This window comes from Varroa jacobsoni, unplaced genomic scaffold (genome assembly GCF_002532875.2).
Source record: "Varroa jacobsoni isolate VJ856 unplaced genomic scaffold, vjacob_1.0 scaffold_485, whole genome shotgun sequence".
In the NCBI taxonomy this organism is placed as follows: Eukaryota; Metazoa; Arthropoda; class Arachnida; order Mesostigmata; family Varroidae; genus Varroa; species Varroa jacobsoni.
Genome location: NW_019213387.1, coordinates 161,990 through 306,168, shown reverse-complemented (window position 1 = coordinate 306,168; position 144,179 = coordinate 161,990). Strand labels below are relative to the sequence as shown.

General features: G+C 41.7%; 2 protein-coding genes and 5 long non-coding RNA genes across 25 annotated transcripts in view; 4 read left to right on the top strand and 3 right to left on the bottom strand.

Annotated features, from left to right (window-relative positions):
- Nucleotides 1-12,391: 12,391 nt before the first annotated feature.
- Nucleotides 12,392-15,782, bottom strand: LOC111260863 (uncharacterized). The gene is made up of 2 exons (XR_002680583.2): nt 14,781-15,782; nt 12,392-13,527 (listed from the first exon to the last, which is right to left on the bottom strand). It is a non-coding gene; the product is annotated as an uncharacterized LOC111260863 (long non-coding RNA).
- A 51,023-nt stretch (nt 15,783-66,805) lies between these two features.
- On the top strand, nt 66,806-99,665 carry LOC111260869 (uncharacterized). Of its 8 annotated transcripts, none has more exons than XR_002680591.2 (4): nt 66,806-68,211; nt 81,090-81,369; nt 98,338-98,443; nt 99,239-99,665. It is a non-coding gene; the product is annotated as an uncharacterized LOC111260869 (long non-coding RNA). The 8 variants fall into 8 exon arrangements; XR_002680593.2 differs by lacking the exons at nt 66,806-68,211; nt 99,239-99,665 and adding exons at nt 72,286-73,582; nt 79,820-79,982 and having other exon boundaries at nt 98,338-98,425; XR_015311238.1 differs by lacking the exons at nt 98,338-98,443; nt 99,239-99,665 and adding an exon at nt 82,162-83,097.
- Nucleotides 86,874-103,878, bottom strand: LOC111260868 (uncharacterized). Of its 8 annotated transcripts, none has more exons than XR_002680585.2 (5): nt 98,373-98,487; nt 97,543-97,819; nt 97,165-97,365; nt 92,958-93,198; nt 86,874-87,107 (listed from the first exon to the last, which is right to left on the bottom strand). It is a non-coding gene; the product is annotated as an uncharacterized LOC111260868 (long non-coding RNA). The 8 variants fall into 8 exon arrangements; XR_002680587.2 differs by having other exon boundaries at nt 92,958-93,069; XR_002680589.2 differs by having other exon boundaries at nt 97,165-97,352.
- Nucleotides 103,879-104,257: 379 nt separating this feature from the next.
- Nucleotides 104,258-123,434, top strand: LOC111260867 (ras-related protein Rab-11A). Of its 2 annotated transcripts, XM_022833921.2 has the most exons (6): nt 104,258-104,560; nt 105,071-105,223; nt 117,318-117,421; nt 118,406-118,760; nt 119,098-119,213; nt 120,064-123,434. In XM_022833921.2, the coding sequence occupies exons 3-6, from the start codon at nt 117,382-117,384 to the stop codon at nt 120,219-120,221; spliced, it is 669 nt and encodes a 222-aa protein (XP_022689656.1). In that variant the 5' UTR covers nt 104,258-104,560; nt 105,071-105,223; nt 117,318-117,381; the 3' UTR covers nt 120,222-123,434. The 2 variants fall into 2 exon arrangements, with proteins under 2 accessions (XP_022689656.1, XP_022689654.1); XM_022833919.2 differs by lacking the exon at nt 105,071-105,223 and having other exon boundaries at nt 104,260-104,560.
- Nucleotides 123,435-127,984: 4,550 nt separating this feature from the next.
- Nucleotides 127,985-136,834, bottom strand: LOC111260865 (uncharacterized). 2 transcript variants are annotated; one of them, XR_015311233.1, is made up of 2 exons: nt 136,136-136,834; nt 127,985-128,563 (listed from the first exon to the last, which is right to left on the bottom strand). It is a non-coding gene; the product is annotated as an uncharacterized LOC111260865 (long non-coding RNA). The 2 variants fall into 2 exon arrangements; XR_002680584.2 differs by lacking the exon at nt 136,136-136,834 and adding an exon at nt 133,295-133,722.
- LOC147753442 (uncharacterized) lies at nt 128,500-132,834 on the top strand. Its single transcript, XR_015311232.1, has 2 exons — nt 128,500-128,586; nt 131,514-132,834. It is a non-coding gene; the product is annotated as an uncharacterized LOC147753442 (long non-coding RNA).
- Nucleotides 136,835-141,505: 4,671 nt separating the features above from the next.
- The window catches only part of LOC111260864 (ras-related protein Rab-18-B), a 4,310-nt gene continuing 1,636 nt past the window's right edge, over nt 141,506-144,179 (top strand). The window contains exons 1-4 of one of the 3 annotated variants that reach the window (XM_022833915.2): nt 141,506-141,963; nt 142,086-142,336; nt 142,624-142,777; nt 143,233-143,388. In XM_022833915.2, coding sequence (XP_022689650.1) covers nt 142,279-142,336; nt 142,624-142,777; nt 143,233-143,388 — 368 coding nt within the window. In that variant the 5' untranslated portion in view covers nt 141,506-141,963; nt 142,086-142,278. The other 2 variants (XM_022833914.2, XM_022833917.2) reach the window with 2 other exon arrangements.

Below are 144,179 nucleotides of genomic sequence, written 5' to 3'. Positions count from 1 at the left end.
GCTCGGTCAATGCCCACGACTCGGTGAATGAAGTTGTTGGGAAAGAGCCACGTACGGCTTTTGTAGGCGGAGCCAGTGCTTGACGAGAAAGGACGCGCGGTAAAGAGGGAACGCAGGCCAGTGTGGATATCATCACCTGGTAGAACCTCGTGTCGATGACGACGACAACAACGGCACCAGTGGCATCAGAATGTTGAAGGGTACGCGCGCTGCAGTATTGGATTATCGAGCCGTTGTTCTCTGGCTCGGCTATCGGTCGCTCGGTTGCGCTATTGTGGCTACTACAACTACTACGACGTTTTCTATCATGACCAGCATTACAGCTCTGTAGCTTGATCGTCAGGCACAACTGTAGGGCATGCAGACAGTAAATAGCACGAAGAGACTAGGTCGCTATACCGTTCAGGCGAGCACATGCGCCGCTTCTATTTCGGTTGCTGCCGTTTCTATGGAGAATGGACTTGGGCACGGCCGACTCGTCAACTGCGAAACGAAAGTGAGAGCAAGAGGCAAGGAGAGCGTCAGTCGGCAGCCGAGGGGTGCCAAATTACCCAGAGATGAGGCGGCGATCGCGACGGGGTCTGGCCGGCGACAAGCCACCATGAGGATGACGACGACGCCTTTTTGGGATTGCGAGCGACCGACCGACCGCGTTCGGATGGTTGAGTAAGCTAGCGCTAGCGCACAAGTGAATGGCTAAAGCGTTTGGCATGAGCGAGGCGTTCCAATGAGGCAGGCTGTCTAGCTGGCTGACTGGCTCGTCCTGGCTGCTCATTCTACTCGTTCTGCCGATCTGCTAAATACGATATTAGCATACAAGCTGCCCCCTGCCCCAGATTTTTTTCTCCCCTGCAGCTCGTATGCCCTATTGATGCTTTCGCACATACATACACGCCCCTTTCTAGCATCGTCGGGTCACTCAAGCCGTTCTGTCTCATTCATTTTCCCTTTTCGTGGTGTTTGGGCACTTCTCATACCTCCCATCTTTAGCCTTTTCTCGCATCAGCCCCAAACATGCTTACCGTCGTCAGTACGCTTCCCATCCCAACCCATACACAATTCTGTTTCCCCACCGTAATGCCCCCGTGCTACTTTGGGCAGCCGTGATTTCGTTTACCCCATTCTTTCTCACTCCGGTTTTCTTAGCCTGCTTCCTCGATTTCTTGGTTATAGTCTTCCTAAGAGGCAGAAGCTTGCTGAGTCTGGTCCTGAGTCCTGAGCCCTGCAAGCACTTTGTGGCTTGGCATCTTTCCACGCCCGGACATCGTTGGGCAGGCCAACATCCCGAATCTATCTCCCCCTGTCCTGGTCAAAACCACCTCTTCGTGCTTCTTCCCTTAAGCCTTTTTGGGAGCCCAACGAAGGGTGGGGTCGCTAAAAAGATGCACCACAACGAGGCTTATTACTCTGCTCGTTCCCCTCGCTTCATTCTGGTCAGGCGGCTGCTCCTGAGGGCAAGCAAACGCCCGAGCTAGCTCGATCGATCAGCCTTTCTGGGATTCCTCCCTGCATGAAAGCGCCTGCGGTTCTTAATGACCGCAGGCTTCGACTTTGGCTTGCTTGTATCTCACCATTTTCCCGAGACACTTCTATACTTGTTTAGGTTCACTCAAACATACTTGTCGTCTACAGAAATACTATATCATCTCATAGCAAAAAAAAAAAACGTTATACGTATTTATGATACGTCAAATAAACATTCTATTCTTACTGCGACCTCTTTCTCGACTGCTCACATATATATCCATGTCAATTATCAACCACAATTTATTTCCGTGTAGGTGCGGCAGTCGTGCATAATCAATTGTATTCGCACCGTCTAATAACTACGAATTTTGTGTCCTGTAGCGTGATAATATAGTACCTATTAGACGTTTAAGGCTGACTCGATCCCTTGTTTTATGGTTTAAGTGCAAAATGCTAGAGTTTGATTTAAAAGGTAGCTGTTACTACCCTGCTGAGGCTCACGTGACATAATGTTTCAGACAGTCGTCAATTGATCTTTCAGGGTTTGTTGTTAGATTTAATCCACTGTGAATTATCGTTTCTTTGGAGTGAAAAGGCACACCGTGATGTAAGAATGTAAGACAAATAATAGTTCCGATAGCATATCATAATAATCAATAACTATACTATTAGCCCCATAATAGTAATATAAGGCTTCGTAAGCTCTGAATTCAGCCCTTTAATTAACTGTTCATAGACGAACGTGTAGAGCTCCAGTTGATCGGGTTATCGTTATTTAAGTACTCTATGTTCCGTTCCAAAGCTATGTCAGGACTGAAGACTTCCCATTAAGCATCCTCTCTCGGGTTTCTGGATGCCCATTCTCACAGCTGAAGCGTGCTTCCGATGCAGATATGCAATATAAAGCTAGTAGTAAGATAAATGCGGCCAAAGGACCCACAAAAGTATACGGGGCTAGTCTGGAAATTGTTGTTATTTTTGTACAGCCAGTTTTCCTAAATTAAGGTGGTTGTATAAATTGCCATTGCGTTCTTGCAATAGTTATAGAGCTCCCTATAGAAAAGTGGGACGCAAGTTTCTTAGGACGTAGCACGTCATATGAATAGGAACTGGATAGTTTTAGTTCCAACTTTATTCGTTTATGGCTTGCCTTCTTTTCTTCAGCGATTTAGGGAATTCATGAAACGACCGACGCATGCATGACCACGTGCAGGATGTCTCGTAAAGGCCCATCTTGCAAGCAGACCTGTGGGTTAGATGTACTATTCAGCGTACTATTAAAATCGTATTACGTGAAGCTACTTGAGTCATGTAATGACGCACCTGAGTCTAAATAATAACGATAGTTTCAGTTTAGTTTCCTCCTGTTGTGTTTCCGGGTGGCTCATAAGCTAGGCGTTCGGGTTGTCTTATCGGGTAGTAACCACGATTTGACAACCCACATAATCTGGGTTTAATAGCTTGACCTTGTCACGTTCACTTTCAGTATGCTCGCTAGCCGCGTTCGTATAATGGCAATAACATAAGAAGAGAAGAAAAGCGTCCCATCTTTAAAGCATTTGCTACTGATTTTGTTTCGTAGGTTGGTCCATGATTATCACATCGCAGGGGTGAGGATGAGGTAAATGGCTGTCGCGTGTGTGATGACAATCTACGCATTACAAGGTAACCTCAACACAATCGCCTTCCCTTATCACTCATAGCTAGCCTTTTACCCGTTCCTTTATATTATCTGTAACACCGGAAACCGCAGTGCGTCGACTATAAGATGAGTCGGCATCTACTTTTCTCCGGTTTTTCGAGGTTTTTTGCTTGCGACTTATCCCTGGGCCTTGCTTGTTTTTTTTACCTAACTCTTTACCTTAGTTCCCACTGTCGTCATCTTTCTATTTAGTTTTTTTTTTTTCTAATTTTGTTCTACGCTCATTTTCCTGATTCGTCTCCGACTACTTTGCGCACACGATATTTGGATTTCGCGTCTGCACCATGTGAACGGCTTCCGGCTCCCTGTTTTTTTCTTCGTAATGATCATATCCCCGGCTGTCGTTATCTGCCATGTACATGAAGCGCTTTCGTTGTGTATTATATTTATGATGGGTTGGGTTAAGGAGGACGGAGATGAGAGATGACTACGGCACAATTTCACGGCGACTTCGTTTCTGCCGTTTTTTGTCTTAGGGATTGCCAACTCAACCCGGCCCACAGACCAAATCTTCCTTCAACACAGCCAACAAAACTTTTCCTGTTTTCAGTGCATCTCCTAATAATGCCGTGTTACTATGGCAGTAATCGCAACTGCGCCAACGGTAGCCGCTGTAACAGTCGTAATTATGCGATGTTCATATTCTTTTTCACACTCGTTCGCGTGCAATGTGTTATAAACATATACTATGGGCGCAGGCGTTTTCGTTTCAGCCTCCCCCGTTTTCCCTATTCACCCGTGCTATTTTACGGTACACGTCGCTGTTCATGCGGTCGTCGTGCGTTTTACACGATTCGAGGAGAGCACACAAGAATTGTACAGTGCACTACAGCTGTTCGAAGCTGACAGCAGAGGGGCTATGCTTAGCGATTCGTGCGTATGAATGTTTCTCGCCTTCTCTCTGCAACTGTTCCGTGTGACAGCTTCATTTCCGTTCCCTAGTATTAGGGCGCGCTCATCGAGCCGTTCTAGTGTATCTGCGTATTCCACTCAACTATCCCACAACCAGATCTTCGCACAGAAACGGACTATGCGGGGAGAAAAACCCTTTCCCATCCCCTGAAGGCCGCCACTAGTAAAGGCAGATGACACCCTCGTTGTCTTATGTGCTAGCGGGCTTCATTGTATTTTTCTATTCACGTATTTAGGGGATCTGTCGACGTGATTAGGGAGTATGCATATCTCCACACGGACACATGTACAATACGAAGTGGAAAAAATCAATGTTGAAAAGATGAAACTGTAAGATCCTAGTGTGCGGGAAAAAGTATGTCTTTAAATATAATGAACCGACTTTATAGTTGCTAAGATTGCTAACTAAAGATGAGACGATGAGTTTTGAGGTGGTAACAACAACTCTACGATAACAATGCCTGGAAGTAACAGCAAAGTTAGAGGAACACAGAGTTCAATAGGTAAAACACGTATTTAGCATCGACATACAATGGTAAACTATCTTATACGATAGAATATGGTGATAAGCTGAAAATAGAAGATGATGTTATTCGTAGAAAGAGCCGAATAGATTTTTCTGCTTATGGCCCCAACCGTAGTTCTTTTAAATGTAACTGTTACTGCAGACAGCTGACCACATCAAACCGAAAGAAATGACTTCTATTGTAAGCTATGCGTTTCGTGTATAATCTTGTTATCTTTAAAATTCAACTTGGTCATTGCTACGAAGCGTGGTGTCGTGCGGCGTGTGTGCCACGAAGACATTGAAAGGATCTTGATTTGTGTTCAGTATTCTAAAATGTGCCAGGTATAGGGACAAAGGAGAACGAAGGAATTTTTAACTAGGACTATCAAAAGAACTATTTGCGTAAATGCGCCAAATGACTTTTCAAGTAAAACGGGAGATTTAACTCCTGAATTAGTGCTGAGTTTCGGTGGCAGTCTAAAAACAGGCCGGGGCGAACACGCTGTCTAACTCACAAGTTACACGTTGCCTATCTACAATTCTAGTTCCTATGGGATACCTACACAAAGTAGGGATGCGTTGCTTGTATCATCAACATGCTTATTCCATGACCATTAGGGTCTCCTGTTCTGTAGCGCTCTGTTTCTTTGTAGCTACTTCGACTCTGTCTCGGTTTTTTGTTTACTGTCAGAAGGCAATGACATGGAGCCAACTTACTCTTCAGCAGCGATTTTTTAATGCCTGCAAACCAACCTATTTTTTTCGTTTTCTTCTGCCCCTTCTCCTCCTCTTGTTACGGCGGTTTGTCACGCAACAATAATGCTTATCTCTGGTAGCGAAGGGTAACGGTTGTTTTCTAGGCAGTGATTATTAGACACATCGACATCCATATAGTCTCCTATAGCCACGAGCATCAGCATCGTTCGCCAGTATAGCAGTAAGAGCCAATGTGGCCTAACAACTCTGTCGAACGCTTTTCCACTTTGGCCCACCGCTTCTTGGCAGACTGCTGAATGGCTGCTCCTTCTTTCTATGTAGTCCTAATTCGCTGCAGTCCCGGCTACGCCTCTATCAGAAAACCAACTCAGGTGCGTCGTCACATCCGAAAGGGCGTAGTAAGGAGTGAATCTTGCCGTTCGTTCACTTACTAAGACGGGAAGCCACGGCTTTTCTGGCCTTTCCAGTTGCCGTAATCGCTGTTTTTCTTCTCTAGCAAACCACGACAGCAATCTGTAACTGCTTTTTCCTCTCTACCGGGAACTCTGCTGCACCGCAGGTGGCAGGAACACACTACGGCCACCACTGCCACGATCACAACCAACTCTGTAGATTCAGTGGCCATGTTTACCATTACGGCTTCCGTTGCCAAAGCAGCCTACGCAGCGCAGTCCACTGCCGATCGGAAAGCCAACTAGCCAGCTGCGCAAGTAACATCAGTGAGTGCATGACATTACTTTTTCCATGGCCAATAGCAGCAGTAGCAGGATCAATACCAACACCGCCATGACTAGCGGCAGCGGTGCCGTGAATAAAATACGCCATTTTATGACTGTTCTTTCTCTCTCTTCTCATTTTTGTCTTGCAGTGAGTTTTTCTCTGTTTCCAGTCAACCGGTCAACTATTCGCCCAACTCGACCCTGTGTCGACTATTGACACACGAACTCCCCCCATGCCGCGTCGTTCCTCACTATTCGTAACTATCCCATTTGCCGAAGCTCTCCAGGTATCTGTATTTTGCTTTCTTTTTTCTCTTCTGGTGCTTCGCTTTCATGCCGGCACATTGTAAGCCGACTTTTCGTGCTTGTGCTCAATGTTCTCTAGTAGCAACGTTTGTGGTAGTGTTTCTCGATTGGCCTTCAGTTCTTCGATATCAAGACGATACATGTAACTATCTGACTTTTTTGGCCGAGTAACTGGCTAAGTGGGGGAGAAAAAACGAAATGAAAAAATAGGTCGAGTTACCCCCACTACTTTGTGTGCTGCTTGCCGCCTTCAGCATCTTACTGCCAACATGGCAACAACAACAACAACTGTATCTTTTGCCAACGCAATCGTCTGACCAACGAACTCTACTACTAAAGCTAACGTCAAAAATGACCACAACTGAGAGAGAAGGATAAGAAAGATAGAAAACAGACGTGGGATAAAAGACGAATGGCCTTTACTTCCTTCTCGTCGTTTTGCCCCTTTCCCCGACGTCAGTGTCTTGTCGATTTTCTTCTTTAGATTCCGCCACTACCGCGAGAACACAGCAAGTGAGAGTGAGCTTTGAGCCTCTCATTGCTGCCGCACCTCTTGCGCCTACGCCAAGAAAGAAAAGCTAGAGGCGGCGCGAGATAATGCGAGGTGGACGAAATCACCTCCTTTCGTTGCTTTTTCCCGTCTGAATTCGAAGCACTTACACAGGCGTAAAGAGATTATTACTGTTGTTGTCTGCTTCTCAGCCGGCGCAGTTGCCAGCACTACCCCATGCGCTGGCTGCAAGGGAATATGACGCAAAGGAGCTATTTGAGCAGAGGAAAGAGTGGGATAGGGCTCCTCAACGACGATACTACTGCTACTGCTGCTGCTGCTGCTGCTGCTGTTGCTGTTGCTTTTAAATAACGCTCACTGCATGTGCCGTGCTAGGGAAGTGCAGTAACATACGCAGGTTAGAGCCATACAGCGCCATGCTAGCGGCCATGAATCCGCGACGCACAAACTTACTTTAGTTGGTTAGCCGCTTGTATCGGACACGCCAGCACCATCAATAAGAGAATACACTTGTTTGTCATAACCTACTTGGTGGTGCTTCTGGAGCTAGTAACTTTCCGTCTTGATTTTTCCCGCAAGCCCGCTCCGCAGGCTCACTGTTCGGCCACCCATACGGTACATGAGCGAGCCATGAGGAGCTGGTGATGCCTCTTCGCCTTGTTTCATATCACTGCTGCTGTTTATTCTGTTCGTCATGCGTGTGTATTAGTTGCGGTTCTTTTCGAGCATCTCTATCGGTTTCGTGGAACGATTATTCGTATGGCGTTGGCGTGCTGCTAGGTCTGTAATGTTAGCGTGTCGACGACGGCCACGTTTGTTGATATGGACGCGACCTAGCAGAGTGATCTTGGAAACTAGGCCGCTGTTCTTGTTACTGTTGTAAAAGTAGAAGAATAGAAAGGGGTTGCAAGTACTTCGGCTTTCGCTAGTGGAAATCGCGGCAATAAATCGTAAATAATCTCGTAAGACGACAAGGCCTGCACAAAAAAATCAATCATGTTTAGCCAACCATAAATCGAAGTTACACCACTAAATAATAGTACAAGTAGTAGACGGGGAGCAAAGCGTGATAATTAACAGCGTTAGTGTGCTCAGTAGAGAGGTGAGCGCATATAAACAAGACGAGTAGAAGGCTTCAATTGCTGCTCATAAAGAGAACAACGTAAGTATTTACCTCCCTTAGGAAATGCACAATTAAAGCAGCCTAGTCAACTTGATACCGAACCCAGGCTGCTGTGTACTAAAAGGGTAGACGTTTGTTAGAAGAGCTTGGTGCTAATTAAAAGATATGCTCCAAAAAAGATAAAACTAAATCATTGATTTTCAACTATAGTATAACTCTTCTCAGTCCCAGTACTGAATATACACGCAGAGAAGACCAATTAGTTTTTGCTGTTTCAAGACCCTCGCCGAAAAGCATATGCGTTCAAGCATATTGGTGCTATCAAGCATCACAAGTGATTTAGCGACTAGCAGAAGAGCAGTTAAGTCGCTCGACTGACGGACTCACAAGTCCGACTCGACCGAGCAAGCCAGAGCCAGCTGCTTACCCTGTCCGTACTCTAACAAAGCAAACGGGGCAGCTTTTTAAGGCTGGAATCTCACTGGCTAAAGGAAGAGGGCGCAGAAGATACATGGAACCGGCAGGCGGTACCAGATTTATTCGCTGGGAAAATAAACAAAATGCAGCGACAGCTACGGAACAAAGTGCAGGAAAAGCAGAGCAAAAGTCACTTCGTACTCAACCGCTCCGGCCACTTTGCCCGTTTTCTCTCTTAACAGGGTCGCGCGTAGTGGTAGTGATTGAACGCGAGAGCGTCGAGTCGAGGTCTTGAGGTTGGGTAAACATCATGTGCAAAATCAGCAGCGAAAAAGAGAGGAGGGCACGAGAGGGGCAGGGGGCAAAAAAAAAGACGACAAGGAGGAGCATGAGAAAGATGAAGGGGTGGCCATTTGCGCAGGGAGAGAAGTGTAAACGGAGAAAAACTTCGTGGAAAGAATTCTGGCTTGGGGCATATGGTGTTGATTCTGCCGCGCATTCAGCTTAAAGCGTTAAGGTTTTCTCCTGTTTCCCAAATGGGCCACTGTGCATGGCAGGATTGGCGGGAGTGCACTTAGAACAGTCATGCGTCTACATCGCCACCATTTTTGGTCCCTAGCTTCCTTCCTTACTCTGCCTTTTCGGCGTTCGTCTTCCAGCCGAAAGGAACTGTTACCCATTCGCTGTCAACTTTGCGATGCTTTTAGGCAAATTTTTGATGCTCTGTCCAAGCAACGCTCAAACAGAATAACTCGTTTAGCTGGCTGGCGTTTCTGCTTGTCGTTGGTTGCTTTATGATAAGTGAGTGACTGAAAAGAACATCTCTATCTTGCTGCACCGGAACAATGTTCCATCGTCTGACCGAAGTAAGGAAAGTCGAAGCGAATCCACATGCGGGGTGAGCGAAAATTTCACTATTGATATCTCTGATAATTGTCTTAAACATTGCCAAGTATTATGTGAGTGACGTTTAACCAGTTCCTTGATCAGTATTTGAATGTACTAGAAAGCGCCGGAACGTCGATAAGAGCGGGACCCATTCGTATTATAAAAAATCTGTCACTTCGCCCTATGCATTTTTTCTATAATTCCCACAGCTGCCCAACCGCTAGCTCGATATCATCATACAGCAACTACATTATATAATAGCAGACTTAATGCGGCGCGTGTGGCTATTTTAGGTCTTCTTTCAAAAGTACCTGTAGTTTTATTATTCGATTTGTTTCGTTAGAAATTCAACTTACGGCGCCTACAATTTTGGCGATTGCCAGTAATTGCGGTAAGTTTCTAGCATCGACGGAGAAACTGCCATTTGATGGTATGGCGAGAGAGATATCCAAGAAAACTGAGCCGTTCTACAAAAGTAAAAAGTAGTCCACTGATAGCACTAAGGAAGCCATGTCTGTTATGATCCAGTAGAAGGCGTCAGAAAAAGTCGAGTTCGCTTAATACTACCGAACTACTAGCAAAAAACTAATGCTACCATGTACCTGGCGAGCGACTTTGTCACCCTGATTATGCTAAGTGGCAACGTATGAGTTAGCTCGGATCGTGTGTTTCCTCTAGTTCTTCGCAGGACACGGAAATTGTCAGATACGCCTGGAAGCAAAACGTTATTGGGCAGCATGGTTTTCTTTCACACGGATAGGGGGCATTCCGTTGCCCCCCGATGGGAAGGGACCTAGACAGAGAAAAGTAAAAAAGGATGCAATATGAGTATCTATGTGGGTAAGCATGTGCGTATGTTTGCCTTCGGTCTTTCTTGTGTACCGACGGTATTTAGATGGCAGCCGCATAGAGCACCACACTGAAAGACTGTAGCGCCCGATACTAAATGGAGGGCAGCGAAGAAAAGGCTTGTTAGATGTTTGGGTCTCTTTACTCGCCTTTTCATCCACCAGCCTACCTACCTACCTTCTATTAGTCTCTCTCCGCCCCGGTTTCTTCCAGTTGCTGTTGGCTGGTGTTCGTTCCCAAGCCCGACAAAGGCTTCAGGCTTCCACACCATAGGGGCTATCTAAGCCTAATGTTCCGCTTACCTGTAGCCTTCTTTTTTCTAAGTTATACTGACTCCCTTTTTCTCATTTTCTCACTATCACCCCTTCGTTATTTTTGTTGTCTCCCGCTCTTGCAGACCCTCTTCGTATCGCTTTCGGCCATCGCATCATTTCCATCGAAGGCGCATCAGTCCGCTGTCTTGAGACAGCTACCGGCCATCCTAGCCGCGTCCCGTGTGCGTTTTTCCGCGCGAACAAAGAAGGGGAGGCCACAAAGATCCTCAGGGAGTCGAACGATGCATCGGTAAGGCTGCGTCTCGCATCGTAGTCAGAATTGGACATATGGTACCCCTCATTTGATTTGTTCCTTGCCCATTCTTTTTTCCTAACTACTGGATGGCCGATTCGCTCTAACGGCCTTCCCTAAGTCTTAAACTGCTACTGCTTGCTACACTTGAAATTTTGTTTGAGCGCCGCGGCCGCCGCTGCTGCTACTTCTGATTCTTACATAACCAGCGCTACAGCCGTCACTCTTGTGGGCGGCTCCTTTTCACTGACGCACGTGTGCGAACGTAGAGTAGCCGCATTTCATAACAACCTGTCATGCGGAAAATCGTGCGGGAGCAGCGAACATCCATTAGGGTGGCGGTTGTGTTTAAAGTGTAGACAGAGGGCCAGTTCGCTGATCCGTAACAGTGAGTTGTCTGCCCAAAGATAACGGCCGAGTAGAGCGCTAATTTGTCGGTTGGTCGGCGGACAGATGCGGTCATTGCCTGGTCACGAGGATGCTGGTGACCGCCCTGAAATAGGCATTTGCTGATGGGACACCTTGATGCGAAAATGCAACAATAATTTTCAGCGTCCTATGTAGGCTACACAGATGAGAAAACTGAAATGAGCCTTGTAGCACAAGCTGCACACAAATTCGGCCATGGATAAATTGTGCGCATCGTAGCAAAAAAATGTTTTTTTTTTTGCTCTTACGAAGATGTTAAACAAGGTGAGTTTGGGTTTTGACGAATTTGTTGCAAATGAAGCACGAGAATTAAAATATCGGAATGACGTAAGCTCCTTGCTTTTGATGTACTGACGATTCACATAACTTCGTATGGTAGGAGTAGGAACATACGCATAGCTTAGGTAGAATCTGAGTAGATTTATTAATATGTATTCACCATGCATGACGGTATATTGTGACTTCAAACAAGCGTGATCCTTACTGTCGGAATTGCGCCCGACTTGTTGTTATTGAGGCACGACATAATTTGTTACTGTGAAAATTCGATTTGCTACCACTTTGTTAGCAAATTGAAGGGTGCGGGCTTAAACAAGTTATACACGTACACGCCATTTTGTAACAACTAGGGTCTATGAGGTCGACTTCTGCGATGTAAGTCTGGCTATTGGTTATGTCATTTAAACTAGAAATAATATATTGAAATAACTCGTCTATTTTGAAAATTCCACAGGAGCAGTAGACTCCGTACAATTGTATTGTAGCTTATAAAAATCGAAGGCGTATTTCTAAAGAGCACCCATCGACAACATTATTGCCTTGCATTTGGCCAGGCTGGATGAAGCCAGTATGTAATAAACGAATTTTTATATATACGAAGTATATTGCTTGTACACTGTAGCTGAAGTGATAGAAAATAAGCACGACGCATGTCGACAAAAGGGCTTCTTTTGTAGTTAGTTCAAAACATGTCATTCAAAACGTCCGACGACCAGTATGGAATAAAGCGCGTCGACGTTAGGCTTCAAACCTAGATCACGTTGAGGAGACACACACGTTAGCCACGATGCCATCACCTGACTAATTAGCGCGCCAAAAAGAACGTCACAGAGCGAATAAGCCTGAAGAACTTGGTTATTTACCACACCTTTAACCAGTTCCGAAGATAAATAATTTAGAAATATTATTTGCAACATACAACATCGTCATCAGAAAACATGTGAGTACGATAAAATACCTTCATTTTTTGCTAATCTAACAGAGAAAATTGCGTCCATATGAAATCCCTTAGCGTTTATTATGTTACTTATCGTCCACGTACCAAGTTACGATAACAGAGCACCTTTTGAGCCTCGCGATCCTTACAAGAGCCGTAAACCTCTCACTCAACGGCGTGGTCTGGTTACCACCTGTGCCTGTACAGCGAGCTGACTTGTTTTTTTCATTCTTTCTCCACGCACACGTACCGTCCGTTACAGCTGAAACACCGCTGAGTGAATCTAGTATTATATATCAGATACTTTGCATTCGAAGACTTTTGTCCTTGGTAGGTCTTGCCGATCCTGCTGCCACTGTTACCGCTGATAGAAGGGGGCGGGATGTCTGGGCTAGCGCTTGTTCAGGACGGCCAAGTGGAAGCTTAAGGCAAAGGCGGAAGCAAACAGGGTTCGATGGAGAATCTTATAGTTTTCGATAGCGACGAGAGGAGACGAACCGGTGGACGCACCGCTGGAGGTGTCGAGACGGTGCCACATTATGTGGTCTTGCTGATGGTAGTAGCGGGGCTGTCGGGCTCTACCAGAGTAAAATCCGACTACCATTCGGTTGAGTTTCTGGCGCCCGATCAGATCGAGTTGTAGGACAGGCAGACACGAACGAGTGGACGAAAGTACGGCTGTTTCTACTACTGCTGCCGCTATTGCTGTTGGTGCTACTGAAACGCGCTTTTCGATGGCTGCTTTTCTGTGTAGTGGTATCGATAGTGCCAACGGAGTCTCCAATCGCGTAGAGTGCATCATACTGAGTTGGGACACGTACACACTCTCAACTTCTTCTCTACTTCAATTTCAACTCGTCCTTGCACTAACCTTATCGGGACCGGGCCACTGGACGGGTTACGACCAGCTAGCAGCGACTGTCTACCAGCTGTACAATGGCAATCGTGAAAGCTGGCATGCTGGCGGCGGACCGCTGGATGCTATACATTGGGTTACGTTCGGCCCCTATTGGGTGGGCGATAAACAAGAAAAGCATACGGCTGGTAGAGCCGTGGCAAAGCTGGCTAGTTCAGCGTCGGTTTGTTGAGATGAGCTCCGACAGTTGGGACAAATCCGTGCCCCACAGAAACAACTCTCGTGACCACTTCAATTACGACGATGACAGTGAAACTGTTTGAGACTGCATATGCCTACACTAAAAAGAGGGGGCACGTTAAAAGATTAGATAGAAGTTCTGATGAAGGAGCAATGGTGACATGTAAAACAATTCCCACAAAACTTGATGTTCGATAAACTGGCAAACAGATACAACTTAAAATCGATTTCTGGATGATTATCAAGTACCTGCTAGTTCCATATGAGCTCTAAGTGCGTTGGAGGTGTATTGGGATCTTAATAAATTTAAACATGGTTCGCGTAGCTGTAGAGGACTTTTGATGTAGCACTATATTAATTTTTCTATTTCGATTGACCATCTTTTATCAAGATAAATTTCTGGTACGTTGTACCTAGAATAAGTCACAGTGCCTTATATATTCTTGCGATAAATTACAACGACACTTTTGATTCAGTTTACTAAGTGTCAGTGGGCAAACGACAACTACACTGATGCTTTTACCGTGATCAATTATAATTATATAAGTAGTTTATAGCTGTACAAAATTTTTCGCACTCAGTTTTACGCACTAAAATTTTAGTTATTTATTTATATATATATTGAGCCTAACTTAAGACGATTTTCACTTCAATTGACATTGCCATACATACTAGCAAAGAAAAACGGATTACCACCAGTTCTTCAATCATTTGACAGTGCTACATCTGCTAAAAATAACTATGTTATATTGCTACGCTGAAGTGATGCCATCAGTGAAGTATAGTCATTAATGAAAAGTATACTTATCATGCAGCACTTATACTATTTATTTATTTATTTATTTATTTATTTTTTTTATTTATGATCTAATTTGATGAAGTGAACAATTATAGGACTACCAAGAAGACGATTTCTATTACGAAGCGTCAACGTCGAAAGCTGTCAAGCCCAAATCGCAGTTTGTTTCCGTGTTTGCAAATCTTAAATATCCGCTTCAAATGATTGCATGAAGTTTCCTTTCTAAGCTAAAAATATTGCGTTTCACCTGTTCTATAAGATGCTAAACCATGCCATCCAATCTCATACATATTCTGGTCAACTTTTGTGTTAGATTGTCAACTAATTACTAGTCGTTAAGCGTTGAGATAGACGTAGATTAACTGCGTATAAATAACCAAAGATGTCACCATAGTTTCGACTTGGAGAGGAACAAAATATATATATACATATAAGCACTCGGGAGTAATACCCAGTGGCATGTGCCATCTGTATCTTCCTGCTCTGCTTTCCCAACAGTCTTTCTAACAAGACGGGTAATGCCGAGAAACAATTTATGCCGTTGCGCTACCTACCTGTTGCAATGGAAGGGCGCCGGCTAGCTTCGTTCCTCCCTTAAATTCGTCCCATTTCATTTTACTCTTCGTACCAAACCGCTCGCAGCAGGACGCGAGGTTAAAAGATTTCACATCTCGACGTACGCAGGTTATTCATATCTGCGATAACGGCTGATAGAGAAGTCGAAAGTGCGTTCCGCTTCCATCGTCGTCATTACTTTGTGGAACCTCTATGGAGTGAAACGTTAGCGGCATGAGATCTCCTGTGTTGTGCCCAGGGGATGTCTCTCTTGACGATTTGGCTGCTCAGCTGTCCTATTCCGTTCGTTTGCATGTCTTTTGCCGACGGGCTCGTCGTTCCCGTGTCTAGCTGCCTTCGCTGCCCCCATGCTACAGTTGCTGTTGTAGCAGGTTTGCACTCCAGGGTAACTGAGTAGTACGGCAAACATGCCCGCCCCGTCACACCACACCTTATTACTGATTGTGTCCAGAAGGGAGTGAAGCTGAGAAATGATTTCTATAAATTCCGATTCGCCGCGTAAAACGGTCGGTGCGTTCGACTGCCGCCGACGGCAGACGAACCCTGGCGCGGCTTGGCACGGGCCTGGCTATAGGAAAGCATTGGGGCTGTCGTCTGTTTTCATGTTGTAGTAAGGACTTTGAAGCTTGCCGGGAAAAAAGGTTGAGGTCGATTTGAATTGCAAACTCTCCGTTGGTCGATGGGGCAAAGCTAGAGGAGATGCTGCCTCGTCTCCTCTTCCTTCGAGGATCTTACCCTTCGTCTGCTATTCTCTCTCCCTAGTATGTGAGCATCGTTGGTCCTCCCCTCTCCCCATTTTCTCTCCAGCTGACTGGTTCGCCTGTGCCGCCAGCCTGTTACCGCAGCGTCGATCGTTGGTCGGTATAGGAGAAACGCCTGTGTCGCCTTCGAAGTGTTGTTGCCAGTCGCTTGATCTTTTAGTGAAGCCGCTAAGTTGACGGGCTTCCCCGTCTCCATCACTGCAAGCTGAGAATCCTTGGAGGACCACAAGCATTGATATGACGATACACGTGATGTACACAATACACAAGTACACACGCGCATTGCATTCAATAGTCGTATTGTGCATGCAATAACATAGGACATAAACAGAGGGACGAACATACGGGTTGCACAGGTGATATGGCGAAGGTCGTGTAGCAGCATCGGTAGCAGGAAACGTTTGGAGCTGCTCACAAGATTATAAAACGCACGTTTGCGTTTGTCTGATCCATCTACCGCATTGCTGTCGCATCTTCTAGCAGAGCCTTTCAGCTTACCTGGAGTGGACCTGCAAGGCCGTTAAGTTTTAGAGAAGTACAGCCCTTAGAAGTAGAGGAGAGGACGCCATTTACTCTAGTGCGCTTTCACGCAAATATTGCTCATATGGTAAATTAGACTTTTTTTTACTTTTTGAATGATGATTGATCAAAACCATTAGGTTGACGATAAAGCTGTTTCCCTGTAAGATTGGATTGAATATATAACTAAATGCAAAAAGGACAACAAGGCAACACGGCGTTATGCATTCTCTTGCTGCTTTGAAAGCTTGATCATCGCCCTTTGAAATATTATCTGCCTGTACGCGTATGTAGTAGTTAAGTGCACGTACGTTCATATGTTGATTGATATTTATCATATACAAGGCTTTTATGCCAGGACACTTAATTTAATTAATTATTAATTTTAAGTTAAATATGTATCTTCTAAAGTTGATTATTGTCTCGACAAGCTGGCAAATATCTCGGGGTAATTTACAATATGATTACCTTCAAAGATGGCTAAAATGAAAGAAAATGTAGACACGGGTAGGGCTTTCTGCACAAAACAAGCAAAGTTTCTGTCATCTTTTTTATACCTGTTTTCTGAATTCTCTTGATATTTTCAACAACATGCCTCGCCGGGATCCGCATATCAGTGCAAACGAGCAAAAAACGTAAGCAGGAGTGGGGTTTTCCATACAAAAAAGCCAAAGTCCTACTTTAGTATCCTTTTCTGCTACAAAAACTATAGCGGTGAGACTGGCTAACTGTGTAGTAAGTTGTCTAAGTTAGCTTTTGACGGTAAGTTTATACAGTATATATATGCATGAAAATTAGATGTTTTCTTCTTCTAATGCCTAGGAAGCATCAAATGACTGTTATCGGTTACTGCTAACTATTATATGATTTAACAAAGATTTAGAGCGATTGTTTTCCTCAGATGTTTATTCATTTTTTCTCAAGAAAGGTCAAAGATCTTTTTGTATTTTCTGCTGCTGAAGGTCCAGTTATTCTAATATCTTATGCAGGAAAAATTGTTTGAAAATATAAAAGCAAGGCCGTAGAGAGTAGTTATCGGCCTTGTACTATTAATTATATTCTTTGTGTTTGTTTTAAAATTTTCAGGATCCTTCAGGTTCGTCAAATATGAACATTAATTACTCAGTTTGCTAATGGGATGTAGGTAGACTGCAGACTAACGTCTAATGTGAAACGTACGTGAGAATCAAGCAATATTCTTCTTTATTGTTGAGAGAAAAAATGTTTTGGACACGTGGAGTACTCCGATAGCAGTCTTTTCTAGTGGCATAAGTATCATAAATTATTTCAGGAGAATGCTTAAAACGTACTTTATTTTAACTGAAAATGAAGGAGAAAAATGACGGCCTGGCGTTCTTACAGCTTGCAGCTGGGGCTGAATGGAACTTAGGGTAAAATTTGGAGATAACAAAGGTTTGAAAAGAGCATCTCCGATGCTATCCGTGGATGGCGCGAGCAGCAGTCATCGTTGTACCACTGCAATGTCGCCGATGGGGCGTTGCTTCACTGCATGGTCGGAGCGAATGATTGAGTAAGAACAGCGCAGAAAAAGCAAAACCAACGGTGGCAGGAGGATGAGAAGACACAAAATGGCCTTAAGTATAGGCAGCTGACTGACTTATTTAGGCTACCTTGGCCCATGAGCCATTCAGTTAACTTACATATTTAGCTTGGTACCTATTTTTTTCGAACCTGTTAGCGTACCTAGTGACCGACGGCGTCAAAACGGCCAACTACCTATAGCCACCACCGATGTCGTATGCTGCTACTGCTGCTGGGCTACTACCGCCGCCGTTCGAGCTGTCGTCGTGCCTTTTGAGAGGTGATAGAGTTACTGACCTCAACTCCGGATTTTCCTTCGTTGTAACTTCTTCCGGCAATTCAGTGTATAGACTGGTTGCTACCGGCAAGCGGCCGCTTCTGGAGACAACTCGCTAGTGGCGATGGTGGCTACCGAGATCATCGTCGGTTCCTTCGCGCTGCATTGCTCGTTTCTTGTTGGTCGCATTCAGTTGCTCTCTCCTTCGTTTGCTGTTTATCTGTCACTCTATCGTTCTTCTTGCGTGCTGTGATGGTCGATGTTAAAAAGAAGGAAAAGGAGAAACAGCAGGAAGAGCATAGAGCAAAAGAAGAGAGAGAGGCGGGCAAGGCGTCGGTTGGCGGAAGATGACAGGGACAAAGGCTCTGCTGACGTGTGTCACTGCGTTCGCTTCTGCTTAAGACGACGACGACACAAAGTATGATCCTGCTACTGTCATCGCTACTAGTGCGTTCAGTACTGCCTCATCCTTCATCGAGTGATACGTCTCCCTTGACCACGCCGGGGTCCCTGCCAACCCTGACTGGCCAATTCTTGCAACCGAATCGTTAAAAGAGCCAACTTTTCTTCAGACAGAAGGAAAACTGGCGACTCAACTAGTACCCCCCTCCCCCCTTCCTGCCGCCTATCCTTTAGTCGACCGGTCCGTCCGTTTGTACAGGTATGCTGCATCGGCAAGGATGTATCGAACTCGATTTGATTCGATTGATGCTGGTATTACTGTTTTGCTCAAAAAAAGAAGGTTAGATCACTGTAGGTTATCTGGCGAGCAGGCGGCCAACCAGCCAAGCGGGATGGAGCCAGAGGAGGCATAGGCATTAACAAACGAAACAACAGCGATCGATTAGGATGGAAGGCCTCTCCCCTTCTTTGCTTGGGCCCAACATCCTTGGTGTCGTGCTTGCTCCTGAGTTTGGTTGCTCTTGTCTCTGGCAAGCCAAGCAGCGTCCCTATCCTGCCTCGCAGTCGGGCCAGTTGCAGCGGGCCGTCAAGCCGAGGTCGTCTTTGTAGGTCCAATGTCCTTCTGCTGCCAGGCAGGTTCCGCCATGGACCAATCGGCTCCCTGTCGCGTCCCCATAGCGCCAAACATCCGACTAGCAGTCGTTGGGCAAAGAACGACAACAATTGCATTAATCTCCGCCGAGGCGCCCTGATATCACATGCGCACTCTCCCAGCTAGCAGGCTTGCTGTCTCACTGTGCCTCGCCGCCTATCGTCGCTTCTGGGGCTGCCATAGCTGAAGCGACTGCTGCCGCCGTGCCTCGATGGCGCCGCAGGTATGTTTATCATAAGTCAATTCGCCAACAGGACAAACGTCTGAACCAGGCGGCAGTGCACAGGAGGAGAATTATGGTAGCAGTGGTTGCTAGGATGGTGGGACGAAGCCGAGACCAAGTAATCTAAGAGTTCATCGCGGGAATGGAGGCGACGGTGCAAGGGGATGCTTTCAGAGTAGCAGGGTGTCATCTGCCACTCTCGGGCAATGGGAATGAAAAAAGGCACAGGAAAATATCTTGTGACCACGCGGAGTGGCTAAGGTAGCATATCGACATGGATGGTAGACCCGAACGCAGGCTACGCTTCGACTTACCGAACCGACATGCACTCGCCTTCATCAAAGAAAGGCGGCTGACTCCAGGAGGCGGAAAGACACGCTGAGGTAAACAGCAGATCTGTGTTCAGCTTTTAGCATGCAGCAGTAGCAACAGCAGTAGCGACCGGGTAAGCCAGACAGTGCCGAATTGAGCGTATACAGAGAACTTCGAGCAAGTAACTATGCTAGATATCAGATCTGCGTCTACCCAAAAAGGAGCGACAATTGGTAGTACGTGAGAGAAGGGACTCAGCCCGCTTTGGCCCGCCACGTCGATCTATGAATGCTACAAAAGCTAGCAAATATAGGTATATAGAAGGCTGGAGCTCGAAGAAAGAGGAGTTGCAGCTGGCAACCAAGAGCAACACCGACTGACAGATACTCGTCACACTCGGCGGGTCCTTGGGTTGGATGTAGGTGGCGGTGGTGGCGTATTGGGCGGCTGCGTAACAAACCATAGGCTTCAGTCGCTGGCAGGCGAAAACATTGATCTGTCAGACCATCATCCACGGGAGAGGGGACGCTCTTCTGCGTGACACTGGCAACCGTTGTGCAAGTAGAACGCTTCATTGGTCGATGCCCAATGCCCGGAACTCAGTTGCTATTGCTGGTGTCACCAACGAGGACGCGGCTAAAAGGGAAACGGGAGCCACCCGGCAACTACTGTTGACTAGAGTGGACTCTTTGGTCGAACTACCCAATGGGGAACTGAATCGTTCCTCACTTCAGCAGCCCATTTTACCCTGGAGTCCCTCTGCTGAAGCTTTATCGGCCAACCACGTCGCTTCATTAAAGATATGAACTGTTGCTGTAGCAACGTACGCCCATGTGCATTTAGCTGGATGTGTGTATGAACCACACACAATGAAGCCAGCGAGGTGTGGTTCAATTCAAGAGTTATGGCTGTTCTCCGAGCTCTCTTCGCTGCTACCGCAGACGTTGCTACTTCAGTAGCTACTGTTACTACAGATGCCGTACTCCTCCTGCCACAGCTACTATTGCAGTTGTATGGGAATAGCGAGGACGTCACAATAGGACGGGGACGTCGCTGCTGCTGGGGTCAACAGTATAATGACATAACCGACAAAAATGTTGTTAATAGAAATAAACATCGAACGACGCATCACTACTTCTAATTAAACTGGAATATAAAGGGAAGGATGATGAGCGAAAGAGGATGAAGAAACGAAGAGGCTCCCAGGTCAAGTCAAAAAAGCATCTCAGAACTCTTCGCTCGTATGTATAATAAGGTAAGATTAAATTGATCATACGTCTTAAATAAAAACAAACAGTATAATGGTTCAAAGCAACAATCGGTATCCTATTCGTTAAGCGACCAAAATTACCTTTCTGAAGTCCGCATTGTTCTCTATTACAGTGTATGTAGCAAATCATTTTATCTCTTTTATATGAAATATCTAAAATATTAACGCTGCTACCATTAGACTTCCTTTTACATAGCTTGGAAGAAGCTTCAAGATGTATTATATATATATATATTATATACATGTATATAATAATCTAATTGATTTCTACTTAATTCTCGATGATCTTCAGATATTGACCGTTCTGCGCCGATGACAACCTCTGGCAATTCCTCTTAAATTTTGTAACACGATAGCGACTGTACTAACATGCGTTTCCGACTCATGATTGTAAGATATTTCAGCATGCACTGGTCTTTTGAGCTTTCAGTAGCTCCGACGATGTAATTTGCTATGGGGCAATCTGATCGGATTTAATGAATTGTTATGAGAAGGACACTTGCTTTCCGAAACTTCTGATTGGAATGTTTGTCAGCCTCCATTGAACCAGTTCTAAAGTCCACTTTAAAATAACTTTACTATCTACTACGAATATAACTTGTCTACCGTTCCTCTGATCGGTTTTCCAAGAGTTTTGAAAGACCCAGATTCCTTTTCGTCAGTGTTCAAAGATGTACTGGGATTTCTCTTTGGCCTATACGAGTGTCTACTTTAATTATACTAATATTGCTACAATCAGTGTAATAGAATGCGTCGGAGAAAGTGGGCGAAAGAGAATAGCTTAGAGTTACCAATTTCAAAAATATCCAACTCTTTGAACCGAGCGTACTCTAAAGCCGGTGCTAACAGGTTGAGCCGGCTCGCCTAGCTACCTTTTAAAAATGTCATCTTGAAGGTTGAAGACACCGGCTACAATTGAACAGACGATCTACACGGGAACTGTAAGGCCGTGCACGGTGTGTAAACAGACAATGAAAAAGAACTGCGGCAACAAAAGAACGGCGCAAAAAACGCTTGTCCACGCGCCCTATTTAAGTATGCCATACATGATGGCATAACGAACTGACAAAGTGTCACCTCATTGGCAAAATTAGCCATTGCTGACAAGCAGGAAGAAAAACAAGTAACAGATCACCTACCAGCTCCCGGGAGCCTGTCGCAAAAGCTTGTCGGCAGAAGGTGACTTAGATCCACAGTGTAAGCTCTCGTTGCTATCTCTCCATTTTTCTAACTACATACTGTATATAGCTGTTCTCCTTTCTCGGCTGCCTATTGTCTACCTGGTGTGGGATGTTCGGTACGTTCGTTCGCTGGCTCGCGCCCGTCTTATGGGAAGCCATATCTAAAGCTGGCCGGTGCGTCCACGACGCAGTCGTTCAACGGGTGTGACAAATGCGATGCTGTTCCCAGGCAGCCAAATCTATATCTCTCTAGTCATGCCGGCCCGTCTTACATCGTTCTTCAGCCCCAAGGCTACCATACCCAACTTCACTTTTCGCTAAGTCCACAATCGCGTGTTCTGTCCGCCCTTGCCGCTAGCCACACGCCGTCCGACCAGCTGGCCAAGTTGGATCAGGAGTAGCCGAGACCCCTTTCTCTTTAGCCGTACGAGCCAGTCAGCAGCTTGCGTACGGTTATCGTAGTCCGTTTGCTTTTCATATCGCTACAAGCAGTGTCATCCCTCGACCCTATACTAACACACCCTCGGCTTGCCGTCCATCTCGAGGTAGCGTGTCCTTCGTCCTTAAAGGACCAGCAACGGCCGCGGCGGTATTGGCAGTAACAACAAACGAGACCGGTGCCGTGGTGGAATCTTCTGTTAGGCCTATCTGTCTGTTATTGTGGGCGTATCGAATTCAAATCAGGAAACCGGCAGCCCAAGCGAGTGTAATGCTTCTCTGTCCACCTAACAGCGCTGCTCTGCTGTGCGTATCCTATTCTGGCCTGCAAACAGCCTTTGCAATCGACCGTTCCCCGACCCTCCCTCTCTCTCTGCCGATTTCTTAGTGGTTTTGGGTAGTATCTCCCCCTTTTTTGATACCTCCTTTGCCCTATTCGCTTTGGAAGCGGTCGCTTTCTTTTTTCGGCGATGTCACCGTGGTTGGTCGCATCTATAGCAAATCATCGCCATTGAAATAGTAAGCATAGCTTGCTTGAAAGGACGCGCGCACCATAGGCAATAAAAAGGTGCATTGTGTGGCTGAAAATTAGAATAGTCGAGTACGGAATCGAATCCGCGTGTTGAGGCACTTGTTTGTTGCTTAAACTAAGAAGAGCTAATAAAAAAATATTTTACTATGCATTGTGAGTTTGAAACAAAAATCGCATACCATCGTTTGTAATGATAATTAAGGATCTTAGTCATGTTTTGCAAAAATATTTCTTGGAAAAGCTAACTCAAGGCCCACAGCGCAGCTGTTCTTGTGAAAGTATTGCTTTTTAAAGCTCGAGATGTTTATGAATCAGAGTGAAAAAGCAACGTACCGTGTAATTATATTTTAATCAATTAAAATTTTGGCGCACACGTTGGTTTTTGTCGTAAATACTGAGCTCTTTGATGGAAGGCCTGGTATCCTTCCTCATGAGTGAGGTAAGTATTAGAAGGGTCGAAATTCCAAGCTTAAGAAAGGTAGTGTAATGGTGGTTATTATTACTGCTCATTTCAAGAATGACTAAATTTCATCAAGCCCCAGTGAAAGGACTTCTCCGCAGCATTTCTATACAGCTTATCTGAAATATCGATGGAATATATTCTTACTCAGTAATGTCGATGTAATTTCGTTCCTCTCGATGTATTTATTGCGATATGAGTGTTAGCATTTGCCTGTCGTTCCGTTGAGGTTTGTTGTGAAGGTTGTTACTGTCCAATACTTAATGAATCAGTGTAGCAGGCACGGTTCCATGTCTGTTCCAGGTGTTGCGAAACCCTAACTAGCCAGTTAAAAATTTCCTATTCCATATACTTTAGATGAGAGTCTGTGGCGATATAATAGGACATGTGTTCTCTGGGCCATAATACGAATGAAAGCTTTGCTTCTTTTCTCGACAGAAGCGGAACTAAGGCATGGGGTGATATTCTTGGTTGAACCCTTTACCTAAGTTGCTGTATGCAATCCTACCGATCCCGTTTAAGCCAAGTGCAACTTTCCGATAACTTCTCTTATAGCTCCTGGTATTTAGGATAGACAAGGCTATTCCCAACGGTCCTCAGCAAATACAGACTACTCGCTGGGAACTTCTACTCGTTGACGTCACGACCACCTTCTACTAAATGATTGTGACTGTCAATTCATGTCTTTTACGTAGACTCTGTCGACGAAGAATAGTATGACTTTGCGCAAAGATGTTCCAAAGCTCCCTCTGACGAATAAACTGTGATAAAGAAACTTGTTTTGAATAGTGAATGAACTTTTTTAATTGGTAGTACGAGCCATGTACGCGCTGTCTTTAAAAGTGTGCTGTAAACACTAAAAATGTCTAAATAGTATCAATTGAAGCTTGATTGAAAGAGTGATTTCTCTCAATCAAGGAAATCAAGGTCCCGGAAGTTTTATCGCAGAAGGACAATGTCTCATGTGACTTGACCAACAACAAATAGGGGTGGTCTTAATTGGTCTGGCTAAATTAGGAAGGCGCTTTACTAGACAACGGGGACTCACGTCTCGCAACGATCGAGGGATGGATAACGGTCGGTTGCATATTCGCATATCGCCTGCAGTGCGAGTGCCAGTCAATGCATCCGAAAGGTTTCCCTACCACTTACACAGCTACCCAGAGTGCTCTAATCAGGTATGCCCCTCGAGTCGCTGGCCTGTTTTCCCCTTTTTGTCCATATTCCATCCTTCCTAACCCTGTAAGTGGCTTCTAGTGTTCTAAATTGCATAACTACTGGCTATCTGTGAGGATGTGCCAGCCATGCTTGGGAGCCAACGTAGGTGGAATATGCCCAGGTATGGTGCGTTAAGATGCATAAGAAAACCAAGTAGACTATCTAGGTGAATATCTGTTATTTACTGAGAAGAGAAAGCCAGCAAAAACGTTCGTTATGGTAATCAATATGATAGGTGGTAACAGACGACACGCGGCTGATCATGTCTAGGGCCTTATTTTGCATCAAGGGGCGGAATGCGCTGTGCCGCCTTGAACCAGTAAGCTACGTATTCTGAAAAATGCCCCTACTATGCTTCCGCCATCGCTGTTTACAGAAGAGTATCGCCGAGCCAAGGTACGTAGGGTCTCACATGCATCAGTTGTCTAAATCCCAATAGCACCCGTTGAAATAATAAACACAGAATTTAAGTGCGAACACCAGCGCTTTCTAGTAATTAAAATAATTTTTCCACTTAACTTTGAGATCTGCCTTCGTTGTTCTCGGACACTCCTTCACTTCTTATCATCTGTAATGACCCGCTGGAAGGTTAAGTGTGTTAAGGCTAACCTAAGATAGTTGTTGCCCGAAGTGTAGATACTGCGGCTCACTCATTCAAAATGTAATAAAATGGCTCGTGTGGAACGTATAACTGTTCTATGAGGTCTCTGGAAGTGATTTGGAGGTCCGTTTAGAAGAAGCGTCTCTGCGTTTGCGACGTTTCACCTGTATTCGCCGGTATGACAAGTTGCCCAGGAATCCATTAGTACCATTCGCACAGTTGGGATTTATCTTTAGCCCGTGGATCCCAGAAGCCTTTGGCAGCATTGCCATCAACTGCCAATATTTATTATTAAAAATGTTTTTATTATTAATAAATAAATGTGCATATAGCGATGCGCACTGTTTGCATTCCATTTGTGTTTTCCAAATATTGAAAAGCAGCCCAAGGTCACATTTAGAAAGTACCTCGAAGTTCTCTAAAATGTATCTTTTAGACTGCAGACAAACAAGAAAACGTTGCACCACATGCTCTGTTACGAGTTAGATTTTTGCTGGCAAAATTCGGGTGTTTTATCAACACCTCTTCGAGCCAGTATTATGTTATGTTACTTGCTATTGATAGTACCATGTCGACCAAGCGGAGAACACCTAAATACAGCAAAAGTCCATAATATTTATCCGTTCATACTCTACAGTTTTTCTAGAAAAGAAAAAAACAATAAAATTTAATGACATTTCTTATAATCCGACATGCACTGATAGCGATAAACGTTAATTTTTTTCCAGTTAAAATGACCGTCAACTATTCAGCTCAATTTTCGGTACACATAGCATAGGATCTTTATTATTATCAATTACTGAAGTAGTTATTCACCCCCTTCACTTCGACGTTAACCACACTGAATGCGTACACTCAGGCAACGAAGTTTTCAGGAGGACCAGCGCTCTGTGAAAACAAAAACCCTCCCTCGGCGCATTACCTTTCTGGCACGCTTTACTGCAGGACCGCGAAATGTCAAGTCGAAGCTAAGAAAGTGAGTGGTCAGATATATATTGGCCCGGTGTCGAAGGAAGAATTTGAATGATTGTTAAAAACTCAGATCCAGAGAACTTTCCTTGCCTCTAGAATATTTCCTTCGATGAACTTTAGGCTTTTTCAGCTAAAATTACCAGACTTACGAGATAGTTGAGTAGGAATAGTAGTGAGCTTACCATTGCGTTACAAGAAATTACTTTGTGCTTTCATTAGCCCATGAGAATTCAGATCCCATGGGAGCCACGCCCCCGTTGATTTCTACACTCGCAACAATGTCAACCTACAACGAATTATTATTTAACATCAATGTAAGCACAAAATAGGATGTGTTGGGCGCTTATCACTATTATGAGGATTAAATCAGAATCATAAACAAGTCGCTTATCGGCCACGTGCAGCTAAGACAGGTAAATAGTCTATAACGGTCTATCTAAACACATGATCCCGACACCCGACAAGTTTTGTCATACATTGCTGGTTTAAGATTCAGAGTGTATAGACGGTGTCGGCTATTTGTTTTCAATACCTTGTCTTGACTGTGACATTCAATGAAACAGCGGCATGGTTTTTTGCAATAGCAACACTACGATCACAAATCCAATAAAAAAACGTTTAATTATTTTTTGTATATTGAAATACCTTGAATCTGTAACATTACTACGACGGTCATATAGGAAAGGATTTACGGCATAAATAGGCCCATTTCAGTTAGGCCGCCGAAACCCGCGAAGGGCAGGCTCACATTGGAAAGTGTCAGCACGTGTGTGATATACTAAACAGGGTATGGCAAAACTGTATTCAAATAAAACACACGCAATTTAATTAAAATGTGCTAGAAGTATCATTCTCGGCAACCATATTTGTTCAGTGTAATGATTATTCATCAGGCTAGAGTTTGTCTTTGGGATGCAGACCGCTCACTAGTAATTCTTAAAATATTCGTTCTGTAGTCTAAGAAAGAAACTATTTAAAAGTAAGTGCGCGCCAGGCGATACTGGCAAATATATACGCGTTTGAGTGTTTGAATGCGCTGCATACAGATACTCCAAATGGGGTCAGAGATTTGGGTTGGTAGCGGCCAAAGGTTAGAAAAATGTAACATCCCAATATGGCCCAAAAATCTAAAAGGGCGCAAAAAGGCACGAAAAATCTTAAAAAGACTAATCCCTATAGCATGTCCGGACGACCCAATGAAAGAAACGATTGAAATTTCCTTGTTCAAACCGACTGCTAAATTTCTGCATCAGAAACGCTGGTGTATCAAAATTGACTTTACATTAATAATAATGCATTTTTTAGTCTTTTCAATGTGAAACCTAATGACGATTTTCTGATTCGCCTAATAAAGATTTTCTATTATTTCAAAACCGCATGAAAAGTGACAGCAGCGTAAACCGTTAATTCCGAGAAGGGAAGAAGGTTTTTAATTTTGGTGGGACTTTTTCCAGCGCGAAATGACGCGTTGTTTTGTTGTTAACGCTCGTTATTTTATTCCAGAAAAGAGGACTTTTCTCTACTTCGAAAGGTGGCGCACGAGTGCGTGCCCATTACAATAAAGAGTCCGGCAAAGTTTGCACCTATTTAGATGTACTGTCCGTTCCTCTTTGTATTGGTTGTTGGCTGTGCGGTCTAAGCGGGTCTAACGAGATTCTTTAACAGACTTATGAAACGGTATGCTAACAACAATATGGTATAATAACTATTCTACCAACTCTGAAATTTAAATAAGCTATTACCGTACGATCATGACTACCATAGTAGCGCACTCTTTGAGTGCATTAGCACTTAGTTTCACTGATATTTAATCCTGGAACAATATGACGGCTAAGCTTGTTTATGCTCGACTAAATTTAGGCTACACTCCGCTCCCATAAATATCGTACGAAGAAACAACTTTGATATTCTAAAACTGTTAAAATTATTACTATTTTTCATCTTCGTACTGACCGCACTGAATGCATCAAGCGCAAGCAGCACTGCTTTCGGGGAGGTCAAAACTACTATGAGAAAGTAAATTTAGTTAGTTGACAAAATGGCGATACAGTTAAAGTAGCTGAAAGTTATTATACTGGAGTAAACAAAAATCAATTTATGCAGAATGGAATAAGTAAACCAATGCTATGAGCAAAATCGATATCATCCTTTGTTTAAAAATGAACGAGTCGTTTGAATTTACGCGCTACTGAACAGGGCTTACATTGATGAAATTTCGTAAGAAACTAATACAATATCGTGTTTCGGTAAAGTTAGGAATATCTCTGTATGGGGCGTTCTACAATTTTTCTTAAATGGAGCAACAAGCGTGCATTAGTTATAGTTTTAAACAGAAAATTAGCGATGTCGATAATGCGAATCTTACCGAATGTCCAAGGAGATCAGACGTTGACCAAAATTCAAGCGGACAAATGGTTCAAGCGTTTCGAAAACGGACAAAAGTATCGAAGATGATTTTGATCGTAGAACGCCTACGGCAGCAATCGCGAACGAGAACGTAGACAAGGAAAAATGGCTCATGTATGCTGCCAACCGTAAAAGCACCATAAGAGAGCCAACAGAAATGGAAAGGATTTCAACTGGCTCTTGTTGGTTTCTTGTGACTGAACGGTTAGACATCAAAAGGCTCGCGGCAAACATCATACCGAAACGGCCGAATACTCTGTAGATCGACGAGAACGAACCACGACGGAGGAAAGTCTTGTGATCCAAGTCTAAAACCAAGATATTCCTCACGGTTGGCTTTGACCATGGGGGAATTGTCTATTATAAATTCGGGCCTTCGTATGGCTCCTCAATCATTATGTAGTAATGCTAAGAATCTTTAAGAAGGATGCGGGGGGTCTGTCCGACAAAACGGACCAGAATTGTGGCACAACAAGTTTCGAGTTTTCATTACGACAACCATTTTTTTCAAAAACTTTATTATAAAATGTATTATCGGTACCCACATGTATTTTCTGTTTTCAAAACTGAAAGAAGGCAAGGTTTACTTGGTGCGGAACAAGCTGAAAAACGTTTACATAAACTTTACTCATAAATAGAACTTATCGATCTGAAACGATCTGAACTTATTTTTATCTTGAACAAACATGTTAAACGAGCACAGCAATGCTCAAAAGTTTTTAGCAAGCCCGCACTATGAACCTAACGATACAACGATGAGACCAGAACTCATATCACGAAGTTCGCTGTTCTTAGACGGGATGAGCTGGCAGCATAAGCGGTTTGAACACTTTAATTAGAGTGGCGTTAAAGTCGCGAAAGCGACCAGCCCGTCAAAACAGCTGAAGATGGCGACGCGAATATGCATGGGTGCAAGTGACGAGTCTCTGCTACAACTCGAAAGATCGCCGTTCACAAATACATTGGCTAGATCAAAAGAGTTATTTGGCCGTTTCGGCCCACTAAGGGTTCCTGCGAATAAAAATTAAATAAAATACGAAATGAGCATAGTTAAACTAGAAGTGCAATTCGTAATAGTTGGATAAATCACTCTAAATTATATAGTACAGTAAAACGTGGTGAATGCAACAATAGCCATTTAAAACAGATCGAAAGACGCGGACGAAACTTAAAAGGGTTTTCCTAAGGGTGAGATACGTGGGTCTTAATCTGCTTTAATCAGCTTTAATCTGAAAATTCCAGGGGAAAGATACAGGCACAAAAGGCAGAGGCAACTCTTCTATCGATCTTGCGCTAATACATTAAAAACACGGATAAGAAAATGAAGGCAAATGAATCGTGGCTAGCAATCACAATGTTTTAGTACTTCAATGATATAATACACTGTCTATCCAGCAAAAAAAAAGAAGATAAATAGAATTAACTTAGCTAGCGGATCTTTGCTTCCAAGAAGAAAGTAAAGTTCGAGGTAATCTTACCTTGCAGTATACATAGATTTGAAAGACTGCCATAAAATTGCGGTCAATATAATGCCGGCTACCAGTGCTGCAAAGCTAATAGCCGAAATAGAGTCTCTATGTTTTAAGTTTTGTCACCGGTGTCACCGTTAAGCATTCCATCAAGCAACTGACTACCATCCGTGTCTACGCCCAGGCTTGAAGCTAAACCGCAACGTTTCTCTAAAATTCGCAGGGAGACACATTAGCCACTACGCTGTCACGTGGACAACCAGAATACATCTATAAGAATATAAGCAGCTTATAAACCTGATGAACTATAAGTACAATTTACGTAAATAAAAAGAACGACATCGTAGCATTGGAGTAGGTTTTAACAAAACAAAGTTACTGACCTTACCGAATTACCATCAAACGTGGTAGGTGAGGAACGAAACATTTTTGGCGAGTATTTTAAGTGACTCAATGATCAAGCGCTGGATCAAAAAACATGGGATGAAAAGGCTATACCTAGTTCAGAAATGGGTGTTGAATAAATAGTTGTTTTCGCACTAGGAAAATATAACATTAATGAGGTAAAAGATGAGCGCAAAAAGTGTATCTTGGTTGGAGGACCACAACTGTGCAAGACAAAATAATTATCGGTGGAAACGAAAAATCGCTCGATGAAAGGAGCTGGTTCTATCGAGCTTTCAAAAACGATGGGTGGATAAGCCTATATTTATATGTGTTACAATACAGATCAGTAAAAAATATCACGGAAACCTATAATAGAGGATTGGCTAAAGCATGAGGCACACGAACCTAACTTTTGAAATGGACCTCTCATTACGGTCAAAACTACAATGTAACATGTATTTGCAGGCGTACTAAGGGGGTGGCAACAGAATGAGATTATCTTGAAACTTAGCTTGGCTATCGCAAACTGGATTTAGGCCATGGAAAAGTGGATTCAGGCCGGCACAAAAAATAGAAGACTACCTGAGTGTATGTTTCGATAGATAGCATGCGACTGGACAGACGGCTGGAACTGGGCAAAGCAAGTAAAATGAGGAACTTAACACCGATGATACAGTCAGTTAAGGGATCCTGAGGGAAAATATGATACAAGGCGAGGCATAAATAGAAGTATTTGGAAAGATTTATTGATTAACTTACGTCTCTTTTAGAATTTGATAAAACTGTGTTTCAACCAGGCAAAATACGTGGGAGAGAAGTATAGTAAATTCCAATTCAGGAAAATGTAGTGCTCATTGAAAAGCGCAATATTTACTCAAAAAAATGAAAACAGAATTCAGCGAGGGATGTGAGTATTCAAGGGTCGGATTAGTAAATAGCAAAAACTATTTAAAAAAATAGGACAACCCAAAGAAGGAAAGATTAAATGAGGGACAATAAAGAGTAAACATAAAATTTTTGATATGCTGTAATGAATTTCTGAGTAAATGTTTTCTTCACCTAATGACAACTGTTGTATACTATAGGTCACTGGCGACCCTTCGTAGATTTATACCTACAATAAGGTACGCTAATTCAGTCGTAACAATATATGATATATAGCAACAAATAGATTGTGTGTAGTAGCAAACAGCTGGGTGGCATTTGCCCGATGTAGTACATGAGTGCACCGCAATTATGGGCTGTTTCCAACAAAAAAGAAGATCCACTTTTTGAGCCTACAAATCGACGGGGACGTGGATGGTCCGGGACAGTGGTGATTAAAGCCAAAGCCTTACATATCGAATGAATCAAAAACATGCCAGGCAACTGAGATCGAAGGTTCTGCAGAGAAAGCGCATTAGCTGAGTATAGGAATAACTACAGATAACGTGAACGAAACTGTATGTGGGGCCGTAATAGAAAGATGGGATAACGAGGCAGGAGGGTCTCTTTTTAAAGCTGTCGAACGAGAAGTGTAATGCAAATATCGAAATTTAAATAAAAAAATAAAACAAACGACTTGAAGAAGATATCATCAATTGGTAAAACGCATATATACAAATTTGAAAAAACAAACACAAAAAATCGTAATGCTCAGGTGATAATAACTAGAATAATAATAACTGCGTAAATACGGATATCCGCTACAAGTATATAAGTGTTATAATGAACTGAGGGAAGGTATATACCTTTATAGCAGTGACGACACACTAGTACTGACATAAATGCGACTTACTCACTGTACATCTTGTTGATATATAGAACTGCCGACAAGATATGAAAAAAATACACTATCCACGTCAACGTGCATTTCAAAACCGTTCATGAGCTAGGGCTTTCGTAAAAGTCTGCCCTGTGTGTGAGATGATACTAGTTGACGCCTAGGCGTACGTACGGTAGAATTGCAGGTGTCCTTTAATACAAGAAGAGTTCGAACCTTCTAGGCTTCAGGTTTCAACAACCTATATACGTACTGTATCACGGTTGCATTCCTCTAAGTCACCTTTCTAATTAGTGGTTTTCGATAAAAGCCATAAAGACGAAACCGAATAATTGCGGTTTCCATTATTCTTTTGAGACTAATTAAGAGCTTAAGTTTAAGTGTAAGTAATTAAAGTTTTCATTTTCATAGATGCGTCTGTAGGCTATAACATACTTGAAACGTGGACGAGCAGGTAATGTAAGGCAGACCATCACTGCTACGCCAACCATTATAGAAGCAGTATAAGCCATTATATAACACCCGATCATCTACATATAACGTTTTGCCTCTATTTTTCTTCACTCCTACATTCTGCAATTATGTACAACGTAGGTCGCAATTATAATTACGTAGAGGATCATTAATACTTCAGAGAAGCTATATATTTCTAGAACTACGACAGAGTACTTATGGAATAGATCTAGTAGAGATCGAACAGCAATAACAGCATTTTGTCATCTTTATATGTGCATACCAGTTCCTTCTCGCTGGGATCAATTTTTGCACTGGCGAGGGCCGTGGTAGTTTTTTTCGAATAGGAGGAACCATCATAGCACGCGATGATTCCTTTCAGAAGCTAAACTAGTGGCACAAAAGCAGAATGAAAGGGCTTCTTGGAGGCGATGGCCTGCTTGTTTGAGATACGCCCATGCCGGCATGAAGCGTTCTTTATGGAAATAATAGTATTGTCGTCGACGCACGCTGAATTTGCAGATCGCTATCGGCATTCGATAAATGGTCTTGCACTCTTCTCGGACGAACCAGGCCTGCAGGATATCAACTTGAACTTCCTTTGACTAGCTAGCCAACTCGTTTCCCCTTATAAACATGTCCTGCCATGACGAAAATGCAACTACTCTACAAACGCTGGCCACTTCCAGGCTTCTCTATGAAATCTAATCATTGTTGCTGAATAAAATGACATTGTGATAGTACATACGATAGCATTGATTTCTACGTAAAACTAGCTGTCTATTCAGGTCAAGAAATTGGACGAGATACGCAGCGACATCGTGTGGCTGGATGTGTGTCTTTTTGAACATGATATAACCGCACTGCGTCCCTAACTCTATAAAAAAAATGCCACTATGTATAACACACAGCAGGTCATGCTCGAGAATGATACTTTCCAGGCAAGGAGGACCTTTATCGCTGGCCCAATCTAGTGTGCTGTAAGCGAGCGTTTTCTTGGCCTATCACTGTGCACCGATACATCATTTTCACATGACTCAAAGGACTTATGAACCGGTGGCATGATATATTCATTCATAAAAAGCTCGATTCTAACACCGGCCAAACTAAATTTAGAAGTTCAGGTATGTTTGAATGTGTCGTCTTGTTTGCGTCGGACTTCTACAGCTGAGCAAGCTCTTTACTAAGCTGATGTCTTTACTAAGCATTTTTTCGTTTTGCCAGTTTTAAACTTCAAACATTGTACTTCTTAACACACATAACCCCCCAACCATTTATAGAATAGAAAGACTTTGTACTAAAAAAAATTGCTTCGTTAATATGTATATCACCTGGTCGCCTTTAGGCTAAGAAGGCAGAAGTATCTTTGATTAACGCAAATACATTACACGTATTTGTTTAAGTTGATACCTACCTTTATTCAAAAAAACACTTCAACGAACACCTTGGTGTTTGCGCATGCGGTTCAATGACTGCGAAAGAGCATTAGCCAGAAACTTTGAAAACACTATTTGAATAGAGCCAACGTAAGAGAGTAAACCTCTAAATGAATAACTAACGTGCTCTCCATTGCGGTTACATATTAACACTTGTTTTTGTAAAAATAACAACTGTTTTCAATAAAAAAAATAGTAATTGACGTCTTGCCTCAACTCCAGTGTACATTGGACCCCATTGTATTTGAGGTCTTCTTTCTGGCGAAGAACAAAAGCAAAGAGTTTCAACAAGCTCAGCTCGAGCGAGTCCAACGTCATAGTTTTATGAATCCTCTTTGTGGGAAACACCGCATACGAACATTGTAACTGCGGAAAAGACTTGTAAAGAAAGCATATTTAGACTATGGCATACACACTTCTCATTTATTGAACGCACCCACATAATTATGGGCCACAAAGACTCATTCACACGCAAATACTGTCTACGACCCTTCCAACTGGTTTTATTTATCATGCTCGTGCGAATAGCCTGATGGAGGCTGCTTTCATCTCAAATATCTCTTCATTTACAAATATCGTATTTTAGATAAGTAATTTTAACAATATAAAATCTACTTCATTGAAAATAAACATCCCACCTATACTTGTAATAAAAAAAAGACGACGAAAAGCACTTTCGATTTAATGATGATAGATAGTTATGGTTTCACGGTGCTCAACCGTATTTTGAAGATCTTGCGGCCAGTGGACGGTTTAGGTTCTTGGAGCGGTGCTAACGATTCCTGTCAGTAAGTAGTTCCGGTTCACTTTACAGGGCGGTAGAACGGGTGTACGAGAGCGAGTCGAGCAGCTCATGAAGTTGGAACAAGGTCCGCTTTGTATAGAATCATCGATGCTTTTATCGCAATAGAGGATACTCCACTGCAGTTCTGCCTGCGTGCACCCTTCCCGGTCTCGGCAACCCTATCAGGGGTTAGTCCATTGTCTGTTTACTCGACCAATTCTTTAGATCGAATCATGGACTCGCAGGGGCTTTGCGGGCTCGCTGTAGCACTCATTCGGCCGATGTCGTCGGTTACCAACGGCTGAAAGACAGCATCTCCTATCATTTCAGCTATATCGTTTTAACTTCGTGAAATAAAGGCATATGTCTGCCCAACCGTTGTCGTTATTGCTTTCCTAGCCTGATCACTGTTTCCCGGTATGTCCTGAGTACTTCCTCCATCTAAGCTTCTGCTACTCTTCTATAATATACAAGGATCCTTTCAAGCCTTCTCTTAGTAGTCGTTGTCGCCGTCGTTTGTCTGATCGTCCTGCCGTCGTGGTTGTTTGAAATTAGCCTGCTGCAAAGCAGCTGACGGATTGCCTTCGCTTCTCCGCAGCTGCCGAGTCCCTGCAAATGGCTCTCCTAGCACTCCTACAGCGATAGCCGTCCGCTGCAATGGAAGCAAACAAGCCAGGAAAAGACTCAAGAAGCTCAGGAGGATTTCTTGGTATCCTGTAATCTTCTGACCGAAGCAGTCTCCGTTCGTGCGGAGGTGGGGCACAGGGTTCTTCGCCAGCCTCATTGAACCCTTTTGTGGAACTTTGATCGATCCGGGTTTAAGAAGACATGGAAGGTAGTCACAAATATCTAGGAGTGTACGAGTACACTTATTTTAAAGCCAAAAAATCGCCGCGTTTCTTGCAGGCGTATAAGAAGTTTGAATGAATAAATAGTGACCAAATGAAAGGTTTTTCGTTTACGACAGTTCTCCCTAAATCGTCGATTAGGACGTTAGGTATTTATCCCTGGGCCTTTACATGAATTCCTAACATAATCTGCGAATAATATTTAAGAAAACCAACAAACCGCATTAGCTAAACATGATCTGCATACGCCCCTTCTTTTATTGCAACAATACAACGAAAAATTGTCATCAATTCAATTGTGTTTAATAGGACAATTTTAGGTACAGGAACGGTAATGATGCACTGACCAATATACATAGGGAATATTTTGTTCGTTTATATCAAACACTACAACCCTCAGATTGCTGTGAATAAAATACTTATAACGGTAAACCATTCTTTTCGTTTCACGCCTTTCATGCCCTTAGATTGACGAACTAAGATGTAATACTGCTGAACGCATAGATACTCTTTGTCGATGCCTCGCCATTTTGTCGGTCTCTGCGTTTGTTCGTCTTCTATTACTCTCTCCGAACACAGCAAAGGGAAAATTAAATTAAAAGATAATCCGCAGATGAGTGATGCCCGCTGCTTTTCCGGAAGCGACGCACCAATCGTTCACGTAGCTCAGATTTGGCCGGGGCTGGTGAGTGAAAGCATCCATGGGATAGGGAAAATGCATGGCCAACGGTTTGATCTCGAGTGATCCTATCTTAAAATAAAGCGCCATAAATAGCAAATACTAGCATATGAAAGCGATTTCTATAGGGATATAGAGAGAAAAGTCAGCACTTTTATCTGACATTGTTCCAATTCAGAAACCCTGTCAAAGCTGTGATTTGCATTCAGGGCATAATTGTAGTATGTCGAACAAGACGAACGGGGCTTTACAAACGAATCATGCTTCTTTTCTCGTGCTTGTCTTCAAAGTGCTTTTGTAATGCCTATTTAAAAAAAAACTTACCAAAGAGTAAGATAGGATTGTCTCTATGCTAAAAATATTAATGCCGGCAAAAAACCACTGAGAAAGATGGAGTATCGTTGAAAACGGTTAGATAGAGGACGGCTTCCGTCTGGTCTCAGAGTGGATAATATATTCCCGTTCGACATATTATACTACCTTGTAAACATATATAACACAAAAAGTACACTTAAACTAACTGTAGGCTTTATCATAAACCAGTAGTTTGAAAAAATACAAATGTTGTCCGATTATTTTATTCCTAGAAAGTGTTGGAAGAGTGTAATCCTTGCCATAAGTGTCAAACATCTAAAGAAAAAAAACGTTTGTTTTAACCACTCCTTTGTATGTGGAACTTCTGTCCTGAAACTTAGCCAGAGAACACTTGTTTAAGTTTTAACAACTTTTCTGTGTGAGGGAACTCTATCCTGAGACTTGGCCAACGAGAACCTCTTTGAGCTTTAACAAATATATTACATGTAAGATTCTGTTTTGAAATATGACCAAAAAGATTTCCTTGACTTTTAACAGTTTTGCTGTATGCGGAAATTTTGTCTAAAACAAATGACTCATATTTAGACGTAAGTTTTATAATCAGTGTATTAATCAAACTACAAACTTCGGTTTGTCGGTAAGAACATTAACTTCTATGTTGAATACTTTATTTTTTTGGCTGGTTCCTCTTTACCTTCTATGTAATACTTTCGTGCTCCATACTAACCTATGTATGATAGAGTCCCATTATTAAGCATGTCAGTATCGCGTAAGCTTTGTATTTCTACTAGATTGAATCCTCGTTATCATGCCGCCACCTGCAGTACACATCCGTTCAAGTGTGTATTTCCCTATAATTTTCCTAATATTTGCTATTCCGGTTAGTGAAATCAGTGCAATTTTTTTAATGGAAGCCTAAATAACTGTGCCCTGATATCGGTTTAGTTGGACCCAACAACAGATATTGTGTACACTCTTTTGGTTAGGTACGCCTGTGCTCGATATACAGAACGTAAATACACTAGCTGCCTCTAATCGTACAACAACATGGAGAAAAAAGGCCATAAGCTTGGGCTGAGTATAGTCCCAGGAGCTGAAACCAGAAATGCAGTAGGTGGGCAAAGCTGAAGTCTTTAACGAGTGATAACATGTGAGTACGGAGACCGATAGGTTGTCGTTAAACGTTGGTAGTGCGAAGAGCAAATGATGACTATGCCGCCACTGCTGCGCCTGTTATTGGTGCTGCTACTCGCGTGTATTGAATCGACATGTCTGACAGACGCGTCTTTTCTATACCATGATCCTCTTACGAGCCAGCCATCCATCCCTCTCTAGTCTTCACCCTGCTACCTCAACTAGGTCCGATTTGCTTCCCTTGTTCTGCGTGTGGAGTAGGGATTGAGCGCCTGCGGGCAGCCTAGTACATGACCGGCCAGTCAGCGGAGTTTAAAATTCAAACATTCGCACTTACATACGCGTGTTTCGCATTCGTCCCGCTGACTGCCTAGCAATGTCGAGGTGTCGAAAGGGATGACGTTAGAGGGGAGGCGAGAGTTCATTCGCGAAGGCTCGCGGAGAACAAACGTGGGAAAGGCGGGGTAGCGAGGGCTTATACGAGAGTTAGGGAACGGCCTAGGCGAAACGAAAACAAACCCTCCTCGCTTATTCGTATACTTGGTCTGAATTTTTCGGTATAAACACTCAAACCTTTGCTAGGTTCTGTCGTCCCATGTGCGAGTAAGGGCAAAGAAGGAGCGGTAAGAGAGGACAAGAGACAACGTGTATCTGTGCGTGTGTATACGCCCTGTAACTTCGCTCGGGTCTCTGGTTTATGGAATTCCTGAGGAGGTGAGCTCTTTGGTAGCGGCGGTAGCAACAGCAGTAACGACATTGAGGTGGTAATGAATGGTGGGCACATGGATACAGTGCAGAATATACGGGGTGGGCACGATACGGGGCGCAACTGACGAAGACAAGCACGATCGTGAAAGCAGACAGCGCAAGGCAAGTAGCGGGCCGCATAAAGAGAGAATGAAACAGAGTCCAAGTGATAAAGGATAGTAAGAAACAAGATGGCTACGATGACGATAGTGAAGAACGGCTGACGAAAAGGCAGCAGCAGGGATTCGTTGTACTCACTGCTCATGAATTTGTTATTGCGAACTACATCAGTACGTACATAGCTAGGAATACGCGAGAAAAGGAAGGACGGTCGGTAGCTTGGTCGCTCGGTTTGTGATTACTGTCTTGTAAAGACGACACGGGTGCAATCCAAGCTAGCCGTTCAGATAGCCAGCCAGGAGCAAAGAAAACGAAGAGAATATACAAACGAAAGGTGGATGCTGACTTGTGCGGCAAATAGGGGTACAGCGGAATTGGAAAAAGGGAACAAGGGCGAGGGTACAGACAAAACAAATTAAAAGAAATCCTGCGACTGGCTCTGGATGTGGCCTATCCTGCTCATCACAGTACCAGTATTCTTCTATAACACAGGACAACGTTTTTCCCCTCTCTCTTGCTCTATCTCTCTCTCTCTCGCGCTCTCTGGCTCTCTTCTTCTGGTTTGCTTCACCGTTTCCCGAAGCTAGCGGGACTGGCAAGTCAGTGAAATTGTCTTGTTTTATCGCCTGTAGCAAGTGTCCGTATGAAACGCAATACAAAGTTGGGAAGACACTCAAGCTTAGAAGAAGGAGGGGAATCTCACTCCCACGAGGAATGCCAGCTCCTAAAAGAGTAAAGTCAACGGGCTAGAATTGTGTTGGAACATGACAGAAAATCGTATCTGTATCTACATTAAGCACACTTGCACTTAGTTACTCATACGCACACACGCTCGCCGAAACTAAATTAGCTTGATGAGTTCTACAGCAATGAGCTCTGTGTTTTTTTAGACGTTGGAATGTTGAGTGGTAAACTTTTAAGGCAAATTCAAGTTAAAGTAGACATTTACATGCGCACAATTTTATATCATGTATATTAATTTCAGTGTTTTTGGTTTATTTGGGAAATTAACTTTTTTATATATTAGGTCGGAAATAAAGCTCCCGAGCCTTAAAGAAGCTTTTTTTTCGCATTAATCGTTACTAATCGTTTATGATAAACCTTCGTAAACACTCTTCTTGCTCTATGAACTACTGTAACAATATTGTGTTGGGTTGCTATTGCGATTTCAGCTCCAAAGGACTCCTCGAAGATGAGTATTCCCGGTAGAAAGAAAGTGCGTTCTCGACGCCTTCTCTACTCTGGATTTCGTCGAGGCCCAAACGCTGTCCAAACAGCCTTGTGCAAAGTAATCACGCTATCGCAAAAAAACTGCTCAAAAATGGTTTATTAAATTTGAGAACGGTACCTGGAACCTAGAGGATGATTTCACTTTGACCGACAGCTTAAGCTTGCTGACGGCGATCTGAAGACATTTTTGAAGGAAGAGAACTGACGAGCAAATAGGGAATTGGCTGATCAGATGAATTGCAACCACATAACTGTCGTTAACTATTTTAAGTCTCTTGGGTTTACTCAGAAACTTGGAATTTGGGTAGCTCTTTTGAGTCTAACATGGAATTACGGTTTAACGCTGCATCCCATCATATTTCTCGGCATTGATTCTTATTCAACTTTGGTAACTAATTTTTGCACAGAATTGTCATTGGTAGTGCAAAAAGGTGTTTATGAACTAATATGAAGCAGATATTCGAACGGGTGACTCTAGGAGAGAAGTCAAGGTTTAAAATCGAACCGGATTTTCAGCCGAAGAAGGTTATGGTTTGTGTTTCGTAAACCTAGGGCCTGATTTATTGGGAATCGCTTTCTACGGAGCAGACAATTGATCGACACCTTAATTTGTCCCAGTTGTATTAACTGGCCATTTAAAAAAATTGTGAGTAGGTCATGCTACCCAAAGCTAAGTGCGAGGCCACGCACAAAAAAAACATAGTCAAAAGTGCCCTCTCAAATTTTGAATAGGATTTTTTTGCTGCACCCTTCATATTTTCCGGATTATATGCCGATGGACTTTAACTTTTCCATTAGCTGGGAAATAACCTTTGTAGTCTTATCTTAAACACGCTTCAAGGGTTCAATGTATGGTTGGAGAACTTCTTCGAAACAGAGCCTTCTGATATTGGAAATGACTGGCGGACCTCAAAAGGCCTTCACTATATCACCCATAACAATTATTGTATCACTTACCTAACACTATTACTTTGTTTAAACCTGAACTGCGTATTGATTGGACTCCTGATCTAATAGATAGACATTAAAATATGTTTGTCTAATGTCTAAGAGCGTTTTCTCCTCACCTATCCCCTTTTCCAAAAAGTAAAGATTTGTTTTGTATAGAGGGAAGCATCTGTTTTTTGTTTCTTAGAATATATAAGAGCTTATTATGAATGGTTGATACCACACATTTGGTAGCGAAATTCATTGGTTTGTATCACATGTTCAATAATGCCATATTTGTTCAATTAGTAACGGGAAGTTTTAGTCTCTGAATACGTAAGCTATTAGTACTACTCGACAAGAAAATTGAGAAATGTAGCTTTGGAAAGGAGATCGGAATGGCACGTGCTATCGCAGCTTCTGGTATGTGTCTGATGTACTCTAGCAAAGCAGTGGTCAGTTAGCAATCACTCTTGATTCTTCTTTGTCAGTCAGGTGCTGCTGCAAAGGGACCGCGGCACTAGTCGTCCTGTTGCCCGAATCTCAGGAGACGAAGACGCTGTACAAGAGTGCCTAAGGACCCGGGACAGGGAGTCTGAGGCGACTGAGCTCATCAAGCCAGCGTGGATTGGTGCACACATCGGTATCAGCCTCTGTTACGATTAACGCGGCTACTACAGGCTTGCGGAAGCAGTTTACGAAAAGGTCGAAATGCGTATAGGCTCGTCCTCGTGGGTCGAAAGGGAGAGGCTAGAGGCAGAAGCCAAAGCTTCTGCTGCTACAAGACGTGCCGGAAGTCGTTTGGACAGCGAGTAGCAGCGAGTTATGTTCTTAGTTGCCAATACTGCGTTACCCCTGAAGGGTTCGTGAAAGGATAAGAAGGGCATGGTGAACTAAAACGAGGCTCGGGATCGGCGTGGTAGTGACTTTTTAGAGCATCCCTAAGTCATTTTGATAACCGGCGCTTCTTCTAGCCACCCCCACAGCCAGCGTTACTGTTCGCTGGTCCCTCGTATAGTTAGCACACGGTCCTCGCATTTCGTGCCATTTTCTCACTCTCCTCGTTTTTCAGCCAACAACAGCATAGAAGCGCTGGAGGCATGTACCGCATAAGAATTGCACTGACTAGCCTCAACTTGGAGGGGTGCCATTCGTGCCACCTAGTAAGGCGGACCCCTCTTCCATTGAGAAGCATTGCTGGGGTAGCGTCCTGTCCATCTACTCTACCGCGGAAGCTCGTGTCCCTTTATCCTACAAGTGTGGGACGAGCTACTAATGGCCGGAATGACAACAACGTAGCTAAGTACGTACGCAACACGTTTGCAACTTTAGCCTGATGCTGACCGGGCAATGATCTAACGCAAAAAAAACAACAGTAACAAAACAGTAACACATGATGAGAAGGCGGACGGATTGTCACTTCAGTTTGATCGCAAATCCAAGAAACCATATTCTGCAATTGAACTGTCACAAGTGCACGTCGTCTTTGGAAGCCGAGTAACTTTTTTTGTCTACCTGAGTTTTTTACGGGCTGTTTGAAGACAACAAGTGTCGTCTTGGGTATTCGATCCTATTGAACTAGTAAGCATAAGATTTACCAACAGACAACTTTCTTTTCTATTTCAGGTAGGAAAATTTAAATTGTACCATTGAGTTAAATTTTTATAAAATCCTATAACTTCTATGTTTCAAGGTTCTGAATCTGAGTATATGTTTCATCAGATTGCCGTGTATTAGCAAAGCTATAATCTGAAAAATTCGCTTTAGAATCTCTAGAAGATGCGTACAAATTATAAAGGGCTTAAAATAACTAACTGTCACTAATGATTTTCTTCAGGTATAGGTTAAAAGGTCAGTAAACTATTTGACACGCTGATAAATTTTAGCAAATAGATTTGCGACAAGGTAGCATAAAAACTACATACAATGAGCCTATTAATGTTAGCTAGTTCTACATTTAGCTAGATAGCTGAAAGTCTTATTTTATCATCAAATACACAAAACTTTTAAATTAAGGGGATTCATTTTCATTAATCTTGATTGACTTTATTGTGTTATAAAAACACAATGAATTATGTGGTATGCTAAAGGGGCAGTAGGTAAAACTGCTCTACTTGTTCTACATAAATAGTAAATCAGCTGGTATGAAGGAAAGTGAATCTGCGTCTGAAACAACACGTGACACACGTGTAAAAGATCAATATCCCCATGGATAGAGTCCTTAGATGGCTCCCTTCGATACAAAAAACAGCAAGGTAACACCGATAAAAGGCCATCCGTGAAACAAACGTTGATTCTCGATATAATTAAGTGATAATTAAAATGGGTAAAGTAATTAGAAGTATGTTACTGCTCGCGAACTCAAAGTTAATCAAAGACATTTGTATCAACATCGAAAACTTACTCCATTGATAGTTTGAAAAAATAAATTTGTACGATGCTTTTTGCTTTTTTTTTTTATGTGACTGTATGCTGTCTACTTAATAGTAACTCTCACTCCTGTCGTCATTTGTTCTGGGCATATTTGGTTTACAATGTTTGTCCACGTATACATTTATGTCTACTAAAATAAACAATTTGTAGCAATGGAACATGGCGTCGTTTCTACTTAAATGAAAACTTTATGTTCTAATAAAGTGCACTGCAAAAGTTTTAAGAGTGTGTTCTTGACGGATGTAACGACCGATAACTAATCAATATCAATCAAGGCTTTGTAAGCATGCTAGTGATGAGATGATATCCAACCGAGGTTAGGCAAATTTAGTGTAGAATTATACTAAGCATGTAAATTTGATGTTTTATAAAGGATTTGCTGAGTAATAGTAATGGTATTCTGTGTCGATAAATTTCTACTCAAAATAATTTTCATAATAATAACAGAAACAATTTTATAAACCCTACATTTTGGGAGGTCGAAACAAAATTGCGCTTTTTCATCAGAATGAGATTACACAGTTTGTTTATCGCAGTACTGACGGCACGTAGAGACTGGGCTTACTGGCGCTCCACTGAATTGCCGCTGGGTCCTGAGGGTTTACCTAAAGTTAGATTTTCTCTTCGTTGTTAAGCTCGAAACAAGAGGAATTGCTGGTACAGTCCAGCCGTCGATGATTGTGCGTCTTTCTATAAATTGAAGCCACGGCGAATCGGGCTTAGGAAATAGAAAGAAAGGGTCAAATGGGGCAGAGAGCGATGATGGAGACTATACGACGAGTTCGTTTGTAGAGGTGAGCGAGATGGCGTGTAGGAATAGAATGAAGTAAAATACTTTTCATCGGCGTTCCATTTCTCCTTTCGTTTTTTGCTCAGTTCCTTTGCCGGTTCGCTGCATCGCTTACGGTTCCATCGGATCCCCCAAGTCCCGCTCAACTTCGCTATTGCTCCCGGTTACATCTCTAGGGAGAAGACCTCGTCTTTTCTCTATCTGCATTCAGGTTTGCCTCTACTAACGCCGATGCCATCTGTGTTCTTTCTTCGTTTTGTCTCCATCTTTACTTTCGCATGATTTGCTTTCCATTAATTTCTTTGTCATTCGTTATTCCGTCGACTCTGGGTTTTTTCTCGGCCGTTCCTCTAAACTGATTGATATTGACATTCCTTAAAATGTCCTTCCAGTGAACCACTTCTTCCTGGCAGCGAAGAGTCACTCACGCTGTTCGCTTTTCGGCCATTCGATCGGCTACCTCCGTTCAAACTAACGTTACCCAAACGCATTTTTTTTTTTGTGAACCAAGAAAGAGCCAAGTGCTATTGAACAAACATCGGCTCTCGGAGTACGACAATTTACCGCGCTCAGGTCAAGCGTGTCCTTCGATCTCGTACTTGAGTTTACAACTGGCGGCAGTCTGCTAGCGGTTTAATTGTCTATCAATATTGAGCTAGTAGTACACACCCTGACTGGCATGTTTTTGCTACGACCTAAATACGATCAAGCTAGCGTACCATCTGCATCGATTTCTTAATGTAAGAAACCAAGAGAAATCATCAATAATAAAAAATAGTTAGCGTTGTCCGTTAGCTCGAGCTATGTCAACTTCCGTTGTCTCTATTAGATTCCCTAAGATTGCGGACTTGCAGGAAGTGTCAGCAAATTGCAGCAAGGAAGCTATAATTATTTTATCTTTCGTAACACACGAAAAAGAGCTATGTTAGAGCGTGCATATGGGACAATACTGAGTTACTAACACCTTTCTAGCAGCCCACAATTCAAGCCGTTTATGGAAGGTAATTAGTCAAGTAAAGAGATGTCTTAATATGAAAGGTATCCAATAATAATCAATAGAAATGTTCTCTACGAAAAATTTTACATAATACGTTGTTTGTAATCGATTCTGCCATGCTGCCTCACACACAGTTCGTTAAAAAAATAGAAACATCATAAATATGCACAACGGAGTCTACACTTGTCACTTTTGAGATCCTCAAAGGATCAAATTTGTTTTCATGCTTAACTCTACGACACTGCTCAAACTATAAGCTCAGCCATATATAAATAATAGAAATGAAAAAAACAAATATATAAGCAACTTTTGATGAAGCTATATGATATGTTCCTTACGTTTTGTGCGCTTCCTACTCCCTCCCAGGTTCCGCCTCTCATTTCTCCTTTTTTTAGCATCTATGCCCACATCTGCGCACAAAGCGCACCGAATGCCGGCTTCAGCAAGTGATTCTCCTCTTGAGAGGACACCGGTTCCATCGAATTTATAACTGTACATTGCTCTGTCAAAACGAAGGCTGAGTGGAGAATGTCTGATGAAGCTGTAGCAGCAGAAGGTTGATATGAAAATTCCCTTTTATATCCTATTTTTCCGGCATCCAGTTGGTCCGTTCTACGATAGTCAAGGCTGGTCTTCTTTTTGCTTTTTCATTGGCTTGATCTTTTTCGACCAAAGGCCGAAGTGCAGAATGGATCTCTAGCTTTGACGGCAACACGTTGACAAAAAGGGTTGTCAGTGACTCCGCGCCGCTGTTCGGTCCATACCGCGAGAATATGCATAGAAGAAGATCCCGGAGCGCTGCCGTTGCGGTCAGCCTTGTTCCGCTTACAAACCAGACTCAAGATCAGATTTGATCCATGTGATAGGACGGGAGGACAACGGAATACAATAGTAGCTGCAGACTTGAATGCATGACGCGTGTGACGTCGTATGCTCTTATGTAGGCACTGTGGGGGTGATAGTTTACGACTTCTCCTCGTATTGTACGCCCCACTATCCATGACGCTGGTACAGCTAACTCTCTTTCGCATTGTTACCACAGCTACTCTCGCGGGTGTTTCTATAAGCACACTATTGGTACATTGCTAAATGAAGCGGTAACATATTTGCGAGGTAAGCAGACCAGTGGCAACGTTACACGTATACGTATAAACGTTCATATGTACATATAGGGACATGTTCGAACGTAGGCACATACAGAGACGTGAACGCCTTTGGAGACGAGGTATCTTCGTCGCCTGCGCCGTCTGAACACCCACAAAACAGATGGTAATCAATATAACTAGTAATACTATCTTACTGCCCTTGTTCCTCCTTTGGTGACCGGCTCCGATTTGACCGGGCCTTATGGAACGAATAAGGGTAGGTACTGCCTAAGCCACGTTGCATGCGATGCAGCGGCAAAATATAAACATACAGAGATTTGAGTAATAATAACGTAAAGCCAAAACGGTTACGTCGAAAATGTTATCGTTATATGCTTTATGTTTTACAGCTTCTACAGTTATTTTATAGCGGAATACAATGATGAGGCTCAAAAATGGCTGATTGAAGAAATGACGTAATCAATGACAGACTGTACGTTTTCCAACAGCAAATATATTCCAAATAAGCGGGACGCTTTGATGAGAAACTTAACTTAAAAAAAAATGCAGTATACTTTATTGACAAGCAAAACTGGCTTTCTTTAGTTATTCTATCACATTTATAATTCATTATAATTCTATAAGACGTTCACGGATTATGTAATCCTGCGAGACTGATCGAAGTTGACGCTTCTGATAGTTCTACTTATTTCTGTTCATTTTTTTAAGATGAGCGTTTACTATTCTAACAAGTAAAGTTAAAAGATCGCAGAAGATCATCTAATAGCAATGAGAGTAAAGTTTTCGTTAAATCTGCCGGTAGAACTCTGAGCATCTATCCTCTGTGGCGCCTTCTCTGAACTATATAGACAGGTAGTTATAGGTGAGACGGAGATAGATAATCGAGCGAGAGGTTCTCATAAAAATCGTCAAATTTTGGTCAGTGTTTTGTTGTATCATACAAGCGCGATCTAAAACCAGGTTGGCTAGATAGCTACGATTCATGATCGTTTAATTAGAGCTGTAAAAATGAACAGTTATCTTTGAATACGGGGAACGCGTCATAGAAAAAGCCCAGATTACATAAAAAATTCACAAGATTTTTGTTCCATTCGTATCCGGTGACACTATATCCGACAGTCTGCTCCAGGAACTTTTTCCCCATATAAGTGTGATTTTATCGATCTCCAGTCGAGGCTAAAATGAATCAATGATTGAGAAGTAGTTTCCCGATGAAGCCAAGCCAAATGTACGTTTTTGTATATTATAGATATATCGTAAATATTGCTATTATACACTGTACACTGCTACTGTAGTCGTTGCAAGTATATGTATATATATCCTAATCTCGATGAAGCTGACAGATGTTTATGGCTTACATTCTAGACCCAACAAATAGAGGGGCATCGAGTTCGCGCGAAAGTCAACTAAATGAAATCAACATTATCGCCAGTTTTTATTAAAATTACGGTACGACTTGAAAATTAATCTAAATCGATCAAAGATAATGTTTAATATACTTGAATATTTTATATAAAAATTAACTAAGATTATTAGAGTTGGATCGTTCAGATAAGATTCAATGATTAAACCTTTGGATTTTCTAACCATTTTGACTTCTTGTACTTTTCCTATTTATGGCCCGGTGTCAGGCCAAAATCCAATTTGGCTGGTATTTTTCGTATGTAGTTTATCCAAACGACGCTAACTAGCGATGTAAAATCGTGATATTGTTTGTACGTATTGTTACTATTAAAAATTATTTACAAATTAAAGAAAAAGTATTCTGAAAGTGAGTGGCTTAAATTTCAAGATAAAATTATAATCGCGATTAATGATGGTTCTATTGAATAAACATCACCGTCGGGAATGATTTTTCTAGCACATGTAAAAAATATTCGTTGAAATGTGTGTTTTAGTTCAGATAGAGTTTTAGAAACAATGCATAAAAAAGATCCTGGATTTGGACGGAGTATTCAACACATTTACATATATATATATATATATATATATATATATATATATATATTGAAGAAGTTCCCAGTCTACTGGTACTCGATTGGTTGGTCGGAAGCTCACAAGTTAGGTCATTCGGTAAACACTAGTATGAAAGGAAGAGAGGACTTACCGGCAAGGATAAGCGTGCGAAGACTCTCTTACCCATACTAGATCAGCCGTCATGTATTGCGAGCGATTTGCATTGAAACTACAAAAAGTGGCACGAAGTTTAGCATGGCAAACCAGAAGACAAGCGTACAAGATCAATAATTCGAGCAGTCTTCTTGGACTTTAAATATAGGCTTGCGTTTCGGCAGCGCTATATACAGATCAGGGCAAGAAGACACTTCGTATAGATCTGCCCACAGGAGCGGAGAACGAGAGGTTAGCGAAAGAAAAAGGACGCATCAGAAAAATGCTTCTTCATCGCTGGCGAGCTCTCGGTATACCGTCTGCTATTTGCATTTAGCTACGGATTCTACCAGCTAAAAAAGTGGTGTCAGAGCACTATGCAATACTGTTTGCGCGGACTATGGCTGATTTTGCACGTTATACACCCTTGCTATCCGGTTGCATAGCTCAGCTCAAGCAAGTTTGGGTACGGCCTTCTCTGACCTAATGTTAGACATACCTGTTATGTCGTTTTCTCAGGCGTCCTCACTTTCGATTATAATCTATTATATAAACATATTGTCCAAAAAATTAAAGGTGCCTAATGTTGTCAGTTAACTAATATCTTAGGAAGCTGTAACTTCATTCGAAGTTAAATTCAAATGTAAAAGAAAAAGGTTTCGCTTTCTGCAGGGAAAAATACTGCTTCCTACAACTTGTGCAATGACATACAGCTAAAAAAATATAATAACTAAAATATTTGCGTCGGATGATTTTTTAATTCACGGTCGTAAATATCTAAAGCACAAGAAAATAAGGCTACAATCTAGGAAAACAAGCAAAACATTCGTGAATTTTTCGACTTGTGATTGTGTGCATAATTAGCTATTATGTGAATTGTTCCCCATAGGAAAAGAAGCGAAATTGCTGGGTGATCGTTGCAATTATTCTTACTGCAGTATATCCTTATTGAGATGAATAGGTCGGTGCTTGGTTTTCAGCCGAGCATTCGTGCGCAGCTTCATCAATGAGCTTTTAAATTTCTGATCGTTGTAGGAAGCCACGTCGCAAACAAGTCCGCTACAGCTGCCTCTTAATAGTTATCTGATCGGTGATTTGTTGAACGAGTTGTGGAAAGTTGACGAAAGCAGTAACCGAGCGACGAGGCTGACGGTCGCTTTCCGCGTACAAACGGATGAACCCCATAGAACGATTGAGTCAAACGAAAAAAACCCCATACCGAAGCAGGCGGTCATCGTTTTTCTGCTGAGACCGCTTGATAGTGCAGAACTGTTTTTGAGCCTATAATCAGCAGGTGGATGCGTGAACGATCCCATGACAAGAAAAGAACGAAGCTTGGGATATGCTATTATTTCGTTGCTGTTGCTCGGCTAAAATGGCGCCTTAAGAATGCGTGACACCGAAAGAAGCGACAACGTCAACAATGCTGTATCACATTCATTCCCTGGTTATCCGCATCCCTTTCTCTGCACTGCCCTGCCGCTGCATGTTCTTCGTCTAAAAACCGTAGACATCAGCTCCTTTGCGTGCCCGACGCCGGCTCCACTCACGATACCTGTCTGTGACCTTCCTTTATTTGTATTGCCCACTCCCGTTTTTGCCTGTCGTCAACTTCTGTTGTCATTCACTCGGCCACTGGCGCGAGCGTTCGTACGTCACAGTTGATGTTGTCATGGGCCGAGTTCAACGGGATAATGACGACGACGATGGTGAATGGACGGTCAGCCCGACATCGACATTGAAGATAGCGAGCGCTAAGCGGCCTCGCTACATCCGCAGGCGAGCTTTTCCTTCTTTTTGTTAATTACGCGCTCGACCTTTGCAACGCAAGAAACTGTATCAACGCCGGAATACGACTTGCGCAGAGGTCGACGATGAATGAGTGACTGAGAGCTTCGACCGTGTCGAGCTTCAGTGAAAAGAAGCGGAAAAAACGGAAGACGAGAAACTTGACTTGAAATACACGAGGAGAAGGAAGCGAAAAGCGGAGGATGAGCCTGCAGACGAATACTCGTCTTTGTTTGTGCGTGTGCGTGCGTCGAGGAATAGGAGCTGGCACATGGAGAACGGGCAGCCAGGGAGAAAATACGGAAAATAGGGGTTTGTGTCACTTGAAGAGGTCCGACAGCTACCAGCACGCGAAGCATGCAGACTAACAGACACTCACATTGTGAGAGGTACCGTGAAAGTTGTGGGCGGCGACGAGCACAATTCAGTGAGAGATCTCATTAAGTAAACCGTCGTCTTAGTACGGACAGCAGGCAAGGGGGCGTTCCCGGAGCTTGGATCAAGGCCCGACAGCTTTAAGACGATGGGAGAAGGGAAAGACAAGCGGTTTAGGGCCGACTGAGTAGCAGAAAAAAAATTGGCCGTTTGGGTCAAGTCTTTAGTGTACTTTGAGTTCCATGACCCGTCTTCCTACCCCTTGAGCTGGAAAGCATCGACGGAAGGTTTTAAGCCCCCATTAATCGTAACGATGGCCGCTCACTTACCTCTCGTTAACGCAGAAGTCCTAAGACTATCGAATGCTACGGACGAGGACTTTGGCCAACAATAGCCGAGCGGCACAGTTGAAGGGCCTCTCATTTAACTGGATGCCTTACTATGACTAGATACGTACTTTAGCTAGAAAAAGCTCAGGTATAGATGTGATGATATCGTCAATGAACACTGTCACAGTAATTGTGACGCCCGACTTTTGTACGTGTTGACATAACCGCTTTGCTAAGCACGTAGAAAATTAGTCTTCATTAAATGAATAGCGTATTATGACCTAGCTAAAAGTAAACATTTAGTGACAGAAGGGTCTCAGACAACTTTGTTCACTGCACGTCGTACTCTCATGGTTAAATCCCACTGCAGTGCTTCTTTAATTTAAACAACCTATTATAGAATAGTCCTACTAGTACATTTAGCTTTGAAAAAACCTACTTATATAAATAAGTAGGCTTCATATTCGTTTCATTGAATGGGTATCATATAGAATGCTGTCGCCTTTTAAAAAATTCAACCTTCAATACCGAACTGGAACGATAATCGTCTTATAATCGCATAATACGAGGTGACAAATGGTTTTTAAGGCTAGGTTTTCCTATTCAGTATTGGGCAAGGAGCGTACATACAAGCATTTACTCATAGAATTTAAAACAGCTTCATTCTACGGCAGGAAGCAGCCAGTAAGATTCAGTGCAGATTTTTTGCACTAAAACACTCGATGAATATTTACAGAGTATGAACGGTAGGAAGTCGCCGACTGAATCTGGCGACTATTCTAATTCAAAGAGAGCCAAAGCTTCGGCGGTAAATCTAATTTATCTATAGTAAACATGGTACAAGAATCACTCAAAGCGGAGCATTCTAATAATAATCGTAATAATAATAACTGTGTCGCTCATTTTTTGGCACTTAAGGTACGACTGCAACATATGCCTGATGTTGTATAAACAGCTTCAAACCCGTACAATCCTAAAAGGATCTTAAACAGATCTCATTTGAAGTTTTTAAAGCTTAGTGACTCGGTTTCGTCTTCAAGTTCAATAAATCATGTAGTAACTCTAATCGGAATATCGCCTAATCCCTACTTTGCTTGTCTAAACTTGGCCTCCCAAAAATATATCAGAAACGTGTAGCACTGCAATAATTTACGAATCATATATGTAAGATATATACTAAGGGAATGCAAGTATTATATGTACGAAATACTTACTTTTGGGCTGTCACAAATGTAAGCTTAACGAGATATGATTTGCCTAAAAACATAAGACGAGAACCCAATTAAGAAAATTTCTCAGTTTACATTTATGGGGTAACTTGCACTACGGCCTACTGAACGCTGATACCCATATATAAGCATAATCAACATGCTCGAATTAACTAAGCATGCTAGTTCCGACGAGATCTCTGTAGAAGAATCCGTTTTCCACACACAATGCACAAATCTCGATGGCATGTCCAGAGGTCAACAGCGAACAGCGGCCGAAGCCCTTCGCTTACCATCCAACTCAACGACTTGTGTCAGGAAACGATGTGCTATACAATTTAACTGAATAAAGTAAAAAAGATACTTTTCAGTTACTTCCCAGTAGCTGGCGCCTCGCCTGCCTGCCTGCCTGCCTGCCTGCCTGCCTGCCTGCCTGCCTGCCTGCCTGCCTGCCTGCCTGCCTCGGCTCTCGGTTGTTCATAGCCGCTGGTCCATAATCTTCGTCTTCGTAGTTTATCCTTCCACTCGTATTCGATCCATTACTCCGGCCTCCATGTGGGTAGATTCGACCTCGCCTTCGCAGGGTTTGGCCCCTGTTCGTTATATGCTGCTTCCAAAGGAACTAAAAGACATATTAATAATGAATATGGTCACCGATGCTCCTGCTGCTATTGTAGTGGTTTCGGCTGCTACTGCTAGTGGAGCTCTTCAGTCTCTTGTGCAGCGTGAGGCTCCACGGACCACCAAGTGCTCGCAGGCCTTTCTTCCCCGTTGCGCGAAAAGACTTCAAGGCCGGCCAAGACCCTCAAGAGCCTTGCGCACCCACTTAGCCCGACCGTGGTTGCCGTCGTCGTCCTGTTATGCGAACAAGAAAACCTATGTATATATGGCTTTGATATTGTGCACTTTGAAGCGCAGGCGATGCTTCATCTCGTTTTAATGATGTCCTCCTTTGCTTGGCCGCTTCCTCTTCTAGCCGCCATTAAGCGGGGAGATCGTGGGAACGTGGAAAGTAGGGACGGCTGCAGATATCAGGTCAAAGGAAATTGTGGCTAGTGGTGGTACTATCAGCAGCTGCTGGTGTAGCCGTAAACGCGGTGGCGGAAGCTGTGTTTGCAAAAGCGGCCCTACGTACCCATCCAGGAAAGACCGAACACGACGTCAAGACAAGCGATCCGTTGAAATAGTCATTCAGAAGAGCGGGCCCAGCAGGAAAACAGTCTTTGGCTTTCTTCTTCTTCTTCTTCCTCTGCTTACTTGCAGAGAGCAGCAACAGATGACCACAGTGTCGTAACATCAGTTTACTGAATGCATCAGGTAATCTGCCATGCGTTTGAATGCCCTCACGCAAACATCGCTGTATACGTGCATGTCTATCAGTTAGGTTCTATTACTGTCATAAATACATACACTCATTAGCGCCGACCGGAGCGTAAATAATAAGCAAAGACTTGTACGAGGCGACCGTTATTCAGAGTCACTCGTTTAGGCCTACCAACCTGTCAGCGAATTGAAATCAAAATCCTGCCGTACGATAATTTAACGTCACAAAGATGATGCTTTGGATAACGCATTTTGTATTCATTCTTTCAACTCTAACGATAAGTAAAAACTGACAGTCTCGTAAAAATTGACTTCTATAACAATGTAGCTAGAGACTGTAGAGAAACCTTAGTGAAAAGGAATTTTGCCGCGTACTAACTGAGGAAGCTCTCCAGCATCGAATAGCCCTTTGTTTTCGAGAGTGAATTACTTTCTTACTGCGTAAGAGCAATGGTGTCCGAAATGGTGCTAAGGATGGTCGTTATCGTTAGCTTTGTCATGAAGGCCGAGTCGGTGGGGTGGCTGAGGGTTGGCAGTTATCTACTTCTCTGTAGCCGGAGTACGACGGGATCGACCAGGAATATGTGTAGAGCAATCGTTTCTGCCGTGTTTAACAGCCCCGCGTTCATCTTCTTGTCTCTCCAGCGCCAGTCCCTTTCGAGCCACCTAAAAGCTGATGTGACTGTTGTCTTTTGGTGAGTGCGGGTCGCAAATGGCCTTCATCTGTGTCTTAGTGGCCGTAGTTTGGGTTACTTCGCAAGAATGGATGTTCTCATCAAGAGATACGCGTAGGACGAGTGCGGTGCTTCAGCGATACATTTCTCTTGTTTCATTTTGTTAATTGTTGAGGTTAGAATACCTTCAACATCTGAGGTTCTATGAACAAACTCATCGCGTGTAAAAGAACCTAGCTTAATAGGAACATTAAAAAAAAAGCTTTTTTCGTAGGAGAGCTCGCAGCTTTTAAAATTGTTAGGCGGTTTAAGCTTGATTAACCTTTAGTAAAGTAAATATGACCGCAGAGTTTGCCTACTCAGATAGCTTATGTTTCTAGCGTAAAAGGTATCCTTAAATAATTTCTGTAAACATGAAAAGTTATTGCATCCGTTATATGTATTATTGTACATGATCGACGAAGAACCTGTACACACCGATTTATTTGCCACTTGGAGCAAATGTGCAAGGAATGAATACGGAGATCCGACGAAGAGAATCGGGACAAGATTTGACCTTGGGTTAATCCTGGTCCTTGACGAGCGTCGAAACGGCGAAGTGGATAGGAGGCCACGGCTAGTTTATTAGGTGCAGAAGGGGGAAATGGATATATGGATACAAAGTTGCATCCTCGCCTTTTGATTCGTTTGTCCTGGGCGCTAGTCTAGTAGTAGAGAGAAATCTGCTCCACTGTAAGTCAAGGAGAACGAGCCAGGCTGAGCCGCATAGTTGACTTACTTTCGTAACTCACCCAGTGTACTGCTGCAGCGGCACTGGACACCTGCATTCGGTGTTGGCCTCTCTGCTTGCCTGTCCCAGTCAGACACAGGATGCGACGAACCTTCGTCGGCAAGAAAGGAATGCCAGCGACAGCAATACGGATAAGATTACACACATGCTGGCCACCTATCCACAGTCTGTCAATCCCCTGTTCTTAGCCCATTTCCCTATTGCCGACTAACCCTACTCCTTCTGTCCTACTGGCTTTCTTCCCCGACCGACGACACCCTTCTATAGTACTGGAAACTCATAGTGGTCCAGAAGCTACGTAAGTCCAAACCCAGTCTCTCCAGCCTATTTTCTCTCTCCCCCCTCTCCCTCTTCTCTCTCTGCCAGACCGTTACTGCTTTTGTACCCGTTAGCCTTACTACCGCAAATCTTGCCGCCGTAGTTGGGTCTTACGACATATAATACGAGACCGACATGCTGAATTTGGCCGCTAAAGGGCATATTGGTTGGCGTTGCCAACCCTTCCGGATTGCTAGCACGACTAGCACGTATTTTGGTGGTTCAGTATATCGCGTTCGTTCTCGCCTGCCTACTCGCTTGCCACAACGATGGCTATACTTCGAAACAAAAGGGGGCTTCTGGTGAGTAACTGACTAGTTGGTTGACTGGTGGACGCATCTATATGACCTCGAAGGGATTTGGGCTTTTTCTGTTATTTCGCTGTTCGCTGAACCCCCTCGATCTCCAGATGTTCTTCTGCCTTTCCTATTTTTGCCCGTTGTAGCGATAGATGCCATATCGTAAAAGTGGTGCAGGTATCGGGAGCAAGCAATTGTCGGATGTCGCTCAGACAATGCGACTGTTGCAGAAAGGAGATACTGACATTATTACTATTATTATCAAATCTATCTCAAACAAGCGGTATTGCTTTGCTACTCTTGCTAGATGCAAACGATTCGGCTATGCTCTGTTCTAAGGTTCCGATGGTAAGTTTAGCTTTCGTCAGCCACCCTGGTAATGGGCATAGGCGATACCGATGAGCAACCAACCAAGCAAGCCATCTGCTCGGAGACGGGGTCCTTTGGGAAATGATCGGGACTCGTGTGGTTGTCATTGTTGCTGTTGTTGTTATTGCTGTTGCGGCCATTGTTCCAGCTTGAGCGCCTGTCATGTAGCGTCTAGTTTTCCGTGTTGCCCCTTAGGTTCTTGTTTTAGGAACACTTTGCCTCAGTGTTTACCCTACCAGGGTGTACCTGTTCCAACTGCCGTTATCGGCGCTTTTGCTGGCAACTGTAGACCATCACTATTTGAGTCCACGAATCATGAATGTCAATGGCTCAAGGTCTCAAGGTTTACTACAACTCTTTTTGCTATAGAAGCAGCAGTCGCAGTAAAGCTTACTGCAGCTGCAACTCGAATGCTTCGAAGCAGCTTCAAGTAACGACGACGAATCAGTTGAATGATTTGTTTCGGACTTTCCGAGTTCATAGCGTTGCAAACACGTCATCAGAGGGAAACGAGTTAGGGGAAGAAAACCGCAGCGGGAAAGCAGACGACTAGCCTCAGGTAAAACGAAGTCCAAAGCTGCAACTATAAAAACAAGGAAATAACAGTGGAAGAAATAGTCGGGGAAAGCTAATAGACAAAGGGACACGTGCTATGGTCTACACATTTGTTGGCTTTGGCGGTTTCGCATTGCGATGCGTATGCACACCCATACGCCTGCCCGGCCTGGTCTAGAAGGTCGATGAGGAACCACTACTAATGCATGGACAGCTGCACTATGCAACACGAACCGCTAGTCTCTGCAATCCTCCGGTGGAAAAGCTCGGCCCAACATGAAAACGGACGTTGTCCTGGGTGTCTTACAGAGATATCAGTGTGTCGTGTCACGTAATATTCGGTTCCTCTCTCTTTCTTTCTGTCTTTCTCTTTTGCTCTATATTCGCTTTTTCTCTTCGAAAAACGGTGGATAACTCTCGCGACCAAGGATTGGCCAACGTTGGATGGCCTCTACGAAAGACTCTGCTTGTGGTTTGCCGCTGCTTTTACCACTGCTGGTCGTCTGATCGTTCTCCATCTGCTGATCTGAATGAATGAGAGAAGCTGCGCTACTGCCAGCATTTGCGCGTCTGAAGCTGCGCCATCAGAAGCTACTAGTCAGATGGGAGCAACCCTATCAAAAGAAAAAAGAAGGGCACGACAGATCCAATGGAAAACGACGCCTTCTGCGCAATGCTCCGTTGGAATGAGATGGCAATTTTTTTTTTAAATAGACATTGACCGGTTGGCTGGTCCTACTTTTTTGGGCCGAATCTAAACCCCGGCCTTCACGGAGACAAATCGAAGCGATGCCATTTCTCCACAAGAGTCTTGGTCTCTGCGCAGGCCAAGCCGGGTAACCAGGCAAGGTTCAAGTTTGGATCACGACAAGATGAACTCGATGGGCTGGGCCAGTTGCGTCCTGCGCCGTTTCCAGCTTACGATGCGGCATGGGATCAAAACGGGGCGTACATCGATGAGACGGAAGCAGCCGTTGGCAGAGGGTGTTACGGGTGATAGTCGAATGGCTGTTTGGCTCTGCTTGACCAGTTACAGGATTGCGTGGGACCGTGAGATCCGTGGCGAAATAGTCCGATGACTGGGGGCGAAAACGCTCCGTCTACACCGAGTATCGGGACGAATAGGAGTCCGTTTTAAATTCAGTTTGTGCTGTGCCTTCGATCTCGTCGCAACTCCTACATACCATCGGTTTGCTTTATCCATGGCGTGATCTCTGTCCCAGAACGTACAAGAGCCGCCAGCTCAGCGCCCATCTAGCTGACCTGTAGGACATGGCGGCATTCAGAGGCGCCAAGGTGGCACGATGCCATGGCTGTAACAGTGGTGATAGTGGTAGAAGCGGTGAAACGTTAGCGACGGGCGGCGAACTTCATCTCCGTAGGTGACCGCCTGATCGGCTGCTACCTCATTGCCTGCATCATCCTACCTACCTACCCAGCTGTAGACATATTCGATTCGGTAGACATTTCACCGGATGCAACAGATGTCGCCAGCAGCTTAGACACACAGCACGGCAGGGTGACACAGGGAACAACTCAACTGGCTCTGATTCGCTTGACTGTCAGACCTTCTTTCACTTCGGTGAACATCGGCATCACCACCGGCCCCGTCAGGATATCTATCCAAAGCGTATCGGAATGGCTGCTTACCGATCTTAGGGAGAGGGAATGTGGCTATCGTTGGAGTTTCCAAGGTTAAAGGGTCGATAGTCGTTGATCAAATGGTGACTCTGAAGAATACACTTCAATTTGCGTCATACAGTAGAATCCTATTGTCAAACGCAACTCATACTATCAGAGCAGTAGGATACCGTTGGCCGTGAGGCTAAAAATTCCTGTTGAAACATTCGTCCATCACTGCTAACAATTACCGAATTTCGTATTGTGCCGGGATCCGAATCAGACAACACATATAAAACGCACAGATACACCGGCAAAAGATGATTTAATACAATTTTTAATATAGTTTCAATTTAATTCACTCATTTTTCGCGAATGACCAGGTTAGTTATATTAATATTTTGTCGATATAGAATGATTTGTATGAAAACCTAGGTTGCTCCGTGACTTAAAAGTTCGTCAATGAGCTCCGTCATAACTTTTTAAGCAATTCCACATGTCTTACAAACTAAAAATAGACCCTACAAATTGAATGCTGACCTTTTAAAGGACTCTGTATAAAATTACGGCAAACAAAATACAACAATGACTGCGATATCCAACTGCGAAAATAAAACTGATCGCAAAGGTTGGCAAACCCATTGCCCATACCGAACAAACGGATTCTCACAACTCTTCACGAGAATGCTTAGTTAGCATTATTACTTTTAACAGGGTGTTTTTTCTCTGGATATTTTTACTAACTATGCATTTTAGGGGTTTATGGCGGTAGTATGCTTGATATAGAACGTCACCTATTTGCCATCGCTTAACTGGGCCTTCCTAGTTGAATTTTGTTATCCTCAGTGTATGTACTATGAGGCTGACTGTGTTGGCTCGAACTATGTTCGCTGCCGTAGCTCTTTGCAGCTACCTTAATCACTTCTGGGTCAGCGATAGCCGTTACAACAGCTGCTAATACCGCTTTGCCGGTAACTCACTATTTCAGGAACAGCCGGGGCCATCGAGGATGTTTCGCCGACCGATGGTACCGCCAATGTCGCCACTATCGTGGCGCACTTGTTGCCCCTGGTTTCGCAGCCGACAGTGTTGCTCAGTCGAGTGCCAGATCCCGCGGCTTATTCCATCACCGAAACGATGGGGACAGCGAAATGTCGTCGAGTAACTCCCTGTTTTCCCCTACCTTATACTCCTACTTCGTACAGTGTGCCCCTTCGCTTCCCCTTATTTTCTACTGATATGAGTTCAAGTAACAGACAAAAAAATTATCATGTGTGCAGCTCCAGCTGGATATTTCTATGGATTGCGGTAGCCCAGAAAAAATATGGAACAACGGAATGAGACTGGCGGGCTTGTACTAACGAGCGCACCGACCGCCGCTGCGTTGTTTTGTAAACCCATTATCTTAGTGAAACGTCAGTGACTGGCTAAGGTAGAAAGAACAGGCCCGAGAAAGCGTTGTCTATTGCTGCTGTTATCATTCGCTGGATCCGAGGGGCGGTTTAAGAGTTATGGTAACTTCGGACTTCCGCCAAAGCAAAGGCGAGTTCTTGTCTGTGTTTGAGGGTACGAGGTGTTAGCCAGTGTGTGCTTGCCACTCGAGCTATTTTGATACCAGCCTTGTTTGCTTTACGTTGAGGAAATCAGATCAATGGTGGGCATGCCCGATTCTCGAATTCCTCGAGCGTTGTGGAAATTTTGGACGAAACGAAATACGATAGAGATAGAAAGGACGAGTCGGGCAAAGGACAATAGACGACACAGCTGAAATATAGTGTGTTGTGCTATTACTGCTGGCGAAATTTGTTTGCAGTCATTTCCGAACGAAAGCCCTGCGACCCATTCACAAGTCGTCTTTCGTGCCCCGTGATGCCTCTTCGCCCAGTGTACAGGGGGGCTTAGCTATTCACCGACCATTACTAGTTCCACTCGAGCTGTTGAAACAAACAGCATCTATACTTTGTTGTCATGCGTCGGTTTGTTGCGCTAGCCGTTATCGTTAATACTCGACCAACTATAGCCACACTGAAGAGTCCCACCTATAGCAATTCGCAACCTAGCCCATTTTACTGCAGTGACACTTCGTGATTCCGATAAAACACCTATGCGATTCGTCGACAAGGCCCAAGTAGTGTCAGCAGACCGAAAGGCTACTTCTCGGCGTATTTCTATGTGGCCACCAACTTTGTTAGGTGCAGCCAAAAATGAAGGAAGACACGGTGCTCACGTTTGCTCGGGCATTTGCTTAAGCAGTAAGCAACAGTCGTTGCGAGGCGTATTCTCCAGCGGATTATTTTGTTGGTTCGTAAATATAGAGAAGTGTGGCCAGCTTCAAGATAGCATGTGAACGCATTGTGAGGAAGTCCTAGAGCTGAGTAAACTGCTGATAAACTGCTTGTTTACTAACTGATGTCAAGGAAAGCGGCGATTTCCTTTGCTTGAAATGAATGCTGAATTAATCATAAGATGAGCACTGGGGGGTAGGTTGCAGTTGTTTCCTAGAGTCCTACAATAGGTCTCTTTAAAACAGCCGTACAGCTTATTGACGATTTGATTGTTAATTAGGGTTATGGTGTTTTTATATCGATGTTCATTGTGAGACTAGACCTTTCGCTATCTAAGCATAAATTTAATAGAAATAGGTTACACGTAAGATATTGAACGCATTACACATCTTTAGCGTCTTTTCTCAGCTCATAATAAAAAGTATCGTATAAAAAAGAGAGTAAAAAAGAAGTAAAAAAAAGAGGCCTCTCACATGTGTGCATAATTTTCTATTACAACAAACTTTTCTAGATACGCTACCCGACGTGATTATTGAGCTTGTATTTTCGTGTCTGGGTCGCTGTCAAATAGATAAATATTCTTAAGGGTGATGTTTTTATATGGAGCAATCGTTTGGTTTGAGCAGTGATTAAATTTTCTTTCACATTTCAGATTAGGTAGTCGACGAAAATTTGCATATCTTTCAATTTCCCTATTCTACGTGCGGTACATAGGGAGGGTAGCATGAGTCTCTGAGGCATTATGCGTTACGTGACGCTATATTTGCTAGCCCGCTGGCGCATTCTGATAAATGTTGTATTTTTTAGATTGATTCCAATTTTATGTGAACACCTGAGTAAACGAAAAGCAATGACAGTTGACGCGTCTCTGGCTACAAACGATGGATATAATTATGATACCTTTTCCGTTCCGTTGGCAAAGCAAAGCATAGTCACCCCTGCTTCCGGATATCACCGTAACGAAAGTTGTCAAATCTTACGCTCCTTCTACTCGAATGAGGGCGTCACATTAATAAACGTGAATCGACAGAAGCGTGCAATGAGAGTAGCTCAACTAAAAAACTAGGGTAGATCTTCTGGTTGCGATAAGAACAGAAGAAGCAGCAAAAGTGAAAGCGGGATGAAGAACAACCGAGAGTCAAAGATTGCGAGAGTTCGAAACAAGATCGCAGGAAAATTTCCAAACATTTTCTCTGTTAAAGAGCTGCTTCTTTCCCAGGAAGTTGCTTTTGAATTTTGACATTTTTTCTTGCGTTCCCGCTATTACTCGGTTTCTCTTGGTGATTCCAGCAGCTTCCGTGGTGCCTTCAACACTCCGTACGCTTTTGTCGAAAGTTCTACTGGTCCCCAGGGTGGGTTTTTTGTGTCGCATTCATTTGCATTGAGTTGATATTGGCTTCGTCCGTTGTCATTTTGCTTCGTCGTAGAAATCCCTCAACAGGATGGGACAAACGGGCTGTTGGCGTATGTATCTCTACGGGCAAGAACAGCGAAGTTCGTTGCACGAAGTGTACAAACACGGTACATCTGGGCGGGTCATCAGCCGTGGATAAGTGGAATAGCGCCAGCGTAAAAGGCAAGGTGAAACACAAAACGGTGAAGTTGTCGAGGGGTGAAACTGGCGAGCGGCGAAGACTATGAACATTTTACGATGTTTGTTTTTCGTTACCTGCTGCTGCCGCTATCGCTTCTGCTGGCGGCCCCCAAGCTGCCTCCGAGCTGCGCGAACCTATAAAGAAGCATCGAGCTTCCCATACCGCTGCTTCACGGCCGAAAAAAAGGCGACTCTAAGCCTGAACGCATGGCTACCCAAAATTCAATCCAAAAGAAACCTACCCACAACTAGCCAACCCCCTAATAGAATTATGCCCCAGCTATAATCTGCACAGTGCCGCACACGGCGCACGGGAGCGGGTAGTTCCCTGAAGTCAAAAACATAAACATGCCATTCGGATGCAGATGCCGCTGGATCTAAATAGATCGAAAAGTCTCACCGCGACCTCCATTTTCTAGCTAGGCAGTTATTCTGAATATGACTTTGGCCTCAAGCTAATTTACAGTCACGTTATAGTCTACTCTGACGGATTACGACTACAGGCTTCATGCATGATATACAATTTACAAACAAAAGGAACCCTTGCTACTTAAGCACCGCCTAGTGGAACTGTTTCTTGCAAAAACAATTTCTTTCACTGTAGCCCGCGACACTGTCTTTTACATTACAATAGCCACGACAAGAACTTACTTGAACTGAGATCTTTCTCTAGTAACGTCCATTAGTGGTTCAGCTTAAAATAAAAACGCGGATATTTGTCCTAATGATGACCGACGCATGCTCAGCAACGCTACTAGTGATGTGTTTCTAGGCGCCACTTGTGTGAAAATTCGCTGTCACTTTAGGATTTTCAAACTGGCCCGCAAAATGAGACGTCTGCTAGCAGGTATTCGCAGTGTTATAACAATACCTTCACAGACTATTTTCCGTCGAAGAGAGTCGATGGGGACATCGTGGTTGTCACGGCCTTTGCTCAGTTCCACGTTAGCCTTTGCTGCTTGCATTCAACGACGGTGTGGAGCCCGTCGAACCGAACGTGACAAAGAAGCTTTTCGAAAAGAAGAGGAATACGCGTCCAATGAAGCGCCTCAGGCTCTAACGTGCCTCTTGGAATCGATTTCAAACGCTCTCCCTCCCTCAACAAAATAGATTCGTAGTCTGTTGTTACCTGCTTCGTATTTTTCTATGTATTTAAAACACACGTGCACACACCCACCACGACTAAGACAAACATCTCTTTCTATTTTGAGAGGATTACGTAGCTGTCGCATGTCAATGAAAATTAGAAAAGCAAAACCCGTAGACTTTAAGGTTTCATGTATGTACACATGCTATATTTGTAAATAGACGTTTGGTTAATTATATAAGGCGGCTGATGTATATATGTGTATATTTAAGTGTTTATAGTATACTTTCCGAACATAGTAACATAATTGTCGGAAAAAGAAAATAACCAAGCTCTAACAAATCAGATTTTCTATAAATTTTTTATTTAGGGGACGACTATTTATTATTATTATCATAAGAATTATGCGTTTGTATTTCTAAAATCTGGTCCACGTTTATTCGGTCAAAGGATACCATTGGCAAAAGCAACGAATGAAAAAGATATTCTACAATGCGCCCTACCAGGCGTAATGAGATTTATGTTATATAGTTGTATGACAAGAAGTTACTTCCTAAATTGTCTATCGTGCAAACTGAAGCAGCAAAAACTTGTGAGATCTGGTACATACAAACACCAGGTATACAATATGTCTGCTAAAGCGGCCTGCGTTATAAAACTTTGACGAGCATTAACTCGATTTTTAAATTCCGTTGTCACTCGCAAGTAAATTAGAAGACCTGTATCTACTGTATTTGTTCCCATTCGCAACGACAGACACGATATTTCGCTAAATGACAATATCTTTAGCACCGTTGGAAACTGTATGTATTATGGTCACTTGTAGCATACTAAACAGGAGCACGATTGTACACCAATGTGTGTTCCTTACGTTTTTTCAACGTATACGATCCGGCAGTTTTTGTCGATGGCCATAGGCGGAATATCCTATTCAGAATAGAGCGCGTTTTGATGAGCTGGTAAACCCTTTCTATCTGTCGAAAATGCGTTTCTGTCGAGATACCTTGTCCACAACGGATCTCATTATAGTATAAAACCTGATTCGTGCCTTTTGCCTATCGTGAACTCTGCTTAACGAAAATACCCTTTTGTTTCTCACCTCGAACTTTGCGGTAGCAGATTGTGGCTCGTTACCGCGCAGGAGAGTAGTTGGGCGGCCTGACTTGAATAGCAGTCTAACAAGAAAATTTTGCTGATTTATCAAATACAATGTCGTAACAATCACCAATATGATTTCTACAAGAAAGACTTTTCGACCGAATGCGTCGTTTGCCTGAGTGAGTAGTAAGGGTGATATGTGTTCTATCGGACTGGAACGTATGTCTAATTACGGCAAACAGATTCGTCAACTGAATATAACAGGCAACCACTGAGAACTCTTAATGATTTAGGCAAGACCTTACAAGGCTTACGTTGTTCCTAGCCCTGTTAGGTAGACAATTCAGGAATTGGACTAATATTTGGAAAAGTAATTACAAAACAGGTATGGGGTCAGTTTGCGTACAGGTGCTATGCACATATTCCTACGCCTCGAACGCCATTCTCAGGGGAAATTTGCAAAAGTGCGTGATTTGTTAAATTGTAAGTAGAATTACACAGGAAAGCTTCGTTCGAAAATACGCAATTTCTTTCTATTTATTTTACCATTTTTTTCTATAGATGTTCTTGGGTCAACGACCGAGTGTTGTGTTTATTATAACAAATCCATGGTATATGTTCACTAATCACGACTGTTGCTATTTTTATAAAACAATCAACCGTGTTAGTAAGAAGGTAATAACTCCTAATGTTCTATTATTTTCTAATTATGTCAACAGCGTTACTCCTTTTTTGTTAAATACTGAGATCATTTATTGAGGCCTTTCCCAATTTTCCATGACCCTTCTTAACTTATGATTTTCAAACGAGGCACTATTAACATGGTAGACGATACCTGAATAGGCTAATAGGTTCTTTTAGTTGTGGCGGCACAAAAGACTTCTAACCGCAATGCCGTTAATATGCTGTAATAATACTTTAATAAATATAATAATAATAATGTAATTATACCCGGATCTGAGATAACATTGGCCTTTTGAGGTATAGACGAATCTATATAACAGCCATGCATGATATTACCGATGGTTGAACTGCATTTCGGCGTACCTTCCCATGCAACGCTCGACATATAAAGAGCCCGTCTATTGAGGGCTGATTGAGGTACATTCCTATCCTCTAACTCGGCCGAAACCCCGTATAGTTTTGTGTTTCCTATGTGTACATCAGAAGGCAGAACATCTGTTAAAGATTTAGTATAAAAGAAATACGCTTCGATACAAAGCTCCATAGTCGAGCCTTGCGGACCTAGAGTGGAGTATGGCTCACAAGACTTAACTGATAAGGCTAACTGTATACCATTTAACTGTCTCTGGCGAACAAGTTTTGGGGCTAACCCTGTACATTGGAAGAAGCTCGATCCATTTTTGATGAGAAGCTTACTCAGAGGCCGAGCGGATCAAGATAAATATCGTCAAAGCGTGCCGACTAATTGTCACAGAAGACCCTGTCATGATCCGTTATCAAAGGTTAAAATAGAAGACCTTCTAGGTCTGTACACCGACTGCTCATCAGTTCCCTGTACGTCCGCATACGGTTTCGCTAATTACTCTCAGGAGCTTGTCAGATTAGTCATACCAGTTTTAAAATATTAGCGTCAAACGAGATGTTTCAGCTCGTTCAACTCCCATGCAGTTTATTTTTCTCCATAAAAGCTTACTGCTAAACATTTGATATTACTGGGCGCTTCAAGTACTAAATCAATGACTGCTCTCATTACGCTCACTGTTATTGTTTTACCGAAATACTATTACGAAGGACACTGCATGCATACATGAGCTGATCGTGGATCTGTTGGTCAGACTGACTTTCAAGCTTCTCGTACATATGGAATATGGCTGCGTGATGTCAGAACTCTCCGATTCAATCGTCGTTTTGCTGGCATCGTTTGAATGATTGGCTGGCTGGTCGACCTGCTGTCATTGAATAACTCTATTGTCGTCCCCTCGTCAACAACAGATGCTGCCTAAAAATAATCTGCGCAGGACCAATAAGGGGTTGCTATAACTACATACCGTACAAAGTAAATTCCATTCGAAGCAAACGAAGCGAGTAATCCTTGACACAATTTAAAAGTACGAGAGATAAAGGGTAGCAAATGGCGGTTTGTGTTTCGTTTTTATTTGTTGTTTCACTGGATTGAAGCGACTGCTTGAAAGGAAAGGTTTGTATGTAAGATTTCCATGGGAGATAAATTCTAATGCCCACTACCTCTTACGTGAATATAAAGACATGAGGGAGGCCCGGCGAGCGCATCTCTGAATCTCCTGCTGTGCAGTCAACCAAGCCCGCGTATCGTATTTGCGTCTGCTAAGAGAGGACGCGCTGCACAGCCTGCGCAGTGAAGGCTGCTCCAGTGTTCGAGCAACCCATTGGTTTGCCTCTCTATCGACGCAAAAGCCGAGCGATGGCTGGCAAAGCTCCAGCGTGAGCCGGAAGGACGCCGATCCATCTTACTTGATACTATCACCTACCGCCGTGTTTCTATCACCCAAGAGCAAAATGTGTCTGGAGAATCAGCCGAGAACGATGCTTCTCGATGTGTCCCTGCTTTACATCCGTTTTTACATGTGCGTGCCGTCTTCGAATTGCTTCTATTAAAATAAAATGAGAACCTGGAGTTGAGGCCTCGACATTGCCAGGTCTGCGACGTTCTATTCATATGTGTAAATGTATTCCAAATCTTATACGTATTTGCACATATAATAATCCGCACACAAAAATCTATTACATATATATATATATATATATATATATATATATATATATATATGTAATTTTTTTTACTACTTACTTCCCATATAATTCCAAAACGTCTGACGACCATCATTCTGGACCACGACCTTGGCCGTCAAGAAGTCTTTTTCTATTGATACTACAACTACACACTTCGGCAAGTTTCAGTGCCTTTTTCAGGAGACACAGGACAGTCGTTGACGTGACATCCTCCCCTTACGTCACTGTCCTGCAAACTGTCCCGCAGGCGAATTCTAGTCTTCTGATACACAGTGTCCGTTAGCTACCTGATTTGAGCTGGCGGTCCGGGAGGATGGTTTGCTATTCTCCGCCCTCTTCTATCTAGACGCCGTCACCGTTTCTTCCTGGTTATTCGACATCGTCCTGCTCAGGCTCATCAACCATTGAGCCAAGTAGCCAGCCACCAAGCCAAGCTGAGTCCTTTTCATTTATCGCATCCTGCTTCTTCTCCTTGTCTTTTTACTCCTCGGCTGAAGAAGGGACAGCATGAGCGCTGTCCCTTGGACACCAGTTACAACGAAAAGATCGCACTTGGCCGCGATCCAACTTTTCAATTTGCGCGTTTGCGCTACACCCGGCGCTGCCACAACGACTACTACAACTAGCCCTCATGCTTGGAATCTGGGGTCAGACCTTGCTCGGCTCCTCGACACTGCCGCCGGTGATTTTTGCTATTGCTGTGCTACCCGTGTCGCAAGGCGTATATATTCGAGTTGGACGGGACAGGGAGATTTGTGCGGAAGGGACATTGTTACTTTTCTCCCTTCTTGTTAAGTCGTTCATACTCACCCCCGGTTGTTCTCAAACTGCTTCTCGAAAAGTAAGCTGTCCTGCCTGCTCTCGTGTTCTCTCTTTGTGTCTGCAAGCTCTGCCTGCGAATTTGCCCCAGTGTGTGACCGAGTCTACATCATCTCTGGCTAGCCAGCCGACTCGGCCTGTAGCTCCTCTTTCACAATTCTTCTCCCACCGCTGCCGGTATTACTAGTGCCGTTTCGATGACATGAACGAGAAGCGAAGGAAGAGTGGCTGTAGGAAGGGAGTTGCTCAGAGGCCAATCGAGCATGTCATTTGTGTGTTGTGTGGCTTGGTCCACAGCTCGTCGTGGCGGGACGGCACCATCTTTTTGAATCGTAGCTGCTGGCTAAGTAGATCTTCCATTCGGGCGCTGTCGCAGTAGGCGACAAGTAGCAGTAGGAGTGTCGACGGCGGCGGCAGCAGAAATAGTCGTTGAGTTCCCCAAGTCCTTACTTTCAAGATCCATCGAGCGAACTCCGCAAACAAAATCTTCTTTCCTATATAGATGGGTAGGCTACCCGCACTCAAGAACGTGTAAGGCTGATGCCTGTATGGCGTGACGCTCTAGTTACTGCAAGTACATACGAGCGAGAGTTGCATCTTCCTTTCTTCACAACTGAATCGTGCTGCGAAGCCATTCGTTCGTTGTCAGCCCTGTAAGTACACTTATGAAAATTATCATCATCCAGATATGTATAAATTACAATAAAGAAGTGGCAAATATACGACTCATAACGGCTGTAACAATACTGGACGGGTGACGGGAATAAAAGACACATGATAAAATTTTAACTAGGGCAAAGTGAAGCAAGATTAATTTCCTCACATGTTACAGAAGTATGTCTATAGTGAAGTCGATTAACGGCCAGAACAATGATCTGATAGGCCATAAAAATACTTTAAGCATAAGTGAGCATAAGTGTTTATAATTCTTCTGCAGATTTCAGCTAACAGGAAGTGTTGAAGGATTTGTACTTTCATACGTTTAGATGTACCACTCAATGAAGGTATAATTTCTTGTGCAAACAAATACGTTGCTTTAGAGGATACCGCTTCGTGAAATCTAGAGTACTAATAGCACTTAGATGGATCATTGGTTCTCTACTTATAAACTATAGAAGCCAGGCGTAATCATTAACATTCAGTACTAAAACTGATCAACAGGCCTCTCTATGTTTTGAGTTACGTTTGGTATTGCTGTTAAGCATTCCACCACACAGCAGGCCAATAGACACTGTCGAAAATCGACTAACCAACCTCGACAAACTCAAGGCTTAGCTATCACTCTGACGCTTTACAAAGCCTTCTGATAAGGTGACGTTTTACAATTTGCGATGTAATTTACTCTCTAGTACTACGTAATTGCCTATTGAGCCTAATTCTACGCTTGTCAACATTGCCGTTAGAGATATTTGAATTGAAAGAGAGAAGTCCGGTTTTGCGGACCGCATTTTCAGGTGATGATGGCGCAAAATAGCGCGCAGCGTGGCGCGGCCAAGTTCGGCTTACAATATATATATGTAAGCCCTAATCATTTGGCTGTCTACTTGCGCTATCACAGACACCTTTAAAAAAACGGCATGATAGAAAAAGAATGTCTGACGATGACGTAACGTTAACACGACAACACGGTGCCGGCTGGAGCTAGGCTCAACTGTATTAAAACAACCTTTCCATGGCCATTTCTACGGAACAGCTAAACCAACGTCCTCCTAGGGGAGAGCTAGGGGTTTCCTGATTTTAGTTAGATAGCTCAAATGGCAATAAGTAATCTTTACTCAAAATCTCAAAAGTAGATAAGAGACCCAAAGCTCCACAATAGGTGAATACCGGGAAGTCGGTACCCACACATCGATTGATAAAAACTAGTTGGGCGACTTTATTGGGCGCCCAAGGATCATACGAGGTCAAACAAAGCTGATTTGACCATTCTATCACCTCCGATGCAGCGTTATTTCTCAAAAACAAGTCCTACAACAATGTTCCGACAAAGCTGTTGAACTTTTAATCTATAAATTGTAGCTGGGGTAGCAGTACAACTTTCCTCGTCTACATTTACCATCTTGTTCCACTTTTTATTGTTGTTGTCTTAGCTAGCTTACCTCTCCTTACATTAGTACTTTGACTAGTTGGAAGCCAATGACATTTGTTTTCCCTTGATAAATGCAACTTCAGCATAAGCGTTTACTAATCAACATCCACAACCCAAGCTTACATTAGCCCATGTGCGAGAATATTATGAACGTTGTCATGGGTAAGTGAAAATCCTTTTGTTTTGCCTTCGTTGATTTTTTATGCCTCCATTCATCCGTTGCTCAAGACTTGACGAAAGGAGTATTAACGGCGACAGCATCGCCTCAGCAGTAGTAGTGGGAAATAGTTGTAGAGCATTATACACACATTGGCCATAAACCATGAGTCGTAAGCAAAGAACGGCAGTGGCCTGTAGCGGTTACCAGTTGGCCTCCTATTATAATATAGAGTCAGGCGTGGGTCGTTTAACAAGTGGAAAGACGTAAAGTGATAGGGCCTGACAAACTGGCCGGCTGCTAATTGTCTTTTCGCTTGCTTGCCTGACTGCCTGGGCATTGTTTGCTCCGTAAGTCTTTCGGCAGTAGAAGGCCAGGTAGGCACGAGGGATGGGGTCGGGCAGAGAAATGTAAAAGTAACTTCAGTAATAGAGGGGAGGTGTGGTGTAGTTATTCTATGAGATTTCTTGGGTCGGTGCGTTGGCACTTTTGTGGCATGACCGATCTCCCTTGCTAGGTATCGCTCGCCCCCCCCCCCCAAACGTGTTTCAGCTGAAATAATCAGTTGAATTGGACGGAATGACGGTTTAGCCACTTTCTCACATTGCCGAGTCATGTTATGGCGTTTCAACAGTAAGTCTGCTCTCACTAGCTGCTTGACGTGGATAGCGAATTGAAAGGCAGCAGAAGGAGGTCCGTGCTTTTTTAGCAGGCGGCAGCCTTAGAGTCAACAACTTCGTTTTGTATGAGTTGTTGACTCCAAGAACGAAGATGAGACTGGGTTTACGACTACACTATAAGAAAGGACATCAAATGGCGAAATAAGTTTCGTGTAGATCACACGCTCAACAAAAATACTACAGAGGGAACACGACGAACAGGAAGTGGTTGACAATGTTGTTGACCAAAAAGGACTTGGGCCCCGTTTAGCTTCACGGTGTTCCTATCATTTCTTATACCTATTTTACCTCGCAATACTAAAAAATTTAAACTGTTTTCAGCGCAATATAGGCAGTTACATTGAAGGTTCTTACTGCTGTAGTGTTAACAAGCACTGTTCCCACGAAAAGTGACACTATCTCAAACATCATTGTCACTATCATTTCAAGCAGTAATATGTAGCACCAATCACGCAAGAAGGTCCGGATAGGACAGAATGACAGCGTTCGTTGGCAGGACTAGGGAAAAGCAATAGAGGTAGAAGATGGTAAGTGCAGTAAGACACAGAGACGAAGAAAAGTAGGATGGACACGAAGCGCATAGACGGAAAATAAAAGTCAGTTGAGCTTTTGCTACGTTGAGCCAACGCTACATCAGCCATGTGGAGTAGCAGTGGTAAACGTATGTTCCGTTTAACGCAGTGCATGCGAAAGGACCGGGCAACTAGGCTCGGTGACGAGGAGCAGTAACTACGCAGTTTTCTCACGTCGAGCTAACTACAGCGGCGCAGCTCGAGACGTAGTCTAAAGGCATGATGGGATTGAGCGGAGCTGCTACTGAGCTAGTTCGCTGAGTTCGTTGGTACATAGGTTCGAAGTAGAAAAAACCTCCTCGCATTACGTTCGGGTCTCCATATACAACTAGTACGTTCTCGTTTCTTTCTCGTCGTTTTCCGCGTGAGCATGGCTAAACAAACGTACCTTCCGTCTCTTTCTCTCTTCAGCTGTAAATGGCGCTCAATCTGCGCCAAGTCTCCATCGCACGGTCGCCGTCCTTCATTCTCACGCCAATACTACCTTTGAGAGCTTATCTCGCTGAGCTACTATCAGAGCTACGGCACAGGGCAAAGAGTTTTGCCTTCAGGCTGATGGCGTTTGAGGCGAATGGGGTTAACGGTCTGAAAGGAAAACACTGGACAGCCTGTAACAAGAGGCGTATAATGCATCTACTGTTTCACGCAAAGGGTTGGATATGACAAAAAAAACGAGCTATCATTGATTCGATGATTTTTCAGTTTAGTCACCATGCTAGTATAACGTATGCCGAACTTGTTTTTACAGTAAGTGCATTTGTATTTAATGCCATTATCAATGGAACATTTGTTACATAGGCAGATTCATCAGCCGGCAAGGTTTACGAGTCACACTGCTACGGTGATGTGCAATTCATTATAACCAGAAGAGCCAGGGTGATCCAGCAGCCCGACTATCATTAGAAAGCAGCATAAAAAAGAGAAGCAGTATCCTCTAAACGCGCCCAACATCATCACAGAATAAAATTGCGTCTATATCATACTTTTCGTTTCTTTGCCTTCGAAACACGAAGTCGTGCCGGCTTCACAGCTTCATCGAATGCAAACTATCTCTGTGTCCATGTACGGCATTGGAATGTTCAAGGTCTGGCATTTCCATTTTCTATCTTTATCACTCTGTGGTTGATTTTTCTCGTTGGCGCCGTTTGTTAAACGCTGTGAGATGCCGCGCTAATGCTGCAGTTCTTCCTCCATCGACGTCATGAAAGACAAACTGTCTATCATCTTCAAGCAAAACGTCGAGCGAATTCATTTCGCCACTTCCCCAGCGGCGTCCGTCGCTTTCGCGAGCGCTCCAATCGAAATTTACAAGAACCGTGAACGAATTCTATGCGATGGACATATACAGCGCCCACTGCGACACCGATGTCCTGAGGGCAGGCACGCTCGTTCGCTGGCTAATTCGATCGTACGCCGAACCGTCAAGTCAAAGCTGATATTCGGGAATCTTAGCGAATTAGTAAATTCATGAAGTCGCGCTTACGTTCAGCATTGCTCCGTCGCTCGAGATTTACAAATCACTTGCCAGAAAAAAAGGACAAGGCGCGAGTTACCATACTGCCGCATTGCTTCGTCTGTACACAAAATCACTTAGACGCCTCGTATTGGTGCAGTATTCATATACTATAGTAGCGCAGGCAGATGCTGTTATATTCTAAACTTATGATATATATTATTGCTTCTAAATGTATCCATTTTCAAGTTCCAATGCGTCGCTAACCATTGCTTTAAACTGCTGATTCGCAGCGTAAGCATTATGTCTACTTCCAGTGTCCTACATAAACGTTGTGGTTGTCCTTAAAATCTGTGAGTAAACAAGTTACGATTAACGCATCAGAGGAAGTTTCATTTTTGTGACAAAGTAAATGTGAAGTCCATGTCGGACATTTTGTGATTGTTTTTACCGAAGGAAAGAAAGGAGGCAAACTACTCAGCAGCCGACCGGCACAGCGAGTAGTGCGATGCGTATAAAAAGATGAAATCCTCTTTTGCATTTTGCGGGATTCAACTCTCTGGATCATCAAGCTATCTCTCCGGATTCGAGACAGCAGCACTATCCTTGCCGCGTTGGCGTCGCTATCCATGGTACTTCTGCTGGTCTTTCGCTTCTGGTTTTGCAGTGGTAACTACGGGCAATGCCAACACTGACTTGAGGCCTCCACCCACCTTATTTGTCGATAGTAACGCGACGACGGCCTCGAATAACCTTTGTACCTGTCTTCTATACTGAACAGCCACCCTTGATGCTAAGTTGGCTTGGTTCTTCACAGCGCCCTTGGACGGCGACGCTGACACAGGCCCTCGATGAAGCCGGCTCACGTCGTTCCATCGATGCTTCTGTTTACAGTGGGCGCCTCGTGCACATACACATATTCACGCGCAGCGACCTACAGCAAGCTTCTTCGTTATGTCGTTTTTCCTCTCAGCCCACGTAAAACTCGTCTACCCCGAGGAAGCACGAGATGCAGTTCGAAAGAGGCAGAAGAAGGATCGAGTGGCGAGAAAAGCATCGAAGAATGCTTCGAGGTATGCACAAGATGTGGTACTCTTCTGTGCATTCTATGTATGTGAGTGTTCAGCTGCCTGTGTGGTGCCTTTTCTGTTTCGTGCATGCGTGACAGTGTGTTTGTGTGTCTGCGAAGGATCTGTGGATGATGAGTCGCATTATAGGCATCCAAAGGTATCCACAGCAGAGACGGTATGGTAGCTAGTTGTAGAGGAATGGATAGGAGGTGGGGGATGCTGGCTCATCGTTTGGATCTAGTCCTAGAGACGTTCGTTGCTGTTACCTTAGGTGCTCAAGGACCGGTCGGTCGACAAGGCGACGAAATTAGCTTGACACCCAACGCCCGATCCCGTTGCCGTCCGCATCGCTGCTCATCTGGGTCATGGCATCACGTTTTTGTTCCTTATTTATATCTGCTCACCTTATCCTCTAGGCCTGCTCCTCACAGGCGTGCCCTCGCAAAAGCCCCTGCGGCTCTATGGCACTCCAAGCACTATTCTTCCTCTCCTTTTACGCACTTTCGCCTTTGCAGAAACTCACCCGTTATCTCACTCATCTCTCGACGTGCCGTCGCCGTTGCCCTGTTCTCTCTATGAGACTACTAGCCCACCTACGCTGTAGCTCCTGTACTGGCTCAGCCGACCAGCGGCATACGGGCTTGGCTTCTACACAGTTGCCTTTAGCAGCTAGGTAACCGAGACGGCAAGAAGGTACCTAATTACCTCGCTATATAGCTAACTTTGCTGAAAAGTAATGATATATAGACATCAGGCACAGGTGACAGAAGAAACTTAGGTTGATTGCAAGGCCAAAGCAGAAATCACGTCTCGAGGTTGTGTCGTATTGAAATTTGATGTTCCTGAATGCAACATCGAATTTCAATTTGACACATAAATACTAGCGACACATTACTAGCTTGAACCGACCTTGATTCCTTACAAAATCTGAAACGAGCTGGATATAATAAGTGGACGTCAGAAAAAAAAGGTTTATCACAATAGTGCTAGCATAGCTTTGTTGAATTTGGCTCGTATAACGTAACTTCCTAAAAAATCGCTAATGGCTGCAACCGTGGTTCGATTCATGACCATCAGTTAACAACGGTCCGCGAAACCGCAACCACTTTAAACGTCTCAGTTGAACATTTTTCGCTACTTTAATTTCGTTTTTATGAAAACTCTGTATGAAGTTCTATCTAAATACACAGTAACTGCTATTACAAGGTAAAACACCATGTAGCCCTGTAAAGCGATGATTTAAGGAACGCCGAGCAAGTTCGTATAATAGCCATAAGTCTAGTGCGACAAAATTGGGCAGCGGACGCGTTTGAGTTCATTCGAGCTTGAGGCACTACGTAAGCCGTCGGGGAATAATCGTTTTGGGTCCGGCAGGGCTTAGGGTCGAGCGGGGCCGCTCGCTCACGACCTTTTACGGACCTGGCCTGCAGAGCAAATAGGCTTTATATGTTGTGCAAAAACTCTTGCCTTCATTGAAAACCCTGTGATAAGGCAACTGGGCGAAAAGGAGAACTCTTTCTTAATGTAAGGAGAAAAAATTAGGTGAGCTTCGAAGGCGGGATTTTAAAGGACGTTTCACCTGACGTAATCAACACCCTACCACGGGTGGTATTGTTATAAGCACATGTCTTTTCCAAATTAGATACTGCAAAGTCGTTGAGTTTGAGGTTTGTATTGAATACTGCTGTCAATAATAGTCATGCCTGTTGAATTATCAAACTCGACCGACATAGCGCACCTGGAAAGTTAAAAGATTATCCCGTTACCTTTAGTATACGCGAATTGAAGTCAGTGAAATCTACCGGTACTATCTGAGACTGACAGTTTAACTAGTTCATTGAACCCATAATGTATGTATGAAGCTTATGAAGGAAGAGAGAACAGCTTCATACAGCCTTCAGTTGTCGTTTCGTTAAATAAGAAAGCAAACGGGGACTGTATACATGTAGTGACCCGCTCCTCAACAACATTAAGCATCATAACATTTTCTTCAATCCGACTCAGACCTCATTTTCTTCGATCGCACTTCAACCGATCTCCAGTTGCCTCATTGAGCCGACTGTATGAGATTGGTAAGCGAATGAAAAACTAATGTACATTGCTATAATGCGTTAGATAAATCGGACCGGATTTCGCACCCGGTGCTTTTGTCCAATTCTACAGCTTATGGAATACAATACATCTCAACTTATGGCGATTGTCTCGAGGAGCTCGCATCTTGTTGCTCCACAGGCTGACCTTCGACCTGCGGGATAGTAGAGCAGGGTCTTGGCTTTCGGAACGAGAAGAGACGAACAGGACCTTCGCTGTTCGTTCCGGTTACTGTTGAGTCAGCACCTTCCTTCCTTCCTGCTTCCGCAAAAAATGGTGTCCTCGACTGAGTGCCAAGTGTCGTTCAGCAGCATTGGCGCACGGACGATGTACTCCAGCATAGCAAGGGATCATGTCAATTCATCTGTAAGAGAAAAGATGGAGCTCTAATAGGAGGGAAAGGGCTCAAGGTGAGCAATGTAGGTATCTAGGCACTGTCTGTTGTTTCTTTCTACTTTTCAGTAGAATGGTGTGAAACTTATATCTGTCTATATTAAATGTGGGAATAATCAGGTACGATCATCGTCCGTTTGTTGATTATGATGCACCGGAAATGGCGAGTGTAGCCCCTGGACCTTAGGCAACTGATCACATCGTTGCCTCGCCGTTGAAGAAAAAAGGGGCAACAGCAGCAGCAGACTAAAGGCATCCAAATTCTCTTTTTCATTACTCAGGTTGCCATTGACGTTAACGGCGACGCTAATGATGTCTTTTTCTTTCCTGTTTTCCTTCGCCCTTTATCCATCTCGTAGGTATCCGTCCATTATACTATCGTTATTGCTTACAGCTTTGTTTCATGCAGTTCATCCATACCTGCATAGGATTGATTGCTTGACAAACAAATCCACGGCGTCTTGATCTTCGTAACTAAGGCGATTGCTTCTGCGTACATGAAAAGGACGAATAAGGGTCAACAAGAGAATAAAGCAAAAGGAAACGGATTGACGTCCAGGTGCTGTTAATGCTCGTTTCTCATCAATAACGATAATACAGTTTAGCCATTAGTAAAGATGTGGTGATCTTAGCTCCAAAAAGAAGTCAAATGAATCTGAAACGTAATCAACCAGCAGGCTAGTCACCTACCGCCTAGGAAAAAGATAGGGCACCCATATGTATAAAGCAAACGAAATGGATAAAAAGAGGATGTGCACGTATATGTGCGGGGATCAGGGGCATTTAGAAAGGGGACAGCCGCAGTCCCACTAAATAGCAGTATAAAGGCAAGACGAAGGGGAAAAATGACCATGGGATGACATGAATGCGCTTGTTTATGGAGGGATGTGATCTAAGCTGTGTAGGCCAAATAAAAGGGTGCCGCCTACTCACAAAGCCTAAAAATCCAAGGAGAGATGCCTAGAAAGAAATGCATTCGTGCTCCGAGCACAATCACCAAGAAGGGGTGACACGAGTACAAGCATGACCTTGAAGATATGCCTCGCCCTGCGACTATGCGGTGTTGAGAAATGATGCCGAATAGCAGACGAAACGGAACGCGTAAAAGAGCAAATGTCACACGGAAGAAGAGTCATCGATTGTCGCGCCTTGCTCTACTATATTGCTGCGGTGTGTAGCATGGTGCTATGGTGAGGTACCGGCGATAGTAGCACAGAGGCGACTGCTTCTGCCGCAGTTATGGTTTCCGGTACAAGTAGTAGTGGCAGTGACGGAAAGGGGTTCACAGCAGTGGCGGAACCCGCAGGAGCAACAAATTTGTGTCGACACTTCTGTAAGCGGCAGTGGCAGTGGCCGAAAAGGCAATGATTTCGACTTTCAGTGATATACCGATGTGGCGAAAGATGGTGGGGCTTGACAAGGGCGTATTGAGGGCGCGAGGATGTTGCGCCCGCTCTTTTGCCGTTACTGTCCTGCTCCCCATTCCTTCTGCTCCCGTTTGTCGACGTTCAGGGGTGTAACGAAACGTAGCAAAAGGGTGCGACATCTAGGTGGCGGGGGTGGTACAGAAAGCCGAGAAAGTGAAGGCCCTGAGGCTACCGCAGACCAGAGAAAGAAAGGGTGGCGTTGGTGCCATGTATGTAGTCATAGCCATTGCCAAGCGGGTGAACGCTCGCTTGTAAATGTGCACTATGTAAAAGCAGGCAGGCGGGCAGGCTCGTGTTATGTGGTATTTCCATGTGAATGGAAGATTGAGGAGTCGCCGTAGTGGCACTATTGGGGCCCTACCCCCGTATGCAGCCACGGGGACGTAGCAGCGGAAACCGCTGACGCCACGGCGGCGGTTCGTTTCTTTCAAGTTGTCGACATGCAGAACGTGCGGTACTACCTCTTCCGTCAACCCTGACTAACCGACGCCAGCACATGCTACCTCCAAGCGTCATAGTCTACATCCCGAAACTTCTATTTGCTCCTTGCCTGTTTGGCGACGCGCTCGCCATTGACGTGCTATGGTGTCGCTCTTCGCAGAGCACAAACGAGCCGTATTTGAAGACTGCAGCACATCACACATACAACCCCGACACGGAGCTTTCATTTTTTATGGTACTTCGGGTGAAATCTGCCCCTCAGTCCTTGAAATCAAGCAAAGCGGGTTTAAATCAAGCAGAAATGCTAAAATCAAGCTTTAAATCGTTTTTACTATTATATAGTTTTATTTTTAAAGGTGATTTAACATCCAGAAGTCAAAATCGTTTTAGTCTTTCTGAATGCAGTTAAGCAACCTCTGGTCGGCGCACAAACAAGAAAGATTAGAAGTGGTATTTCAATGACTTTTCCTTGGTAATAATGCAGTCTTAGTTTCACGTCGGTTTTTTTGCCTCAATATGATTATATAATATGTGTAATAACATTTGGTCTATGAGCACAAACGCGTGAGAGAAGATTGTGTGTGTATCAATGAAATTTATAATTCGTTTGCAAACATTGCTTTTTTACTGCTTTTACACAGGATTTTTACTATGTCTCTACAAATGTCTTTCACGGTTTGTCTAGAGTAACGAATTAAACTGTATTAGTTAGCGAAGTCATCCATCGCTGTGTGTTACCATCGTAACTTCCAAGCAAATACAGTGAGGTAGTCACACCTCCTATAATCAGAAGCCAGCTTAGCGGTATGCGAGATCGCTTCCCTTGTCTGTAGCGAAACCTATGGAGACTATCTAGGTAAACACGTCTATTTAAACAAAATATAAATGATTCACATACAACTACGTAAGGCCATCAACAAATCGATGGCTATCATGCTTCACTGAATTAGATTTTCTCGTCGTAACGGTAAATAACAGTGATACGTTTCTCACGACACGATTATTTTGGGAACCCTAGATAGTACGCGACTGTCTTTTCTGCAAGAACTTTTAGGAGCTTTCAGTGATTACATACCCTATTTCTAGAGTGTATAAGCTTAGGCAACGGGCGGAAACCTTTGTCCAGCAATTTCTCTAATTTCCGCACAACAACTCGATACGTCTTCTAGTTAGTTCAAGCACAGCCAGGACACCCATCGACAGAACGGTGTCCGTAATTGTAAAACGTTTATATACTGGCAATTCTGTTACGTTGAACAGTGCTTTCCAGCCGGTGTGTTGGATATATCGGTTGTAAACTGCAAACATAGTGTAAGTAAGTCGCTCTCCGTTAGATTACTGTGTGTTACAATCGCCGTAATACGCCCTATAGGTTTTCTCAACACCTATGTACACATCGCATTCATAGAGAGGTTACGTGAGGTCCTTCATAATAGAGCGTTCAATAGTAGAGTTCGTTTCCATAAAGAGGTATTATTCTATTTGTGGACCGGCTCAATTGAACAAAAAAAAAAGCCGCTCAACGGTTCGACAAAACGTATACTTTAATAGACCATAACTAGCTGATACAGTCAATTCACACAGCCATGTTTTGTAGGTTGCATGCATGTTTCTAGATGTATTTTTATTGTTTTTAATTATTTTCTATTTAGACCTTTGTCAAGTTTAAAACTCGGTAATGATTGCTCTCACCACCAAAATTTTACCTCACGTCCGTGTTATTAATCAGGTATAATTAATAAAAGCTAAATCATAAAAATGTTCTTACAATGGCTACACATATTGATTTGAATAAAATGGGCCTCAAAAAGAGAACAGAAGGCTCCAATAGCGGTTGGCCCGCCTAGTTGATTTGTTACGGTCTCTATGATTTCCTTTTACCGATTAGTTCACTGCGTAGTAAAGGAAGATCGACCAAGGACGAGAAAGGCCCACCTACACCACTTCGGTTACCAAACGGTGGCGGCAGAAGGGCGCGCCCAGTTCGAAGTGCACCTCCGTCGATAGCCGGCAGCCGCGAACGCAGTTTATCTTAATTTAAAAACCATCAGGTAATAATGAGGGAGGATGTGTCTCAATTGATATTAAGCACTCCACTCAGAGCTGACGTCGGCTTACGGACTGCCCTTCCGGCCTGAGTGCCTTTTGTAACTTCCACTTTGGTCTAACCGAAAGTTCAGCTTAGGTAGGAGGTCTACATCAGTGTAGAACGAAAAAGATCTGTCTGAGAGGTAAAACTGGGTTCAATACGAATATTGGTTTTTACAGTGACGATGAAAGTAGCCAGGGAAATAAAACGCGTCCGAGCGCTCGTCGCAGGCCGCGATTATTTGGATAAGGGCAATCGAAGTATGTTATGTTTGCTAACTTTCTTTTGTATTTGTATTTGTTATCTACGTTTACCAAGGAAGTCAACTTCACTAACTTTGATTTGTGTAAAGGTCCTTGTGATGACAGGGTAATTCTGCTAAAATTCCATTATCCGTACCAACTTTTGATGACGTAACATTTGACATCAGTGATTTCCAAGGGGCCGCACCTAAGCCATTTACACATTTGCCATTCTGACCACGTGGCAATAGCGGCAACGGGGCCATACGTATCGGCTTTTGGAGCAGGTTTGGGGCTAAACGAAAATATCTTAATTATATTTTAATAATTATGGCATCTTCATTACTGAGCGAAGTTTGATGTAATACGAACATGATTTAGTTATTTTAAACTTACTCCAGGTTGTTAAAACGTGGTTCCTCTTGTTTAACCGCTGCATGAAAACTGTCGTTATAAAGCATCTTAACTGCCTTACAGTCCTTTTTATAAACCGTCCGGCAAAATCTAATGTATTCTCTCCGAAAAGTTATCTCGTGACATCAGATTAGTTACAGTCGATAACGGTACCGGATCGATATAGGCACCGTTACGCTGAACGTACATTCGTTAATTTCTAGATTCACATTTGCTGGTCGTCGCTAATAACTAACAATGGCCGCGGAATCGTCGCCGGGGTGAAGCTTTCACATACGATGATTCCAAAAGCGATTTGTGTCTTTTGCAATCCCTGCAGTTTCACCCCTCTTCTGTCGTTAGTGATTTCATTCTTTTCGCGTGCTCTTGACACAAATTTGACTCTTTTTCTCTTCTTTTCATTTGGCATTCAGGTGAGAGGAAAGCGATTGCAGCAATCGAAAGCCCAACTCGGACCCATTTGAGATGCAGTAGAGCAGCTAACTGAACCAAGATACAGTAAAGAACTTGCGTGACGTAAGGCGGTTTTCCTTTTTCCAAGAGGATACCAAATGCACAACCTGACTCGTGTGTGCCACTGTCAACGCCTCCCTCTTGACCACCGTACTCTAATCATTTCCTTCTGGGTAAACAGAGAAGTGTTTCCCTCAGACTGAGAAATAATAGTGTTACCTAGGCGGAGCAGCCTCAAAGGTGAGCATCAGCACCAAGTAGCCCTAAACGAAAAGACCTACCCAATACCCAACGTAAGCTTGCTCAGAAAAAGACGGCTGAGTCTTTCCCTCTCTATTCCACCTTCACAGTACACTGGCTGCTGTCAGCAACACCCGCTAGTCGCTTGCGTCTGCTACTGATTCCGCCCGCCTATGCATTGCTACGGAGTCTTGTCAGCGAACCTGACCATTCTCGTTGTGTCTGTCGTGTACGACGACGCTATCCCCACTTTAAAAATTGTTCAGAAGGATCTGGCTGAATCACTGGAAAAGTTACTGGACACAAGTCGACGGACAGCGTGGCTGGTTAAGCGACCCGAAGCAAAGCTGGATGGATAGTCACAACTACTATTATTGAAGACTGTGATACTAACCGCTGTTACCAGCACCGCCCCCACCATCGTCATTCCCTGAACGAAAAAGGGCGTCTGCATTAACTACGAAATTAGACTTGAACTTTGTGGATGAATGCGAAGCCGGCAATGCCGAGGAAAGTACCAGACAGAAAAGCGAAGTGGAAAAAGGGACACGAAGATAACGTAGTGACAGCGACGAGTGGCATGAACGAGTGGGCCGAATGGAAGTGAATGTTGTCGCGTGCTCTTCTTCTGTTCTGTCAACTTCTCTCTCTTTGCTACATCCCCTTCATTACCTCTTCAAGCATTAGCCTTTCTGTCCATAGCCCCCGTCCCCACTGTCCTTCCCAGAACAGGGCTTTGACAGTCGCTCCCTCTGTATCTTCTCTGACCGTCTGCCATTCGTCCATTCGCAGATGCTGTCCCAACCGGCCGGTTTGCCACGCATTTCCTTTCAATTCCACAGCCGTCCGTTGCATCCCTTCCTGCTCATCTGCAGACTTTGTTTCCCCGGGGCTCAAGTCGACTCGTCGAGTTCGTTGTCAGCGGTTACTGGCCAAACTCAAACTCCTGTGGGCTCACTTACTTAGCCAGCCTTTGTACAGAAAAGAGGGTTAGACCGGGTTAGTAGTAGCTAAACACTCTTCACTCCCCGGCTATTCCTCCAGAAACACGCTTGTTTGCCTGTGTAGCGCTCATTTTCCACGTCCGTTCAGTGGTCGCGTTGCGGTTACTACAGCAATCGTCAACAGCGTCAGGCGACGAGTCCACGAATGAGCTTGGTCCGCACTCTCATGAGCGTCATCAAGAATGAGAAGATGATAGCCGACCTTATCGCAAGTGAATGTTGTTTGGCCTAGTACGATAAGTGTTTTGTTAACAGTTACAGCAGCCAGCTGGCAGACGGATGGCGTTTTAAAATGTAGCTCAGCTGAATCAAATATCTCTTTCACTATTGGAATTAGTTTTTTTCGTAGTCAGCTTAAATTTGAAAGGTTATAAAGCAACCTATACGGTTTATTTTATCCTTTATGTTTCGAGTGTTTAAATCGATGTCACGTGTTTCTAGATACCAATAATAAACGAATATAGCTACAATGTAACTTAATGCGCCAAAAAACAATGATAAACAAAGAGTGACGATAATATTAAATGATGGGTAGATATTTCGATTGCGGAAAGAAAGTAACCTTGGCTTAACTATTTTTCACGCACGCGTGCTTAGATGAAGAAGAGGAATACACATAATGGAGGCTCTGTGCTACTAAGACTAAGATTGGAAAAGATTATAGCGTGATCGCAATCGCTGCTTGAAATAAATTATTGCCTGAAGGCCAGATCAATCCTCTAAATATTGGAATTGAATTGAGAATCTAAATTATACTCAAATGCTTATAGCAGCACAAAAAATTCTCTACCAGCGTAGAAAATGCATAAACTGTGTATCCTAAAATTTCATAAGGGTTCGAATTTTACTGCATTTAGAACCAACGTAAAATTTTGGACGCATTTTTTCAGGCGTGACAAGACGTTGTTGGCAATGATGGTAAGAAGGTGGTAAAACTAAACATCTCTACATGATTCGACTTTTGTATCGCATCTCCATATTGACAGCCACAGAGATGTCAGACAAAGTTGCATTCGAGTAACTTGTCCAAAATCCGCCCACTAAGTTGAAAGACGTTACACATTGAAATATCAAGCTAAACAGAAATAGAAGAATCTATACTATGCTACAAACCCGCGCCCTATTTGATTTTATCCCCCCTGGGCACTCTCTTAAACACAACACACAGTCTTGTCAGGTTCCGTGTTAGTGATCATCATGTGTTAACTAGGCGTTCCTGGTGAACCAAATATCTCGATCGACTGAAAAAAAAATGGCATCTATTACCAGAAGTCGACAAACTGTTTCAATGTTGACATCTCTTATACTTTCTAAACAATATCATACTTCTCGTTTGCTTACTGTGTATTACAAAATACAAAGCGCACTCTGTATGGTCTCACGTCGCCGTGAAACTGTCTAAAACTATCTAATCAGTCCTAGCTGCTTATAATTCCGGATCTATTTTCTCACACCGGTGCAGTGTTAGCGTGACTGCCTATTCACCTTAAACGTATAGAGGGGCCCTACGTTCAAATTTGGGCATGGACAGACTGCTATTCTGCAATAAAAAGCCCAGAAAGAGGAAAAGCGATGCATCTAGCGATTGTGCCTTCTTCTGCTTGGTCGTATCAGGTCTCTTGTGTTCAGCTCTTAACCCCGAGTTGTCCTTGAAGCATGCTGCGAAATCGCAAGCTGACCAAGAAAGGAGAGCTGAGAGGCAGCTGCAGAAAATGTTAGACAGAAAGGGTTTAGCTCAAATTAAGGACCATCAAAAACCTCGTTTTCGTATTGATTGTATAAATACCCTACAACAGTGTGGGCGTGATTGAGTCCAATTGTAGATGGATTATATACGTGTGAAGGAAAGTTCTGAAAGAAAATAATAAGTTGATATACCTTTTCGAGCGCAATGCCTGAAGGCCTGAAAGCTAGTGATTACTCCAAATCGAACAAAGATTTATCGATGCCATATACCGATTGCTAATGGTCGATTTGTCGAGTTGGGAAATAGCACCTGTGTCGTATTAATGGCTGTGTTTAATCTGGGAAATCCTATAGCAGAAACCTTGTCATCGTAGAGCCACATATTGTTATTTCAAATTCTCTGTTCTACTAATCGATTAATTGCAATCCTACAACCTAACACACATGAACGTCGTGTACATCGAATCTAAAAACTAATGTATTTTCGGTCTACACCCGCAGTGATACGGCTTCACATCTGTAATATAACGAACATCAAAGAAACCATCTCCAAAGCTCGACCAGGCCTATCTGCTATCTCTCAAATGCGAATTACCCGAACGTATATACACACTGCTTCGTATACTGCCCATTCTGAAATACCTACTTACGTGTGTGTTCTGTAAATCTAAGAATGAATAGCGAACCCCTCAAACAGTTCACTAGCTTCGAGCACATCAGCTACGGGTACAAGTATGTTGGAGATGTCTTCTCTTCTCGATTTGAGAGTCTCGACCAAGTGGTCTTCAGTTGACGATCGGCGACTGCCGCTAGTGTCTGTACGGTGGCCTGTGACGTGCAAAGCCGTACACAACCGCTGGTCACTGGTGTACTCTCCATTCAGGAGGACACCTACCCCTTCCGCCCTTTAACCCTTCGATCTTTCCCCCAATTGCCAACTCCTGCCGAACCTCCGATCGTAGCCTCGTCTTTCCCCCAAGCTGCCTCCTCTGGTCTCCACCCCTTAACCCTGCTCCCATTCCTTCCCCTCTTCATGTAGAAATAAACTTTTGGATGGCATCGAAAGCCCTCGCCGCTGCTTTTGCACGATCTCCTCTCTTGATCCATCTCTCTCGCTTTCACTCATCGGACGAAACTGCTTGCTGCGTCGTGCGTATGGAATTTCAATGCGAGCTCAGCATCCGCCTGTGCTTTATCGCGTTTGCCCGTGTGTCTGTCAAAACCTAGCCACACATCAACTTCAGCACAAGCAGGCAGAATCCCTAACCAAAGCCCTCTACAAATTCTATCTTCATCTTCCTGCACCGTCCCCCGCCCCTCTTTGAAACGCCCGTGTTTCGCTACCAAACCTTCCTCTTGTGAGCCACACAGCTATACGAACGCACACACTCGTAGATCTATACATATACATATATATATACATGCACGCTCAACTATACTCTACTTCGTTAAAGACTACTGTGCCAAAGTACTGGCCGGGTCTCCGCATATCCTCTCAATTTCGCCGATCCCAGAAATTCCACAGCCATTTTTTCGATAACGCGTAAAAAGCTGATGTTGTACTTTGTCCTGTTCACAGCGATTGCTGAAAGCCAAAGTGAGTCATGGTTACCGTGAAACATTCGTGCAATCGTACCGTCTCGTCCCATATGAGCGTCTATGACATGGCACTCAGGGCCTACCCAACAGAAGCGGGACCGAGACAGTACTATATAAATTCTGCTAAGCCAATAATTATTGATTTAGATGTGATGCTCGATACGATTCACATTTAAGACACAGACCTATTTTGAATAACAAGTTTCTCAGAAGCATTAAAACGAGCAATTTTCTCAGACCTTCAATATCTCTGTAGTTAATCCTTATGGGCTATTCAAGAAAGCAAGCCTGTGCATCTCATCACCATAGGCTATTCATATGGCATAAAAGGGATTTCTGTCTGTGCTAAGTATAATTATTTAAATACGACTACAACAACACAAAGGGATCTGAAGAACGTGCAAAAGCTGAGGGCGATTGTTTACAGGGGCGTAATGATTACGACATAGTGGGAAGGTTTTTGTTCACTGGTACAAAGGTAGCTAAGTCTCATCGCAAGGGCACGATAGGCTCGTGAAAGTTAGAACTTTAACAGTGTGTCCCATGAGTCATTGATAACTTGAAGTATCCAGACATTATAAAAGTACACCGACATTTTAACACTGGTATGACAAAGGATACGGCTACTTAGTTTGGTAACGACTGTTCCCAAGCTAAGGCAAAATCAGTCATCTAAATATGGACTTTCTTATCGATAGATGAGATAGTTTTTTTCGTAATGGCGTACTACGTAGCGCAATCACCAGTGTTACTCTTCGAAATGCTTACCTAGCGTACCAGTAACGTAATGTAAACTATAAAAATAGAATTATTTGTTTTTGGTATAACAACTCGATCCTATTCTAGCCATACAACATGAGTTAAACGACAATTCCTCTTAACTGCAACTTCTTTTTTAGAGGTGGCAGTCTACTGAGTCTATCCTGAGCCGCCTTAGAATACGGTTTTTAGACGAGTTCTTTCCGACGATTCAAAATCAGCCGACAGTCGAGGATCGTTCATAGGGCACCGCTAAGTTTTCCAATTAGAATAGACACAATAGTCATTTCGAGACTCTGAAATCGAAAATCGGGTTTCATCGCAAATCGGAGCCAAACAGAAGCGTCTGTTTCGGTTGCTCATTTCGTAGACTTTGCATGGGTTAATTGACAATGCGGAGTGCTATCATGCTTGTTTCCATTTCTTTGCCTGCGTTTGTAAGATAATCCTGCTGAATTTGTATTTTAACCTTGCACCTTTATTACGATCCCATAGGGTACGTTTAAAGATGATTGCATGGCCGCCTACTCCGCAACCTTTCCATGTTTCACGTCTTTCCGGTACGAACTTTTCCTCACGTAAGTCAGAGCTACCTTCAGGTGTGCCGTCTGAAAATGTCGGATTTGACATCTTGGACACGTTGTCGAGGGGTATATTGCCAACTGCGGCGTTCTTACAATCGAATTGAATCTGAAAATTCACAATAATCATTTAATAACAATAATAATGAGAATATTAACGTTCCTCGTAATACTCTTTCGTTATAAAAATACCTTTTCTAGATTACTAATTGAAATAAGTATTACTTATGTAATAATTAGTTTGTGCCTTTGACTCGCTCGGCACGCTCAGGTAGCGCATTTTAACACTGTATAATTACACAATTTCCAATTAAGTGCTCAAACCGTGCAAATAGCTTTCACTCCTAGCGAAACGTCTACCATAAAAAAAAATGTCGCCAATTGGTTCCAAATTAAAATTTGGCAATCAATTCCGATGCGATTGTATTTAGCTTAGTATAACAGCCAAGCCCGCTATTTTCCTGCCGAGAGTCATCTACAGTTTTCCACAAATGGCTTGAGCTAACGGTTTTGTTTGATCTTTGCATCCTATTTTGTATTACCATTGTACTAATAAATACCGTGCCATTGAGTAACCCGTAATAGAACCAATCTATCTAGCCTGTGTTCTTATCGCTGATGTTAGATCCTTCACGGATTCTTCCGCGCCTCATTAGCTGATTTCTCAATAGATCCCAGCATGGGCGCATCTTCCTTTGCTCGTGTCTATGTGCATGTATTTTATTTTTTGCAAGTACAGATCCTTCAAAATCCAGACTAGCTACAGATTCCTTACAAACATTAGTCGGGTTTAAAACTTCTCTCCCACAAATTTAGTCAACGCAAACAAACGACACTAAAGATTGAAAATAGCCTTCTGAAAATCATCAATTTCGCCCAAAACTAAGTCATTTTGTACCAATGATGTCCTTCGAGCAGTCAAAAATGACAACATACTATTCGCTAATTCCTTAGCTGTGGGATTCACAATAAATGTTTTGGGCGTATTTTAAAAACGGTACTCGTGACCCCTTCAAGAGAGGAAATCCTTGTTAGCCAGATTATATTTGGCTCGTCCCTTATACAGTCTCGTATTAAACAGTGAAGTGACGATTCGAAGTTTTAACAAGTTGATTTTAACACCGACTCGTCATAAACAAGTAAGAGTTATTTTTTGCAGGACTTTTGTCAAATGACTGTGCAATAGCTTGCGTTGAAACGCCGAATATAACTGCGTACTCCCATTGTGCTGCCTACAAAAAAATTAAATATAATTCATACCTCACGTTGAGGCTGATGACTCGTTTGATATTTACTATCTCATGAACAAACAGATCTACTGTAGAGCAAATAAACGGGTAAGTGCACAAAAGAGCAATGAAACGAGTAAACATATGTCGCTTTCTCAGTATCATCACGCGTGAATTATACTTTGCAGAACGAACAGAATATACCTATTGACAATTATGCTTCAGTGTTAGAGAGTCAACAAAAACTTCAGGCCCTTGTGTCTTAAGAAGGTCTTTTATGTAATAAAATACCTTTTATGCATCCGATCTTTTATGGCAATCTACCTAAAATCACAGTGAATAAGCCACAATCGGCTATACTGTGTTGTGAAGATGTTATGTCCATCGGCACGTTAGGAACAAGCTTGGTGTTCTCCGGCCTTAGAGACCTTTAAGGCGTCATACAATTAAAATATACAGATTTTCGTAGTATTCGTATAGAAATGAAAGGGTACAAACGAGTTTGATAACAAGCTGATAGTAGAGATGACTGTTTAGTGGGTGCCGTTTCCATCCACGTAAAATTTGGCAGTAGCGATTTATGCTATATACAACGAATATGTTTCGTTACGAAGGGGCGAAGCAAAACTTGTTCTTAGCGGATTTAGAGAAGGCTCTTTTTCATCGTTTGTTATGTCTAACGGAAATCTTAAAAATACTTGTTTTATTTCACGTCGTAGAACATCTCAGCCTTAACATAATACATAAGTAAGAAATTTACAATGCTTCCGAACCAAACCTCACTGTTACTTGTAGAAACAATTATATTACGTGCCTCAAAGCAGCTTGACCATATATCACTCAGTTTCACTAGGCCGACTACTCTAGATAGCTAAACCCAAGTTTAGATTTTTTTCTTCAATAAAACTAGCAGAGTTGTATATATGCTATTATTTCTAGTTAATCGTGCTACTGTAGTGGCCATCGCCAGTTTATTTTCGTAAACACGAGGGTTAGTTTGTAAGGCTTTGAATTCCCGTCTATAAAATTCATCTATAAAGATTTGACAGCCAAGTTACTAGCTTTATCCGCCAATTTTTCATTTGGCGTAGGCCACATCATATTTCTGTCGTATTTTGTAGTAAGTCTGAATACGATCTCTCGTAATAATCAGCTATTAGTACCACAACCAATCTACGTACACCCATCGTCCTAATGTCATATCATCATAAGAACGTCCATCATTTCCCATTTTATGTGAGTGTCTTCATATTATCATTTAGCGTTCTTTTTTAGTAGCCTGATGGCTAGATGTGGCGATCGCACATTTTTTTAATATATATAATTTTTTTAATATAAAAATGGAGTGCAAACACAGGCCGAGCCATAGAATTGACTAGTTCTCAGGAATGAACCTTAGGTTAAGTGCGGTTGCCCGGTGTCGTTTTTAAGAAAAATTTAAAGGATATTGACAAAACCAGTGGCGCTTCAAGAAACTGCAGAGGTCTATGTGATATAGCATTCAAGTGTTGTAGCCGCGTCTAGAAGTCTCACTGTATGCAAAAAGCGGAGAAATCAGTACTTTATAACGTACGCGATAAGAGCCATGAGTGAATGCATCCAATTTGTTGATCGGAAAATAAAGCAGTGTTTCTTCTCAAAAATATTCATTATCGGGAACCAAATATCGATCCTTTACAGCGGAGAAAATTTTAAATGAAAACGATTTACCAATTCCTGCCAGATCCGGACTAAATAAATTCTCGATTTGGTAAGGTATTAAAAATTATTTAGCATGAGTTTATCACATGGCCAGCCATTATACCAACTGAGACACACTGTTTAACAGAAGTTTTATATAGTTGACATACAAATTTTTGTGCCTGCTAAAAAACTAGTCCTTTTTCCCTAAGATGGTTTATCCTATGTACTGTGCAGATCTAGGCTTATCAAGTGGGATTATCAGACTCTAAAATTTTTAAATAGAAAAATCGTTTAATATAGAGATGCAGTTTTGCGACAAAAAGCCAAAGCATTTAAGGAAAAAAAGTTAATTACCTTTCCATTCATTTAGCATTTAGTGGAGAATCATTATGTATAATGTGTCTTCTGACCACATACTCTACCACGTTACGAAGTCATTGTTTCTCTACTCTTCTCTCTCTCTCTCTCTCTTTTTTTTTTAACAAAAACACTATTTCGAAATGTGTACGCTTTATAAACATAACGTTAGCTTTATTCACTGTATAAAAATCATCGCCGCATATTGATTTGGCGGAAATTGTCTACGTAAGCTATCTATGGTTATTTGATACGGCGCTCCTATTAATACAACCTTTTAAGATCATTACACTTTCCTCGTCGAAGTCTTCAAAATGCATTGAGCTAAAGCTCCTCTTATGGCACTGTGCATTATGAAACGTCTCACAGAATGCTAGTTCTCAATATTTCTTCTGGTCTTCTTGTTGTTTCTTTATTTTTATGGTTCGTTTATTAAGTTTAGAATGTATTTTCTAGGATAGTTAGTAGTCACAGCTCGTTTAACTCGCAAAAGCTACATGTTGCGGACTCGCTCCTCCGAGGCTGTTAACCCTGCTTTGAATGTGACGTAGCCAGATGCGACGCACCACCTAACCAATAACCCTTGCCTCCTTCAATTTAGCGAAAAGTCTATTCGTCAGGGAGCGTAAACATTGATGATGCTGGCTCTGGATTTTATATATTGCCTCATCTGCCATCTGTGCGGGCGAGCAAGCCTAGCTTGAGAGGAAAATCGATGGGAAAACTGATATAGGTCTCATGCATCGTCGCAGTCGATCGTCGACTATCAATCAATGTAACTTAAAGCTAGGACTTATCACCCAAAAGCCTTGCTGCGAAGTAAAATCTGACTAACTTACTACAAGTACGTTAATAATCGGTGTGTGTTATGGGCTCTATGCTAAACATCTTTAGTAAACTAATGAGGTAATATCCTCTGTAATCGAGATAAAAAGAAGCGAGCTTTGAAACTCTTTGGTAAGGGCTTCTGTGGGAATACTTTCTATTAGCAATATTATCACTATCGCTATAGCGACCCATTCTCAAAATAGGTCCGCAAACTATTCATGTTGGACAAACGTAATTAAGCGATGGATTGACACAATGTAAACACTGGGTTGGTTACCTCTATAAATTTAAATTAAATTTAAAATAATTCTAAATCCAGCATTTTCCTCACTGTCAACGTTAGGATTTGTTTGTCAGTGGTAAGATCAAATATGATATCGCCTAATTGTACCCTTCATTATTTCAACGTTTCAGAAGGTACAGCTCGAGTATAGGAGCTCGTTGCATACGTGTAACATCTGATTTGCCAAGTAATATCAGAAATGCCGTTGTTACTACGAGTGAGAGGTCACTTCGTAGCTACACGGATTGCGCCAATTCTGAACAAAGTTCCTTTGCACTCCTTGATCGTTAGCGTCATAAGGGAAATTCAAATTGTCACTGTATATCTGTCGTGTTTTCATGACCTATCACGCGAAAACGTCGGGGTATACTGCGACCATCGTTTGAAATCGAGTTCGCCTCTTCAAAAAAGCAACTTAACTAGCCCTTTTGCTTTAAAAGAAATAACAGTTGCAAGTGGACGCTACGACGACTGATATCTGAGGTAGCTCCTGCTCTATCGTTAACAGTTACTTATAGCTGAATGAGCAAATTAAAAAGTGGTCTTATGAGAACTAAAGTGAGCCATTTCAACGACGGCGACCAGAACGGGTATCCTTCGAGAAGATTGAATCAAATATTAGATTGACAAAATGTTTTCATGGCCACTCAAATGAGATGACGGAGGTCGCGACTATTAAGCAGAGTTTGACATTTCTCGCAAGCGAAAGAACGTAAAAAAGATGAATGGGTGAATAACTGTTGGAGTTTCCCACTTTGACGCCTAAGTTAACTACGAGCTGAACTAGCTACGACCTACGGTTACGTTGGGCCGATATGACCTCGGGTCGAATTCTTTCCGTGTGCAAGTTTGCTAGATTTGTTTGAAAAACTTTACGATGAAAAGAAAGAAGTTAACTGTGCTTATAGTATTTTAGATGCACAGTCGGATATTCTTCCTATTCAGAAAAATATTAGCCAGGCAATAATGAAAACAAACATTCTGTTTCAGCATGAATTTGCACGTACGTACAGTCCAGCGAAGGTAAAACTAAGAGAACTGAGCTTCGATAACGATGATAAAAATTAACCGTCAATGCCACTTTTGTTTCGAATATTTCAAGCGATAAATCTTTAAAGGCCTTCTATGGCGGCAATAAAATTAGGTTATTATAATAAAACGATTTTAGATCCCAGGATTCTGTCTGTCATCGTTGCGAGATACCGAACGAAGAGCTACATAGATGTAGCTGAAAAAATAGGTCTGACTGATATTAGGCATTTAATTCCCATTTCGGCTTCAATTAACATCAAATCCTTAACACCCAAATCTGACTGCTGAGACTGAACGATGGAAGTTAGGGGCCAAACCTAATAATGACTTCGATTCCCAGTTAAGCTCAATAATGTTTTCAACACCGTTAAATTCCTGATGTCAGACGGCTATGTTAAACCAACTGGAGTTTTTTTTTATAAACTCGTAACCTACTGAAAAATTATTCCCGCTGTGTTGCAAGTACCATTATTAGCCATGACGAACGTATCGGTGGCGAGAGGTTTTAGCCTTAAAAAAAGAGAAATTTAGCCTTAGTGAGACTCACCTGTTACTCGAAATAATTAGTAAGATGCAGGGATTAATTCGTCCCTTATCCACTCTCGTTGTTAATTTCAGTAGTGTGCTCTTGAATATCTCATGGTCATGGCGCCAGGATGCTAAAACGGTCCGCAAACAGATGGGTTCGCTTTAGGTAGGCCTTGCTGTTCACGTTTGCGATAGCAGTCTGATTGTAAACTTTTGAATTTTCTTCTGCTTTTAACTTCTGTGCGACGAAAACGGCCACCCTGGACGCAAGGATGACAATTAGGCGTATTACCAACACGGCGAAACCTAGCCACATTTTAACACTTCCCTTTTTTGATTTAAGCCAAAGGCACAAAAAGCTGTTTATGATCGAAACCACTGATTGCTACGGTTAGCCGTGCTCATTTTTGGTTATGAATATAAAGCCCAACGATAACGCTAATTCGCCAATAAGACAACAACTGATCGATTCTGTCAATGCGTTTTTTATCTGGATCCACTCTCTACTTCAAAACAATGGATTACTTTACAAAAGAGCCTAAGCTCGCTTCCGATACGCAAATGAATGCAAATGGCTAAACAAGATTATTGGAATTGGCTCTCTAATAAGCAACGTTTTGCTCACGACTCTGACTCTGACATAACTGATAAGACTCTTTGCGATGCGGCCTATTAAACCCACACGAGCCTCCATAGCATCAACTTTGCCTCTGTCCAAGACGCCTAACAGCCTTGATATAAGGTTAAACCTTACCCCCCGAAAACCTGTTTCATATCATCTTTAAGAAGGTGGCCGACGTACTTATCGGGCCTTTGCCCATAATGTTTACAGTCTTTTCAAAGCGAGTTATACTCTCAGTCTTTTACAATTGATTGTATTGTAACCTCATTCTACAAAAGAGACAGTGTTCGACTGCTGAAAACCACTGCCTCGTTGCTCAGGAGTTTATATGTTGTATTGTAATGAACGACATTATCGTAGCCTATCTATGCTAGTCTGGACTTTTCGATCCAAACTAACATAATCTTGCTAGAAAGAAGTCTACCTGCACTTAATTATCGGAAGTTCTTAAATGCATCACTAGGCAATTGTTAAAAATGCGCTCCCTAGCATTTATTTTGATTTTTTTCCCTGAACTTGGCAAATCACGATCTATTAATGCCAAAGATATCTATTCCTTGTATATGTTTCAGACTGACAAACTGCTGTCCTGCAGATCTTGCGGATTGCTCATGCAAAGTGCAAATCGAACACTGCCTGTCAGCCTGTTCGATCACACCCTTAGGAGAGCCGTAGGGCTTTTGTCTAAGCCCCTTCTATACATCACATTCTATCAGGGTGTCGAGTTTTTATTCAATGGTGTCCCTATCAAATATAACGTATACGGGCATGATGTAAAAATCTAAATCAAGCTAAGCATAACAACAGATGTGCTTACAGTCCAGCATGCTATGGGTTTGCTTGCATCCTGGCCGAGAATCAGCCAAATGATGTTATCTATATCAAAATTACTAAGACTACTCCGAATGACGCCGGATCTATATTTTCTGTACGGAGATCAGCTGCCTTTTTTCTTTTTTCTCATACGCCTCTTGCTCATAAGAATACAAATATTTGACAAAACCATATGGACCGTTTTCTATGAAGAGTAGTATGAACACGTGATCTCCTCCGCGAGTTCCTTGCACCTCTTCACAAAAAGGACACTTGGAACTTATATATATAAAAAAAAAAAAAAATTTCCTAGCAATTTCTTTAATTTCGTCGGGACTTGTCAATTCGCACTTCAGAGGTAGCCACCCTTATCATGTTTCTAAAAATCATCCACGAAGAACCCGCTCTAAACCATTATAGGATAACCAATATCTAAACCCCTCAAATGAAAGACTGTTTTGTGTTCCCGGCATCTACTTATAACCGAATCTGCCAAAACCGCTGGCCTGAAAATAATAAGTTTGTATTTCCAATGTTGACATCATAGCTTGTCTCCAATACACCGTGACATAAGGTATAACAACAGATCGGTAAGAGTCAACTATCTACCTTACAATCAAATGTTTCAATTAAGATATTATTAATTGGCACTCACAGTTCCCCTATATGCTGATACTACAATGTGAGTGTGACAGGCAGACCATTTATATGAATTTTTACAACTCTCAAAACTCGAGTAAAGTCTTCACCTGCGTGATCGCCTGACTTAAGTTCATGTACTGCGTATTTTCGTTAAAAAAAAAACAAATTTACACAAGGCGTTACTTTTCATGATCAGCATTTGATCTTTGTTTTCGGCACTGCATTAGGGGTTTTCTCAGTTCCACCACTGCCACCCATCAAAAATATCTGTTGTATCCGAGGGCTAAAACAACTGAACACTGTTTCAATGTTCTTTAACAACCCCTAACCTCTTAAGCTTGTTGTATTTTAACAGAAATAAGAATTTCTGAAACAATAGTAAATCCACTGCTGCACATACGTTTGAATTAGGGTTATAGATGGGGTGCTCTCCAGCGTATACAAGCTCTGCTTGAAGGCGGGTGTGAAGAAGATTCTTTTATCAATCGTTTACGGTAGCCTCTGTGAAAATAAGGAAACGACCGATTTTCACCCACTAGAAAAACTAACCGTTGTTTAGCGGAGTTGTGTGGAGTTCCCCGGAACCGTAAAGGCCAGCAGAGTAAATTATAGGGAACAAAAAAAAACGAATTTTCTATTAGGATCACACGTTCCTACTTGATGGACAAATCATATACGTCCTAGTTCTTATTAAAAAGAAATGTATATGTATCCCAAAACTTCCCTTTTGCATCAAACAAGTAAATGTGTTACGTATTTCATCTACACAGAACTTGATTTTGTGCGAACTAGGCATTTAAATAATGAACTAGTAGTCTCAACAAATTTCCCACTCTCTTTGTCCTAACAAACGGAAAACCGTTTTATATTCCCTACACTTAAATAGAACGAACATTTTTCAAAGAATTTTACAGTGGCAGGGGAATGGATAGCCTAGTAGCAACAACTATGATAGACATATACAATTCGTGCGTGAACAAATGTTAAGGAAAAATGCAAAAACATTGTTTAATGTTAACGCCATAAAGTGTGGAATAGTTATGCGACGCCATACCATGCCCTCGAGTAGGAGGTGCAACAATTTAGCTTGTTCTAATAGAAATACTAATTGCTATCTTTATTTGTATGTTCCCCGAAGAAGGTATATATATACATATATATATTAGCGAGATCAATATATTTTTCCGAGACGCCCATAGTCACGGATAAAATAGTTTTTGGCACACTGAAGGTCTTTTGTCGTCGGTCATTGCCACATTGGCATTCAAAGCTGTATGAAAGGCGCTTAGGCGAAGCGTCACAAGTATCTGAAATGGTGAAGATAAGCAACAACGTCAGCTAAGAGCTTTGTTAGCGCGGGCAATTCAAATGTGATTACTTCACAAAATGAAGCGGCTCTCTTCTGTCAAAACAGGGAGCGTTTCGAAGTCAAGCAGATTTCAGCATACGATATCATTAAAATCGCTAAATCTAAAAAGCTCTGAAGGAGCTCTTGAAAAGTTCTTAGTCGGCACGACATATACCGCGAATGGATCTTTAGTTTACCAATGGAAATATTGTAGTTGACCTGTGCCGCACGCTAGATCAGACAGGCTGTAAACGATATGATGACTAAAATCCAGGAGTTTTGCATCGTTGACTTCAAGCTGTTCATGGCCGAAGTTCGCTTCATACAGTTGAATAAATGAATAGTTTACTTCACGAAAATCTCTGCAGTTCAAATCTTTATAAACACCCGCCACTGGATTTCTCAGAACGAAAGAAACTGCGTAATTGGAGTGACCTTTCATCAACAGGCTCTTCACGGTAGATTGAATGAGAATTACTGTCTCTTTAAATGAATTGTACAAAGTGACGCAAAAGAACGCCTCGCTTAATTGCAAAGCACTTTAAGGCTACACGAATAGTAACTTGTACGTTGAAGGTGGCATAACTCAGAATCTACATGGGATAACCTTTATTCACCCGAACTTCGACCCAACAATGACTTGACGTAGATAGCTATCCAAGGACTGGTTGGTTACTATTACCTGTACTAGCAAAACTTTATCAAAAAAATTCACGCAGTCGATAAGCTAGATATTCGCAGACTAACTTATAATATTCGCAGATTTCAGTTAGGCTGTGTTCTAATTACTGCGAAACTTACCGAAAAAATGATGTCAAATATTGCAACCGCTTATTTGCTTAGTTTTCATTCTTAATACACGACAATGAACCATGGAGCGGGTTTGTAATAATTTTCATCGATGAGCTTCTACAAGTTCTCGATCTTCGTAACGTTTACCAGGCATGACCATCTCCGCTTTGAATATGCAGGGTACATTCAAGGGTCAACTAAATACAATTACTGAAATATTAGTCGGTCAAATATATTTATTCAAATCAATTAGATAGAGACAAATCAAAAGGAACTAACAGTAACAGCACACGTGCAATAATTGCACATATATTTTGAAACATTTAAACACATACATATATGCCACAAGCTAAGTCTAACGGTTACAGAGAATCAGTCAAAATTTACGTTGGATGCCTAGCGCGCCTGCGCTGTGTGGACGTAATCTGCTGTCGGCCTTTCGTCTCCAAGCTGCGAGCCTGCTAACTAGAAGCGTATGATCTGGCTTGAACTTTGCACAGACTATCCGAACACGGGGTATCGTCAATAGAGTTGTCCACCTAGTTCTGCGCTTCTTTGCCGTGCTGCTTTTGCCGTCTATTAACAAAGATACATAACAGAATTTCCTGTTTGTTGGTGTCGCTGTTGCTGTTCTTGTTGTAGTATCTCACGTTAACGTTGTCAACTAAAAACGGTGAAATTGTCATTAAATATTAAAATTTTCCATTTGTTGAAATTTCGAGCGTCAGCTATGATTTGTAGCAAATGCTTACAAGACAGACTCATGCCGATTCGCCTTTTGCAAAGTTCTTATCGTTATTACTAGCGGATTAGCATCCCTTACAGTGCCTATATTTATCATGCTCCATCATTCAACGCTACAAGCAAGAAATCTATTTTACTATTTGCAACAGAGAAATTGGAGGCGCGAAGTAAAAGCTAGAAAGACGCATGTGGCTGCAAAGTTGAGGGCGCGTTCCATAGCTTCCGTGACAGTATCGAGCTTCAAAACTGTAGATAGTACTTCAAACCGAATGTTGGCTAAGAAAAGCGCAGAGATCAAACAGCCATTTCGTGGTCCTGACTCAGCTTACTATTAAACTGGACCACAGTCACTTTATAAACCATCTAATCAAGTTACAATTGTTACTGTCTAAGTCAATTGTAAACTTTCTTTTTAAGCTTGTTTATTCTTTGCTGCAGGGTTTTACGGCAATAATCAACTTGATGATACCTACCGACCGCTCGAAATCGAACAACTTGCTTGCAGGACTCGTTGTTGTTAGATGACTCGATCTTTACGAACTCGGTAAGACTTCTTCACAAGTATTGAATACGTCCTTTTAGGTAGGCACCTAGGAAAAACTTATGTGAATTTGACTGTCAATGTATGGGCGCTTAATATTAAACAATACACTTCCACTATAATTCGTCGTTGCTGGCCACCTGCGCCGTGGCTTTTCTAGCGTGCTTAATTCCGAAATGACGTTGTGAACAAAAGGCGAATGAAAATGTCTGAGTTTGCTAAAATGTTATGAAACTGATAGCGAGCACTGGGCAACAAATCCTGGTGATAAGCAAAACCTTGCAGTCAAATCATTTCCACATAGGTGCCTGTAGGCCTTATATTCGGGCAGACACAAGCTAAAAACAAACTGAGGAGCCGTAATGTGATAATATCAGTGTATGGATGTACACGAAAAGAGATACAAATATATAAATTATGTATGTTAGAGAGGGTAACGGCTTAACTTACACCGAACAATCGTTATAGCTTGGCTAAGGTATCCGGCAGTGGTAACAGTTGATTTGCAGTTGGCAAGAAAGAAGGCTTCTCCCGGATCTAGTTATTATATTTTGTGTAAGAGGCCAGTTACAATTGCACCTCTGTATTCAATTTCATGGCTAGTGGAGGGAGTGAGTGCGCTTACGTCATTAAGAAAAACATCTAATAGTCACAGTAATATGCCAAGAGGGCATCGGACTGTGTGCATGCTGACAGTATAGCACGCATTGTCCAGTTAAATAAAAGATCTTGTCGTGTGGTATAAAAGGTCAAATCTGAGCTGTCACTCAGCCATCTTGTCGTTTTTCTCTATTTTAGCGCTTCTAAGACAGGCATGTTTGACAGTAAAAGATTAGTTTAGAAGGATACGTTTCATCGATAAGGAATGCTTTGTTATTCAAACCAAACGAACGCGAACGTAGAATATTTTCGAAAGCAGAACGGAGCCGTCTACTACTCCACCGACTTCGAGAAGGAAGACAATGTGAAACCTGTTACGACAGTAACGCTTAAGCCCGCTAAAGTGCTGTACAGAACTTAAGGCACACACAAAGAATGCATTGCTAGAGACTTCTATTTCATTGTGAGCACCTATCAGTGGACGTATTACGTACGAACTACTTTGACGGTTCTAATTAACTCGCTGGAACCTGAGTTACCTTGACCTTACCTTTGGGCGTTCTGTTACGTGCCAACATATCCAATGGAGACTTCGCCCTTTACACGAATAAATCTAACAACTTAAGTGACTTTGTTTTTCTTTTTATAATCACTTTATTTTTGAGCTGAAACATGCTTTCCATCTACATAATAACATCGTGGTGTTAACACTGCATGCGACTTATTTACAAAATCAAGTTACCGACAAGTTAAAAGAGACAGCTTTTTGTTTTCGGCACTGACAAAGCGACCTTTGGATTCGTTGCCTTGCTCTATCGAATTATCATACCGTATGCCCGAAGTTGGCACTGCCTCGCATCTACGTAGTGTACAAGCAAAAGTGTATTTTCGCTGTTCTCTATGTTTCGTGTATGTGAACCGGTAGAGTGCACAAGTTCCGAAGAACACGAGCTCTGCTTTGACATAAAAATACGCTGGCCAGCGTATCCCTAGCCAATATATTCATTTGCTCTGACTCAATTACCGCTAACTATTGTTTAGATTAAATCCGGGTCATTTGAAGCTAGTGCATCCAAAATTTGATTTCCAAGATAAGTATGCTATGACAAAAGTTGTAGTAATCGTTGCATCGAGTGGTCAATCCTTTACGGCGACGCTTGAAGTATTCGTTTCGAATAGACGCACACCGCATCGTATCAAACAAGATAAGCGCAAATGCTATTAGGACTGGTATATGATCGCCGCCTAATGCTACGTTATGGATGCTGATAAAGAAGCTATGAGATATTAAACCGTTAGAAAGTGGCAGAGCGTTGTCATCTGCATCTACGCAACAACATCTGAGATCAGCAAGCCGATCGCCGAATGCGCCTGGCAGAAACTTGGTGGAACTATAAGATGGTCTAGCTAGCACATGGTTAAGACAATCTTCTAGTAACTAAATTATACCTCAAGGCTACTTCTGCATTATATACTATTTTTTTCAAATCGACAGTATTAAGGCACGTTTATGCCTACGAAATAAACGCAGCACAAAAGTTCAAAAGCAGTACTATTTAAGAAATGTAAGGAGTCAGGCTGTATACGAACACATAATTCGCGCTATACGCCAAATATAATATACGAAGAAAACTTATTGTTATATACCTTTAAGTACTCTAAATGTTCAACACTATATATATAGTGTTGAACCTAATATGGTAAATGTGTTAGGTATTTGACGATATCCTGACAAAAATAGGTTATCACATGTATGTACCTATGCGTGTATCGGTGTACTGTGCAATGGCGAAAGGTAAAACAAAACCCCGAACTCCTGATTCTTCACATCTTTTTCGGGTTGCAATTTTCTTCTTGCCTTCCGGCACAAGCCTGTGTTAGCAGTCTGTCTGCCTCTTAATTAGCATCGTACACTTTATACAGCAAGGCGCGTTCAAGCATCTGTCGGCATAGCATCCCACATGTATATTTTCGGGTACCGAAAAGGAAATTGACGAGTGACGCGTGAGTTCGTTTTGTGTGTACAGTACATCACAACTAGGTGTCACTCATGCGCCTCTGCCATGCCACGTGATTCAATAACGCTTGCAATCTCTATTGCAGCGCTGCTAACTGCTAACCACGTCTCTGTTTTTCGCGCTCGCCTAAGGCCCTTAGACGCGGGTTGCTTGGTCGGTCAGACGGTCGCCGCCTGCCTCAAATATGGATATCCTGCAGTAGAATCTTAGATTGCTGCTGTCCCTGTTACCACCTACCGTTACTGGTGATTATGTGACGGCTGTAGCTGACCATCCCGGAGCAGCAGTAGCAGCTCGGATATTCCTAAAGCCCCATAAAAACCTTTTTGGGGCGGTGGGGATGAGCGACCAAGCAAAAGGGCCGGTATTGTCATCCTTCTGTCAAAATGTCTGTGCTGTTAGACTCCAGCGTTGCTTTCCACATTGTTCTCTGCCCGAGAATGCCGCGAAAAAAGAGGACAGGATGGTTTCTTGCCGCGTACTTGCTGTTGCCGAACGGTCGAGGCGCGGGCTTTGGGATCTTTCTCTGAGGCTGTGCAGTGATTACACACGCACTCACGACCAAAATCCCTCGTACAGAAACTGTTGCTTATTCTGGCAATCCGAATTTCCCTTGCTGTTCAGAAAACCCACCAAATCCTGGTTGCTGACGTTGGCCCTCCACCCTTACGTCGCAAAGTCTGTCCCTTATGCGTCCCCGTGCTAAAAAGCAACAAGACAGCGGGGCATGGACGTAGCTAGTTCTCGAGGGATCTCTTCGTTTCTTGTTTCGCTCTTCCAATTTGGAACTCGCAAACTCAAGAACATTCGAATCGAGCCTCAATAGACCAACCGTTTGGCGGGCATATAAACTAAGAAACACCAATACAGTCACAAAAAACATTTTGATTCATCAGGCTCGTTTGCTCCAATCATTTATAAAACATACGGGTATCAAAAAAGAAACTACTTTGAAACAACGTAAGTGTGTCGTATAGGAATGACTGTGCGCAAAATGATACATATTGCTTTGAATACTTTTAGTTCCTGTCTAGCGACGTCATGTGGCGAGCTATGTGTTGAATAGCCCGACAAAAATGGAGCACGTTATGCGTCTCCCACAATACATGCAATGCAAAATCCTTATAGAAACAAGGCGTGATTGGAGACGTGGCAATGGCTTGAAAGAGCGTTACGAGTTGCGGATAAGCATCGGAACAAACAGGAGCTTGATGGGATCTGGGGGTATATTTTTAGGGAATATGCGTTTGGGCTGTCGAGGCGGCAAAACATCATTTGTTTGAAGTACTCGACGACGATTTGATCGTGAATGGAAGTAGGGGAATAAAGCGCATTCAAATCCGATTTCTCAATGGATCCATCTACTGCAATGGGACATAGGGAGGAGGTGAAAATGCAAGAGGAGAGAGAAGAACAACGGATTCGCGCACGAATCTTTTTTCCATCACCTTGTGGGGCATTTTCGTAGGGGCCGTCACAGCACCCGACTATCAAAACACTCTTCAAACCTCCTTTTTCCGGATTCACCTAGACATAATTTCGAGTTTGCCCATTCGCGTTCTGCTAAAAGTATTTGTCTGGTCAACATGCTCTACTTTTCTATGTGCACTCGAAAACAAATCGAAGCCTTTACTCTAGACCAAAATAAAGAAATATCGACAGCTGCCAAATGCCGCTTTATTCTGTATTATACATATACGTAGAGAGAGAGAGAGCGCGAGAGAGAGAGAGAGAGAGAGAGAGGCAGCATTACACAATATACGAAAAACATGATACGCTCCTTTTTCATGAAAATAGCTATATTAGTACATGTATACATTTCGAGTCATTATTTTAATTTTATTTAACATAAATATATAAAAATATATTAGTAATCAATAGGGAATTCAACGATGCCTTTTTAATGCAGTAAACCTACGGGAACACATTTTTACTGAAACAGTTCTAATTTGAACGCGCCTGTCAGTTGCCACTCCGTGCTATAGTTCACTACATTCGTATGGCGATCGGCGGATGTCATTCAATATAACCACACACAAATCAAGTTCGTAAAAGGAGCTTAGTTAAGGTACATAATAGTAATTATTTACTGACGATAAGTTTAATACTACTCAATAATTTTGTTTACTTCTCTAGCTATTAGCTTTTTACAGCTACAAATCCAGCCAAAGCGAGTCACAGTATCGAGTTTGTTACACTCATTGATTAAGTCACTTAGTTAACTGGTCGACTATTAAAACCAATTCATGTTATTCATCGATAATTCGAAAATACGTTGTTTTGGAGACACACATTTGGTTATTTTGAAGCTTCCTGTTTTTAAGATTTTTTCTATGCGACATAAAAAGTAATCGTAATAATTCGGTTAAACGTTAATCCTCAGCATTTGAATAACTTCGGCATCTAAATAAGCGATATTAGTGTCTTTCCATTGCCATCGGAATGCATGATTTGACTGTAATACTATCACTATGCCCAATGGATAGTGCCTGTTGTGAAATAAAAAAAAAGCAAGTATTCATCCTTTGAATACATTTATGAAAGAGGAATTTAAGCTTTGATAATTAAATTCTTTTTTTTTCACTTTCTTAATTCTATTGCATACCTTTATAAGTCAAGCAGTACACTAATCAAGTATATAATTCTAAAAAAAAAGATTAAACTCCTTCTCACAACAGAGACCTACCTTCGGAGCAATCCGACAAATCCGCCGTTTAACGCATTCGAATCACTGCAGGAAGCTGATGTTCTATTTTTTGAAGTCCATCGCCTAAAAGATGCCTCTCGCTCATGTTGAAATCTATTTCTGTAGCCTACCGAATTTAATGAGATTTATTGAATATAATATGACAAAACCGCATGACTCTAACCGTATGCAAAAGCTTCTCACGAAACTTTCCCATGAGCTGATAGATGGTGGCGCGAACCGAAATTTAGCAACTTCATTCCGTTATGAAATTGCATCATTTGGTTAGCGAGTGCCTTATTTCATTGTAATTGTTGTTGCAGGCCAACTAAATCCCATATGGATTAGTAGTATTTAGTCCATTAGATTTCTTTGACGGTTAATGCGCTAGTGGCGTTTGGCCCCATTTTCCGTTTGCGTCACCATCTCTCATACCGACTGCTTGTCTATTCTCTCTTGACACCAGCTGCCTTGTCAAACTCTAATGAGAATTCATTCTGCACTCTGATGGGTATGTCATCATCAATAGTTGTGTCGCACTATAAAGATTAAGAAGTCCCCATAAATCGGCCTCCGCCCGCTAATAGAAAGTTGTCAGTCGGCAATAGCAGTGGTATCATCCAACCCAAATCGTCCGCGGTGATTTCAAACGCGCCTGCCGTGTGGCCGAACACCCGCCTTCGTTCCATGTTTTAGCACGGTGGTGTAAACAGAGCCGTGTTTGTGACTCATGATTTTTAAAGTTTCCTGATTTTTCGTGGATTTTAGTGGTGTTTCCGTGCCCTGCGTTCGGCGGGACGAAGTCGACAATAACAGGTGAGTATGAGCCGAAGTCTATTTTCAGCGACGCTTGCAATTTTGACCCAAAAATTTGCCGAGTGCTTCATTTTTTCCGTGTGCGTTCTCTTCACCAATAGAAACTAACCAACTACTCGAGTAGATATACCTACTAACTGAAATAACCGCTGTTGGTGGCAAGCGGTCGTTACTTGTTGAAAAATAACAGAAGTAGAGCTTTATGCTCGAGACGCATTACACATGCAAGTTTTGTTTCGATGTGATGGATCAATAAGGTTCAGCCGGATCTGCTACTGTGATTAGTTCTGTGTGCTGTTTCGGCGATGTGTCAACATGTCTGTCGTATAAGGGCTGTGATGTGGTGCTATCAAATGCCGTTGGACTGGAAGAAATGTTCGTTTTTATTACGGGGCGCACGAAACCCCAGCCAGTCAGTGACTATTGAGTGGGGCGATGTCACGGCAATCCACCAAGTTTAAATGTACGGGTCAGGCGTGAGTCTAAAAAACTGTGTGTTTTTCCCTGCAGTGACTGGAACAGTATTGCCGTTCTCGTTTACGAATGACGCCTTTGACACTTCACTCTTGACGCCTCTTCTTCCCAGTCTATCTGTCTGTCTGCTCCCGAGTACCTCCGTGGTCTCTGTAGAGATATCGCCAGCGAACGACAAACACTGTAAACGTAAGCGCCGCAGGTATTGCAGGATGACTCTATAAACAAACAGCAAAGATACTGTCATATTGGTAATTCGATTGATGGAAAACCCTTCTACTGCTAAAGGCTATACCCTTAAAAGAGTTTACGGTTGTTTCCGTTGATGGTAACATTGCTTTTTTTGATAGGACGAGTCGGTCATGTTATCGTGCGCCTGTTCGCACATGCTGTTACCGTACCTAATAGAAAGATGGAACAGATTCCACATAAATGGGGAGTGAGGCCTGATAGAGCTCTATCGAGTGCGGCTAATCTATCGAGTTCGAGGTTGTTTATGACACCATTGAAGTCACGGAACAAGATTACATTGTAAAATAAGGTGTTTTTGTATCTGTGAGTCTGTGCGACGAAGCCCTTTAGTAAAAGTGGGTCAAAATAGTTACTAGCCTTTATAATTATGACCTGACGAAGGTGTATGTTCGTAATATAAAGATGAGAATCGAAATTTCCTAGACAAATAATTTTTGCGAAGTCCTCCATCCTCAATATTATCGATTGCAGTTTCTAAATTACCGCAATAAGGTCACATATACACTACCATGTTAATAATATGGCATTGTTACCTTGTCGAAAATCCTTCTGAAAAGTCTTATTATTTACCCTTTATAACATCCTATACTCCACTTTTTGTTAGGCAGCCTGTTCTATCAAGCGCAGTCATAAACAATACTCGGTAACAAATTGCAATAATTTGGTGGTCTGGGTGCAATAATTTGCAAGGTCTGGGTGATGCTAGATACTGAGGATTTTGGAATATGCTCAGCAATAATGGTGCAGCCTATCTCCTTTTGTGAACACAATGATAGCTATACGAAAAAAAGTTCTGTGCAATAATAACTGCGCTGTTTTACGAATATGCGCAGTTCGGGTAATTCACTGTTAGGAGTTGCTGCTTATCCATACAATAAGATTTAGCGCTAACGCTTATTAAACTGAAATGACATGTTACACGCCTGCAATCTGTTGAATGTATGTAAATCTCGGATGACGCACTTTAGCTTTATCCCTATAAAATCACAGCTATAGTTCACTGCTGTAGCCTTAGGCTACTTAAACAAGCTTGACCGTCCTCTGGAAATGAACCGAAATGCTATCTTCGGGTTCGAACACCTGCGTGTCCGCGTCTATATGCAGACCTTGCCGAATAGAAAGCTGTATTAGTTTTACAACATTCATTGACCTGTTGTATTCAGCCGTTAGTGCTTACTGCTAACTTCACCACATCTACCACAATTGTGACAGGCTGCTTGACTGCCTTATATTATGGCTGCATAGTTTAAAGGAACCTTACCTCTAAAAGGACAGGCAAATATATGTACATAAAATTAGGAACAATTTCCATGGCTTAGGAGGACTGTAGTTGTTGACAATAATTCGGGTTCAAAGTGTTTTATTATTATGCAAACTCACAGATTCGCACTGAAATAAAAAGGCTTTGATTTAAAACTTAGAAATATTAGGCGTGTATGGCTGCAAAAAAATGTCCCGTGACAGTCTACTGAATAGGTCGAAAGGTTTAATATGATTAACCTTATTCTCTGTTTAGCAAATTGGTAGCGTCCGCTATTACAAAGGTAATTTCTTCTTTGAAGCATAGCAGCGGACGTATTTTTAAATATCTTAGATGACATGGCAGAATGCTGTTTTATTGGCCTCATGTACGCCACTGATCGATTCTTTGTACGCTTGTGCGTGTACGCTCTTGGACCGCACCGTCACCGTTGCAGGAACTGCTCTGTCCGTCCATATACCGAGTAACATAAAAAGGCCCCATTAGAAGCCAGCTTAGACGAGACTATTCCTTTCCGACTGTTTGGTAACCTCGTCTTTGTTGGGTCGATCACGTAGAGCACCGGCGCAGTAGACACAAAGTTTGACACCCACTACCGGCATCAGCGGCGATGGCAGTAGCGGCAGCAGCAACAATAGTATTAACATTAGAATGGTTAGAGTGCCAGCAATCACACGGCACAAAACAGGCCGCTGCTGTAGCATTCTATGGCACCGAACGACTTGGTTTGGCTTTTCTTTGCCCCGTTCACTCGCCGGCAACAAAATACACCGAAGCGCCACCAGTGCAGTGAAAACGAAACACTGCACCGAACTAACGAAATAAGCGACCAGCTGCAATGGAAACATAACGGAGTCGCCGCGGTTTGGAGCGCCGTCTTTCGCAGCCAACGGATAGATACGCGAACGTTGGTCAACCACAGGTTGCTGTTATGCTGATACCATGACGATGTGGCTCGATTGTGTGGTCCCGTACTGGAATCTGTCGGATTATCTTCACCATGATTATTGTGCACGCGAAGCGAAGACAGCCAGGGGACGCCGTTGCGCTGTGACGCAGGGCTACTACTTAATAGCTCCAACTAGTCAAAGTAAAATAGACGTCTCTTGTCGTTGTTGACATTTAGAGGCAACCAGATGACGCCATATTTAGAGACGTTCCCCGTATTGGGTGGTTATTTGTAGGTTAATGCGTATCATTCGCTGGTCATATGGAACTCGAACATAATTTTATAATTGGGGCAATTACAGACAATTGGTGATATCGCTAGATAATTATGTTAGAAGAACTTCGTAGTTAGGGCACCCGGGTTGCTTTGGGGTTTTCCGGAGTTCCGAAAAGGATATACTGTACCATAAAAACTAAGAGAAATAAATTTAAAAATGCCACGTCCAATTCACTTCAGGCGATTTTGGAACGCTGTCAAAGGCTAGGCACTCGGAGCTGCAGTGCGTACGTAAAATTTCACATGTTCAACATGCGGTTGGATATACGTACGATAATTGTTTTTAGATTGATTGTTATTTTCACGAAGATCCATTATATCCTTCATAATTAATGCTGGTAATTTTAGTTAAAATAATTCATGGTGGGCCCGAGCGGACCGCTCTGAGTTATTAGTGCGGCAACAAGGAGGGCCTACTCCTTTCTAACGAAACAAATAATTTTTTTCATTTCAAAAATAAATTTTTACTATAGCGTCAAATAAATTATTCGCTTTCCAGGATTTTTCTAAATTATATCGATCATTGAATTGATAGAAATGATCCCTGCTGCCATTTCGCACACGTAAATAGACAGTATTTGCTTGAAAATATTCAGTGGCTGTAATATATAGTAACGTGGTAATAGAAATCGAATAGATGAGAAACTCTCGGTCATTGCCCAAGTTGAATTGGAGAAATCAATGAAAGTTTAGCAGTTGGTAGACACGAGATTCATATACACATTAATTTCGCTCAAGAAGTCCTCGTTTCACTGTCTACCAAGCTTTTTTTACTGGCCAATTTTCGATCTATAACTTGGATTTGTTACTTTTGTTATCAACGATGAAACGAGTTCATCGAGCCGATTTCTGCTTATGTTAGAGTTTTGGCCTCAGACGGTTCCGTCACTTCGATACAAAGGTTATTGTGTCAGCATGTTTAGCCAATAGACATTTTCAAAGAACTCAAACCGATTGTACGAGCTCAGAGGGATGCGTAGTTTAGCATAGTAGTTCACAATGATGAGTACATGGGAACCGTAGAACTTATCGTTGTCTTGCAACAGCTTCTCTAAATGAGATGTAGCAACAAAGAATAAATAGAACGATAATTGTAATATCAACGCTGAAAAGGTAACCTGTGCTTGAATAATGTATTAGCCAATATATGAATCTATTCTTGTTAAAACTACGAATTTAACGGTGTAATTACAGATACTTGTTGGGGATCGCGAAACCGCACAAAGATCAAAGACATATCACTAAAACAAATATTCACTAAGTAAATATGTAAAACAAAGCTTCCTACTAAGGATTGCCGTCGACAGTGTGTCACTTCTCATTGCTAGTCGCTTACAATAACCAACCCACAAGCTGAAAGGTCATTATTACTGACATAGCTATTACTATACAATAAACAAAAAATCGTTCGTGTTTATGTCTCCTCTTCGGCTCTTCGCCGTTCGGTTACGATCTGTGGATGCTCTAATCGGCATTGCAGTCGACATTGGTTCGATAGAATCAGAACTTACTTTATTGTCACCGATGTTTTACTAGATGTCAGTTCTCCTTGAGCCAAATGATTTGTTGCTAGCAAGCGATTACTTTTTGTTTTGTTCATTCGATAGACTTATTACGTTTACATTCTGCAGTGGTTACAGTCGTATCCCACTTAGCAGAGAGAAATTCCGACGTTTTCAAAGAATTGAGTGACTTTCTCTTAAATATTCAAGGTCGTTTGTATTTCATAGGCTATTCTTAAATTGATTAAATCATCAAGTTTAGTTAACTAATTAAATTGAACTAATAATTTCGACTGAAAACTTTTTTCCGTTACCAACCAAACTAGTGTCTATAAATGCACAAGTTCTGAATATCGCAAATTCGAACTTCATAGAAAAAAAACATGTGACAGTGTCGTATTCGCTTTATCCTTCTTCTTCTTAGAAATTTATGTACTTTCTTACTTAAAAGAGAATATTTAAACTGAGGCTTGATAAACGCTAACCAGCATTATAAATAAGTCAAAAATAAGTTAGTTTTGATTTAAAAAAGAAGATTCAACCCTTTGCATAGAACAAAATATTCGTCCATAAATAAAACCATAATATTTTTTCCGTAAAAAACACTTCAGTTTTCTCCACTCCTTCTTTTCCTTTTCCCTAATCTTTTTTCTGCTGAAAAATGCAATACAGTCCATGGCCATTGAAGCCTGTATTGTCGTAGAAGTATTCTGGACCGCTGGATTGGATATCCTTTACACGTCTATCTAACGTGTTTGGACTAGTCCGGAATTTTAGCCGATGTTATCCAAGACAGTACAACCTGCAGGCCATGTAATACTTGATGAACATTGTTTACCATCGCCTTTCCCATTTAGCTTGAAAAGTTATTGTATTGTTGCACTTTGATTGGATCTCCTGAGCGTCCCGTAATTTTTTTAACTCTTAGATGATCCACCCACTATGACTGGCAGCTCTCATTCAGTAGTACACATACATTCACTAAGAGGGTACTGCCAAGTAGCGGTCCTATCGGCGTAATTGACTGTTACGCGGTTAGGCGCAGACTATTTATCGTTGTGCACCCCAAACGGCTGACTCTGACGTATGGTAGAATCTACACATGAGGTCCGACTGGATTTCGTGTGGTGCTTACTAACCGACCTTATCAATCGATTTTTTACCGCTGTCTTATTTTTACACACCAAAGGATTTGAAAAGAGTTTATATAGTGTTAACACGTGGTTGCTAAATATTGATGTGGGTTAACTAGATTAACCAGTTGACAGTTTATGAGATCTAAAACACCTCCAATAGTTGTTATATGCCATTTCCTCTTTTTTTTTCTATTTTCCTATTTTACGCTGTACTAGAGCCTCAAAGAGGGGTGCGCAAAAATCAAAGAGTCCACATTATTATTATTATTATTATTATTAAAACACTAGTCTATTCACGCTCAGGTTCTAGATTATGTTAAGAGTATCTAAGCTATGTCTACTTTCATTTATCATCAGCATAATCAAAATTATTTGCTCATTTGAGACCACTAGATTGCTTGCGTTGTTGAGAGCTAGTGGCTAGAGTTGACGAGGTGCGTCTTTGCTGTCTGCTAGTAATGCGATGTTGAGGTGTGTACAGGTGGTATAATCGAATCGTACGTAATGCGTAACGGATTATCATAATAACGATTATCCATTTGCACCTCTCTCCTGCCCAGATCGCTTTTATGGGTCGTTTGTCGCTCTACATAGCCAAACTATGGGTACTCTCTCGGTGTTATTACTAATAACAGTCGTTACTACTCCTTAGGAGGCTTAATCTGGCTGACACCCAGACAAATATATTTAGAGCATTGATTCTGCTACGGACGCCATTTTACCTGTTATGCTATCGGCCAACGAAATTCATGACTGTGCGGCCTTTCCCTAAATGCACGGCAAGGGAGCATACAATTGACAATCCTGAGAAATACGTCACTTATCGAAAGCTCTGATTTCCAATGACGACCGGTTTTACATTTACAAACTAAATTGATTTATCCGATTGGTCTGCCATTCATTATTCATGTGTTAGAGAATAGTTCATCTATTCTTCTCTATTCTCTTTCTTGTGGCTTTTCGTTGATTCTGCTATTAAAGAAATCGATTTTAGAGAATTTCACCTAGTTATGGGAAGTTTAAATGCTGCCAACGAATTTCAAGCGAATAGGTTTCTTTATTAAATCACACCCCCATGACGCACTATAAAAATTATCGTTAGATACTTCAAATTATATAGAAAAAGTTAACTTAACATATTAAGATGTACCCAAGTAAAAAGATGTGCCAGTTTCGATTGGCTTTGATTCTTGCACTTGCCAGAGATGTCTATCGTCGCAGTCAATCGTTTGTTGCCATATGTGCCGGCCTGTGAATGCCAGTTCCAGATATATATTCTGCATAACTGTAGTTATATACCTTTACGTACGGTGTAATAAATCGCATGATGATACGTAAATTGATAGTACTCGTTTAGCAGTAGTACTCTGCGTAACCCGCTGATTTCTAAAAACACCTAACCACAATGTAAGGTGATTCAGTACTGGTTAGTAACGCGAGTGTTTATGGTAATAAGCGGAGACATATATACACACTATTTAAAATATTTGTCCTATAACTGTTACTTCTACAGTTTATCTCTACACCGTCTGACCATCCTCTGTCACGATTCGATTTTCGTAAGCATTGGACGTTTCGTATTGTTTGCCCATGAATATTTCAACGGTCAATGTACTGACCGTGTCATAGCAATGGCGTCGTTATTTTGATTATAAGAGAATAAAGTTCACGATCTATATATATATATATACTCTTATCTAAGAGAGCTGTCGTTCACCGCCTATTTTCGCGTGCACATCGTTGAGTGCCGGCAGCGGTTTTCGAGACCGTGAAATCATGCAATCCTGTTCTATAACTATTGCCTAAATGCTTGTCCCCAGGCGTCTTGCGAACATCCTGCGTCAGCCTTACCTGCCTGGATATTGTTGATGCATCTATGTTACTAGCTCAAGGCCTTTCGTAAATTTCTTGCATAGCATATAAAAAGAACACATGGAACGATATTCCGCGCTTTTCTTTTGGCAAAATCTTGAAATAAAGGAGACGGTTGCAATGAAGCGTTTGCATACGAGCGATTTTTAGGAAAAACGGAGCTCGATGGAGGACCCAATTCTTCCCAAATTGTCTTGTATACCGCCTGGTATTATTTTATGTTTGGACCTACGTTAGAAAAAAACCACCGTGTGCGTTCGTATCATTTTTGTCTCGATTTAGATATCGTGGTCCTACCCGTTGCCTAGCAAAGGGCCAATACACTAGCGGCTTTTAATAGAAATCTTGATGGACCTCGAGGTTGTGCCTGATGACGTCGCGTCGAGTGGTGGTATTAGGTTATTGAAGATGATCTTAGTGGTAGTGATTTTCTCCGCAAAACTGGCACGCGTCTGGCATAGACGATCGTTTGCGTGTAGGTGATTAATGCGATTCGGTTTACATCCGTTGCGCTGTTGGTTTATAAATAAAATCTCTATGCATGTATATGTATGTGATTTGACTAGCCCACTAAATGCGATATGTTTTTGTCTAATATGAATCGTCTAACATACTGGTGAAGCTGTTTAAGTGCAGAGTCGGCTCTATCGTCTAGGGACTTAAGCGAAAGTTGCTTTCTAAAGTTAGTTGTCCTTCCTCGCTTCACTTCAACGGCACCAACACCTAGTTTAATCAATTTTTGACAAACTCGTACAGTCGATCCTCGTTACCGGTTTCATGTCTTTTACAAGTCATCGCTATTATTTTCATACTATTGAGGACAGATTGTATCCGAGATTTTAGCGTATCGGAAATCTTAGCGTAAATTTTAGCGTATCTTAAGCCGTCCTGGGCCAAATATAAGCCTTGATCCATTTATTAGTGATAAGAGCTTTTGCAATGTTAATCTACGACACCACCAGCGTTGCATGGTAATGATGCATTTTGCCACTCAATTACCTCGCTCGCTTACTCAAATTCAGTATGCATATCCGCGTTGTGAATTCTTCATTTTGTTTTTTAAGTAAAACAATTACATTTTTTACCACTGTAATAATTTATCGCTTTGAGTAAAATATAAGTTACTGTTATGAACCCTGAAAATGACTCACATCCGACAAGTACTCTATGGCTTTTCTCGTGATTCACAGTGTTTAAAGTAACTCGAAATAAACATTTTTTCCAACGTGTGTCATTAGTAAAGGTTATAATTTTATAAAATCAATCTAGTGGAACAGCGAGGCTCATAGTTAATTTTATAGCTAACTTAATTTTTTTTATTTTGCTTCAGCGCTTAAATTTTAGCGCTAATAGTGGCGGGCTGCTAAACTCAATCTAGAAAGATAGCTGGTTGACGAAACGTATATGATATCTTTTTTTCTAGCATGCCTGGTTTGATGCTCTGTACATATTTACTTACATATTGTTCAGGAACATTTTGGTACGCCTATCGAAATACGTTATTGTGTGCAGATTTATTTTTGTTGTCAAAGTTGTCACCCGTTATATATGCTTTCAAGCATGTTTTTTGCTTTAAGCTATTCCTTCCAAAGTAACGTCCGTTTCTCGTCGGTACCGTTTCTATCAAAAGCAGGTATTCTTCTCTGTGATTTCTCCGTCTTGTGTAGAGTAGAGAAAAATAAAAAAAAGAAAAAAAAAAACTTTTGCGCAATTAGAACATCAAGGCTTTAAGAGCTTTTTCTTTCATCTTTTCCCTACTGAGCCGCTACGTGCCGTTTAGCTGGCATAAAATTTGAAGGCGTTGTGTATGCAGCTCTAGACTGTACTGTGTATTAAGTTTTTCCGTAGAATGTAATGAGTATTTCTGATTATGGAATAGCGATTATTGAAGACGATGTGATTGCCATTCTATGCAGCTACATCGTTTTGGGCAGCTTTCCATTTCTTATTATCGTCAGCTAGGAAAGGGTTATTCATGTGCGAGGTCTGGCAAATTAAACGCGTAGAAATCTTACAGAGCCTAGTTGCCCTCACGTGTTCGATTGCTGGCTGTACAGCATTATGTTCTGCTACCCACAAGAGCAATTGTTTTTTCTTAAATTGTTAAGGATTACTAATTGAGAAATTACAGGTTGCAGCTGTTGTGCTTGCTATGATTGCGACCAGTCGAATTAATGCAGAAGCAGCGACATTGAATGCGAAAATAAATTATACCATTGAAATGAGGTGTACATGTATTAATGCTTTCATACATCTACTGTTTAATGTTGATCTGTAAGTTTCTTTTTGACCTCGAAAGACCGTTGTCGTATTTAACGATAAATTATATTCGTTAATAATAATAGTCTGCAGCTTAGTTTGGTTCTACGTTTTGCGCAAAAACGCGAAAGCATACTACGATACGAGTGCTCATACTCAATCCAATCAGAAGCGTAGGTGGTTCAAATGTCTACGATAGATATATTTTATATTTTAGATAACTCGAATCCCAAGTATAATTTCTATATTTTATTTTAGGAGCATTTTAGCAGTTGTATCTACTTGTGAATTGAAACCGAGAACTTGAACTTGTTTGATGACGTTAGTATTCAATGTATACATGGAATAATTAACTATAGTGGATTGGTCACACCGAATTTAGTTTAACTAGCTCGTTAGGTTATATATACATTCGAATGACCAGTTCTTATTGCTATATAGGAAAAGCACAAAGCTGGAACTACGTTTTTGTGAAATTCGTGATAATTTTGAGGATAAAACGTTATTACTGTTTCCCACTTTATGTATACCGAACAGAGAATGCCATTTCCTTATATATGGTGGAATTCCACATCGCGTGCTATGAGCAAGACACGAAGATCTTGTTAACGTATTGACAGTAAAGACGAACGTGGTTTAGAGATGATGGCTAAAAGCTGAAGGCCAGGACCTTCTCATTGAGATCCATTGGGTGAAGTCAGTGGGGACTTCTTGTCATGGCGTAACGATTGCTCGCCCGCACAGTTACCGTTTACCTACCGTTACGACCACTATCTCCACCATCATCAGTGTGGGCGCACGAGGATCATCAACATTTTCTTCTTTGCGGCTTTGAGTCATAAAATTAACTCTCGGAACTTGCGCAGGAGCAGATTGAAGCAACTCGATGGTTATTGATTATAGCTTTGATTTGTGTGTGCCCTTAGGGACTGATAGATAAATAATCAACGCATCGAGAGTAGCACCACACATATATTAGCGAGTGTGCTGCCTCAAACTGATTTTATATTAAGAAGTGGATGTCAGATAGACCGTGGGGATCGCTTTAGCAGTTATCGAGGACTTGCCTTTTTCTTATTAGACGCTCTTGGCTCCGACTGTTTACTACGTTAAATGGAATAAAACACTGTAATTAAATTAGTACAGTGAAGCTCCTATGTAAGTTGATTAATAAACACCAATACATAACATACGGAAAGAGATCTGAAAGGGTACCCCCCTATGGGTATACACGCCCTTGGGCCTCGATCAACAGACCATCAAGGAATGCACTAGCGAACTTCTTAAATAAAGGAATCTCATGGAAATGGATCTACAAAATTTTTTAGCGCGATAAGGTCTAGTTCAGTCGTTTTTACTCGGGTGCATCGCGCTAAATTAGCTTAGTGCTTATGTGGTTAAGAACTTTACGAAGTACAAATTTGGTGTCAATGCTTATGATCGACGCCTAGCAGTAAGACACCCTGACTTTCTGCTATAGCGGAAGTCCCACTTAAACGGAGCTTATTCTCGCCTATCTGTTGCATTCAGCTTTGGAGCTTTCTTCAGTTTAACCCCCTGCCAACCTCCTTCGTAGCCTGTTCGAATCGTCAGGGTGGTTCTCCTGTTTCCCACGCTTTCTACGCCTTATCCATCTGGCCTTAATGGTGCCGGCTGGGCCTTATAGCCGTCGTTTTCAAGCCAAGCTCCGAGGCCCTCTTGGGCTAGTTCCGCTACCCGGCAACGGCTTATTCTGGTGACTAGGCGATTCGGCCCCACACACTCTTCGAAGACGGTCTTTAGAGGGCCAGTACTTTGCAGGCACATTCCTGCATGACTATGCAAGCGTCATGCAATTACGCCTGAAATAGTTGAAAAAAGTTGTGATGTTATAGAACACCCACAAGAATTAAGATGAATTACGAGATATATCTGATACCTGTAAATTCTCTAGAGGTCGCAGTAACTATATTTTTGATTGGAATCTTCAAATAGATTTTTCGTTCCTGGATATTATCACATAAAGAAATTATTTTTTAGAGAGATTTGTAACGTATTTACAGCAACAAAAAAACGTAGACTAGAAACTAGCTAGGATAATTCTATTCTCCGACCTAGCACATTGTCCATAGTGCCCAGCTTTAGCAACCTTGTTCAAGTGATTTATACAAAACATTTCTATTAGGTATAAAGGCTTACACTCACATTGTAACCTGTGTTGAAGCTATCTATGGATTGGAGGCAAAATGCCATCATATTCTGACGAATCTAAATTGGCTTAATGGTTTGAGTGTTAGCTCTTTACTGGAAACTCAAATCTTAGCATGAGTAATACATTAATGTAAGTCGAGGATAATATCTGTGTCGAAATGTCTTGATCGGTAATTTTCAACTACAGTGTCCTACATCAAGGTGTCTTGTGTAGTTTTATTTGTTATGTATATTTTCGATTTTAGCTGGGCGAACTTGCAAAACAACCTGAAAAGAGTAGGGCATTAGATATATGCAGATAGACTGAGCGTCCAGCGTCGAGCTAATTTCCCTGCAAAGCCCAAATTATTTCCAACCTCGATTACTACTGTATATAAGTTAAAGCTTTGACTTAAAAGCTTTTAATAATTACACATCCTTTACTATTTTATCTCAAGTATATTGGTTCAATGTAAGCTTAGGAAATTTCATAAGTTTTAGTTAAGTTCCAATAAGAATGCGCCGATAGTTAAGCAGCTTTAGTATCGAGCGCAAAGATAAGCAGTAATTGAGAGTTAACTTTATTGTGCTTGTTTATAAATTACAGGTAGTCGACGTTATATCAGGTCATACACAAACGACTACACAGAAGTAAATTCACGAGTGATAATATGGCACGAACGGAAGACGAGTACGATTACCTCTTTAAGGGTAAGTGGATTAACAGCAGTAACTGAGTCGGATTCCAAAATCTTAACTGGTCCAAAATCTGTTTTTTGATATTTCTACGCGGTGGTTTTGTTTAGCGGACAAGGAATCTTGTTGTCTTCTGAATTTGCGACGTTAGTAGATGCTGATACATCGCTACAAAAACAAAATATCCATAAGCCTTACGGATATAACAAAAGAATGCAAAAATTATGATGTCTTCTCGTTTCATATCATAGCGCATAAGATGGCTTGCGTAGGGGGGCTGGTAGGACCGGATTGTGTTTCGTTTTAAGCCTTTCACAATGTGGACTTCGGTTTGATGGATTAGTCTGATCTGATATGACATGTATCGCTTATAAAAGTCGTCTGCTGTCCAGAATAAATAAATGCCTGAATTAACAGGTCGTAATTTGATTTAATTGGGAGTGTAAGGGGACAAGTTATACGACAGGTTTGCCAGCATTAGGGCTTGAAGGCCACGATGACCCAAGTTCTAACCTCACCTCAGGGCACATATATATCTGACACAACCTCTGGGTCTGTCGTTTAAACTATTAAAGTTAGCAATTGTTTAGAAAACCTATTTGCTACCTACGTTAATGTATAATGAATCCACGTTTATCAAAGGTGCCTTCAAACTTTTTTATAATGTACAAGTGGAACGAAGCTGTTAGGGTCTTTTTATCGATTTGGCCTAATCTCAAGGTAGCGTCGTGAAGCTACAGATCTGAATAGATGACATTTTCTTTTAAAATTAAAAATGCCCTCTGATTTTAGAGCTGATATCTTGCTCTTCCCGGTCCTGTTTCATTGTCCCTGATTTTCAGTACCCTTCAATGATATGACTTCGTTGACGCCAATGGCCGCACCGCTTACCGTTTTTAGGCTACTGACATTTTGATGTGGGACTTCCATATAAAGTGTTGTAGATGATATAATCCTTCAGTGTGTTTTGCTGTCGTTATTTTCTGTTCGATTTTGCAGTTGTCCTTATTGGTGATTCGGGCGTTGGCAAAAGTAACTTGCTATCGCGTTTCACACGTAATGAGTTCAATCTGGAATCGAAGTCGACCATTGGCGTCGAATTTGCAACGCGGTCAATTCAGGTAGAAGGAAAAACCGTCAAGGCACAGATTTGGGATACTGCAGGTCAAGAACGGTATCGGGCTATCACATCAGCTTACTATCGCGGAGCAGTTGGAGCACTACTTGTTTACGATATTGCGAAGCATACCACGTACGAAAATGTCGAACGATGGCTCAAAGAACTCCGCGACCATGCAGACCATCACATCGTTATCATGCTTGTTGGCAATAAGAATGACCTCAGGCACCTCAGGTGTGTACATTGCGTTTTATAATACATTGATTGGCCGGATACGATTTACTATGCTCATTTGAGTTACACTATGCCGTATCGGAATGTCTTACTGTTTTCCGTTTGTTGACAGCCAAGCAGAACGGTATGAAAATGAAGTCTTTGTAAAGAAACTCGTCAAAAGGCTTTTTCAATATGTCGGAGAAACCCTTTCAGACAGAAAAGAAACATATTAACTAGTCAAATCTGTATCGACGTTAGTTATTGCTTACGCGGCGGCAGGTTTTAACAGTGGTAATATTTTCTACCTTGCCAACTTATTTCGAAATGTTTGTTTTGGTTGCACGTAAAACAATAGGGCTGTACCGACGGACGAAGCGAAGGCATTCGCAGAGCGAAACAACCTTTCGTTTATTGAGACGTCTGCTCTCGACAGCACTAACGTAGAAACTGCCTTCCAGCAAATTCTAACTGGTACGTACTTGTCGAGTTAGTTTATACTTCTGATATATTACAATTCGCTGTCTGGTCCATAATAGTATTTATACATTTGAGAAGCTTCCGTATATATTACGGCTATGAATTTTCCAAATATAGTATTTTTTTCGCGGGGTCAATGAAATATTTGTTTTAAAAATTGAAGAATCATGTGTATAAGTACATTTTTTTCTAGAACAAAGGACACGCTTTTGTTTGGTTTTCGTTTTTCGGTGATACAAAGGATACGTCAGATTTATGAGCTTTTTATCCATAACGAAAAAATCCAATGATTGAGCACTTCTACAGCAGCTTAATCAAACTTCGCGCGATGTTTTATTGAGACTTCTGGTTGCTGAAGCTTTTCCAGAATTCTGCAAAGTAGATAGAAACCAGAGATGTAAATCAAAAGAATAGCAGCGTTATCGTGAAACCATAAAAAAGCCAGTACATTCATTGCCCTTTTAGGCAATGCAATAATCCTTTAGTATTTAAATATAGACTACTTCAGTTTGGATCCTTATTATCATAGCTTGGTACTTTACAGTTCTACAGGGCAGCAGCGATTCTTTGTGCCGACGATTCAGTCATCAATAGTCGAAGCGTCACAGAGAACATGTACAAACGTTTTAAACTAAACGTTTTTACCTGAAGTTGTTTAGAACTCGAGATATTGCGGGTGTCACTGCTTCTCACCATTTGTTTTCAATGGAAACGGCCTGAAGTACAATAGAGGCAGACACAATATATCACGTTCTTTGGGTAAAATGTTTTTCTCTATGTTGAATCTATGAGGATTTTTTTGTTTTGTCTCTTCTGTCTTTCTGGTGTACGGTGGGCGCTACAGATATCTACCACATCGTGTCCCGAAAGCAGATGGCTAACGACAGCGACACGGACGCAGCGTCGCAGTTGAAAAGCGAAAATGACAAGATCACCATCCCGTCGAATGGCGACCGCCGTGAACCGGGCACTTCAAACAGCAGGAAATGTTGTAACCAGTAGTGGTAGTTGGGGTAACGTAAGGAACACAATGAAAATGCATTGCCTGCTCTTCTAGCTGGTTGTAGCCCTATTCATGGGTGGAAATAATAATAAAATATAATAATATGTTTAAGTATAGACAGACAAACAGGCAGACGGACAGCTAGGCAGAGGCGAAGGCGAGCGAGCTGGCGAGACGAAAGCGTCCGCGAAGGGGAATAGAGACAAACGATAGAGAAGCGATACACATCGAACACCGACAACCGTATTTACTCAGCACATAGAAACAACAGCCAACGGTATGAATAACAACAACAGTAATATCGGCGATAAATATAATAACAACAGCACGCAGAAACGAACTACTGGAACAAAACTACAATTCTATTGCAACCTTTGCTACCATCAATAAGGAATAGTACGACAAGTAGCAACAGTACACACAGCAGCGGAAGCAGGTGGAAAGCAACAACTTATGGTCGGTGATTTCTATAGCGTTTGTTCTCTTGAAGGTCGCTCGCGGAACAGCTTGACGGCAGAAAAAGCAGCGGACGATGACTTTAGACTTCATTTGAATCTGAGGTATTAAGGAAATATCAAATAGCAGGAGCCGTATTTGATTGTAGACGTATTTAAAGACGGACGGAGAGAGCAATGCTTCGTTCACTGCTACTGATGCTACAAGATAGCTTTTAGGATGCAGTGGTAAAGCTACAGTAAAGCGGCGTGCGGGCACTGAAAAAAACGGAAGGTTAAATAAATTGCGCAACAGAAAACTGGGACACAAGGGGCGAAACGATCCATATGTGGTGATATTGTCCGCGCTCAAATATATCCATATTTGAGCAGAATGTCACTGGTGGGGATATAAGGGGTATGAGATAACACAAACGAAGTAAAATACGCCAAGAAAAAGAAGATGGTCAAGTGTGATGAGCAAAAACATCACCATAATAATGCTGGCGATAAAGAAAAAGGTAGTATAATTCTTTTTCTACAACCATCATTCGCCGCTGAGTTTAATTTATATTGCAAATAAACAGCCGGAACGCGGTCGACGACCGCATGTTTTCAAAGTTTTATATGTACGACGATCCATCAAGATACGACAACAGCAAAACTAATAATAACAATAATAATATGGAAGTTAATAGAATGAATGGAAGGAAGGGATGGAAAACCAACAGACTGCAAAATCTGTCTCTGTTAATAAGGCATTGACAAACAGATAGACTTCACTCATCCGACCAGCTTAGTAGCGTTGGCAGCTCCCTAGGCATGCCATGAATACGTCGGCTGTAAATATCGACCGCGGCCTCAACTCCCCGAAGAATGCCATCTCGGTCACGCCCTCTTTGACTGGAACAGTGAAGGAAAAAAGAAACAATGGTAGGAACAAGCGCCCAGCTTTAGCTACAATAAAGTGTATAAGGCTAGCTTCTTGGGTAAAAAGTTTACAAGAAAAAGTTAAGCACTTTTCAAGGCGAATTCTACTTACTAATAAACAAATGAATGTATTAAATATTACCGTACCCATAATCATCGCCCACTACAAAAGATGCAAAGGGAAATTAAAGGAGACGAACCGATGAGAAGCTGCTAAAAGGATCAGTGTGAAGACCACAACAGAAGGACTTAAGTTGATTTAGGGCGATGTTCGAGGAAGAGAGTCGAAGCCGGTTTGCGCCCTCTGGCGGCTGCTCATTCATGCAACGTACCTTAGCCTATACAAAAACAACCGCGTTAGGGCGCGCGGAGTTGGATGAGAAGGGCATGGCAAGGGGGAGGCAGACACTTGTTCAGTTAGGGAACATCTTTGGAGTTGTTCTTTAGATCTATTATAGAGTCTGAATGGCCAGTACGTGCATCGCGATGTTATCAGTTTGGCATACTGACGAAACCAGCTATCATCATATGATTTAGCGGAGTTAAGGGCTGTTTTCGAATCTGTATTTGATTACCATCTATTCATCAATTTCTGCTCTTATGGAACAGTAGTCACGTATTATGCGGGCGTACGTATTGTTGTTGTCAACGTTTTCATTATTATTAATGATGCATCCAAGTATATCTCTCTCTAGATATACTGCTACATCTTGTTTATCGTTAGTTTCCGCCATGTTTTCATTACGAGCCGCCATTGGATCCCACTCACATGCATATATTATAGAAAGTGATCCTCCTATTATAATCACCAAGGGATAATTATTAGGAAACTATTTTTTATTACTGTCACTTTGATGATAGCTATTTCTTTTCGAACAACAATATTATAGCTCTGTTGTTCCTTGTTTAATGTAAGACTGATTAGTTATTTTATTCGTGTAATCACTAAAAACAGAAACAAACACAGCCCTATCGTTATGTTTAGTGTATCGTTATGATGGACTTTTCCTTGCGCCCATTTATTTTTTTGAAAATATTATTGCTTGTTTTCGTAACTGCGGCCAAACCGTTGGGCTTTCTAGCGGATGAGCGGTAGGGTGGTCATGACGTACGCACTTTCGTTTTGGTCTCTACCATCATTGTCAATTCGCAGCCCACAGCACCTCTCTGATATTTCGTGCTATTATGTACGCCAGTTTTTCTATTTTTTTCATGAAGCAATATCTCTTCGAATCTGTTCCGATTAGGATGTGGCATTGTCATCACTCGGTTATTTTTTCTTTGCAACAATGAGATAGATTCCACAGGTGTTGATATCATGTGGTTCGCTGCTCTATGCTCCGATTTATCACGTATATTATATAAAAACGTGACAGTGGTGCCACGAAGACGGAAAAATAGCAAGAGACAACATATATGAGTAAACCTATAGAGAAGATTTTAAGAGTTTATAAGATAATAATAAGAAAAAAGTGATAATTTTCATTCTATTTTATGATGATTATAGTGAAGCTGAAGCTGACAATAATAATAATAATAATAAAGACGACAAGAATAATATTATTATTAATAACAATAATAAGCATGTAAGGAGATGAACGAGATGATGAAAAGGGAATGGAGATGATGATGATTACCATAAATCGTGAAGATGTACGAGCGATGAGAGGAACGATTTGGTGGGTAGTGAGTGTTTCAGCAAACAATGTTTTATGGCGGCAGTTGCCTCCGGGTGATGGTTTATGCCGCAGATAGTGTATACGTGAAGAACCGAAGGAGAAAAAAGAATCTAACAAGACAGTGATGGATAAGAATAAAGTTGCCCTGATGTTACTAGCAAAAAAATTATATCGAGTATTCATTGTTGCGGTAACTTCCAATGACAACACTTACCGTTCATAAGATCATGGCCGAGTTCGTTGCTGAGTATACGATTCAGCATTTTACCCTTTTTATTTTACAGGACACGACGAGAAATCAACATAAGGAATTTTTTGTAGAATCCGTGATAAGGGTTTATTAGATGGGCGAAAAAATTCTAAGTGTAAATTATGCGACTGATGAACAGATTGCGAAAATCTGTAGTTCGCAATGGATACATGAATTCCAGCAATACACAATTGATAGCCATATAGCTCACGGAGGAATTTTATTCTGCTTGACACCCTCTCTGCCGGTCAATATATTTTTAAAAACTATCGCCGCGTTTCTGTAACCTAACGCGCCTCAATTACTTGCTTTGGGCTTATGTGGAGTCTACTTGAATAAACAAGGAACGATCCAGGAGCACATAGACAATTCTCGTGCAACGGTCGCGACAGGGCTCAACTTGTCACTGAAAATGTTGGTACTCGTTTGTTGTTATGTCAGCGGCTTGACAAGTCATTCGATTGCCATTGTATTCCCCACATAAGCTGGAAACACTCAGCATGTAGCAAAACCAACCCAGTCCGTTCGCCTATTGTGTAGACAAACCGTAAAGGACTTTGGCACACCCTGTCTCTGTCATATTCACTCTCATCTACGATGTTTGTTTTGTGTCAATTAAAACATTTAATAATACCTATACGCCTAAAGTTAGTCGCGTGGTATTACAATGTGGCACAACTCCAAAGGGGTATACTCGATTTGTCTACTGAAAATATTAATAACTTTGTTTGTTTACCTCCTGTATAATAATGAGCAGCTGAAATGGCATTAAGCAATCGCTATTTCAATTTCTCGCCCTCGTAATATTGAACTGAATCCCGATTCTATAAATTCTCAAATTCAACATTCAAATACTTACAACTTCCCTTTTTGGATACCAATTGAATAATTAGCGAAGAAGACGCTAACGGGCAATCCAAAAGAAGTCAAGAGTAACCAAAGATCCTATGAATTGCGTGATGGCATTGGCCCCATTCCGTGATCATTTCACAATCCAACTTTCAATCATCAAAAGGTGAATGTTGTTGAATATCTTGGACGTAATAACGTCTGTATTTACCAAGCTGTGGTACGTCCGTAGGTCAATTATAACTACAATGAAAATAACCAAAGCTTATCATAATAAGCTTACCATTTCTCGATGCGTACGCATACAACATTCTCTGGATGTTGCATAAATGCTTTACGTACGTTCATTGCTAGGAAGCATTGCGTAAATTATTTATCACCCTTGAATAATACGCGTACGCTACATGGGTGATATGCTTTATACGAAAGAGATGCGTGGCAAGTTTTCGAATTTATGCTCGAACGACATATAAACCAAGTGAAAATTACATACGGGCTCCAAAAATAGATTTTTTTGAGAGAAAAGCTTGGCCTGACGATAAAAATTCACATTGAAAACCTTATTTGAAAGGTACGCTTTGTTAATTATATAGGACAACGCACTAGACTTCCCCTCCTTAGTGTGTCTCATTCACTGATTGAATTCATAGCTTGATGTAATAGCCTTTGGCCATTAAAATTTATCAAGATTGTTTGAATTCCCAACTAACACACTTGCCTCTTTAAGGCCATTCAAGGCAAATGAGATTTTACTTCTAGGAATAATTAAATCTTACGTACTGTTATGTCTAGGGTTTCTACTGCGTCCGAGGTTGACTGACGTATTAATCATATAACCAGCCGGAAGCTCTCTAAGCAGCCGTTTGCAGATGGTGTTTAGCCCAGTTCTTAAACAGGCCATAAAAGTCAAAAACCCGCAAGAAAAACATGTAACTACCGTTGCTGCCTTATACGTGATTTGATTACAACTTTTCCCGTCTTTGTTTGCTCGGCTTAGCCGGAACGTATCATCTGTAGACGAGACTGCCCAATAGTGAAAAAAAACCATCGCCCACAAAGCTTCAAAATAAAGTGAATATATAAAATGGAGGGAAGAGAACGCAACAAACATGCTTAGGATATATCTGCTAACATCGTAACGCTGTCTTCTTATGCTTACATTGTTTTATTACAGGGATTAAACCAAAATATTTTGTACGAACTGTCGCGCGTCTCGAGGTCAGAAAGTATTATTAACTGGATCCTAAACTGAAACAAGTCATAGGTCGCAGCATAATGACAATAACTTTGGCGACATGGACTGACGGAATTTATGTTGGGTACTTGCGAAAATAGTCGCCCTGCCTGCCAGTACCTTAAAATCGGAGTTTTCGGCACGGAAGGCGAACATTTTTTTGCCTAAAGCTCGTGAGAATCACGGGTCGATAATTACCAAAGCTAGCTTGATTCTTTTCATCACTACAGAGAGGCATTATCCGAGACATTCTGGAGTTGTCTGAAAAAGCTCCTTGACAAACCCAACTATTAAATATTGTATATATGCGAAAGGTGTAGCTATTACGAACATCATAGGCTATCTTATCTTAGATAGGACGTCATTTTAACGTACATGACTTACATCATTTACGCTGCAAAGCTAGAGGTTTAAAGGGTGGTGCACGAATGCATGTTTTTACCAGTATTTCCATATTGGTAAATTAGAACCTAGCCTATAGGCTACTTTGACTTAACCTTTAAGCACTAAACTTGATATATCATTTTGAAAAAGCCGCTAAGTGACAGTTTCGACGCATCAACTTTTCAATTTTTTGACTCTAAAATGCTGAGACTCTGTTTAAACCATGCTAGGTTTCGATGAGAAGTATTTGTTACAATATCTCTGCATATTTTCTAATTCGACATGTTTTCATTCATTCATTCATTCCGTTATAGAAGTGCTGATAATAGTTGCCCCTATTATTTGCTTATTATACGTTACTCATTGCCCAATAGTTGCACTTAACTAACCTGTTTTACGCAGAAATCAAATAAGATTTGGTAAGTTGTTTGTAGACCTTTCCGACGACCTATTTTATCAAGCATCGTATGCTAAGATTCAGACATAAATGCCCAGGTAAATTTTGAACCGCTGTTTTTATTAAAATTTGTTTTCTTAAGGAAGCCCCGTTGTTTCCGGATAGCGGGTGGACATTCGGACGTTTTCCATCAAAAAGCATGGAACGTCTAAAATAGTTTGATAAGTGCATAATCACATTCGACTTAGATATCAACCCAATTTGGATTAAGCGATAAAATCGATCATACCATCAACAAAGAGTACATTTGAGGTAAGCATGCAACGTCTTGATGTTTTTAACATCAAACACACACAGCCATAGTATCTTATTTGGCTCATTTTTATTGGCGCCTAATGTTTTATTTGCTCTAATATTATATCTAATATTTGCTCACGTTTTGCTAAAATGTGCTGAGGAGGTACACAATGTCCAGATGTTTAGCATACCTAGGAACCATGTTTTCAAGCATTTTTAGCCTGATGAATCTGATAGCTTTCCCTCATTGAAATTTAACTCTGCTCCCAAACATGGTGCGAATCCTTAGCGATTTTACCTATTTCCTCCCCAATAATAAATATTTATGACATTACTATTCTTACTCACTTCTCCCTTGTTCATCTTTTTAAATCACTCCATACCCACATCAATAAATTTTGTTAACTAGCATTTGTATAATCCTTAGATTATTTAAATATAAACAGCATACACTCAACGGCGGTCATGTGAAAATTCCTCTGAATTCACAAGCAATTTGATTTCTGTATTCTAAGAGTCATTATTTTCCCTAGTACCATATTAACTATCCTGTATAGCTTAGGACTAGTATTTTATATTTCAAAAACAGAAAATAAATTCAGCGCAAAAAACTTCTATGAAGTTAAAATCCTAATTTTTCCCTTTCTTTTTGAGTAAATTAGTTATTTTCTTAGCTTGTTTTCTAAGCTAAATATTTATTTTAAATACACAACTCAATTGTTTAAAATTATCTACAAAAAATATTAATATAAATATTTCATTTATATCCTTATTATATTACTTATTTTGATTAAATAAATTCAATGCTAGAAAGGAATTATTTTTACTTCTACAATTTCTTAAGAAAAATATAATTTTTCTCATAAATAATAAACATATATATATATATATATATATATATATATATATATATATAAATATTCTAAATTTTTCAGTAAGAATATAGAATAATATAAGAATTTAATTTACTGACAAATCTATTCCAATTTTACTTAATTAAAAATCGAATAAACGTTTCATTTTTTTATTTTTATCTTCTCTTTATTATATTTGTATAGCTTATACAAAAAGCCTTGGAAAAAAATGTAATATTCTTAAATTATCAGTAACTTAACAATAGATATGTAATATAATTTATTATCTTCATGATAAAAATAAAACATTAAATTAAATAAATCATCATTTATAAGTTAACAGCTTACAATTCGCAATCTTGAATAAGAACGCGAAATTGAGTACTTTATTTAGTAATGAGTAATAATTAAATAAAGGATTTTTTCATCCTTACGAAATTAAATGCAAAATCTCTAAACCTTAAATTATCTTGTAAGACATTTTTGCGCAAATATCATAATTCTGTTTTTCTTTTTATTCAATATATTTAAGTTCATTACGTTTAAGCTCTTCCATTTTTTTTTTTAGATTTAACCTTCGCCTGTCTTTGGAACGTACGATTGTGTCCATTGTATACATAACGTCATGATCGATTATTTCGGAAGATATGTTCAAGTAAAACCTATATTGGATAACGATCTGTCTAGTCATGTGGATACTAACGTACCTCACTATTTTACTAACACACGTGAGGCCACACTTCATAAATTTGGTTCTTAATCATTCTTTTTTCGTTCTTTGTCCTTTTCAATTCATTATTTCAATTTGTTGATTAATGCCTGTGCTTAGAATTTATATCGGGAGCAGCGCTTTCGTCTGCTACAGCGTGGGCGTGACAATCGAACGCTGGGTCTCTATATAGCATAGACAATACGTTTATAGATTAGATAAGTAGTATAGTATTGGCAATAGTGCGGAGACGACATACATTTGTAGGTAGCGTGGCTATCAAGTCGAGCATGTACATCGCACTGCATTCGTTGTAAACAGTATCTAAAAAGACTCGAAAGGCAGAAGTAAGTAGACCAGATGTTAGTTGATTTCACACAAGTTGAGCCTTGTAGATTGAACCAATAACGTGGATCGCCAGCTGCTCTATATAAGTGTTCTTTTCACGTGTTTATATGTAAAGACCCAGGTCTTTTTTTTATGTAAATCAAACATCGGAGAAATGTACCATCTTTGTCTTTTTTTGACCTAATCCGATCCATTGTTGACTCATACAATCCTATCGCCGGTAGATATTTTCATAAAATCTCGACCAAGCTAAATACTCTAAGTAGGCTCAAAGTCTAGAAGATATAATAGAGGAAATAGATATAATATATATAATATAAAGATATAATAGAGATAATAGAAGTACCATTGTTTGAATGAATAATAATATCCCAACCAAGCAAACAAATCAAATTTTGATGATATTACAAAACATAAACCATTCAGCTTTCAAAAGCAACTGGCATATTCATGGCATGACACAACGCAGTCTCATTTGTCGTGTTTTAAGATAAAACTTGAGCGTCCGTTTAAGATAGATTATTTCTGAAGGTAGTTGATCAATATGGTGCTAAGTTATCCGGAAGTCGAACGTGTGATGTTGTAAGGGGCTTTAATAGAAGAAAGGGATGATATTCTCAATAATGTGTGTAATACATTGCTTTCGAATGTAATTTCTAATATACAGGTCTTATTATAGTTCACGTCTGAAGAGTTCATTTTGTGACAAAAAAGCTACCATCGGGAAGTTAACCCTTACAAAGCAGAAAAGCTTGCAAACGTTTATGAATATCGCTGTTAATTTGCAAGCCGCAATTTGAGTCTAACTGTTAAAAACAAAAAATTGTCATTGACGTTCGCTTTACAAGCTGGCATTTTCTTGTGTTTTCTTTAGAGAATTTTATAGAACAAAGAATCTCATGATTTGTCTGATGATAATAAAGGTTAAATATTCTTACATTATTAATACCAAGAACATACAAAAACCTTTTTTTTTACATTTCTGCTTAAATATTGTTTTTAAATGCTTTTTCTGCTTAAATATAAAGGAAGCTTCTATGTTAAAATTATTTAGGAATCTACCTCATTTTATTTTTCCATTAATAGATTATGCATGCTAAATTATAGTTTAGTAAAAGTGGTAAACAGTACTTGGGGGGGGGGGGGGACTTTCTAAAAAGCTTTTTATCACTGAAGCCAATCGTTTAACGATAAATAACCTAAAAGAATTGCATAGATTAGTATTTCTATGATTACGACGACAAAGTGGCAATGTGCTTGCCCACTGAACTTAATGCTTAATTTAGAAACCGAGCTTATATACATTTAGTATCCTGCTGGGGACCGGCCCTTCAAAGTAACACTTAACAACAGCATAACACTCGAAACACTTCTTTTGTATATACAGCATTTGTGTGTCGTTGCAGTTTCAGATGTTCCCTAAAGAGGACAATAGCTAAGGTCAACTGCTGGTACGCCCTATATTATTACTTTTATACTAAGATTTTCATGGACCTAATTTATTTTTCATACCAGTACGAGTCGCAGCCTTTTATATGCAGATACCGAGGTATTTTCTTATAATGTACTATAGTATTTTTCTCTGTTTTTTATTTGAATAACGTTTTTGGTATAGTTATTTTAATAAAACTTTTTAGGCTGTTAAATTACGAAATCGAATGTAGAAACATTTCGCTTTTTTCCGTCCTTCACTTGCACAGGGAGATAGATATTATCCCGTATCGACGTTCAATACAGAAAAAGAATAAATATAAAAAGCGTAGAAATAAAAATTCAAACATCTTCAAGGCATTCTTTCACTTCAAACATTCTTACTCTCATTTATGGTGTTTCATTGGCCAACCTTTTCAATGTGTACATAAAATTCCAGAATAGAATCAGACAATTCGTTCTATCTGTGCTAATAGATCCTTTCTTCAACCAGATTTAGAAAGGCGTGGCTATATGTGGGACAGCTGAATATTTTACTGTACTTTATGTACTGAAGGAAAAATGTTTTTCTTTTTTCACCTATCCCAAAGATAAATTTTAATGCCAAATTAAAAGCAAATTACATTTAATAAAAGTAATAACACTGAATTGCATGAGATGAACATTCTAGGGGCTATATATATATAAAACAGAAGAAATTACAAGAAGTACAACTCACCATAGTGGGTGTATACATATAGGTATAAACTCAAATCCAAGGTCATGCAGTGTCACCCAGCGTTTGCCAAAACGCGATTAAGTTGATGGACATAACGCAAGGGTTATATATTGCTCATAATTGGCTTTACAAGCAGTAACGTGATGCTTAAGCATAAGTTGAGATGAATAAGGATAATCAAGTCGTCCCGATGCAGGTCAGAGTGTTAATATTATAGCCATTCATCTAAAAAACCCAGACAGCTCTGGTAGATAAAAATCACAGCGCCTGAACTCAGCGAATTGACTGGGACCGATTGTCCCGCATGAAAACCTCCACAGTTCTATGCAGAAGCCAGGACAAAGTCGGTAGGCTATCGTTTTTGATAGACTGCATATCCGGAACTTATAACGTCTGATTCAAACGTACATGCATTCATTGGTCCACAGTGACAGCCTTCTATGTGTTTATCAACAGTATTAAACGACAAATATTTGGAGCTTGTATTTGTAGCTCAGAACCTTTTTTAAGATAGGTCTAATAACCTATGGCCATATTTAAAAAGCGCAATCTTCCGGCGAGCCGATGATATGCAGCGACTGTCAAAGCTGCCGCGGGAAATCCTGTCACTTTCAGTTACTTATTGAAGCGGAGCAATATTTTAGTAAAATAATTGGCACCATCGGACTTGATTGTATTTACGAACAACTCATTCGCGGCATGCATTTTGAAATGGGTTGTGCTCAAAGGCTAGACGCCGTGCTTATTCTAGGCATATGATGTTATTCTTTTTTGCAGGTCAAAGGTAATCTCAGTTTTCGGCTTCTGCTTTAAAAAGTGCTCCAGAAAAATTTTTGCTGTGCTGGATTCAATATCCACTTAAATTTCTGCGCTTCATCTCACTAAAGGTGAGAAAATGACCTATCCAATAGGTCACTTAAGGTAGCCCTGTAAGCGAGTTCAGAAAGCGTTATTGGCTCAAAGCAAATAAAAAGTGATCATTTAGTCAAGCAATAGTTGTCAATCTGCGTTCTCGATATGGTGTAGGGGCCATATATTTATTAAAAAAAAGAAACGTTTATTAATCTACATTAGTTACAAGAACAATATTGCATCAATCTGCATGCACTCAACCAGATTAGAACTAGAGCTCCTCCAGATCCTAGTCTCTGGCGTACTCCACGCCGTGGGAAAAGTTTTCGACAGTACAAGACATAGATAATCCGTTTCACACTAGTAGCCAGCCATCCCGTCCGAGGCAGTGCTTAACGGCAGCATCGAACGTGAAACACTTATTTATTTAACGTACAACTCGAGCATATCCTACGGACTCCAGCTTACGGGAACAACAAATAGAAGTCAGAGGAATAATAGAAGGATGTCGCTTGTCTGTTTTTCAAAACACCAGCCTTGGTAAGTGGTTTAACATTTGGTAACTGAAAAACCCAGGCCACGAATACTGACATGACGACTGATTTAGTTAATCGTGCATAGTTTTCGTCACTACGGGCGGTTCATCCCAGTGAAAACCACGAAGGGAATCAACCCACACACAAGTGCAGATTCTGTAGACCTCCGTAGAGTACAGATCAGCCTTAATTGGTCATAAACGCCTTGTATCAAAACCGAACCGTGCTGTTTTTTCTGTTTGCGGTAGGCGTCTGTTATGATTCACCGGAACAGTAAAGATAAGGAAGTGAATGTGAGCAGCAAGAAGATAGGAATGGAATCAAATGGCCATAAAGAGCTCCCCGGTACCATAGTGTTAATAATAACAATATATATATTATGTATATATATATATATATATGTATAATATGAATAATATTAGTACCATAAATCGAGCTTTATGTCCGGCACCACCGTTCCACATTCCATAAAATGACTGGCCCCCAGCACGAAACAAAGTGCGTTTATGTCTGTGTTCCTACTCAAACTATTACGTGCCCCAAAGATTAGCAGCTCTTAAGGTTAGGTCAATGCTATAATCTTTCTATGTCATATTTTGGAAATAACAATCTGATCGTGAGAAAGGGTACAGAGTCGATACTAATAAATTTTTAATGGAATTGTAATTAGATAAGTCTTATAGCTAATAAATAAAAATACGGCAAACCGATATCCGAATCCATTCATTACTACTACGAATATGTAAATGACGTTAAGATTAATACGTGTTTTTGTGATCACGTTTTTTTGGATCACGTTATTATTGACAACATGTACAGTTTAGGCCGTTTCAATTAATGTTTAATTTAAAGCAGTGAACATTAAACCCGAAACGTTTTTTACGCATTTCGTTCTTACTTGATTTCTACTTAATTTGATTGACAGCGAAGGGATAATGTTAAGAGGATGTCGACTAAATTTGAACGCAAAAATAGACAATGATTACGGAAATGATGACTGCACTTATTACTTCAAAGGTAACTTATTATACACTAGGCTTATATATATATATATACTAAACAGTAGTCAAATTCTACATTAATTCATAAATTATCAATTGTATACAAAGAAAGGCTTAAATTAAAATATGGCGGTACAAGCGGCGATAATAAACGGTGCAATTAACGTACCGTATGTGTTGTAGTTTTTACAAAATGTAGACTGAGGTACAGACAAGAGCGATTTCTGAAGTGTACAAAGGCGTTTCTCTATGGGCAGCTTTCTAGTTTCCTATAGTATCGGTTACATGCGCAACATTAGTCACCATGACTTGTTGATTGGTGGCAGCACCAAAGACAAGGAATGATTCTTCAAGATCCGTTTAGATGTCTTCACAAAACAAGAAAATAACGTGCGACACATATCAACTTGAAAACTGTCCCTTTGTTCTCATTATCCCTTGTGAAATTCTTTGAATTTACTCCTGTTACAGCACTATTTATTGACGGCCCGGAAGTTGACAAAAACTTTATGAGAGATTTGGTAAATCCCATGAGGTTGATGACTATCGTCAAATTCGAGCGGTAAAAAGTAAGTTAAATTCACTAAAGAGAGTCGTCTCAAATATGGTCACTGGGCATAACAAACGTTTCTGCCAGCTCCAGTTTGTGTCGCTATCCTGTGAAGGAGAATCAGCTGTGATAATTGTTTGTGATATAACAAAGCACACGTCGTATGATAAAGCTGCAGGACGTCTAAACGAATCCGCGATTGTACACATCAGTATACTATAGTGATGCTTATTGGCTGCAGGCAACTGTATATGGCCTTTAAGGAACAAAGAATCGAGTGCAGAAGACCATTGGCAGAGGTTTATAATTGCCTAAGGTCAACCGTAGCGAAGTGAAGGCTAAGAATTATGATTGTTTATGAGTTCCCGACATCTCTACCGATCTACGCAAGCCAACAACTCTACGTTGATTTTAAGCAGGATCATGAACGCAGTGGCCTGTAGCATATTTCTACGAATATGTGTTCTTGTAGTTGTATAGCATACTCTAATGAGTAATTTATATGTGCTTATCCTAGCACTTGAACAACTTAATCCAATAGCATGAGTAGTGCCTCGCTCGAATGTGATGTACCTGATCTCTTCGTTGAATCCATTGACTTTGTAAGCGCTAATAATAAAGTGCTTTCTAATACTTTTTACTTATGTTCATGGGGCAGGACTATGTAACAGAAGCAGCTGAAAAGTTTACGAAGCTTAGCAACTTTAATTTCATGGAGATCCCGGCCTCCGATTATAGCAGCATAAATGAGTCCATTGTACAATTGTTGGCGAGGTGCTTTCGTTTTTCAGTTCTATATTTACCTATGACTGTCTTGTAGATATTCAGCTCGCGTTATCTGTAGCGCGATTTTACAATCTAGTATTAATTAGACGAACGGGGAACGTAAGCAGCTTTGATATATTACTAGAGAGGTCTGGAGTACTACTACTGAAGCTGATCCGAAACTCATCGACAAAAAGGGTTATTAGAAGCTTTCCCATGCTACCCGCGGTTAAAGAACTCGGGGTATAATTGGAGTATAACATTTAGTTTGCGCAAAACCGGCTGCCCTTCCTGGGCAAAACACTGAAATGCTTTGCACCAAATCGATTAACGAGCAGGGACGCATTGCGTATATATCCATCCATGAACGCTAATTCATTCTATTAAAGGCGCGTGACCTCTCAACAATGGCTAACAGTGGTTTGAATGCACGAGCTAAAAAAGACCGTTGACTATTAGAAACAATGCGACCATATGTTCGTTACACAATGCCAATATATTTCGCTCCCTGTCTTATTCTGTTCTGCTCCTGTGCTTATTACTCGAAAGGAGGAAGATTTTTCCCAGTTCTGTAGTTAACCTGCTATTTTTGACGTTAGCCCCTTTGTGCGCTGGTCTAAAGTGTTAAAGACGCGGATAGGAAATTATTAAAGCTGTCAAGATGGTGCGCTCTTTAAAAAAAGAATTATTTCAATCACTTTGGCGTCAAACTTGCGGTACGACGTATTACTGGGAGGTAGAAGTGAACCAGTGCGGGAACAGATCGAGCAGTCTGAAGCTTATCAAACATTTGTCTATTGTCTAGGCATTGGCAAAATTAAGCAACAAGAATATGGAAGAGGAAGAGTGAAACAAATGTCTCCGCCCTATCGGTTTTACACCTCAAATTCTAGGTTTAAGGTTTTTATTTCCATTAACAATATATTGTTAGTCTGTGGCATAAAGGAGTTAGTCAGCGACATCTGAATTAAATAAAATCAAATAAAATGACCAACAAATAAAAACACGATGGACCAACACCTATATCCATTCAATATAATTCGAAATTTGTACGAAATTCGAATTTTACTACGTAGCTTATTTTTATTGCAACTCTATTAAACACGAGGTGACTGTTCCTAGAATGTATCAAGCAACTTCACCCGCAGAAATACGTGGCATGGTCGTGAAGATGATGACTGCAACCACCCTTCTAAAAGTAACTTAATATATACACTAAGCTTAATTATACATTTGATTTTCAACTAAAATTAAATTGAAGCGCAGTGAAATCCTAAAGAACCATGTACTATAATATACAGGGGAGAAATTGAATCAGAATACGTTCCTTTAAATGGCGCACATGTGCGCTTGGGTTGACATTAAATGTGTATGGCAGTATTTACAGAGCGCAAGCTAAGCGATGGATCCTAGGGACTGACAGAATGACTTTTTAGGGGAAAGAAGTTTCACTAACGGGCAGCCCTATAGCTTCCGGATACGCATAATACTAGTAGAACAGCTTCTAAATATAACATAGGCCACCATGTTTCGTATAGGACTGGCATAGGCTTATACCTTTTTAAGATCGATTGTAGTGAGGCAAGAGCCCAAAAATATAAACATCTATAAGATTCACGGGAAGCATAGACAGCGTCGGGGCTAGCTAACTGAGAGGTGTGGAGGGACTAGTATCTGTGTTCTACTTTCACTCACCATCTCGCATCATTTGTTTCCTTTTGCCCGTGGGCACCCTGATCTGTTTCAACGTACTTCTACGTCCATCTGGTTATGACTGTTGCCCAGTGGCACCTTCAGTAATAATAACAATAATAAAAACAGCTCGTCGATAGAAATTTCTCTCGTTATAGTTCTCACTTAACTATACGTCTTCTTTTTAGATCTTTTACGTATCGCTTTCTTGTTCCTTATTAGCCTGTGCTGCTAAGTCGGTACACTCGTGACTCGTGGGCGTCTTGGATTTAGCGCCTTCGTGCACTCAACTTCGCTGAATGCTTGACTGGATCCACCCTTCCTCTGGTCACTTCACTGAGACTATCTTTTGATGCTGACGCGATTTTACTGGCCGTATTTCTAGGTTTTGTGGAGTCTAGCCTACAGACGCTGCCCTTGACGGGCTAAGGATTGCGCTGGAATTGACATGGTGCCACCACTTGATGCTGTAACTCGAAGTTGAACAAATAGTTTTATTATTATTATGTTTTGGCTAATTGCTACTTGGAAATTAAAATGATAACTATATAAGCAGAACAATTACAAAGAACGCTGTGATTGATTGTCATTTTTACTTGCTGGATTAGTACTGAAAACAGGCGTAATGTGGACATCATCATAATCAGATAATGGTAACGGTCAGAAGTCTAACTTCAATAAAATCGCGGCTTAATAAATAAATGAAAAGGCGGGGAGTAAGGTCCACATAGTAGAAGTTCTACTTAGATATCGTTTTTTCAGTAGTTGCCTGATTTCGGTAATGCAGGTTCTAATTAATCGTAGCTCACCAAAGCCGTTGGGAACACTCCCAAGAAGTACTCGAAATCTCCGACATTTCCACACGAACCGTTTCGTCGAATAAAAATAACGGAACGTTGCATTTGCACGATGCGGAAACTTCAGCAGAGAACGTCCATCGCAGTAATTTGTTTTTACTGTTTACTAAAACTTTTTTCGCTGCATACCAATCTCACATTTTTAGTGTATTTACCGCATCGTGGTATAGTAAGTTTTTTTTTAATTTTTTAAATTAACAAACATCATTACCGTCTCTCTCGGTCTCTAATGATGCATTAATGTGAGACATTAATGCAGGTTTTCATGTAAATTGAACAATGTGCTTTGACAAGTATTTTAATTTCGAAAAACAGGTATTTTATTTATAGAAAGAGAGAAGTGAAATGTCTCAACAACAGTAAACGGTTTATTGCAACGATACATGTAACTGTGTCTGATAACCCCAATTTCATCCAATATTAGCTTAATAATCGTAAGATATTAGATGGAAAGGGAAAAACGGGGGACGTCTATTTTTCTGTATACATACGTTTCTCCTTGTAGAAAATTCATACAAAAGAAAAGCGATTGTAACTACCTATGTGAAATCTAGCACAGTGTCTTTATCCACATCAAGACAGGACAAATTCTTTATAGCATTCGGGTCCTCGGAGGCCAGCAAAGTGAAGTACACTTTTGCCTGAAGAACATTCTTAAAATTCAACATCAAGGATCATTTGCTGGTTGTCGTTTCGTTTCAACAATAAAAAATGTAAGGAAATATTTGAAACCACGGTTAAACACGTGTAGAGCACTAAAGCAACTTCGCTTTGATCTTATTAGGCAGACTTTAGCCCTTGATATTTCTAGACTCCACGAAAAGAAATGTTGAAAAGAATTCGTTGCCAGGTGCAGCCCTTATTAACAGTGAAGATGATGCGGGTCATTTAATGACTCACTCTCGTAGTCTTTTGGCGTCATTTTGGCTTTTCAGTGCCTCTTTGGCTTTTCGGTGATTTTTTTGTGTCTTAATGTGCTATTTTTATTTCTTTGGTGTCTTTGTTTTTTTTTTGTTGTTTTTTGGGTATCTTTTTGGTCTTTTGGTCCCTTAAGGCCTTTCTAGTTTTCTAGTGTCGCATATGCAACCGAAATTCACGTTTGAACATATCTGTTTCTATATTGTACTTAGTTAATAGCGATTCATTCACAAGCAGTTTCAGCAAAGATTGTGTCCAAATCTTTTATACATCATTTAACCTGAAAATTACCATTTTTTGGAGATATCTTGCAACTTCTTTTTATTTTGTTAGCCTACTCGCTGCAGCGGTACCAATCTCTGTGTATCATTAAATGAGTTTAGCAAAGAGAACACGGATCTTACCGGACCGTAGAACACAGTACTAAGATAATCTGAATTTACTGTGCGACCAAACTGCTTAAAAGATTGCTATCAAATGGCAAACTACGACTTGCCCTTACAGGTTTATACTAAGTAGCAAAAAATTATAAGTGTAATCCTATCTTGAAAATTATTCCTTATAGCTAAATAAGAGTACGTCCTTGCAAGCAGCTTCATATGTAAATGTTAACTATTTCAATATGACATTTCCCACTTTCAATAGAAACGCTTCATATTACAATTCTATAATCCGACAAATATCGCGTCATTGATTGTAAGTCCTATGGCATGGATGTCATTTATGTATGATTGAATAAACAAATATGAACACGCCCGCTGGAATTGGGTTGATCATTTTTTTAACACTAGTCGATTAGATAGCACCCCACGTATTATCCTGAACCGCAACTTCACTGCTTTTTTTTGTAACAACACTATTCTAGTACTATTATTAACTTCAGAGTCACCGGGATGGCAAATAGTAAATCATGTACTTCGGAGCATTACCTCAAATGACGTTTTAGCACGAAGCTGGAACCAAAAATGGATGAAAACCTATCATCACATTATTTTGATCTTATAGAAAAAAAAATGCTAGGGAAAATCACTCCTTTGTAAATTACCAACTAAAACTAAAGTTTAGATCGATTTGAACAAACTTCACTTATCTATATTTCGAAAACTAGGCGTTCATGACAGTAAAGTTATTATCTTAGAACCACTAGGATATTAACTAGGCAAAAACAATAGTGTTTAGGTTGGAAGGCCTTCTTCGTGAGTAGACCGTTGGCTCTTTCTTTCTTGCATTTTTAATTCTTGCTTCTTCAACATACAAACTTAAACTCTCTATAATCAACATCTAAATCCTATAAGGAGCATGTCTTTAACGTGAATACGTTCTTTTGGACGAAGCTCAGAAGACACAAAGGAAAAGCTGTGAGCTTAATACAACCCCATCCAGAACAAATCGTTAAAAGATTTGCTGATCGGAGGTAAAGATCCAAACAGAATTTCAGAAAAACTATGAACTAATGCCAAAACTGGCCTAAAAGTACGGATTCTTATAAAGTGAACTTATACGGTAGGCCCAACAATTTACTAGACTTAAAAACAGAAATTTCACTAATAAGCGCGTTTTTCAAACGAATGAATTTAATAACGGTAAACAATTATTGGTGGCAATGAGAAAGATAAGGTATACAGAAGCTGACTATTGAACTTTGAGTCATACGCAATTAACGTAAAAATGCTTTTACTCGGAATTTAACCGGAAATTAAAAAAAAAAAAAAAAAAAGTGTAAAATGAACGTGATAATGGAACTAAAAAGAAGCAGTGGTTACAAGTATCGTGTGATGATGATAGGAGTAATCGACAGCCTGCAGTGATTGCATTACGTTATCTTCTATGTGAACCTGAGCTTCTAATTTCGAGTTAATTCACTAACGCTTCTGAGTAATAGATTTTCTGTCTATAACCAGCAAGCAAGCAAGCTCTGCCCGAGTCAGTCCGCCTGCAAAAGTAGCAAATATTACTAGCGCACCACATCCCAAAGCATCCATCGTTGAAATACTTGAGCAATAGACGATCATCAAACAATAATAATCACAGTCGAATTGAATGACTGAGACTATCTTCCTTGGCACCGACATCCGGCGTTCGGTCGTGGCATCATCATCATCATCTTCGTGTTGTTATTAGCGGTACTCCACGTGCGTAAGTGACAAACGTCGAACAAAGACGATTCTTCACGACCGACCGAACGTAAATGTGTACTATTGGACAGCTGTAACGGTGGCGCTTCTTTCATTACTATTAACATTTGTTCATAGTCGCGCCTATCCTGTCTCTAGTCCGCCGAAGTAGCTACAGCAGCCCAAAAAAAAAGATATATTCGATGCCCGATCGACGTACACCCCCTTTCTGTTTCCATAAATCCTGTTCTTTTTCGTCTAACTGTGAATTTGTGCGTGGCAGTTGTAATATTAAGGGCAGTAGCAGTCAATGTTGTTGTAGTGGAAACGGCGTCACACAGCGGGGTATCCATAACCACCATCTGCCCCCCCGACTGCTGTAGTTAACTGGTAGTGGAGTCGAGCGTCTACTGAAAGTGTAGTCTTTAGCTGCTGAAACAAAGCTAGCGGCAATAACAACAACAGCAACGGCAAATATAGCAGTTCTCAAGACCAACACGCCAGCGGCATGACGAGCTACCGCTGTTATTCGTTGACATGCCCTAGCCGTTGAATTGCTGCCGTTGACGCCGTCAGCACAGGCGCCGGATCAGAGTGAATGGCCACTCTCCAACGTCGCAGTCGCAACGCGCGTCATAGTCGTCTAGAACAGCCGTCAATACTTCGTTCTGCTATAGGAGCAGAACTCAAACGGCTGCTACGGTCGCTGCGGCGTTAGGGGCCGCGGACACTAAACTGATGCCCGGCGTTTCTTCCGTTGGCGCGGCTGTTCAAGCTGTTGCCGCCAATAGTGAGGAGTTTTTAGAGGCAGGTGAACGTATACACTGGCGGGTAGGCCTTTTCAGCTTTTCGAGCAGCAATAATCACGACTTGACGTGACATTGCACTCTGCTATTACTATTCCCATCGACCACCACCATTTGCAGGACTGCTATCGGCGGCAGCTCGACGCCACAGACAGAGTGGCCGACCAGAGCAAGACGGAGTGAATGACGCGAAAGCTGAACCACACCTTAGAAAGCCGTAGCTGATGTATGGGCTTTCCCGCCATTGTACATCCGTTGGATTGTGTGCCGTATTTGTGCATTGAAGTGACGACGCATTAAGACTACCTGCTTACGAACACTCCCGTGCAGTAGCCAACTTCTCGAGCCGTTACGATTCGGGTGTTTGGCTATGTTTCTATGTGCGGTATGCATGTGTCTCTGGCAGACCTGCTTAAAAATTGTTTCCGTGTTCTCCACTCGGTCCTCACGTCTAACTTCAGAAGGTTAACTTTTTTTCAGAACGAAAAGGAATTTGTCTGTGCCTGAATTTGAACACAAAACAATACATTTCGTTATACTTATCAGGTAGACCGGCTACCCGCTGGGCTACCACCAGAACACAGCGCACTAACGTACGGCACTCACCAACCTGGAAATGGTTTCACAACAAAATGCTGTTGGGTGACATGCTAATTGCGTCCTGTGAGGTGAGTGAGACATGAAACAGATTTCATTTTCGTTTGGAATAGCGAGAAAAGAGAAGCGCAGGGAGAGACGGAGAGAGATGTTCGTAGAGCCGCCTCTCATGGGTGTCTGTGGCAATAGGACCATTGAACGCCAGCGGCGTCGCTTCTCGAATATGGTTGTTGAGTATAGCATGACGCCACAACATCAGCAGTGGTATTTGTGGAGTTGACTTACTGGAGCAGTAATGGCCAACCGTCATCATCAGTAGCGCCGCAAAATCGAGAAAGATGACGGCAAAAGCCAGCTTCTGTCGGGAAGCCGTTCTCGAATGGCTTAGCACTTAGGCCCGTGTGAACACACGGCCTCTGCTGGCGCTAACGTAGCGGTAGGAAAAACAGGCAGCAGACTGCACTGGGATCCACATTGTCACCGGAATGTTCTGCGAGCGATGACAACATTATACAGGCAGTACAATTACTATGTCATCGGTACATATTTCATCCTACTTCCACTAATTCGTCCGTCTGTCTGTCTGTCTGTCCAATTGTTCAGTAGCAGCCCGTCATTCGACGATTCAAACTACAGTTTGTGCTTTTTTTTTTGAGTGAAGTAGAGTGACTGAGTGCGAAGTGAAGGGGGCATACCGGATGTGTGGTGTGGAGCTCATTAAGGATGTAGTCCGACTATATATTATGTAAGCCGTATCTTGTCGTTGTTGCTGGCATAGCTACAGTGTGCGAACGCTTCTAAGTAATACTCGGTGATTGCCGTCACAAGATATTCTGATAGCTAGCTCATACAATATGTATCGAGCCAATTCTTGGCGGACCGATGGACGCGTCCATTACGATAGAATCGAGCGTAAGTTATTTGTTTTTCCTTCTTAGCAAGCGTAACTGTGCAGAACGGACAAGTTCGAAAATAGTGTGTTTTCAATACAGCGTATCTAGCACGCACGTACTGGCTAACTTAGTGGACAAGCGAAATTGTTAGGAGTTATACATGCGCCGCCGAATACTAGTCGTAACAGGGTAACTTACATTTAAGAGCCAATCAGCACAAAAACTAGTCCCGCTTAACTAGCAGCGTAACAAGAACGATACGTTGAATAATAAAATTATTTTTATTTATTTCCTGCATCGCGGTAGTATTTCTGTTTGGCCAAGCGCGTGTTGGTATCACATCATTAATCGATAGCTGGATGCCGGAACGGAAGCGGACGCTCGTCTTAGACGACTGCCTGAAGCGCGTCGTTCTGCATGAAATTCGTGAGGAGATTGATCTCATTAGGCGTCTTCGTATGTGAGTTCATCACGAGCATGTACTTGCATAGATCGGTTGAGATCTCTAATGGACAGTAAAAGACGATTTAACAGTCCCGGCTCTAATTATTAATGTACAAGATATGCTCCATTTTTATCGCTAGGATATGAACAGGAAGACGTTCTCGATGACTAAACACCAAGAAGAGGAAATGAATGGGGATGAATTTTAGATTGAGCATTGAAGCTGCCGACAAAAGGTATCAGTCGTCCACCCCGCTGGTCCATTCTTCTATCACTTGGAATTAGTCGCCCGTTTAATTGGGCGAATGGTATTGGCCGACTTTCTCAGTTTCTATTCAGATAGCAAACGAAGCTTTTATTTTCCTACGTTCTCTCTCTCGCCGATATTGTGTCATAAATAGAAAACGGTGTGGCGTATGGGTCGCAACCTGCCATGATGTCTTTCTAACAGCTTTCACTTCTATTTTGCAGTTCGCACACACGGCCTCACGGAGCTTTGTTTTTGTTTAACGTATGCGACAGGGATTCCTTCCTCTATATGATTGCCCTTTTGCAGAAGCTGAAGCCGGTCTTCAATAGTAATACGATCAGATACCTTGTCGGAACGCAACGGGACCAACGAAGCGGGTGAGTCGATCACTGATCAGATTTTTTCTGCGTTAAAAGTAGATCGCAGTGTTAATTTTAAACACTGCACATGCTGAACCTGACCCGCATCACTTTGGCTTAATGTATTTTAATTGGCAGATTTGCTACCTGCTTACAAGTGTCGCCCTTTTGATACCGGTCAAATACAAACCTCACGAGCGAACCGATGGCGTATTGCCGTTCGTTCTTCTGTTTCGGATTTGAAAAGGGCAAAATATATCCAAGCTACATTTGGCATATCTGTGTAGTTTGCCTAATGCGGAATATGCCATACGTTTCTTCATGTATTAGATTCAACGAAATGAAATTTCCGATGAACTTTTTCGTGGAACATTAACATAATCTTTGCGTTTGTATATATAGCTAACTTCGGCGTTTGATCAGGAACAGCCAGTGAACAAGATCCTATATGTCAACAGTGCTTAGATATTATTAGCTGATCAGTAAGTATCTGGCTAACGTGCAACACGTTTTAATTTCCATTGAAAGCTATCAGATTTGATGAAACGTAAGGCTTACTCATATGAGTATCGCTTCGGCGAAAACGTCCATAGTGATGCTATCAATCGACTAGACAATTGCGTCTGTGACAATGAACTGATTGTCGCTAGTGTATGAGTCATGTGCGATCTGCAGGATATTGATTAAACTAACACCTTACGATGTCGTGCTAATGGTTGTCCTGTGCAATTTTTTTCGTGTCTATACGTAAAGTTGAGCCTTCTTCGTGGGTAATTCGAGTGACTTTCGTCATATAAACTAGTGTCTAG

Coding starts and splice junctions, on each gene's coding strand:
- LOC111260867 (XM_022833921.2), top strand. CDS start 117,382: ATGGCACGAACGGAAGACGAGTACGATTACCTCTTTAAGG. Junction 118,761..119,097: donor AATGACCTCAGGCACCTCAG/GTGTGTACATTG, acceptor GTAAAACAATAG/GGCTGTACCGACGGACGAAG. Junction 119,214..120,063: donor CTTCCAGCAAATTCTAACTG/GTACGTACTTGT, acceptor TGGGCGCTACAG/ATATCTACCACATCGTGTCC.